General features: G+C 38.9%; 4 protein-coding genes across 4 annotated transcripts in view; 2 read left to right on the top strand and 2 right to left on the bottom strand.

Moving 5' to 3' along the window:
• The first annotated feature begins 13942 nt into the window (after window positions 1-13942).
• On the top strand, window positions 13943-21782 carry LOC308060426 (transthyretin). The gene is made up of 4 exons (XM_080379162.1): window positions 13943-14074; window positions 14870-15009; window positions 19461-19596; window positions 21502-21782. The coding sequence occupies exons 1-4, from the start codon at window positions 14006-14008 to the stop codon at window positions 21607-21609; spliced, it is 453 nt and encodes a 150-aa protein (XP_080235288.1). The 5' UTR covers window positions 13943-14005; the 3' UTR covers window positions 21610-21782.
• A 120-nt stretch (window positions 21783-21902) lies between these two features.
• LOC308060427 (transthyretin-like) lies at window positions 21903-30308 on the top strand. Its single transcript, XM_080379163.1, has 4 exons — window positions 21903-23828; window positions 25581-25711; window positions 28299-28434; window positions 30193-30308. Exons 1-4 carry the CDS (start codon window positions 23760-23762, stop codon window positions 30298-30300), a joined length of 444 nt encoding a protein of 147 aa, XP_080235289.1. The 5' UTR covers window positions 21903-23759; the 3' UTR covers window positions 30301-30308.
• A 9-nt stretch (window positions 30309-30317) lies between these two features.
• On the bottom strand, window positions 30318-70094 carry B4GALT6 (beta-1,4-galactosyltransferase 6). The gene is made up of 9 exons (XM_080379161.1): window positions 68448-70094; window positions 49289-49405; window positions 48811-48924; window positions 42196-42320; window positions 41561-41677; window positions 39758-39945; window positions 37332-37454; window positions 36372-36473; window positions 30318-35191 (listed from the first exon to the last, which is right to left on the bottom strand). Exons 1-9 carry the CDS (start codon window positions 68560-68562, stop codon window positions 35044-35046), a joined length of 1149 nt encoding a protein of 382 aa, XP_080235287.1. The 5' UTR covers window positions 68563-70094; the 3' UTR covers window positions 30318-35043.
• A 45893-nt stretch (window positions 70095-115987) lies between these two features.
• The window catches only part of LOC308060423 (opsin-5-like), a 58621-nt gene continuing 57284 nt past the window's right edge, over window positions 115988-117324 (bottom strand). Inside the window, 1 exon segment of the mRNA XM_080379159.1 lies at window positions 115988-117324. This exon segment is cut by the window's right edge and continues 19012 nt beyond it. The gene's annotated coding sequence lies outside the window, so the exon portion shown is untranslated.

The raw sequence follows: 117324 nt of genomic DNA, 5'->3' as shown, positions 1-117324 counted from the left end.
GCAGTGGGCAGCGGGCAGGCAGCAGGCGGCCGCACGCACACCCGCAGTGCCGCGCCGCCGGCAGGCCGCCCCGGCGCCGTTGCATCTGTCAGGTTTTCGGTCCGGTTAGCGAGGCGCCCTCACCGGCGTTAGTGTCAGCGGCTGTGCTCCATGAGGCCCGTGGGAAGAAAGAGCCAGATCCTGGGCTGCAAAACAGCCTCTCTCTTATGTTTCCTTTCGTGTAGGTAACAAATCCTAGGAATAATGATTTTTCCAGCTTTGTCACCGATCTCTTAAAGAAGATGCTCTCTGGCAACATGCCAACACTTGACGGCACTTTTCTGTCAGAAGCTTTGACACACTGCAATGAAAAGGAATACGCTGCTCAGCCTGGTTACAGCTCTGCAGCCACCGAGAGTCATCCCGGGGGAGCACTGCCTTCCCTTACTGGTCTTATCACCCGGTAATGCCAGAGCAGAGCCTCCAGCAGGGAGCGACCCCCTGCCCCCCTTGCCTTCACTCTTCCTCCTCTCAACTTGGCAGGAGTTTAACCTCAGGGAACTCCGCCGGCGTGCTGGGCTTCTACAGGCGGTGACTCAAGCTACAGGGGCAGAGAGGAAAAGATGTCCCAGCATCCCAGTTCACTGTGCGGTGGTTTCTGTATGATGGTCACCCTAAGTCAAAAGGAACAACTGAGCAGTGACACCTTTAGAAAAGAGAACCGGTACGGATATAATGGTTTTAACAGCAAAAATTAAGAAGGGATCCAGAAAAAAAAAATTACACAGAACAGCAGAAGATGTCCCCTCACTCAGAAAGCTAACGGTCTTGTTATGTGCTATGCAACACAGTATATTTTCCACCCCTTTTCTCTCTCCTTGCTTTGTAGGTTTTCTGCAGAAAGCTGTTTTTCTTCTATCAGTGCTTCTTTCTTTTGTGGTCCACCCTTTCCATCCCACTATGCTGGAAGAGTCATAAGAGGAGACTAGACTTGACCTAGGGTCAAGACTAGAGCCTATTTGCCATGAAGGCGCTATTATGTTTGCTTCATCAGGCTCCACTTGGTAGTTTCCTCAGCATCTAGGCAAGGGCACCACCAGAGGGTCCAGGAATTCCTTTTTCTTCTGAGCAGAGCTCAGCCTGGGATGAGAGGCAAGTGTAATTCTAATGGGAATTGCTATGTTAATCACAGCAGTCATATAGGGAAATGTATGTAATTATGAGGTCAGAGACAAATTAGTCACCTTGTCATAACTGGATATTCTGACAAATAGCAAGGCTGCCATAGTCCTAGCAGTTTAGTTTTCATGGGTGCAAAGAATTCAGGTTTGGTAACTCTGGTCAAAGATGGAGTTTAGATCACAGATGACTAATCACAAAAACAGTAGGATGTCTGTAAGAGTGAAAAGAGAATGCTCTCTATTTTTGAAGGGTATTTTTCTTCCTTACAAAATGATTTCAGGTAAAGTGTCCTACCTGGTCTTAGGCAAAACCTTTTTTTCCCCAAAAAAAGCAGATTGCTCATGGGGGCAACATTCAAAAGCAGAGGCTGTGCGTATCACCACTCAGAAGTACGTGCCGGTCCCCTGCTTTCCACCATCTCCACATGGTGAGCTCTCCCAGGCCCTTACTTCTGGAGGAGTCCCTGGGCACTGCCGTCATGAAGTCAGTGCTACCTGTTCAGATTGAAATCCAAAAAACCTGTGTCTCCGAGCTGAAGATCCAAATGGACTCAGATGGGAAGGAAAGAAAGGGAGTGACCTCCTGTCGTCATCCAGGTTGCTGTGCCAAAACACAAGAGCCACAAGAGCAGAAAACACCTCCAGCAGCTTGCTGCTAAGGACGAAGAGAAATCAAAACTGATTGTTTGAGTCTGAAAGAGACCCATAACATACAAGGCAAAAATCTCTTCTGGGGTAGGAATTGCAAAGTGAATGTTTGCCTTGTGTTTGATCAGCTGAATTAGCACATCCCAGCTAGAGGAGTTCCATTTTTGGACTCACTGCTCTAGGCACCGGCTACACTGCTGTGGCCACTGAACTAAAACCGATCTTAGCAAACAGTGTCCCGTCTGAAAATTGCACCATTACCTCCAAAGAAAACTTACATGCAAGGCTAAGGCAGAGTGGGGTGACAGGGGAATAACACAAGCTCTTCAGAAAAAAGGACAATGAGTATTCATTCCTTCTAAAATTTCAAACAAAAAAACGCCAAACCCAGTGTCTTCTTCTCAAGGGGCTCTGTAAAGCACGATGTTCATCAAACACAGGGCCTTGAGCAAGCACATGGGCAGCACGTTTAGTGTCAGCTACAGTTTAAAACACAGAGACTGCCCCAGAAAATATTATTTCAGCCTTGTTTTTTCTTGAGTTACTGCTTCCCTGGGAGACTCAAGCATAAAAGACAGAAAATACCAGTCCCCTGAAAAAAGCAGGTATATTGAACTGCCCACAGAATTGCTTTTCTATATATTACTGCTTTCTGTTTCTGTATTGTATTTGCATGACAGTCTGTGTCTGTCACCTCCTGAAAGTGTATCCTTTTGTTTACCTCTCTCCACACATTCTTCCCTTCTGTTCTTTTTGCAGCTCTAGTTTCTTACCATCCCTCCATGCCAATCCTAACTTTTACTTCCTTTTTAGCCAGGGAATTCTTCTCCTCCCCTTCCCTATCCTTATTAAATTCTCAGCTCACATTCCTTCCTCCCCCTTGGCCCCAGGGATGTGTCCCGGCACAGCTCTGCCCTTCTTTCTGCCTCCTCTTCCTTGCATGGTTCAACTCGGTGCAGCTTTTCTGCTTAAAATAATGTAAACTGGTTTCCCACATGAAGAGGTCTTTGCTCCTCGTGCTTCTGTGAATGCACACGCTGTGCACGACCATCCCCTCCTCCCAGCTGACAGACTACATCTCCTTCCCAGACTCCCTTTCTGTCTGCATCCCTGACACTGGCCAGCTAGGATGTTTCCTGATTTTTCCTTGCCTTTTTCACTGGTTCCCTCTCAAACCTCACTCTAAGCAATTTCTGCCAGAGGTTCACCCTTATCATTTAATAATTATCTTGAACACTCACATTTTTTTCTTCTTCTACTTTCTAAAGCTGCTTGACTACTTTTGCTTGAGGGACTGGAACTGTGCTGGCTGGGAAAAGAGAAAAAGCAACAGGGAATTTCTCAATGAAGGAGGCAAATGGGTGACCTCTGAAACATCTGAACTATCTAAACCGCTTTATACACTCTTTCCTGCTTTGTCCCAAAGTAAACCATTCAGAAGGACTAGGGTAGGGACTTGAATTTCTGAGATCCCCCTAAGAGCGGAGACCCCCGGGGTACCCTAGTTGGCAGAGCCACCCCGGGTGCAGAGGCTGAGCATGGAAAGGAAAGGCTAGTTCTTCAGGACCCTGAGGGCAACAGATCTGTGGAGGGGTGAGGGTGGGGTAGGAGCACGGCAGCTAAAAATCAGCTCTTAAATAAGTAACTGAAATGTATAATTACACAAGCACACTGAATAGAGGTTTCTGTTAATCTGTGATCCGATAATCTTCTTTTGTTGCCACTTAGCAACAGAATTACAAACCCAGGATGGGAAGCCAGGGTGACTTAAAATTCCTCTCTTTGCTAAGCAGAGAGAAGAAAAGGTCCCTCTCTGGGCAGGCACAACAGTTTTTCCAGGTACTGGCTCGATCGTGTCGTTCAGCACTATTATGCAGACGTCTGAATTTCAAGTGAATGGCCCAAAGTCCAGCTCAGCTGGGCAAATAAAATTGTTTAGAAGCATTAGCAAACTTTACTCACAGAAACACAGGATTAATCCAAACAAATAGGTCCACGGACTGCATTAAGATCATATGCCATAAGCAGGAGGAATGTGGAAGAAGGGACCAGTGGGCCAAAACTGCTGCACTGGAAATTACTCTTAACTGGTGGGTAAGAACAACAGTCATCACACCATTTGGGGCATCCATAGTGCCACAGAGATGCTCAGAGAATAGTGCAGGAGGGTGTTACCCTACTGCAATGATCCCAGCCCAGAGCCACTGGCCTTCACCATCCTGTCTCTGAGGGACACTGCACCTGACAGAGTGCCAGCCTACCTCAGCCCTGTCCTAGGTTCAGCTATTTTCATGATCACAAAAAGTGTCAGATTTAGATGCCTACCACCATGCTCTTTACATCTCAGCCTCTTTTTTCCATCTCCTTCTTACCTTTTTTTCTTTCTTCTTCTTCTTCCCTTTTTTCCTTTTCCTGTGCTTCTTAACTAAAGCGTCTGGAGCAGCCAAACCATCATCTTTTGCAATGTTGCTATGAATCTGGGGGCAGAGAGGCAGTTAAAAGACATGCTATATGTTGCTTGACAGCTAGGCTCAGCCACATCTTGGAACAGGTGGTAGGACTGCACACCCTTCTTGCCATGCAGCAGATTCTCCCCCACAGTCCAGCTTGGATGCCTTTTTATTTGCAGGTGTCATGATCTTCAGAGACAAGACTCCAGCAGCAACAGCTTCCTCCCACCTTAAGCAATTTGTTCCCCAGGCTGTGGAAGGAATGGACTCCCATCCCAGCAGTGCTGCCCAGCTGCAGAGGAGAGAGGGGAGGTATTCCAGCCAAAGGGCAACAGACCCAAGGGTGCTGTTAAAACCAGTGTTTAATTTAATATTTACATTTTAAAAGGATTAACTTTGCTTTGCTGTGTTTGGTTATCTTCAGCCAAGGACATGGGGTTTTCTGATTTTTACAGTAAGGTTTTGCTCTGACACTGAGCAGTTAAGACCTGTCTATGCCAGACCCATGAACCCCGTTTAACAGAGTCACTTTGTACCACGACATGACTCTGCTCCAAGTTGCTGGAGCCATTCATTCCTAGGCCAAACCAACTGTGGTGGCATGGCTCTGGCCAAGGGGGCTGCAGAGCTCCACCACCACTGGGTGCCCTGCCATGGGCCACAGGACAAGGTCCCCTCGGGAAGGAGCTGATAGGCAGGTGAAGGGGAAATACAGAATAGGGCATTCTGCTACCTCTCCTGTACTTTTTTGGGTGGTTGGGTGAAAGGAACAGCCAGGGGAGGTCTGGCTTTCAAAAGAGTCCAGGGGGTGGTTTCTCAAAGCAATTACACCTGTGTTGGTAGATGCTACTAGAGTACTTACGGACCTCTGTGGGAGGTAAACCCACCATCTACAAGCCAGGTGTGTGTATGCAGCATGCAGTTGTGCATCCCACTTCAGGCAAAGCCAGGGGGAAAAGTCTCATAAGTCACGTATAGCTCAGTGTTTTCATGCACTGAGTTTCTCCTGCATGCCAGCCCTGTATTTAAAAAAAAAAAACTGCCTGACAGAGTGTGACTAGCAAGTACACACTTTGCCTGCTAGTTACAGCCTTCTTCACGTAACATTACAAAGAAGGACCAAAATTAGTATGTGTCCCTCTTTTTATGTGACTTTTCATATTTGCAGAGGAACTTCAATAGACTCATCAAGCTGATACTAATAACACAGCTACAATCTTGTCTATAGTCAAATATTCCCCAGATAACAGTCATGGGCTGAAGTTATTTGCTGGCTTTGCCCATCTCAGGCTATGCTTCTTTCATCATTTCTCAAAGACTAAAGCTCCTACTTGCTGAGTAACATCTTTAAAGGAAAAGCTAAAATTTACATTTTCCCTGTCACCAGGAGCTCAACAGCAAACGATGTCAAGCTTGTGGGAAATCATCAGTACAAAGTAGAACCCAATAGTGTAGAGAAGTCTAATACTGAGGACAGAGGAAACCTTCTAAATTGCATGAAGGAAAGCAGAACAAAGAAAATCATCCAGAGCACACAAGCCTTTTGTGCTCTGTTGGGGGAGAATGCTAATTAGCAAGAGTGGATAAGGATTTTGATCTGACATTCCAAAGCAATTTGAGGTATCCAACTGATCCTAAGGACTTCTTTATTTGGCCACACTTGAGAGTTAGCGGTAGTATGTGAACATACAGAGTGGTAACTATTCTGCTAGGTATGGGACAAGCTGCTACCCTCGGTGCCTTCTCTAACCTATATGAAAGGGGATTAAAATTCCTTTGAAACATGCTTTGATGGGAAAATCACAAAGCTGAAGAGGATTAAATTAATTTAGTCTACCAGTACATATTTCCCTAAGCTGGTTTCCAGTGGCTCCAATATTATGGGCTGTGGTGCAGTTTCAGGAGGATGTGGGATGCTGTGCGTTGCATCATGTAGTACTGAAGGGACTGTAGTGCTGCCCTATAAACAGGGAAGGCACTACCAGGCAGATGCCTTTGGGCAGGAGACCTCATGCAGCCACCCAGATTAGCTCTGCATGAATGCTGGGGTGATGAGGAGCAGGAGCGGTCCATGAGCTCTGGTCTGAGAACTGCTGTTAGAAGGGTCAGTGCAACAATCACAGTTCATACCATAAGGATTCCAGATTTTCTTGGATTACTTTAGTCAAGTAACACTGAATTCCTCAGAGATCTGAAAAACCCAAACAGCCTCAGGAGGAAAAAAATGTCCCAAAATTTAAAACACAACCTAGACATGTTTTACTGCTACATTCTACAGCATAACCTGCATTATAGAATTTATAGATTTTAGAGCCAAGCAAGGAGAAGAGTTTAGATTAATTGCCTGAATATGAAGGACCTGTGGGCTTATACTGAAGTTAGGTCATTGGTGTATAGCATTCAGTGGACAAACTTCCAGCATCAAGGGATCCTTTGGACAGCTCTGCTATTAGCTTGAATTGCTGCGAGCAAGGAAAATGAGCCATCATAGAAAGTTGCTTGAGACCTCCATAGCCCATGACAGCACGCAGCGGGAATAATCCCGCAAGACCTCCATGCTCATCCAGCACTGTGGATCACTCCACTTTGCACACTGTTTTTTTGCACAATATTTAAAATCACTGTGTGGACTCTAGGTTTATAAACAAGCTGTTGGACTGAGGAACTCAAAACTTCCTACCTCTCTGACATGCATACAGGTATACATCTTTTCTCCTATCTATAGCAGAGATCTGACTGGCTGCTGTAAGCCAGCTACTGTTTCACCCCCTGGACACTACATACTGCATGAACACATAGAGGATCTGCTGGATAGGGTGGTTGTTTTTCTGCTTGATCTCATCCTAAACACACAGCAGGCCTCTGCTTTGTTATTGTTATTGAAAAAGCATCCTTGAATGCAGAGCAAGTCCTGAACAGTCCTATGACTGAACAGTTTCTCAGCAATGGTATGTTGGGTCTGTATACTATGCAGACCAAAAAAGAGAAACTGTATGTTCCCCAGGAAGAACATACACAGACACAGGGCAGGAATAGAACACACACCCCAACTGCAAAAAGCAGATTTCATAATAGCTGTGACTGTAGATACAGAGCAGCGGCACAATGGCCATACATACAGTTAAGTTGAAGTCTCAGCTGATATATATTTTATTTTTGTGCTACAAGAGTTGCTCTGATCCTATGTTCAGAGACAGAGAGCAAAGAAACTGCTATTTTTATCCACAGCAAATGTTGCACTAACTATTCACAAGCCTGCACTCTATAAACCTGAGCATGTTCCTGTGAAATGATCAGAATTCAGTCTCTCAGCTTGGCTGGCAGTAGGTAAAGGGAGTTATAACCACAAAGGCTTAATCAGGGAAAAGTATACATGTTGCCTTTGTTCATCCATCTAAAGCAGCAATTTGCGTTTGCAATTAATGTAAGGCAGACAGCACTTCATACAGAATGCATACTGGAGAGTTTGTGTATTTACATATGTGAAAACATACACAAGCTAGATATTCCCTTACAATATATCAGGACATGACTGCTAGTTAATCCCCTGTTGACTCATGTAGCCCACAGCATTTCAAAGTGTACAAGTTATTTTCATCCCATGAAGTAGAAAACTAGCTCAATTTACTGGCAATCTGGTGAGAAGCACTAGGAATCTCAGAACTACTCATACGTTATATAGCATGTCTCCACCATCTATTTCCCACCTTGCCCATGGAGTTAGCTTCACATCTACTACGGGTATAATCAGCAGCAGCTTTTGGCTCAGCTACACCAGTCTAAGAGTAGTGGCTGGTCTACAATAGCTGTTATCTCTTTTCTTCTGCTTATGCATCACGCTGCTGCTTCCGCAACATAGAAGTGTCCAGCCCTTCTTCATCAGTTTTTGTCCTTGAAATGTTGTAGTGTGCTTCATTCGTGTTCTTAAAAGTTGAGGAAGAGCAAAAAGACTAAAAAAAAAGGAAATCTGGATGTTACTGTACATAAAAATCATAATCTGCCCTGGCCCTGCCCTTTCCAGACACCTTTTTCTTTCTATCCCTCAAAAGATACAAGGCTGTTTCCTTCCAGATCCATTTTCATGCCTTACACGTTTGTTTTTGCCAGACCAGTGACACTGGTAAATGTGCTTGGAAGCTGATGCAAAAGTTCGGTGAAGCCCTCGGTAGATACAGGAACGCTGTTTATGAGATAAAATGATTAGTGCAGCATTTCCTCAGAGCTTTTGGCAGGAAGCAGGCGCCGGTTCAGTTCATAAAAAGAAAGGCATAGATGTGTGACTGTCACTGCAGCTGGCAAACCTCCCGCTCAACAGCGTGCCCTGTGGATTTTATTCCAGGGCAGATGGGGATCTCATCCCGAGGTGGGGCAGACGGGCAGGAGGGACAGAGGGGCTGGGCAGCCCAGGGAACATGACAGCGTGTAAAGGCACTCACACGCGGGCACTCTAATGACAGTTCACATACAGGCTGCATCCAGATGAGTCCATATGGTGATCTACATATACTGATCTCCACTAAAGAAAGAATTGAGTAATTTAAATGACATTATAAGGTAGTTAGCCATTAACCAATGGCTAATTTGGCCTTGTGCAAATTTGAAGAAGCTTTTGAAGAGACTACCCAGCTGGCCCTGCATGATGGAAAAACAGGCATTTCCACACATCTATTTGCATTCAGGTACCAGAATGAAGTGCCTTACACTCAGCATTTTACAATCTTGAACAGCAAGATGCTGAGCAAAGTACACAGCTGCAATAACTTTAGCAAATACATATATAACCTAAGACAAGATTATAATTTAACCCTACAGAATCTTTTTAATGGTCACAAAAGCTAGGGGAAGATTTTCATTGTCATGTCTACTATAATTATTCATTTGACATCTGCAGTCCACTGAGAATAAACTGAGAATTTATGGATATTCCCTTATAAAACATCATACACTGCCAAAAGACCCGAGTCAAGACCCTAAGAAAATCGCAGCCTCTGTTAAATGCTTTTTGCTATCAGAAACATTTGCATCATGTAGATTTACTGTGTACCTTTTACTGTAAGAAGGGGATGAGAAATAAATTTAAAACCCAAACTATCTAATCGTTTTGTTAACAAAGAAATTGACCTTTAAAGACATTGATCTTATGGCAAGTTCCAAGCATCTTTCAGCAATAGGAAAGGTTAAGACATCAGGGCTGGCACAAGGTTATCCAGTTAGCTTTGTGTATAGATTGATTTGGGGTCACTTGTCTAGACTGATGGATTAGTATGTAGGCATGAATATGTATTAAAGATGAAGAACAGAAGTTTGTTTTACAGGGATTACAGGGACTATGGGGGCAGCTACTGAAGTAGTACCTCGTAGTGATCAGTGCCCAGTGACCTTGGAGTTTAAGCACTTCAGACCAAAAGCCTGCTGCGATGAGCAGGTGCCAGGTGAATTCATACATTACAAATGCCCCAAAGCAACAATCACCTATTTAGATGTTTCTTCTTTTTGGGCTATGTCCCAGAATGCTTCTGGACATAACCTTGAAATGACCAAACTCTGAGATTTTACACCTGAAGGCCAACACATTCCATCTGTCTTCTAAATTTTTTGTTAACAGTGCACACTTTCTAATTTTCAGATTAACAGGATTTGATACAGATTACAAGATAAGGATGATTTTCTTATTTTTCTGTTTAATATCAGTGGTGTTACTGCCCATTAAAATAGCCAGTGTTAGTCCTATGAACAAAGAAATTTGAGAATGACTATTAAAACTAAACACAGACATACTCGTCATTGAAAATCAAAAGGGGCAGCAGGCTGACAAACACATGCATACCGCACACCTGAAATGACGCTATTCCTAAATGCAATTCTTTACAAATTGAAATTCAAGCTCAAACATGAACCTCGCTGAGCACATTTTTTAATTAGAAAAGTATTATCCCTGGTTCTGCAGAGAGGGAAAATGTTACATAATTAGCAAATAGTGAAATCAACAGAAAATCTCTCCCTGGCTTCAGCAGTACTTCCCTGAGCACTCGTTGATGTGCCAGAGCTCTGCCACAGCAACTCAGCTGGCAGGCACCGGGAGTAAAACTCAGAGAGCTCTTGACTCCAGTTCAGAAAATTCAAGCAAACTTCTTCAAGAGGTAAATCTCAGGTCTTTTTCTGTAAATCCCCATGGAATGTTACTCCAGAAAAGTGAGAGAGGGTGTCACATTCAGGTCTCTGTACTACAGAAAGGATTTTTTTCAGAGCTCAGGAATTCATTAATTCTTTGGAAAGTACTAGGGAAATCTATCCAGATTACTGAACAGTTTACTCATCTATCAGCCCCTTTCACTCCAGCGTCACGGAAGAAGCTTACAGGTTTTTATGGTCAAAGTCAGATATTCCAGCTTGTCTGAGCATTTTGTCGTGTAGCAGCAGTTGGCTTTCTAAATAAAATCAAATAGAGGGAAATAGAGCAGAGAATAAGGAGCTTATCTATGTAAAACAAGCGTAAGTGTGTGAGACTACGTGGAAGAGAGGGAAAAATACTGTAGTGCAGTTGGAAAAATCCTTGACACAAACAAGAGTATTAGCAGGACATGTTTGTTCTTGACCTGAACACTGTAATGCTTCCAAGCAGGGAACATGCTTTCATTAAAAATAGGCATTAATTCTAATTCCTTGGAGATGAACTTCAACTGATTTGGAATTCAGATAAGCCTTAAAGAATTTTCATATTTGAGGATTATCTAATTTTTTCCATAACTGGGGGACTCATACTTCTTGGCTTCCATAAGGCTGAGACGACTTTGCACACCAGGGACTTTGCCATCCTCTTCTCCCACCCCCTAACCACCCTGTAATGCTGGGCGATCACCCTCTCTTCTGGGTTTTGTGTCCCCTAGCCCCTAAACAGCTTTATGTTATCACTGCATTAGCTATGTAACCCTTCTGTTTCTTCCACACCAGGATTCCTAAATATCTCTTTCTGAGGAGTTTTCAGTGACTCTGTTTACTCTTTTCTTACAGTCAGGCTTTCATGCTATTGCTCTGTGCTAAGGCTTTGCGTTGCATTGCCTTCCTTGTGGCAGGCATCCTGCTAGGAGTCTCTGGGAGCTTCCCTGTTTCCTGCTCTTCATGGCAGGCTCCCTACTCCTACAGAAGTTCTAGGGTTTTCCCAGCCCGACTTACTCCTCAGTGCTCAGCTCCTTGTCACCTCACGTTTCCATATTTTTTAATCTGGGATAAGTTACTCAGCTGGTAAGCTTCAGACTCTCATTGCACAAAAATAGTTTAACAATAGACAGACAACAGTCAGTCAGCACTTACTGGTTGCTCAGCAGTTACCCATCGCCTTTCTCCTTTTCCGTCTCACAGTCGCATGTTTTGATTCTCCACCAAGGGGGAATCATTCTTCTTAGGCAGCTGTTTCAAATTCCTGAGCCCTCCTGTACATTTTATGGAAAACACTAGCATATTGTGCTAACAGGTTGAGGCTGATACCAGAAGGAGAAAGATCTAGCCAGCATTCGATTGACTAGGCTATAGTAATTTTAAATTAGGTTCACATGGGATGGAATTTGTGTAAATTCTAGATACTCCATGGCCTTCTAGATCAGAGATATAACAAAGACGACTTTTTTTTTTTTTTTTTTTTACCCTGTTTCTGAATCCACTTGTATCTTAGAACTTACAGAAATAATCTAGTTATCTGCAAAATGTGTGAATGGGGATTCACGAACACACAAAGTCTAATTTCCCTTTAGAACGGTGCTGCTGCCGATAGTCAAACGATCCCTATCTAGGCTATGTATGGGATGGTGAGAGTTGAAAAAAAGCAGCAAATGCAGGACAGGGGAAAAAAACCATGTTTGGGGTTAGAATTTTCCATGCGCCTTATTCACTTTAAAAAACAGCTGTCAAATGTTATAAAAGAGGAAAGTAAAACAGCTGAAAGGTACTATCCCTGTAGACCTGATTTTTCAGAAACCGTTACCTTGCGGGAAAACCTATGAAAAATAATTATTTTTTTAAGTCATTCTGCCACAGGAGAGCAACTTCACAAGCAGGCAGGTGCCAATATCACCACCTCCTTGGTATTGTTTCCTTGAAAAACAGCTGACAGCAAATGACAGGACAACCTACTTGCACTTCAATACAGATAATTCTCTTCCTGACATACAAAGCTTTGCAGCTTCAGAGAAATATTTACAAACACAGAGAGCAAAACAATGAAGACAAGTGTTGATGCACAAATCTAAGAGCAGTATTTACCTTTCCAAGACCTGAATACAACCCACAAACACGAGATTGCAGTGTGATCTGTAATGCTGGGCACTTGCATTGACTTTTATGTGCATGCAAAGTGAGTGTAGATTGCTACCTACGTATCAGCCTGCTTTGCTGTAAGTGCAAAGCGCACTTTGATCCCAGTTTAGGAGATGGCTGTAATATAGATTTTTTTTCAAAAACCAACTTTGCCTAAAGAGAACAACTGTATAAAGCAGCCTGAAGGCATGCAAGCCACTGGAGAATACCGTCCATGACTTCTCTCTAAGACCTTTATCATAATCCTATTCAAGTTAAGAGGCAAAATTCCTTTTTATTAGAATACTGTGAAATCAGCAAAATCTGAGTGCCCCGTATCCTGAGAACAGAAGTGTAGGTTCAGGGTTGTTTAGGACATGGGGAGAAGGAAATGCCAATCAGGGCTGTTTCTTTGTCTCTCAACTAGCACCAGGTACACTATGGACAAATTTTTTGTGATGCAGCTGGAGAAACGCAGCTACACCATGCCTGCTCTCCCAACTGACATCTCCTCCCAACTTAGGTTGGGGCTGAGCTCACCCCTGAAAAACCTTTTACCTAAATGTACATTTCAGAGCATATCAATAACATTTCCAGCATAATAAGAGTTTGGCAAGTAGAATGTTAGCTAGATGTTAATGTAAGCTACCCATCTATGCTAGTTGCTGCTTCTTCTGGGGTACATGGAGCAAGAGAGGACTCATTTCATTTTTCTGAGACTCCTATCTTTCCCAAGGGAACCGATCTCTCCAGATGTCTTCCCAGGGACTAAGAGAAAGTCTTAATGTCTACCTGAAGATTAGGCAAGATGAATCCTTAGGAACTTCTGTTGAGAGGCAGATATTGTCAGATTCTATCTAAACTAGGTTTCAAAAAGAAACATTGCTCCTTTTCAACAAGCAGGGGAACCTGCCTGGGGATCTGTCTCCCAGTATGGACCATTAGCACTGCTTGAGCCAGACAATGAACAAACTCCGTTACCCATATACTGAGTCTGCATCTATATGTGGGAACTGGTCTCCAGAAAGCACTGAACATTGAGAAGAAACACGGAGCAGGCACAGAGAAAGCATTGGGGCATTATTGTGCACAACCTGAGGGCAAGGTAAAGAAAATCTCCTAGAACCGGTTGGATTCTGAGCTAACAAAGGTCATTTGCATTATTTTCTGGAGGGCTTTCTATGAGTCTAATCTCTCCAGGCAAGGGTCATGTTTGTGTCCGTTACTTATTCTCTTTGCTTTGGTGATCCTGTAGTCTTTCCATTGACTGCAATGGCAGTGCTATTCATGGACTGACTCTAGGATTGGACTGTTTACTAAGAAAATAATCAGAATCAGCAGATTTGGAGTCATATGGGCACCCAATAAGCAGCCTGTTTTGTTGTCAGATTGGCTATAAAATCCCAAATCCCCTCAGCTCCTAGCTGCTGGCACCAAGGCTCACTAACAGCAGACAGAATGACCTTCCACTCTGTGCTCCTTGTTTTCTTAGCTGGACTGGTATTTTTCTCTGAAGCTGCACCACTGGTGAGTCTTCTTTTATTCAAACTCAATCATTACAAGAATGATAATCTAGAGTTTCTAGATGACTAGCATCCTCCTCATCCATGAAATTCTGTAACCATTAGGCTTTGCTGGAGTGTTATTTTACTACCATTTTTAAGCGGCTTCTTCAGAATTCTTAAAACTTTATTTTGCCATTTACCCATCTATTTTAGGTTATTATGAAAGGGTCAGGGATCTAGGAGGTGTGACCTTTTATTTCTGTCTGTTTCTGTCATTTTGTGACTCACATCCCATAACTTCAATATAGACGTAACTTTACCTTCTTCACCAATAAAATGCTTCTTTAAAGCACTAAAAAAATATTTTTTGAAGAATGACTAAAGATTTATTAAAGTATAATGAAGCTTAAGAAACAAATATTCTTTCAGCCCTATGGATCTCATAGGTATTTCTCGTTTAGTTTCCTAGGCTAACATACTCTGCCTGCAGTTATAATAATTAACTACTGTTTAATTTGTGACCTCATTAAAAATGTATAATTTACAACATTTTCCCAGGGCCATACGCAGCTCTAAATATTTATCAAGCAATCTGTTTGTGTATGCATGTGTGTGTGCATGTAGTAAAGTTATTAGTATCAAGCTCTAAGACACTCCACTCTAAGAAACAGATGTTTGTGAACTAACTTTGAATACCATTTGGCAAAGAGCTTGCTTTTAAGTTAACGTTAATTCTGCAATAAGAATTCATCTTTGGAAGAAGGTTTTTGCAGGGCTGGTGAACAGCTCCTATACAACCTCTCCTGCTTTCCCCAAGGTCTCCCATGGCTCTGTTGATTCCAAATGCCCTCTCATGGTGAAAGTGCTGGATGCAGTCAGAGGAAGTCCTGCAGCCAACGTAGCTGTTAAAGTCTTTAAAAAGGCTGGAGATGGAAGCTGGCAGGACTTTGCTACTGGGTAAGTTATACGGTCTTATGGAGCCATTTCCAAAGTGCCTCAGGCAAGCAATTGAATGGAGCTCTGATTAAAAAAGCGGTATGTTTTTGAGCACATTTCACACTATCACTGTTAACAGCATGTGAATGCTGGTCTAAAATCCAGATTCAATTCAAGAAGAAATTACTCACAACTGAAATACATGCTAATCACAAAAATATGTTGAGATGCTCATCTTATCTTTGTAAGGGAACAGGTTTAGTCATTATTTTTTCTCCTAGCTTCAGTACTATATTTCTTTTCTACAAAAAAACCCAACAAACCCAAAAAAACCCAAACAAACAAAAAAACCACTATTTACCAGAATTTTGTAGGCAATCTGGACTAACCTACTGTCTTCATATGCAATGGATATAGAGCTTCATTTGCAGCAGTCACAAATAAAATTCTCTCTGCGAGCACATACAAATAATAAGCACATTCGTCATCTTCTCCTGCATAACAAACAAGCTGGTTGGAAGAAACTCCTTGACCAGAGAGTTTTAAAGAATCCCATTGTGATACAATATAGAAACACAATCTCAGCATTTGTTTGTGGTCATTTCCATAGCTTTGCATGGCTTTTGCTAGAATGACAGCTTAATGCTTGCAAAGCATCCTCAGAACATCACTGAGGGGCAGGCAATAATAGCATTATCTTCAGTCTGTGCAAAAAGTAAGGGTAACAAAGGAATACAGCTCACTAACATTCAAATAGGTGTGGCATTTAAGTTTCATTGTAATAACTCATTGAATCACCTTTTTAAAGAAGTCAAGAGAAACCTCCAGTAACAGCAGGATAGTCAAGCACAGAATGCCAAGCAGAAGCATGGACAGCAGCCACCAGAGCATCCAACTGTCTTACTAGGATTTTTATAGCATGATTTACATAAAAGCTGCAGGGGGAAAAAAAACCCCAACCAACAAACAAACAAAACCATAAGAGAGGAGAAGACTACAAGAAGGACTTTCTCTACAAAGGACTTTTTCTCCATCTGAAGGGTTGATTTTTATAAAACTTTTCCCCATTGAAAAAGAACAAGAAAGGTTAGATTGAAGGAGAAATAAAACACCTCCACTTACAAATGCTGAGTGTTAACCTAGGAACAAATGATTCTCAGAATGTATTTATGTACTTTAATAAAAAGAGAAACCCCATGAAAAAATGACACATTGTTTTCAAGGAAAGCAGAGACAAGGACAGTGTCTTGTCCTTAGCAAGTATTTGCCATTATTAGGAAACTCAGATTATTTCAAATGTTTCATCAAGTGTTCTTGAACATGTAGCAAAATACAATTTACAGAGGAATAAGATAAATGCAACACCGGTGTTAAATGCCCACACTTTTTGGGCCTGTTTTCTTGTTGTGTTTACAATGCTGCTCTCAACAAGCCCAAGGAGACAAACCCTGCAGTTATTCTTAGCCAACCTTTGCTGACACTTCATGTCAGTACACCCCTGAGAAAATCAAATCACTTCTTAAATATCAATTGAGAAGATTCACCTTAGGCAAGTGAGGACCATTTTTCTGGGGGAAGATAGCGGAGGAACGTTAAGTTACGAATTTTATTGCAGGTAAAGATTTTGACCTTTCCTTTGACTTGCATTTTAACCAAGGCTGCTTCAGCGATACCCCTGACTTCAGCTGATGACACTTGTTTGAACTGGGTTTTCGCATGTGATTGACGTTTTTTTCTTTTTGGAAAACCAGAGTTTCTCTGTGTTAAACCAGATAAAAATCTCAATGCAATCAAGGAACACAATCTCTAACTACTCCTGTCAAGTTAATAATATATTGAAGTTACAGTACCTAGCAGATGCATATGGAAAAGCTGCCTTTTCTACAAATGTTATTTTTTTACCTTTTTTTTTGTTTGTTTTTACTTTACTAAAGCACTTTAGGGAATTAAACAAATGCACCTAGCAACTGGTGAATTTGGAGTAATAGTATTTAAAAGGCAGGGAGGAAGTCAGCATAGCAACTGCTGACTTTATTAAGAGGCTTATTTCAATATTATCAATATTAAAGAGCCAAAAAGATGTACGAAGAGGTAACTCGAGCTGCAACACACTCTGAGGAAGGCTTTAGGGCACAGACACCTGGGAAGCATGTGATCTGGGTTCTATATGAGCTCCTCTCCTATGACTAGTTTTGACCTTCTCACTACTTCACATTTTTGGAAGTCTAGGTCTTACCATGTAGTTCAAGAGTTGTATTCACCAAACGCTTGTAGGTCATTAAAAAGAAAAAAAGAAAAAAAGAAAAAAGAGAAATCTGTCTATGTGAAGTGGTTCTCCCCCCCCCCCTTTCTTTTTAAACTCCAAAATAATAACTCATGATCCTGAGATATTTCTTCAGCAGTCTGCATTTAAAGGCAGAGCTTAGCTCAGTGCAATATGTCCCCCAAGAGTTCATAAATGTCGTTGCACGTGTGGTATAGATTTAACCTCAATACAATATAAAACTAAGGTCCAGACAGTGAAAAAGAGGATCAGGACTGCAGGTAAGGCTGGAGCCATAGCAACTTAACCAGTGGTTTGCAAATTTTTTTGCTGGGAACGCACAGCTTTTTCAAGCTAATTGTCCATCTTACAGCAGATGCCAGTAGTTCACGTCCTATTAAGAATAAAAATCCACACTATATTTATTCCCCCACTCAGACAGAAATACAAATGCTATTCAGAAGGAATCACTTGTAGTACTTTGCTACAACGGCCGAATGCAGGGCAACCTCTGCCTTGTGCTAGTCCCATCCAAACTCTGAATTGCACACTGTCCTGTTGGCTGTCAGTGCAGCAGTAATGCTGAAGGGTTTGCTTGTGAGACAGCTTGCACTTCATGGCTACTACTCAATAACTAAAAGTTATTGGAGGAAAGTGCCATTAACTCCTGGTAGTGGGCAAGAGTCTCCAAGTGAACTCTTGCTTCCAGTTTCCCAGCTGTTCTGGATCTTTAACATCTGCAACTCTGGGTCAGCACCCATCAGGGAAACCACTCAAGCTGCATCCACAGTTTTCTCAAACTAAAACTTGTTTACCTGAAAAAAGATTTTGAGGCAGACACCATTTTTTCTTTTAATTGTTTTTTTGCCTAGACTATCGAACTTGTAAGAGATGCATGAATTGTTAATTTATATTGTTAATTATTGTTAACTGAACACTTTTGCAGGATCTCAGCAATTCTGTTTCATGGGTTCAAGGACACTCACAATTTAATTCTTCCTTTTACCTATTGCCTTTTATTAAGGCGATATAGTTTAAGCCAGGAAGTGCTAATTAAACCAAAAGAAAACAGATGTGTACACTTCACAAATTGCCTTTGAACCATGTTTCAAACCAAAATAAAGATGACAAATAAGATGGAGGAGGCAGCAGCTGCAAAAGAAAAGCTGCAATAGCACACCTGATTCTGTCTCTGATAAGCAGCATGTCACTGCTTTCTCTCCTCCCTCTCTTCCTCCTCAGATTTTTCTGTTTTCTGCCCAGACAGCTACTCCTTGCTGTAAGATGGAAAATTTCCACTAATTCATCAAGTTCTTCAAGCTTTCTTCATTTTCCCTTCAACTATATCATGTGCTATAAATATCAAATAAATATTTTCAGCAGGAAAAAAAACCCTGGTAAAAAAACAGAAAAAAAATAAAAGGTGGGAAAATAGATAAATGGGGTTTAGGAGCCAAGTATATAAATATTTCAACAGCTGTCCTACAAAGCTTGCTCCTTTTCAAACAGATAGGGTGTAATGCCAGCTGTATTTCCGTCTTCTGGATTTCATTCACCCACATTTTTTCGTTATGAGCAGAGTGCATTATCTCTTTGAGCTGGGAATTCCTATTGCTAATTTATATGGCACCCAGTGGAAGAGGCCCCTGCTTTTTGACCAAGGCATTGCAATTCAAATGAATAAAATCTCGTGATGATTAAATTGCTTTTCCAAGACACTAACACTTAGGGTTACATAAAACTGCATCAGTGTATAGGGGTAAAACCTACAGCCTCAGTGCTAATAACTAGAGAACAAAATAATTTTCCACTAAAATCTCTCTTCTCTCTTTAATTATAATTTGCAATTTGGCATCTTGCCTTTCATCATGACAACTAAGCTACTAACATTTGGTTCCAGAGGGCACTTAAACACAATATTAAAAAGAAGGACCTTAACTATAATCCCTGCCATAGCAACAGGAATGACCAAACAAGCCAGCCAGCTTTGATTTGCGATGTATATGGATGAGTTGGTAGCGAGGACAGACTTTGCAATACGGAAACATACACTACATAGGAGGAGGGAATTATTTCCGATGATTAGAAACCATTCAGTGTAGAATGTGGCTGTGCAACACCTCTGCTATTTGATATTCTACATGAGCCGTTTCTGTTTAGCATCTAAATGACAATATAAAATATTGATGTAGACACGTTACTATTACAGGAAAACCACAGAGTATGGGGAGATCCATGAGCTCACAACAGAAGAACAGTTTGTAGAAGGAATATACAGGGTTGAGTTTGACACCAGCTCTTACTGGAAGGGACTTGGGCTTTCTCCATTCCATGAATATGCTGATGTAAGTATTTGCACACATACCTAATAATCTATATACTGTGTAGTGACATGAGCTGGAAAGAACAAATACAGTCCTTAAGTATTGTGCAAATAAAAGGAGCAGCATCGTTCTGTGAAATGGTTCACTGCCACTTAACATTGGGCAAATAAAGGCAGCATATAGCCAGCTAAGGCAAAGGAAGTAGCCAACTTCTCTGCAAATACTGATGTGGCTCTTCTAAAGTGGAACTGTGCCCATTCACCCATCCAGACCATCAGACACCTTTGTTCAGAAAGAGTTACGTTATTCAAAAGTACACAGTGTTTAAAAAAACAAGGGAAAAAAAAAAAGGGGGGGGGGAATCCTATTTTTGTTGTTGTTGAAGGATTTGGAAACCTTAATTTTATAGGAAATAAGCTATTCTTTAATCAGAGGTATTTCCCTGTATCGGTCACCTGAAAATCCCTGAATTCTAGTATGACCTGTAATTACAGGGAAAACAAATTCTTTCTGATGTGGCTTTTAACAACAACAACAAGATGCTCAGTACTGAAATATGCAATAGAAAAAAAAGGCATAAAAATATAAAGAAATAACTATAGTAGTTAAGAAAAAGCCGGCTGTTTCATCAATAGTCAAATTTCATAAGCAGGCTAGCAATATAATTGTGTCTTGTGCTTCCCTTTGATTTCAGCTGTACATTTATTTATTTATTGTATGCTCTATTCTATTACATTTACTTAGCATTTCAAAAAAATTTTAAATTCTTCAGGCCCAATCTGCCATTAAATTTAAGTTTCCCGAAATTAAGTAGTCTGGAATTGCTACAGGTTGTGTTGTAGAACATTTTAAATCGCAATTTTATGAAGCTCTGTGGATGACTAAAACAAATGACTGAGGCCCAGGTCCACAAAAGTCTGAGGAGCAGCTTGGGTCATTTATGTCTAATAAACAAGCCTCAAAAATATTCCCAAACCATTTGGATGCCTGAAAGTTGCTGGGGCCTAGAGAAGGGGCTTCACCTCAAAAGGTGCTTAAAAGCACCTGATTGAGACCGTTCCAGCTAGGCTGTTAGAGAAGATTTCCTTTGACGTAATAGCCCACAGGTCAACAAATCATCCTGGGAAGTGGGCAGGGTTCAATGACTGCCTGTGCACAAGGTAACTGAAGGCTGTAGCTCTCACATCCCAGCAGCTTAGACTTTGGCAGGACCAGAAAGTAGGATGGAACTCTCTAGTCCTCTTGCAGAAAGTACATCATAGTTCAGAAAATACATTAAATATTGGGCAAAATAGAGCCAAAGAATGAGGGAGCTCAACCCAGGTGGTGACACTTTCCAGGGAACTGAGGGTCCAAAGTTCCAGGGACCGATCTGGAAAGCAGCAAATTTGAATTGTCTTAGACAAGGGTCGCTCCTTGTTCTGGCAAGTCTAGCTACTCAGTTCTTAATGCAAGAACTGACCCACCACCAGCTGTGTTAAAAACAGGAGTGAGGCACTGAAGTACAGAAAGCAGCTTTGGGCTTCAGCTCCCTACTTCGCTTGGCCACCTCACACAGAGGTTGTATTTAAGTTCACTAGATGAGAGTTCACCTCTCGATCTTTCTTACTAGTTGTCTGAGAGACCTCTCCGTCATCCTCCCATTCCACATCACAGACTAGTTTGCCTGACTCGGGTATATGCATCTCCACCTAGTTTCACTGCAGCTGAGGTTCTTTGTGGACCTTGGTCCAAATTTCAGATTTCTCAGTCTTCAGCAAACATCAGAAAGTAACACTGAGCATTTGGCTTCAGAACAGTAAAATTACAGACTGGACAGAACTGCTAGAGCATTCTGCAGAGGAAATAGTGTGTGCATCCTAATTCTTAATATGGTAGTTTCAAACATACATTGTTCATCGTGATCACAAGTTTTCTCTTTTCCAGGTGGTGTTCACTGCTAATGATTCCGGTCACCGCCACTATACCATTGCTGCTCTCCTCAGTCCTTTCTCTTATTCAACCACCGCTGTTGTCAGTGATCCCCAGGAATAAACATGTACTGTCGTTACACAAACACCTTCCTCTGCTAGAACTATTGTAGGCTTTTAGGAGAAAGGTTTTTCCTACTGCTAATGCGTAACTTTTTGCTACATTAGGGGTTTTTTTTCCATTTTGTAACCTGGCAAACTTCAGACAAGTCAATAAAATGTTACTTCTTTAAAACAGTTTTGATTCTATTGGTGAAGTTTTATTGTATTCTAAGCTGTCACGATTTGCATTCAAGTGCAATGGACATCTGGAAAACATGCGTGGCATGGCACTTGCTTTGGTTTTGCTATCTTCTTCCACTACCTTAAAAAAGTCTCATCAAATGCATTAGCTCAAAATAATAGAGTTGTGCTACCTTAAAAAAATTGACCAAACACATGTACTCAAAATAAAAAAGTCATCCATGCTACTCGTACTTTACACACAGAAGAGAGTCCCACCATCGACTAGGTCACAGTGTATATAGGAGAAATTCTGAATACCTAGCAGCAGAACAAACAAAGCAGAAAGACTGTTGAAATATATATAAGCAGAGAGCTGAAAGAGTTAAGATCTATGTACTTTTACTTAACTTCAGGCAAAGCTCAACACTGTCATTTCAAGAGGCAAGTTTTCTGCTCAATCTAGGAAGTTCTGAAGCAATTTTAATTAGCACCATTTTTAACAACTTTGATCTTTAACCCAGCTGGCTACTGTATTCGAGTGCATTCCAATTAAATCTGTAGTAAGTCAAACCTATAGCCATCATTAATAAAACAGCCCTAAAACAGAAGCAACATCTTAATATTCTCTTCATATTTTTAGAAACAGGAAAAGGTAAGCTGCGATACAAATGACGTTGTTGATAAACTGACCAAAGAATTTGGAGGGCTTTAGCAGTGATTTCTGTAGACTGATGGCCTATTGCATTTAAAACATCTTGAAGCAGAGAAATTGTTTTTTAATGGGATTACAGACACTACAGAGATAGTCACCGAAATCATGCCATTTAGAGACCATCAGCACTCATCTGCCACTGACCTTGGGAGCTTATCTCTACACCCAGAGCCTTCTGGGATGACTGCATACCAGGTGAATTCCAAGTTACAAAAGCTTGCCTTTAACATTTCACTATTTGGTTCCTTTTTTCCTTGATTTCTGGACACTATCATAGTCACACAACTCTTGTAAGCAGTGCAAATAATTTCAAAACAGTGCCCTTCCTAAAGCATGCAGATTTCATGGAACTTCAAAACCAGTAGGTTTGATTTGCAGTGAGCTGTGCCCAGCCCTCAAAATAGGACATAAATATGTTCATGCAGGTGTACTCATTAAAAACTAACAAACTACTCTGCACAGTCATCCATCTGATGACAGGATAAACCTAGCAAAAAAGTCTATGTACAAGTGTCTAACCAAAGATCAGAAAGACAAATTAAATTTCAAAAAGTAACATTTCCCTAAAATGAAGCACATGCTTCTGGTGGGAGCCGATTTGCAGTTGTACAGGGAACGTTCTGAACTTTCTAAGTTCAGAATCTAAGGATCAAGTCAAGTGATAGAATTTAAAACAGTTTAACTGTGTTTCAGAAATGGGTTTGTAGGTACCTGGTTATCATGCTGGAAATAAAAAGTAACATATTTTTCCTCTGGGGGGAACGTGTAAGACAACTAGATAGCCCACACATTAGCCACCTACCTTTTACCAGTGGTGGGGAGAAAACCAGATAAATCTCTTAATAGCTAAACATGGGTGAGTCAATTAAGCCAAGCCATAACCACAGAGAAATTCTCACTGAAATTGACAGGTAGACAAGAAATTTGTATTTCTCTCAACTATACGAGATGTATACAACAGTATTCCTCAACAAAAAGAGAAAAAGGAAACAGAATAGATGTTGTTCCCAAGAAAATAGATCGCTGCAGTTGAGCTAGGCAACATTCACAGTATTTCCACAGGCAGTGATAGAAGAGACTTATTTTTGCAGACAAGGTTCATGTTTATATGGGTTACTTATTTTCTCATTGTTTACTAAGTAAATAGTATGAATTGGCATGTTGAAAGTCATATGGGTTCTCTGGTAAGTAGCCTCAGTTTAGAGGCCTTGATATAAAAATCACAAATCTCATCAGTTTCTACTCACCAACACTGAGGCTTCCTAGTGGTAGGCAAAATGGCGCTTCATTCTGTATTTCTTGTTTTCTTAGCTGGCCTGGCATTTTTCTCCGAAGCTGCACCACCGGTAAGTGTCTCAGGATCGAGGTCCTTCATACTGATGTAGTCCCAGCTTTTTTTTTCTTTTATATTTAATTAGTATAAGTGAAAAAAAAATATTTCATGTTATTGCAATTATTTTAGTTTTCCAGTATGTATTGACTGTAGTTCTCTCCTACTGCTCTATCTCTGGTCCTTCTTTCTCCTTCTCTAGTGATTAGTGAGAGGGCTTTATGGTTACAGATGCAGCACTTGTCATTAGACTCAGTGACTGTGTGAAAAACAATGTAAGACAAGAAAGGAAAAAAATATACTCACTACGCAAAAGCCTTGGGCCTGTTGAGAAGTAACTAACAGCCCTTAAAACACAATGAACAAGCTCCTGGTGTGAGGGATTTCATCTGCTATCATTGAGATCCATGCTGGAGAAAGCCCTTCTCTAGTCCTCCTCTCCCTTACTCTTCTACCCACTACAGCTCTATCCCACGCAAGCAGGGAGGAATCTCAGCACGCATTGGTGCTAGCAAAGGAGAGAGTCGAAGCCAGGATCCCACTTCCACAGGGCTCATTTATTACAGCAAAGCAAGCTACAGACATGCTTCTGCCCAAAATTCTCCTAGAACAGGGCCTGTTGAGGGAACCTGGGAACAGGGAAGACTTGTCTTCCCCCCTTGCTTCTTCCTTTCAAGCTCTGATCTTTGCAAAAATGAATACCTGACCTACCTTTGCAAGGAAGTAAAGTGTCATTGAGCTCCCAGAGTGTAAAAGCCAGGAAAACAGGTGGTGGCACTACAGCCCCCTTGCCAGTGCCTCAAAAGAAACACTAGCAAGGAGCCTCTGCCTTCCAGAAAGGGAACCCGGGGAGTCGGGGCACACTGGCGGTACAGATAACTGTGACAACAATACATCGGTCCGATATAGGGCAGGATTCCTGCCCAACATCACAGCTCAGTACATCCCAGAGGCCTCTAAGATTTTATCACCGACATCACGATTCATTTTAAAATTATTAAATAGAGACCAGTGCTTGCTATTTTGAGATCCTCCCTGATTAGCACCTTCCACAAAGCTCTATTTCCTCACTTTTCAGCTACAAAATTAGGTAATGGAAGGTCAAAGCCCTGATTCAACTCAGCACTAGGTAAAACATCAGGGAATAAGCACTGCTTTTGATGAACATGTTGGGAGTGAAACTACAGCCGACCCATCTTTGAAGAAAGGTTTTCCTCTCCTATCCCCACATAGCTGCCAGGGGCTGACAAATTTGATCCAACATGCTGCTAGGAGACAGTCTGTATGCTCTGCTCATCAAGTTTACAGCAGAATTAAGTCCATGGCAAAAAGCTATCAGAGGCTCTCAAATCCAGAAAGCTTTGCTCAGATTGCCACTCCAAAATACAGAAAATGAGTTGCCAGTTTTTAAACATTCCTACTGCCTTTGATGATTTAACTATTTCCTGTTGAGGTCACAGCTTAGTTACAACTTCACGCTGGAGATGATGTGTAGCTAAGCCATGCCAAAGAGAAACAGAAATGTGCTCACACATACAGCCGCAGGGCCTCCCCAGTGCTCCTGCCGACAGCTCCTGACATCTCCCTCCCTGCTTCCACTGTACCCAGCCCACAGAAAGCTTCAGGCTGCGTTTCTGCAGTACACAGTGATCTTGTTGAGAAAATATCGTACGTGCTGTAGATCTAAAGAGTAATAATTCTTACTGCTTTATTACACACCATCGGATACCTTTCTTAAAACATAAAAATTCTCTCTTCCTATCTGAAGGACTCTGCTGACTCCAAGCATCCTCTTTTTATAAAAATTCTGGATTCAGTCCGAGGAAGTCCAGCTCCAAATGTTCCAGTTAAGTTATATAAAGAAGCTGCAGATGGATCTCGGGAACTATTAAGTTCAAAGTAAGTCATACCGAAATAATGAGTGAAAGAAAGGAAAGGCAATTTCCCATTCACATTCATTTCACATTCCCATTTCACTTAGTGAAAGTTTCACATTCACTAAGGTAATGTCTTTTTTACTCAAGTAACATACAATGGAATGAATTTGTTGCAAATTGTCTTTTAACTGTGCTATACTTTCAACAACCCAAATAGTTTTATAATGCTTTGTAATTACTGTGAGCACAAGAAAGTATTTTAAACTATCTTTTAATTCAACTATTGCTTCTCTTCAATTTCATTACAAAGGATTGTATCACTTTTCAGTTTTTAGCATTGTTACTAGAAGAATCAGGCAGACTCTTAGTTTGTTTGAAACTTAACGTTCTGGTTGAGAATCCTACCTTTATTGGCTGTTTTCCTTCTTTCTAAAGGGATTTTCATTTCGTACACCACCACAGCTTTAAAAAGAAAACAGAACTGTTTTGAACATATACCACAATATATTTGATAGCCTTCTTTACTTCAAGAAAAAGGAATCAGTAAAAAGGAGAAAATGAGAATAAAGCTTTCTCACCTCCTCCTCCACAGAGAAGCAATTACACCTAAAATAGAAAAAGGATCTCCCAGATATTTAAACATTGTCATGTCTCTAAAAAAAAGAAAATAATTGTAGAATTTCAAATGTAGATGACTTTTTGAAATCGCCCTCAATTTTAGTATATATTAACACTTTAAAAACTTAAAAGCAATTTTGAGTTAATCTGAAATCAAAAAACTTCTTACAGGATACACAGAGTGAACACTATCTATTCAACACTCTACTTCCACACTTATCTCCTCAACACAGTTGCAAAGTCTCACCTGAGACCTATCCAGGTGTGTTAACAGTCTGTTCTACCTAAAAATGTGAGAGAGGGCTCATAAGAGCTAAAACTGACATCGTGTAGGAATTTCAATAGCAGGATCCCAGACTCTGATGCATTTCTACAAAGTTCATGAGAAACTGTATGGAAGTGGCTCTTTGGTGTCATAGAGCAGTGGGCTGGCAGAAGGAACAGTGCTCTCATATGTGTCCTTGAAAAACAGAGCTACAGTGAAGGCTGCACATATTTGTACAAGGTGGAGGAAAAAAAAAATCTTTCCATATTGTCCTACTTAAATTGCCTCCCACCCATCAAGTAAGATAGCTTTACACGTATTCTGCCACTGGAAACACATTGCATTTTCCATTAAGAGGATGTTCAGTTTACTTATCTTCAAATCTGAGCTTAGAGTCTTTATTATAAAGATACTTAGCTGAGCAGCTGGATGTTGACTCAAGCCTTAAAAACATACTTAACGTTTGAAACAAGGAACAAAGTAACATTAAGATGAGGTACATGAAAGTCATTTTAATATTAAAGCAACCTCTCCAGCTTCTTAATTTGTAACTAACTGAATTGTAGCAAGATTCTGAAATAACTGTTCTCAGTTAAAAAAAACAATTTGGTTTTAGTCAAGAAAGCTTATTAGAGAAATGAACAGTTATCTAACAATGACCAATCTATGACAAAGAACAGAGAATTTGAATACATGAAAAAAAATCTGGTAACTTACTACATACAGAGCAACTTGTAAGATACAAATGGTGCTCTATGACTTCATAGTTATAAGCTATATTAAAGGACAAATCCTAAGTAATGCATTGGATAATGACGCAAAAACATTCAATTATTTTTCTCTGCATGCAGTTTGAACAAAATACGTACAGATTTGCCAGCTAGAACACAAAACATTGGTTTGTGACTACTAAAATCAGGCACTAAGCGGCACTGTTATTTGCGGACAACCCACCCAATCAAACCCATGGTATTATCTAACTTATTTCACAGAAACAGGTTTCAACCGTGAGACATGTTTGAGAGACAGCATTCAATATTGGTTCTGGAGCCCTAAACTGGTTGGTGTTCAAAGGTGTATAGTTTCAAGGCAGTACTATGTCCTTGGATAGCACTGATAGCATCTTCAAATCAAACAAAACCATCTGTTTGTTGAGACTGGAAAACCAACTGATCAATACAGACAATAGGGAATTCCATAAGGCTAACACTGCTGGTTGACCTACACTCATTTCAAATAGCAGATCTCAAATTTCAAATAGTCAAATGTAAAAAATATTCATACTTACGAAACAATACATTTAAATAAGAAGATTATGGAAAAATCAAGAGAATTGACCCTACGTACTTGCACAGTAATTGCATCATGGAGTTTCCACATTCCTTACAGTAGTGGTGAAGTCTTACCTCTGAGTGGATTCATTTAATTAACCACAATACTCTGCCAGGAGTCTGAACAATAACGCCAGTTTTTGGCTCACCCCCAAACTATGCAGAGTAGTGACACGGGCAGGCAGCCATCTGTTGTGGTGATCGTGGAAGTAGCAAATGCCAAGATAAGCTCTGAAGCATCCATAATACAGATGGACGTAAGCCATTCCAGATCAATAGAAGTATTCATCACATTACTCAGGCTACACAACATCACTGAAGTTCATTGCCAAGAACTGCATTTTTCTCAGGCTTTTAATGAAATTATAAACACACATTTTTCTGCCGTCACACAGACAAACGAATGACAACGGAGAACTCCATGAGCTCACAACTAAAGAACAATTTGTAACAGGAATATACAAGATTGAGCTTGACACAGCCTCTTATTGGAAGAGACTGGGCTTGAATCCCTTCCACCACCATGCTGATGTGAGTATCCATTTTCTCCTGTACTTTAGTTGCAAATAAAGATACTTTGTATGTCTAGGCTTCAATTACTAATCACATGTGTTGAACTTTCTTTTTACTTTAAAATATTTTCACATTAACACTTTAAATCCAGTCTCAAAGCTTTGTAGCAATATGCTCATGAGAGAACCTAGTTACTAGCTTCCCCATAACTCTTCAATAAGCTCTTAGAAGCATAACTAATGAGGTTTTCCATCCTTCTACCTCCACTTAAGCCTCTGATTCCTTCTGTGACTATCTAGACACCTGAGGAAGAACAAAAGGTGGAGTACTCTGTTAAGCCTTGTGGGAAAAGGATTTTTTTGCCTTTTGGATCCAGTATTTCTATGGCTGCAGACAAAACTTACAATTTAGATTTGTAAAGATAATGGAAGTATAAACTGTGTTCTGGATGCTTGGATCCTCAATTTACAACAGAAAAAAGTGTAACAGGCCTTGGGACAGATAAACTGGTCAGATGAATGTGGTCCAAACCAGGTACCAACGGAGGCCAGCTGCAGCATTTGGAACTCCTTGCTTTTGGGAAGCAAGGGAAAGAGGGAAGATTGTCCCCTTCCCCTCCACAGAATCAGCCCTTTCACATGGCCTTTCAGTAGTGGCAGCAGTGCTGTACAAGCTGTTTGCTGGGTCATGACAGATCAGTGAGCACCACCAACTGTACAGTTTGCAACTGCTGCTCCGATAGCCATTCCTCATCTCCTTGGAGAAAAGGTGGCCAACACCTGGGTTAAATTTTCTTTCTGCCTCCCTGAAATGGATGAGAGATGACATTCTTATTCTAGACAATAATGAAGGTTAATACTGAATAGTCTTGCCTTCTATGGTAACTGAAATAAAAGAGGCAAGATGAAAGATTACAGCATGCAAGTAAATTGATTATACATCAAGATAATGTTTAACTCTATATTCCAGACTAGAAATTAATTTCAACCAGAGTGCAAGAGCCTCCTTTCTTAAAAATAAGCTTCAGGAGGGACATTTTGCTCAGTTCACTGGTTTCTTCATAGGCATCTTTTTTATTAATGTTGAAATGAGCACAAACTATGCATCACAGAAGGTTATTAAACTGTGTATATTGTAAAAGTTGACATCCATCGTCTCACAACACAAAATAATCTACTATGTAGAGGGAGAAATCAAAGGACAGGAGATGAACCGATGGGAGAGGTAGCAAAAGGGCTGCGGTAAATCATTCATACATAAGGTTATTACCACACTGTAGCCAAAAGGACTAATGCAGTCATTCTCTACTAGATATGTAAGTAAGGTTAAAGAAACATTGGCCTAATGATAGTTACTGTAGCACTATGCTTTATTCTGTTTCTCAAAGTTCAGAATTTCATAAAAGCAGCAATAAATACAATACTTGAAAGATGTTTGTTTTTTTTTTTTCTAATAAAGACAATCAATGGGGTTCCATGTAGAACTTCAATTAAAAAAACCCATCTTGTTGCCATGTTGCTATTTACTGGTATGAACAAGGAAACCCCAATATGGATAATAAATACCATTTTATAAAATTTTAAATAAGTGACATGAATGCATTTAACAAAGGATATTTAACCAGCAGAAAACCTCTGTGTGACAGGCAGTCACAGATCACAGTGATCAAATCACCACAAGAGAAGTTATTTCCAAAGTTTTGTGGGAAGTTAGGTAAAATGATCACAATGTTTCCAGAGATCACTTCTCATTTCTCTTGTTCTTTCTTTTTTCCAGGTGGTGTTTACAGCTAATGACGCTGGTTATCGACATTACTCCATTGCTTTTGTCCTCAGTCCCTTTTCTTACTCAACTACAGCAGTAGTCAGTGAGCCAATGGAATAGAAGCTGACATTAAGCATGAAAATTTAGATGTGTAAATTAAAACTTCTATAAATGATAAGAACTTAGTTTCTGACTGTATAAACAGCTTAGGATTTCATAGTAAGTCACTAAGTAACAGTCAAGTTGTTTATTCACTTTATTAACTTTAGGAAGAATGTGTATTGGCTTTCTTTTCAAATACTCTTCTGAATAAAAGTATTCTGTAAGTATTGCTCTTCTGAATAAAAGTTTAGGGTTCCAAAAAACCACATTACACTTTTAAAAAATGCATTGAAATTCCACTACTGGGATTCTGAGAATAAACCAAAGTCTTCCATGAAGTTAATAAACTGCATTCCTATACTTGCAAAGGAAACAAACAAAACATACCTAAAAGGTGTCTTATGAAAAGTAAGCACACAGTAAATACAATCCACCACCTACTGTTATCTGTACCTTACTACTGACATCCACAATAGATGAAATCACATAGGACTACCACCCAGGGCCCCACGCAATCATCAGGTAAACTCACATCCCAGTTCTGATTTTTAAGATACAGAAGCAAAAGCAGCTTAAAAATGACAGCAAGGTAGAAGACACTTAAGGATGCTAGATGTACTTAAAAGGCCTTCTTTCCTGCATTCCAAGATACTGTAACTGGTGACACTTTCAAGGAGAGTACATACTCAGCGTTGCAGAAAAGTATATGCAAATATACTTGAAGAAGTTTATTCATATATTTTCATAAAATCCTGCAAATACGTTTGTCCCCAGTTGAAGTACTCCCAAAAATTACTTGCATAGCTCTAACACAATTGGACGCTTTCGTAATAGCTGTAAAATACACAGAAAAGACAGATAGTTGATGATTCCTGGGAAAACCAGCTCCCTATTTAATGCCAGGAGAAATAAAGATGAATACTATTTCCCATTCTTGTAATCCATATATAAGGAAGATTACTTCTAAACAGAAGTATATAGAAGAGCCATTAGGAGATTCAACGGAAGAGCAACGCTATCTTGGAAAAGCATGCAAAAACATTGAGTAATTTAGCCTAATAAAAACAAAAACTGAAAGCATATGAATACCAATAAAGGGAAAACAAATCTTTTAGTCCAAGGCCTGATCCCATCTCAGCCTAACTTGACATATTTACTGGCCAGGTATCCCCTCCTTTTGTTGTTACTTTGAGGAACCCAGCACTAAAGAGCTGAGCACTTTGTCTATAAACAAAACACAAGAAGGTATGTTCTCCACAGAACCTTGGAATAAACAAACCAACACCATCTTTAGAACATTATATTTCATAAAAGACAATGATAAAAAAGTACAAACATTTTCATGAACAACAAAAAACGGAAACTATGATAGTACACAGGAAATTCCCAGCATTTGTTTCAGTGCATTTTTCATTAAGCCTCTCTTACATACCTCTACAAATAAAATAATCTTAAGTACACTTCCTCTTGTTGATACGCAATGGATCCTTTTAATGTTTTTAAATAACTGGCTTGTTAGTAACCCACTACAATGCAGTCATTAGTAAACATAATGATAGAAAAATAGATTGGCAAGATCCAAGAAAAAAGTACAGTTTGCACTTGCTTTTCAATATACTGTCTATTGCAAAATGGATTTTATTCTATTTTATATTCTACTCCTCAAATTTGAAATACAGTAAATGGGCTTAAAAGTATCTTAGCATATCAATCAGATTCCACTGTTAATATTTCTGTAATGTTTTTACTTGTTAATTTGCAAGACCTTCAGAATCTTGTAAAATACTACCGCTCTCTCTTCCTTCTCCCTCCATGTTCACTCCTTGAAGAGTTGTCCTTAATTTACCTTGTCAGCAATGCAAAAGCCAATGTGATTGGTTTCTCTCTGCGTTTTACAAGAATCATGAAAATATCAAAAGGAATGTGCACAACTCTTAAGTTCTGCATCGCATTTATTTTGTTTGAAGGCACTGTCTATGTTAAAATTTACTACAGAATAGTACTGAGTTCAAGCAGGTGGTATACAAACACTATTTTGATGTAATTTAAGATGGCAATTTTTAAAACTTCCCAACAAAGTGATAAAAGGTATTTAGAGAAAAGTTTTGGTTAGCAATTTGTGATTTAACATCCATCACTTTGGGGCACCAAAATGTAAACTTTTTAAGAACTCAGCTATATGACATAATCCATTCACATATTGGTTTAAATCACATTTTTCTAAGACCATACATGATTAATCACTTAGAGCTGTAAAATTATATTAGTTCAGCCACAGCATATGTTATATAGTGTGTATATATGTATGTATCTATACATATATATGCATTAGATTTTTTTTTAAATTGCACATTAATTGCACAAAATGCCTAACAAATGGGCACAAAAGCATGCTTCAGAAAACAGTATAGACCTACAGTACGAAAGGATGTTTCATAATCATAGGTGTTAAATTGTAGGTGAACTTGTACTGAAAACCAGGAATCACTTCAAAATTACATCAGGGACTTAAAGATTTATTCAACAGTTCTTAAAGAATTGTATTAGCCTATTATGAAATAAGACTAATTTTATTTTGAAGATATAATTGTTCATACAATGTACTATTTCCCCTTCATCCATATGGTTCAGAATATCCTATACACTCAGTTATAGAAAAATATATCAGGAGGTGATCAAACCACTTAAGCATGCTTTTGAAGGATGTTTTGTTCACTTTATGCGTGCTTTTTGTTATTTTCATTGCATTACATCATTCCCAAAGCATATTAGATTAACTGGTAAATTTTAAGGTAATTCCAATGCAGTTTAAAATAACCCTTACAATTGTTCTCAACTACTTAAATTAAATCATTACATTTCTACTAAATATCTGGGATGCCTACAACTAAGCTCATAACTTTCCTGAAGAATGGCTAAGGGAAAAATTTGCTGCTGGGATGTCAAAGAAATAAATGGTGTTCATGGCAAACAAACTCAAATATACAAAGCACCACACCATCTGTGGCAGCAGTTCAGGAAAACAACACACAGTAACGAGTTAAAGTTAGTATTCTTTGTCAACACTCTTACAGAACACTTTATGGATAAACAATCCTTATTATATACCGCTTTCCATTCTTCATGGGAGCAGAAGTCAGTCTTTGGTTCCTAAAGAGTTAAGTAACTGTGACAAACAAAAGTTTAGTAGATCTTGGTCAATATCTTTGCATTAACATAGAAAATAAATGGTCCAGTCCTTTTCCTCAGTATTAACAAGGGATGTAAAAAAATATTAGGAAAAGATAATAATGCTTAGCAGTGGGATACTTTTAGGTAGCATAGCATTACAAGCAAACAGAAAATAAGATATGTTTTTCATTATAAGCCAAGGAAAGAGGCTAATTACTCATACATATAACACCACAAAAATAGAGAAACAGACAGGACCAATCCTTAGTGGGACTGTGCAACCTCAATCTCATTGAAAGTCATCGACTTGAGGATACTTAGTGCATCATAGAAGCACTCAGCACTTTACCAGAATAGGCCCTTAAGTAGCTATACTGATTAATATATTATGAGTGGAATTTTAAAAAGCACTTGGGATTGGCCTGCTTTCAGGTCCGCTTATGTCATCATCATCATCAGCGGAACAGTTTGACCAACACCGTGGTTCTGAAAACCCCACACTGCAAGCATTAGAACTATTAGAACTAAGTTTTCTTATTTTCTTAAAAATCTAACTTTAATATTCTTCCAATGAAGACACATTTTTGGCTCTTCTGATTTTGGAGGAATAAAAGTGCTGTCTACTAGGATTTTTTTTAAAAAAGAACAATACCAAAATACTGTATGCACCCAGACACATTGTTTTAGGCATTAAAATCCCTGACATTGACACAAGTGGCACACTTGGAAACAGTTAAAGAGTTCCTGTAGATCATAATACGCAACAATCGCAAGATTTTTCGTAATACACATGCAATATGCATATAAATAGGTTTTAGATGGCAGGCAGGGTATCATACAATTTTGCTGGCAATAAATAAAATTAAAAGCTTTCTTTCTAGCAAGTTCATATATGAAATTGATTTTTTTTTATATACTGATATGCAGGAGGCCTAGAGCTCAAAACTAGTATAACAGTTTACAGTCATAGCTGGCCAACAATTAATATTTCCTTCATTTCACATAAGGTATAACCTTTTTTTAAGCATACTTACATTTTACACTTGTTCTTTCATGCTAATAAAAACATTCCTATAGAATTCAAACAAGAACACACTCAAATACATACTGAAGCATAAAATATTGAGCAATTTAAAAGCAATGTACACACATTAATTTACATCACATATTTACAAAACACATTTTAAAAAGAAACAAAAGCATTCATTTAAATAGGGGGTGTGTGTGTGTGCAGTTCAGTATAAAAAAATTCCTGGAAGAAGAGGCCTCTGTCCCTACTTCCAGAGAAGCTACAAGTCTGTTTTCTGCAGTTTTATCTAGTTGAGTGGTTAAGACAGAGAATATGAAGAATGAAGGCTTCAACAGTAGTCTCATGCTGTAAACATCTGAGTGGTGGCTGCTGGCTTTTCTTTCAAAACAAAATGCATGGTACAGACAATCACTTCTCATCCCAAATATGCATCATCAAATGGTCAAAAATCTCTATTTGTAAGCTGCTGTTTGTTGGTTTTGTTTTGTTTTACAGTGTCTATTAGTAGCTTCCAGTGTTAAAAGTTCATTCTGGTAGGGTAGCTTGTCATTCCACTTCCATCAATAGTCTCTAACAGGAGCAAGTTCTGGTATGAGATTAACAGTTATATTTTTATACAATCTACTGACAAGTATTTTAGGAGTATATATTAAATTGTTCAACCCATCAATATACTGACGTTCTCTGGAATACCTCAGAAGTTTATATCTGCAGGAGGATTTAGAAGAAGAAAACATTAGAAAGATTTGCAAGAAGCAATTCAATTGATGTTAGGCATGACACTGTCATTTCATTTTGAAATATGCTTCACATTCTGAAACCTCTCAGCCCTCTGGTATTACCGAATTACCTAACTAAGCCTTAAAAGCAAGCCACTTTCTGTTTTTAATACACTTAGATTTCTGTTCACATAAACAAGTTAACATTAAGACTAAATAATTTTAATTTTGCTATAAAACTCAACTATGGAGCTTAGAGAAGATTTAAGAACCTTCAATGTTCATTGTACATTTAAATGCCTGAATTGTTTTTCATTTCATTCTTGAGACTCCTGCACTTGCAAACATTTCAATTTGAGGTGATTAGAAAAAAGTTTCTTCCTCTCCTCCAGATTACTGATGCACACATTTTAGTTTCATATGATGTATTTACTCACGTCTATTGTACATATGTATTTAAAAATTGTGAATAAAGCAAAATATAAAGATGTTCCCAGAAAGAGACCTCCATTGATAACAGAATTGAGCAGTATTTCCAATTATGTGAAAACACATATCATAAACCCTTTATTTTACATTTCACATTCTAATTTTTAGGTCTAGCTCATCAGCTGCTTTCTGGTTGCTATTCCAATCTAGGGCAGCCAGAACCTACTGGCCAGTTAAAGTATTCTGCATCTTTGCAGCAACAGAAAGGAACCCCAAAAGAAGTTCATGTCAATGTAAGCAGGAAATTAGAAGACCTGTATCTCAGAAAATAATAAAATATGATGGAAGAAAGCAATCCTTGAGGAGTTTTAGAGTCTGTTTTCATGCAGGAGTCATTTTCCCCAGCTGTACTACTTCCTTTTGCAGAATATCCAAATTAACTAGCTAATGGAGCCCTGCCAGTACTAATGTGCAAACTATTAAGGAACAATAACATTCTGCATCAAAGATTATGACAATAATATCTTCTGACACACCAACTTGGTCTCTCTCATGGTTAAATAAACAGTATCTGAACAGCAAGCATAATGTGTTTAAGAAAATACAAAGTTTAGCACTAAAGAGGGAATAACACTGATAAGCACTGACTTCTTATTTGTGTGCAGAAGATTTGTATGTGTGTAAGAAAAAAATTCTACATCTTTAAGTCTAATATTTGAACAGTTCTTTGTTTTTCTTACCGTCCTAAAAACTGGACTTCACCTCTGTGATGATGAGGAATGGATTTGTACTTCCCTAAATCTCCCTCTGGTCTCGTTACATTGTATCCAGCATAGTGAACCCTGCAGTATAATACATAAATATTTGTATGAAAAGTATTAAAAAGATGTTTTTACAAGTTACAGCAAAAGTTAAAAATACGCATCAAATCTTTCAAAGTTAAGTATTCCCATTCACTGACATTCTCTCCCTAAAAAGTCCCACACTCCTAACCCTACAACTAAACAATCTGGCAAAACCAACGAAATGTGAAATAATAGTTTCATAATTAGTATTTCCTGCTTTGTTCTTAAAGCATAACAGCATAAAAATATGAAAATCCTAAGGAAAAAGAATAAAAGCATACAAGCTCTTCCTTTAAAATATGTCTCTTCATATATAAATTCATGCAGACACTGTTTCAACAGCTTAACTGGAACATTTTACACTCATTTACTATGAGCAGTTAGTAATAGTGAGCATTGTTGTCCACTGTCCAATTTGTGACTGTCAATATAGTCACAAACTAACCCCTCTCTCAAACACTGCTCCTAGACAGCAAAGGTACTTAAACTCATTCTTACTCTACATGTCTGTGGGATGGTATTCCATTATGCTAGCAGCAAGAGAGATGTAACTTAAAATCAAAAAGCAACACATAGAAGACTAGAAGGAATGAGACTAAATACGCTTAATACTGTTATCTGTTGTTATATCCGTTACTTGTTACAAGACCTGTTAACTGTCCCCAGGCCAAGAAAAACAATCGTAAAGCTTATCCCTTCAAACGATATGTTCTGATATTTCTAAAGTGATCTCTTCAGAAATTTTAGGATTTGTTCATTTAAAACAAATTAACAACTGACAGAAAAAACACCTGATTGTTCTCAAAGGGTATACACCACAGATCAAGGAGAAAGACATAGGCACTGAACACGCACCTGTTCCAAAGATCATCATCTTCTCCACCCCATCCCCAAAATGCATTTGGAAATCCATTGATCTTCTTGAATTGTTCCACTGTCAGGCCACTTACACCACCGAAGAACTCATTGTATGGGAGACTGAAAACAAAAGACAAATTCTGCATTATTAGCTGAACTTACGACAGGTAGCCCTCCCTTTGAACCACACCTTTCCAGAAAACAAGAACCCCAAACTAAGGACACAAACAGATGCTGTATGTATTCACTAAGGGAGACTGGTTCACAGATCGCTGGCATTAAGTAACATATGTAGAAGTTCAATAAAATGTTTGCAGTAGTCTGATTTGCATAAAAGGTACTCTTAAACTGTAGCTCACAGTAGTGTCACCGCATGAAACAGAAGTCTATCACGTATTTCAGATGGCTGATTTAGACCCATAGCTGTTGTGTTAAGTGAAGCCCTCAAACGATTGTATTTTGACCCTGTTCAGCTGAAAGAACAGCTCTTTAAACAACTGAAATACTGCAAATCAGTAATGCATCAATTCAGTAATTTTAATTCATAACTATATTCTACAGAACTGTTGAGAGGAACAGTTTAACAGTACATATTAAACCACAGTGAAACACACACTTATTTAAGAAACAGTTTTCCAGTTTTTAGAAGTTAAACTTTTGAATCAGAAGGATCTATAGGCTTTTTTGTCAGTAAGCATACAGTAATTACTAACACTTATTATTAAGTACTAAGCAGTTGGCCAACAAGAACAGCCACTATAGCTATATCACATAACATACTAAGGCCCAGGCAATGTGATTTCCAGTTCTCCAAACACTCTGTCAATCTAAAAATAATAATAAAAAAAAATATTTAAGTATCTACATTTATTTCCATCAATATTGACTTGTACCCTTAAGCCAGAAGCTGCTAGAGTGAAGTGTGTTCCTATTTCAGAAACAGCACACAATTTCATCAAATAAAAGTAACCGAATATATTTCTCAGGAGATGCTTCCAAATCTGGGACCTTCAAGGAGTTAGGACTATCTACAAAAAGATTTACCATTGCTTAGGACACAATTGCCACACTGAAGGACAAATAACTCCAGAATGCAAGGGGAAAGAAAAAGAAATACACAGTCATGTAATTTCTGATCTCTGTGGAAACACAGGATTCAACCAAACCTTAATAGCTTTTGGGGAACGTTGTTACCATATATCCCTTTCAACATTTAACTGAAATAACAGGTGTTCTAAAAACCCAAAAGAACTCCAACCCCTGCCCCCGTCCCCCCAACCAACCAACCAAAACTCACCAACAACCCAAAAATGAACCCACCAACCAAAATTAAAAACAACTGGGGTATGACAGTTCATGGAACTGTTTGAGGTGTTTATTCATACGTATGTAAGTGTGGTACATGTGCACTTTTTTGTATATATACAAAAATATGTATTTACTATTATATTTTATAAATATGTACTTATATATACATCTATTTTGTAAATACATATTATGTAAATATTTATCTGTATTTAGACATTTTATAAATTTTTAAGTGTACATATAAATACACAAAGTATTTTATAAATACATATATAAACAGATGAAACCTCTTATATAATCAGGTGTGGTTATTTATATATTTTTAAATACATATAAAATCTTTAAAGGTTTGACTGCTAATTGGCTGACAACCTGAAGACCACACACAGAGTCATGTTTTCAACACATTGCTTTTGATCTGTCAGACTGACCAGGCTGTCAAGCTGATCAACTTCACAAATAAGGTTTCAGGATGGCAAATACACACATGTAGGATGCAATAAGCTACAGGTTTACATGAAGTCATTGGAAGAGTGTCATGAGACAGCACAGTGTTAAAAAGCAAGTGAAACATCATTAATGTAAAATGGCAGAAGGAAAAGACAAAACTGCAGGACTCACTACATCCATCAAATATCAATAGTGAGTGAATACAAGACACGAAATGGTCTAGCAGTAAGAAAATCTTCTGTTTAAAAATCAGTACAAAGCAGAAATAAAGAAAATTTTTTCTTGTGGTAATTTGGTGCAGATTATCTGCTTAACCTTGTTAACAGCCACTGCAAAGTCTTATGTAGCAAAAGAATATTTCTAACAAGCAAGTTGTTTTTCCCCCTTGACACGCGTAACTTTTTTTTTTTTTTAAGATCAACCTCACTGCAACAAGTTCAACACTGAAAATTATAAACAAAATCTTCACACTAGCAATACATCAAATGTAGACACTAAACTTAAATATTCCTTTTAATAACTAGATATTCATTTATGTAAAAGACATGGTAGGAGGCTGTTTTATTGGTTTCACCTACTTCATACACTGTCACAAAAATTCATACACAGTTTAAAGAATGTTTCTGGGTCTTTAAGAAACAATGTGAATAAAGCTAATTACTTACATGTACATATATTTGTCCAGCTTTGCTGCAAAATGGCGTGGCATTTCTCCACATCCATAATAATTTCGGTCATTTTCAGGTAAGTGATCCACATCATGAAATATTATGCAGTCCCAGACGGCATCTTTCATAGCCTCTTTGAAGCCAACATTAAAGAGCATTGCACGATTAAAAGGTTGTGTACCTGTCTTCAAACAAAAAACAAAGAAGACATTGTAAGGATCAAGAAGAAAAAGAGAAAATTTCAATACTATGAGAAACACATCCTCCACAACAAAAAAAATGTCATTGACAAAGATGACTGTTATTCCACTGGCTAAGCAGAGCAATAGCTCTGGTTAGTATCAACTACATCAACCGTATTTTGTGATTTAAGAAGTCCAAATGTTCTCCCCTCTTACACAAAACTTAACGGCACTAGCAACACTGAAGTATAGAGATATGGGTGGTTTGGATTAATACAGCTTGACATGAGTTAAAAAAATACTGACAAACTAAGAAAGAAACACTCTGTTCTGTTTCTTGTTAAAACAATCAACTAGAATAGAATAGACTATTTCAGCTGGAAGGAACCAACAATGACCATCTAGTCCAGCTGCCTCACCAATTCAGGGCCAGACCAAAAGTAGTATTATTAAGGGCATTGGCCAAAGGCCTCTTAAACAGTGGGGCATCAACCACTGCTCTAGGAAGCCTGTTCCAATGTTTGACCACCTGCTTGGTAAAGAAATACTTCCTAATGTCCAGTCTAAACCTTCCCTGATGCAGCTTTGGACCATTCCCACACATCTTATCACTGGGTACCAGGGAGAAGAGCTCAGCACCTCCCTCCCCACATCCTCTCCTCAGGAAGCTGTAGAGAGCAATGAGGTCACCCCTCAACGTCCTTTTCTCCACACTAAACAAACCCAGAGTCCTCAGCTGCTCCCCACAGGACGTGCCTTCCAGCCCTTTCACCAGCTTTGTTGCCCTCCTCCTCTGGACACTTTCAAGGACCTTTACATCTTTCTTGAGTTGTGGGCCCAGAACTGCACACCGTACTCGAGGCGAGGCCACACCAACATTGAACGCAGCAGGATAATCACCTCTTTTGACCAGCTGGTTGTGCTGTGTTTGATGCCCCCCAGGATGCGGTTTGCCTTCTTGGCTGCCAGGGCACTCTGCTCACTCACACTGAGCTTGCTGCCAACCAACACCCCCAGATGCCTTTCTACAGGGCCCCTCTACAGCCACTCCTCTCCCAGTTTGTACTTGTGCCTGGCTTTACTCTCCTAGGTGCAGAATCCAGCATTTCGACTTGTTAAATTTCATCCCATTAATCAAAGCACAATGCTCCTCTATCTAAATTCTTCTTGAAGGCATCCTGTCCCTCATGAGAGTTAATAGCACCTCCCAGTTAGGTATCATCAGCAAATTTGCCAACAATGCGCTCAACTCCTGCATCCAGATTTTTGATAAATGTACTGAACAGAATTGGCCCTAGAATTGAGCCCTAAGGAACAGCACTGGTGACTGGTTACCAGCCAAACGTAGCCCCATGTTTTTATCCTTGAAGACTTAAAAAGACAACAGATTCAAAGAGACTGTTATCACATATGAAATACCAGCCTGTATTTGAAGCAAAGCAACCATGTATCAGGCCACTAAACTGGAGAATGGAGCTGAACTTTCCTTTTTCATTTTAAGTATTAGAACAGTGGAGTAAATTTTTAAATTCTGAATTCATTCAAATCTTGGTAAGAATATCAAATCTCTTTTTAGTAAGGAATCTTAAAGAGTCACCTTTCAAGTAAATGCTGTTACCTGTTCAACAACATAGAAGGCAAATTCCAGCCGCTGCTTCTGCAACATAGGTATCAGATGACGGAAAAAAATTGGAAGATGCTCATGGCGATTCCGAAAAGGAATAAGGATCGCCACCTTCAAAAAATCAAATAGATTTTAAGCTACTATATTAGCATTTTTAAATTCTAATGTTTCAATACAGATCAAGTTTCCCATGGCTTTCACAGGTTTTTCAACTTTTACATTTAAATTGGCTCTGTGTTTTACACTTTTGTTCCAGCTAAGAAAGAATTAGAATTTTGCTCAAACAATTAAAAAAAGAAAAAAAAAATCTGAGTAAAATATAAGTAATATTTTCCTTTTTTGTTCACTTACTTCTAATTATACTTCAAGCAACACACACATAGGACAAGTTGGCATCCACATGATAAAGATGTTTAGTAACAACAGTTAATGAACCTCTGTAAGTTCTCTTAACAATCCATTTCAAGTTTTTTTTCAAGCTTTAGTCTCTTCTTGAGCACAGATACATATCTTACAACATACTACATATTACATAAAATATATAGCAGTAAAAGACTGAGTGCTTGCAATGGTAAACTATTCTTACACACCAACAGGAAAAAAAACCCAACAGAAAAGAAGCATCTCACCTTCCATCGTGGCTTACAGTCTTTTGGTTTCCAGTGTCCTCCTGGTTTAATGTCTAAATCTTTTGAAAACAGTTGCTGAATCTCATCAAAACTAATTTCACTCATATTGACATCAATAAGGCCTCCTACAGAGAGGAAAAAAAATTAGTTACTAATTTCAATTAGGACATCAGATCTAATGTTACAAGGTATAGCATAGACAAACAGCATCAGAAAATTGTAGTTACACTACCTACAGATAAAAAATAAACAACTTATACTGCACTCTTAATGTTCAGTTTTTATAGACCAAATTTCAGTATTTCCCAACATAAACATCCTTCAATAAATCCTATAAGCAAAATAATAACTTCAGAGGACACAAAACAAGCCAAGTCATTTGAATTCTGTAACTATTCCAGAAAATTAGTCACGTAACAAAAATTAGTTTCAAGTATGTTTTTAACAATTCCACATCATCTGCACTACTGAACTGATACTTAAATTCTGAGTTTCTTCCTACCTGCCTCTCCACAAAAAAAAAAAAAAAAAATAATGCATCACTACACACAACAAACTTCCTCCATGTAAATTCTAGGTAATAATGCACATTTCACATACAGCCTTCATCCACTAATTCACCACTGTCCACATCAAACCAATTTATAGTAACTGGTTAGATTTGAGAATTACCACTGATAGAACTAATTAGTCCAACGGGAAAAACATTCGTAAATGACCACTGATGAGAGTGGAATTCAGTAAGATATTGAATAAATACCACAATATGGTAGCAAAAAAATCATGTTAGTACTTACTATGAGAAAATATTTACACTTAGTTGATAGCTAAAAGTTGTCAGCCATTAGCTTATGCATGTGTATAATTTCAAAATTGGAAATAATGATTCACAGTAAATACCCTCAAAAGCAGAAATAGAAGGAATCATGAAAATCTGGGGAGAAGAGTAGTAATACTTAATAAACATAAGCTCAAGTTGTTCTTCAGCAATTACAATGCTAGATCATCAAATAAAACTCTTGCAATAACTATCTGATAGACACCATAAAATATGCTACTTATTATTGTCTAAAAGTTTAAGTCTTTTGGTAAGGGTTGGAATTTTAAAGTCGATGAAAGAAATCACTCCCATCTTCTCCCCTGTGTCCATACCCACAAGACCCGATTTGTGTCCAAATGATTGCCTCACGATGTAACATTGTACCAACTAGCCATCTACGTCTTTTGGAAAGACTGAAACTTTTGGAGCATACTAGGAATAAGTATTGCTTTCAGAAGGCAGAAGATACTGCAAGAGCTATTTTAGTTTTGGAGATGATTAAATGTCAAACTACTTGTAAACGTAGAAGGTAACTTTAAAAAAAGGAAAATTATAGGAAAAAAAGGATCAAAACCAGCACAATAAAGAGATTTTTTAACAGATTTAAACAAACCAACTTTGATTATTTTAAAAGAAAAAGGAATTATACAGAGCTTTCAATAAAAAAAAACAACAACAAAAAAAAACCAACAACAAAACTTAGATTATCTGAAACTCTTCAATAACCTGAAAATGAAATCTTACAAAAAGCAGAAACAAAAGCAATCAACAAAGGACCAGTATATAGAGTATAAACATGTACAAACTAAATTAAAAAAAAATAAACCATTAAATCAATTTCAACTATCAAGAGACAGAGAAGCAACAAGAGACTTTGTTTATTTATAGAATCTAATAGGAAAATAAAGATAAATAAAGGTCAATTACTGTGAAAAGAAAGCAAACAACACATGGTGCAAAGGACTGGGCTGCCTTAGACTCCAGAGAAAAGTTTAGATTTGATCAGACATTTGGAGAGTTTAGAAAAAAAAAAACAAACCAACAAAAAAACCAAAAAAAACCCACCAACCCACAGAAACCAAGGCAAAAAAAAAAGGAATGGTGAAACACCATTCATATAAGGCAGGTGCTTCTAACTTGATGGGACATGATGAAAATCCATCCAGACTGTTTAAAAAGTTGCTACAGTAAACCATGACATACTGGTACTATCAAAAGTACACAAGAGATGGATAAACAGAAATCAGCAGTATTCTCCTGTCACTGGTGGGAGGCAGAAGGCATCTCAGTAAATGTCTGGGCTTAGTATTCACTGTTTCCATTAATGGCTAGCACGCTGCACAAAACATATTTATACAATCCACAAAAAAAGAAAGCTGAGGAAGCAGAAAGAATTTTGAAGAACGGAATCAGAAAACAAAGTAATGTCAACAAATCAGATACATACTGAAATCAGAGTGAAATTAGTTTAAAAAAGTATGGATTGTTACTGAAGGAGAAATGAAGCATACATGCACTAAGCAGGAAATACCAGGCTATACTGCAGTATACAGAAAGATATTTTGATGGTTTATAATGGATCTCTTATTAATATGGGACAATAAACTGAAATGTAATTGCGTAGAAATCACAAATTTCTTTCTTGAGTACATTAACAACTGTTATATGAAAGACAGAGAAGGTAACTACTAGTTTGGTTTGTAACCAGGGTTTTAGCTGGTTATGATGCTTCAAAATGACATCAAATTACAGTACAAAAATCAAGAACAAGAGCTTTAGAATCTATGTAGTCTAGAAAGGCTGAAAGTACTGGTTCAGCTACAAAGGAAGAGACTGACGAAAAAATAAGTCTTTTGAAGACATAATGATTTGGTACATAGATGGTAACCAACTTTCTTCCAAGCATCAAGGCAGGCAAGCAGAAATCCAACTAACTTGCAGTGGGCTGAAAGCAGGTTGAGTATTAGGAAAAGCTTAACTATTCATTTGAAGGACTAATACAATATATTACTTGTGGGGACAGCAGAACTTCCTCCACTGATGACTTTTTTTGTGTGTGTTTAATACAGAATAGATTTTTCTAATATCTATTTTAAATGGTTTAGGTACATTCAATCACAGTGTACTGAGATGATCACACTGGAAGATCTGGGTATTTCTTATAGCTCATTAAGAGCCAGCTCTTAAGAAAACCATGAAGCGACTGCTTAAAAATTCTTAACATGAGGGGTTTATTTCATATAACTGAAAAAACTGATCTGCTTTCCGTCTACCTCTCAAGTCAGTGTTAAAATTATGCTAATCAAAGACACGTTTGTACTCCTACTGTCTTGAACTAGAGGTGTCTTGCTTATGAATTAGCACAGCAGTGCTCAACCAGTGGGTTATAACCTGAAAGACTGAGTCACACACAAAATACCCTGGTTAGTCCTATTGTAAGAACACATGTACTTGGGACAAGACATGATTATACCATACTCCTTTCACGATACAAATCTGGAAAGTTGATGTAAAGAAGAGTAGTTGACTTCTGTAATAACCTTGGACTATTAAGCAGGTCAAAATAGATGTCAGTCAAGAAGCTTTCTTCCCTGGCTATCTCAGGACCACCTACAACATTTCACTGCATTAAATAATTTTCAGAAACTAAATCTATTTTATTAGATTATAATTAAATACATAAAATGATGATTAAAAAGGTATACATGAAAAACAAACCGTGAGGCATACCTCTCTTTGCTAAATAGTAACTTATCCAGTTATCCAGTTAGATATTTCCTATTAAAATTATGATTTCTCTATTAAATTAAGCAGGACAGAATAAGTACAAAGAGATGGGAAAAAAAAAACACCATAAAAAGAGAACAGTAATAAGGGAACCTATAGACAAGTTCTGGTAAAGTTACATATAGCCAATAAGGCTGATAGCAAGATACAGAGTAGAATGCACTCCTACTCTAGCAATTTTAAATACTTGTCACTGCAAACAAATCTGCATCAATGATTTAAGATAACATTCTATAAGTAGGCTGACCTATTAAGTACCTTCTAACTTGTCTCATCCCTCCACTCCTGGACAGCAAACTAATACACAAGTGGAACTGGCAGCAGAAGTCCATACTTTGAACTAACTAACCTGGCAGAATTCAACTGCCAGATACTATTATATGCATTTTTCAACGAGCATAATCATCATTCTTGTTTCTCTGGTTATCCAGAGTAGGCATTTTTCAAACTTTTTATCTGTCTCCCAAAGTAGCTAAAATATTTACTATTGGAATAATTTAGTTTTATTTGTTTACATGTGCAATATTATAGAAATGAACATCCACATGATTTTTAAAGTCGAACCCTGTTTCTGGAGGGGAAGAGACTGAAATAAGGAAGTAATCACACTGTGGCTAACTGTAACTTGGCTTAAGACAGTTTTCTACATGATTAAGTTTATAAGCAACAGCAACTGATTTATGCTCTTGGCTCTATGTCTGTAATATTTATGATGTAAGAAACAAAGTTTAGAATCTGGAGGTGCTGAAAAGACAGATAACAAGCACTGTTACTGTACTCTTCACTGGAGAAACTTCTCTGTTGGGATAAAAAAAGAAGTTATAATAGAACCTAGATTAGCCTAATAAAATCCACTAGTTTTCTTTGAAGAAAAAAAGATCAGCCATTTAGTTTGGCTGGCAACACTGGTATGATATGGAGCTCAACTGCTATAACAAATACTTAATTACTTGCTCATTGCTGAGTGACAGCACACAGCTTAAGTCAGATGTTAGTTTAAAAAACAAGGGGCTAGAATTCTGGAAGGCATCACAAGTATCTCCAGAAACTTTCAAATTTTCCCTCTTACAAATCAGTAGTTTAATTGTTTGATTTTACATACAGCAAGCAAAATAAACATGCTAGCATAACAGATACTGCCAGATACTACTAATGATGTGTCACTTCTAGTAACATATTTACACTTATTTACAGAGAGTTGTTGATTCTTCTCTAATTGGTACCTTCTGACACCAAATGAGACTTTTCAATTTAACTAATTAGTTTTGAGATCTATACTTATGCCACTATTGGTTCTTCACTCAAAAATATTGTCTCTCTACAAAACATTTTCTAGAACTGAAGAAATTCTGTGGATTACTGACTCAAGTTATGATTTCTTCCAAATGTAAAGCACAAAAACACCATTTATACTTAATCATCCCTTGCTTCCTACAACAACTCTGATAATACAACAACAATTCCTAACATTAAGAAAAAAAAAGCTGAAAACTCAATAGCAGTTTCTAAGAAGGAATTCTGTTTTAGCCAAGGGACTGCAATTTTATATAGGTTAAATATAAGAAATATCTCTAACAGCAAAAATCAGTGGTGAAGGTCAAATGGTAAAGCAGTCACCACCAGCAGTGATTTGCCTCTTTCTTTTTAATATTCAAAACTGATCTCCTACCTAACACTTCTAGATCTTTAAGGATAGGTTTCTCTACAAGCCAGGAGAGCAAACTGCCCAGAATTTTGTCTGAGTCTGAAGAATGGCAAGTCTGCGGGAAAGGGGAATTCGCACAAAAATTTACAATTCTTAACAAGAATTTTTAAGAAAATTCCCAAATAAAGCTCTACTTTGTCTACACAAAGAAAATAAAAAAGTCATGCCGACAGCCTTTCGGCCACATTATTCAGTCAGCTTAAGGACACTGAATTACATACAATCATAGAGTGGTTTGGGTTGGAAGGGACCTTAAAGATCATACAGTTCGAGCCCCCCTGCCATGGGCAGGGACACCTTCCACTAGGCCAGGCTGCTCAAAGCCCCATCCAGCCTGGCCTTGAGCACTTCCAGGGATGGGGCATCCACAGCTTCTCTGGGAAACCTGTTCCAGTCTCTCACCACCACAGTGAAGAATTTCTTCATCATCAAGGAACTCTTCCAGTTTTGTGTAAAGCAGTTTGTGTAACTGCTTTAGTTGTGCAATACCTGCTTACAACACCTTCTACATACACTGGCATACTGCTACTCAGGACAGCTGTGATATTACAAGTTTTATAAAAACCCAGCAAACCCAAACAGCAATGCTACCCAAGTACTCAGTTTCTTATTTCTGCATGATTCCTCTGCAACTAAACACTTTCAAACAAAATAATTAGACGTTTCGATTCTAGGCTTAAAGATGAATTAAGTTAGGTTACCTAATCAAGTTCTATTCAATAGCTTGGGATCTTAAACACCTGGATTTCACAGGTTATTTTTAAAATTTCCTGATAATCACAACTTTTAAATTGCTATATAAGTACTCATTATGACAGGGCTTTAGCTCCTTCTTACCTCCATTAATTCTCACTTCACCATCTTATTCAGTTTCCTATGTATTGAAGTAACTGTGACTAGCTGATGAAGATTTGAGAACTAGTTTCTGACTCATGAATCTTTGTATTAGGAATACCATTTCCAAAAAGCAAATTTTTAACTATTTATCAAAATATGCAACTCTGAATGCGTATTTTATATAAATTTAGAGTATTCCTACATATTAATAAAAATATTTAGTATGTAATTTATAGAAAGTAAAATTATTTGTAAATAAAATTTAAAACGCATTAGGTGATTAGTAACAATAACTGCAGGCAAAATTCTGCTAAGTATTATTGTCCATTCTTAGATGTATTTTATTCATTATTTTCTGCTATATATTTCAACTCCTTACAGTTATACTTTGCAGTAAACTAATTGTATTTCCTTTTAAGTACAATCCAATTTACGAGATAAACATTAAGGTCAGCTTAAAACTTACTCATGTAAGGCAGCTTCTCTGGACAAGCCTGGTAAGGAGAGTAAGTGAAGTTTTCTGGAAGATACATTGTTGTTTGAGCAACACAGTCACTAGAATTGTTTCCTTCAGGATAATCTTAAAAAGAGGAATTGATTTTTGAAAAACCTATGTTATACACTGAATTTGTAACATACCATCATGCAGGTGAGACATTAACTTTGTAAGTAACAAATTCCTAGCAACATGTTAAAAAAATATATTACTATTACCACACTAAAGGAACAATAATTAAATTAAGAAAACTTTGTTACAGCTACGACAAATATTTCCTACTGAAGTGAACTGACAAACAGTAACTGTCTGGCCTTCACACCAGTTACAGAGAAGTAGCACTTGGGTCTAGGCTTTCAGTACCAAGACGAGTCATTAAGGTTTGGCCATTTTTATTTTTTTCCCTAATAAAACTCTTATAAAAATGAAATTAAATAAATATTCTTACCTGTGCCATTCAGTGTGGTATTTTTGTTAGTGTACAATCTGATCATGTGTCCTATTGTTTTTACATTTTCTCTCAACATTATACCACGAGCTTGTACCATGAAGAGATACGTGTTTGCTGGTAAAACAAAAAACAATTTTGAATTTGAATTACAATAAGGTACTTCCAAATTATTTTAACATCCATTTATAATGTGTTCAATATTTGTTGCTGTGTCTGAATCCATGTCTGGTGAACATTAATCCTTCAAGATGAGGAACCACAGAGAGTAAAACTTAACAGCAACAAAACAAAAGAATAAAATGGGTTCATAACGACAGGCCTATATGAAAACCCAAAATTACAAAATGTCAATACACATTATATGACTTTCATTTCTCTTTAACTTACAAAAAGCAACTGACAGTGCCAAGAAACAATCAAATTTATCAATAAAAAGGTTCTCATATGTAGATACATCTCTCATATACATCATAGAATATAGGACAAAAAGCATCTAGAAAGTATTTCAGTCCCACAGAACAGTCCCTCTTTTCACTCATTAGTTGACACAACTTTCAGTCAAAATGTACTGCTGCTCATTCACCCGCAACAGCTGTTTCATTATACAACTGCTACAAATCACTACCAATCTCAAAGTATTAATGTTTGATAATTATATGTGGAGTATTTATTACAGGCATCAACGGTGAGTAAATCATCATTCTGAATAATTAAGCAACTCACTAATAACAACTGCATGAAGTAATTCCCTGTCTCAGCCTTGCACTCAAAGCCCCAACTCTGATGTCAAGACAATCCTTTGCCTGAACAGAGTATGTTAGAAAAGAAGCTGCATGTATATCTGAGTAAGCAAACGTCTATCCAGGACTCACAGAGCTCAAAAAAAAAATGTACAGGGAAGGGCAAATTCTTTGCAGAACAGTTTTTATGCTAATTAGCAAAAAGAATCAAAAGGATCATCTGTCACTTCACCTGTGCTAAGCACCCATTTGTCTGGCAGATATTTGGCTCACTGTAACTAGTAACCACCCTAACCAAAAAGGGCTGTGAGACTTTGGAGGAAAGAACTAAACAGAAAAGAAAAACAACAAATTAATCTTAATCTGGCCTGAAAAGATTAAAGAAAATTACAAAATTATCTCAGGAACTCCATCAGGTGACCCAGCACCAGTGGCATGACACTAACTCCAGATCAGCTAATATCTTCTTACAGCCCAACACAAAGAGACTAGAGCTACGGAGAACTGTTTATAAAGGACTGGGCATTTCCAGAGGAAAATACAGGGACTAATTCCACCACATTAGCAAACAATACTACTGACACTCACAGAGATACAAATACCAACAAAATCTTTTAAGGAGTATTATTTGCAAATTCTACAATAATATTTTTGTTTTTAAAAGAATGAATGGAGGGGCTCTCATGGCCTTCAAAGAACTCCTTATTAGAATGAAGAATATTATCACTAATAAGACAGGCTCTGAACATGTCAGGTGCTATGCGTGGTATGTAGTTCTCAAACTCTTAGCCAGCATGACTAGCTACTTTGATTAACAAGAGTTTACACATGTGTAAAAGTTACTCAGCTACTTGGATCCTGAAGTTGTCTCAACATCCCCATGCCGCTAAAACAGAAAAAAAAACCAAAAAAAGACCTTGGCCTGATAACACAGGGAGGAAACCTAACAAGAATGATTCCTGCTGGGATCCAAGGCAACTGGATCCAAGACAACAGATAACATTCATATTTCCTTACAGAAAACCTGCACAAAAACTTCTTGAATTTTCAACCCAATTCACTGTAAAGTAGCACTTTGGGGTTCTAATAATTTTCCTATATTTGTAGTTTTCCACTCAAACTCTGATTTTTTAGGATGTCTGTATTAAACATTTCAGTTAATCTGTACAATTCTTGAGTTCACAGCAAGTTACCTACTCAAGAAACCTCCTTCTTTAGGAATCAATATAAAAGCAATTTGATCTGTTCCCCCAAGAACAATCATTTACCTTCAATTTCAATATTCAAGACTACCCTGAAAGTAAAACTAAGTGGATTTTTGCCTTTCAAATAGGAAAAAAATTTCCCATATAACAAAGAATTACTTTATTCAAACTTTCAACGTATTTTCAATTGGTATCCACCCTTCTTTTTTCTCCATGTATTACTGTACAGATCTTCTCTTCAATATCTTCCTCTTCCAACACTAAAATAATGTTCTTTTTCAGTACAAATCAGTTAGTAAATACTGATTTCAGAGATAACGTCCAGAAGATTGTGCTATGTTCTCCCTTTTAACGTGATACCAAAAGCCACTCATTTTGAGTTTTTTACACTGCAGAACTCACGACCAGGAGGCCAGTCCCCAAGCAACAGATAAATTTAGGAGAAAAAAGCCCACCAGTTCTATTGCTGAGATGCCGGTACTTGGTATGGAATACCTCTTTGGTCACTACACATCAGCTGTGCCAGCTTTGTCCCCTCCCAAACTCTTGCCCACCCCCAGCCTACTTGCTGTGGGGGACAAAGTGGGAAACAGAAAAAGTAAATGCAGTTAAGCAATAGCTAAAACATTGTGTTTATCAACACTTTTTTCGGTCACAAGTCCAAAGCATGTGTCTTCAGAGACCTCTTTCTGATAGCCCATAAATCATTTCATTAGCTGCTTCTTGTTCCTTTTTCATCAACACTACAAGTCCCTGTCTACAAACTTGCTAAGAATACCATCTTTCTTAATGAGCAGATCATAGCTCTTTCTTCTGCTTATGTGTTCACCACCCTTGTGAATTTTTCTGGCTGCTACCAAATCACACTGATCGCAAACACTTCAGCTGTTAAGAGAGATAGATGTCACTACACACACAGTGACAGAAATTATGGACACTGTGCAGACAGTAAGTATACTCTCCAGACATGGTTGAGATGAAAGACCTGCTCCAGAAGTCATTGCAAGGAATATTAGAAAAATCTACTCAAGCATATTACTGTTGCAGTCTTATGAACATGATACAGTACAGAACTGAGACTAAGACCTTCAAACAAGTCCACAAGAAAGTCAAGAGGGCCACATAACTGTTCTAAGTTCCTATGGGAAACTTTACTGCAGTCCAGATAATGCAGACATAAACATTGATAAAACAGATTTTCCACAAAAGCATCCATCTCCCCTTTGTTGAAGGACAACTTCCTTCTGACAAAGAGGAGAAAAAGTAGAACTAACACACACCTTCGTGAGAAACAAAGCTAGAAAAGATTTCTCTCAAAAGCAGGCATCATGAAAAGACAGAATTACAAAAACAACCAGGCAAAGTCTGCTGCCACCTTGGCCTAAGTATTCAAGAGCTGCTCTTGCTAACAGGAAGATCTAGCCTTGCCATGTTTTTCATCAAGCTGTTCTTGCAGTCTACCCCAATCCAACACCTCCTCTTCCTGGCTGATCTCCTTGTCACCTCACAATCCAGCTATACACAAATACAGAAACACAATGAAACATCTTCCTTTCTGTGCACTCTTTGCCCCGGCTACCTGGGTCTCCAGCACAATCATGGTTACAAGGAATATAGACCTGACCAGTTTATTCCACTGGCATTCTACAGCTGCTTAGGTAGCAGCAGATGCTCAAGTAGCCAATTAATTACTTCAGAAGCTAAAAGCATCAGGCAAAAATAAAATATACTAATTTAGTCCTAAAATTAAATCTCATCTACTGTCACAGGTTTGTTGGCAAAGACCTGTGGAAAAGAGCACAGTTCACATGTCACATCAACCAGCAGTGACAGCAACTAGCATTCAAGAGAATCCACGAAGGCCAGAAGCATAACAGAGAAGCATCTCTTCTTCTGCTAGCATGGTGAGGGAAAAGACTGACAGCAGAATACCAAGGATGACTTCCACAACAATCCTCTTTTCAGCTGTCACTGGTACTTTAATACCAGCCATCTTCCTGAGCTTGTCACAGGTTTCCACAAACCTTACCTATACCATCATAAGTATGACCCTTAACATGCTGGGGTGCCCCCTCAAGTGCCTGTACACTAATGCATGCACTACAGGGAATAAACATCATGACTTAGAGATCTGTGCGCAGTTCCACAGCTACAATCTTATTGGGATCACAGAGACATGGTGAGATAGTTCCCATGACTGGAGCGTTGCAACAGACAGGTACAGGCTGTTCAGGGAGGACAGAAGGGTAAGACAAGGAGGGGGAGTCACCCTTTCTGTGAGAGAGCAGCTGCAGTGCATGGAGCTCTGCCTCAGGACAGAAGAGGAGCCAACTGGGAATTTATGGATTACAATTAAAATTACCTTTAATCCTAACCCATAAGTGGGTGTCTGCTACAGTCCATCTGACCAGGAAAAACAAGTGGATCGTGCCCTCTACAGACAGATATGGAAACTGCCTTACATTCACATGCCCAAGTCCTCATAGGACCATGACTCCTATAGATCTAGGATTTAGAGAACAAGTCTTACAAGGAACAGCTAAGGGAACTGGAATGGTTTAGTCTGGAGCAGATGAGACTCAAGGGGGATCTTACAGCTCTCCTCAGCTCTCAGGAGGTTGTACACAGATGGGGTTGGTATCTTCTCCCAGATAACTAGTGACAGAACAAGAGGAAATGGCCTCAAGTTATGCCATGGGTGGTTTACATTGGATATCAGGAAAAAATTCTTCACTGAAAGGGTGCTCAAGCATTGGAACAGGCTGCCCAGGGAAGTGGTGGAGTTACCATCCCTGGAGGTGTTTGAAAAACACGTAGATGTGGTGCTTAGCAACATGGTTTAGTGATGGATTTGGCAGTCCTGGATTAACAGCTGGACTTGATCTCAAAGGTCTCTTCCAACCAGAATGATTCTGTAATTCTACAGGGGACTTCAACCACGCCAGTATCTGCTGAAGGGACAACACAACCAGATCAAAGCAGTCCAGTAGGTTCCTGGAGTGCACTGGTGGTAAACTTCCCGACACAAGTGACAGAGAAGCCAAGGGGAGGTGCTCTGCTGGACCTCACACTCACCAAGAAGGTGGTGCTCATTGAGCATGCGAAGATCAAATGCAGCCTGGGCTGCAGTGACTATGAGATGGTAGAGTTCAGGATCCTAGGGGCAGGAAGAAGGAAACGCAAGCTCACAATGCTGGACTTCATAAGAGCAGACTTTGGCTTCTTCAAATATCTGCTTGGAAGAATCCTATGGGATAAAGCCCTCAAAGGAAGAGGGGGGCAAGAAAGGTGGATAATATTCAAGGATCAACTCCTCCAAGCTCAAGAGAACTCCATCCCAATGAATACGAAGTCAGGCAAAAATGCCAAGAGGCCTGCATGGATGAACAAGGACCTTCTGGAAAAAAAATCAAACACAAAAAGCATACCAAAGGTGGAAACAAGTACAGATAATGTGGGAGGAATAGAAAAACACTGTCTGGGTATCCAGCAGTGCAGTTTGGAAATCTAAAGCCCAAATGGAATTGCATCTAACCAGGGATTTCAAAGACAACCAGAAGGGTTTCTACAAGTGCACAGGTGACAAAATGAAGACTAGGGAAAATGCAGACCCATTGCTCGATGAGACAGAGGACCTGGGTGCACAGGACATGGAAAAGGCTGCAGTACTGAATGCCATCTTTGCCTCAGTCTTTACCAGCAAGACCAGCCTTCAGGAATCCCAGAGACCAGAGGGAAAGGCTGCAGTAAGGAAGATGTAGCCTTGGTGGAAGATGATCAGGTCAGGGAATCTTAAACAAACTGGACATAAGTCCATGGGCCCCAATGGGATGAACCCATGAGCACCAAGGAAGCTGGCAGATGTTATTGCAAGGCCACTCTCAACAATCTTTGATTGATCATGACAACTGAGAGAAGTGCCCAAGGACTGGAGGAAAACAAATCTCACTCCTATCTTCCAGAAAGGCAAGAAGGAGAACTCAGGGAACTACAAGCTGACAAGCTTCAACTTAATCCCTGGAAAGGTGATGGAGCAACTAAACCTGGAAACCATTTCTCAGGCCCATGAACAGTAGGAAAATCATCAAGAGTATACAGCATGTCTCCACCAAGGGGAAGTCATGCTCGACCAATCTGATATACTTCTATGATGAAATGACTGGCCTCAAGCGAGGAGAGAGCAGCAGACATTGTCTGCCTGGACATCAGTAAGACCTCTGACATTCTCTCCCATAAGATCCTCATAGACAAGCTGTTGATGTACAGGCTGGATAAGCAAACAGCCGTGGATCAAAAACTGACTGACCAGGCCCAAAAGGTGAGGATCAGGAGCACGTTGTTGGAGGCCAGTGACTAATGATGTACCCCAAGGGTCAACACCAGGTCCAGTCCTGCTTAACATCTTCATTAGTGATCTGGATGATGGGGCAGAGTGTACACTCAAAAAGTTTGCTGATGACACCGAGCTGATAAGCCATGCTGCCATCTAGAGGGACCTCAATAGGCTGAAGAAATGGGCCAACAGGAACCTTATGAAATTCAATATGGTGTGCAAAGTTCTGCACCTGAGGAAGAACAACCCCGTGCACCTGGTGCATGCAGCTGGAAAGCAGCTTGGCAGAAAAGGACCCGGTGGACACCAAGTTGAACATGAGTCAGCAATGTGCCACTGTTGCAAAGGTCAGTGACACCCTGGACTGCATTAGGAAGAATGTTGCCAGCAGATCAAGGTGATTCTTCCCAGCCCTCACTCAGCACTGGTGAAGCCACACCTGGAGTACTGTGTCCAGTTCTGCACTCCACTGTAGAATAAAGACATGGACATACTAGAAAAAGTCCAACAAAGGGCCATGAAGAAGACAAATGAATCTGAGCATGTCTCCTATGAGGAAAGGCTGAGAGAGCCGGGACTGTTCAGTCTGGAGAAGAGAGGGCTTAGGGGGATCATATTAATGTATATAAAGGGTAGGTGTATAGGTTGTGGGAAAATTACTTGGGGGGGGGAATTAGAGAAAACTAGGACCTAACAGAAGCATAGGATTATAGAAAGTTTTTTAGAGTAAAATATAGCTATCACTTTCAGGGTGGTTGGCATGCACAGAATCTACTTTACTACAGCTGCCTGAGCAACACACCTGCTGGTAGGAGTAACAGCAGGTGGAACAGAGTGGAGACCCCACGGCCAGGCTCTGCTGTGCTCCCTGCAGGAATGGAAACTTGATGGTACCACACAGCTGATAAGCTGCATAGCAGTTGTCACGTGAACAGTATACGAGATGTCCACTGCTGAGCCAACCACTGTGGCAAAATTACTCTTCTCGGATGAAATAATCTCATTGTAACACTAACACACACCTCCACCAAAAAGTGACCTGCCTCCAAGGTACTACTACTCCTTACTGGGAACATGATATCAATCAGTAAAAAAAAAAAGTATGACTAGAGTCACTCAAGCTGCACCTGAATTTAAAGAAAATGGACTAGTCCTGGACTGGAGTAAGTCCAAAGGAGGGTCAGGAAATTGTTGTCAAAACTCCCAAACTACCACACACCGGTTCAGTGTTTCTTTACAGTTGTCACAAATGAGGGGACTTCTAACCAAGGCAGTCAGCCTTGGGAACAATGGGAAACAAAGAATGGATGATGAAAAGAACACTGTTAAAAGTTATGCCCATGGAAACGTCCAAGTGAGGAAGTTCTGGCTGCAGGAAGAGGTAAGTTGATACAAGTGTTGCAATCAAAGAAATCTGGTTGACAGTAGAACACAGGTAATGTGGTAGCAGGAGATCGTGAGCTCCAACTCAAACAGCCCCCCCAAAAGAGGGCAAATCCCTGACTGGAGAGCACACATAGTTAGTGAAAAACTTCAGCAGTGTTACCTGAGTATGCATACTAATTTATATTAGAAGCAAGAAACTTTTAACCTATCCTGTGATGAATATGCAATGTACTGTGAAGTATAAAAAGTGGACAAATGCGGGGAGAAACTAGGAAACACTGCGTCGTAACTTCTGGGATCAGCTGATGGGCCAAACCTGTCTTCTCCCCCATAGGAATGCCTGCTGGATAAGAACTTTATTCTATAACTAGCTCATGCTAGCTGTTAAGTGTGTAGTTTTAAGCTTGTTTTACAGTCAGCATGTTACCACCAGCAATCTTCAAACCTTACACTGTCACAAACTTGTATTTTGTAAAATAAAGATCTTCAGCTGAAGTTCATTTTTTATAAGTCTCGAGAGATCTGAGTAGTTGTGATAAGGGATTGGACTCAGTGACGCTGTCAGCGGAGATCCCTGAATAGATTGGTCGAATCACCCTCCAATACAGTGGGCTGTCAAAACACAGGTAGCGGACAGGCTGGTCAGACACAGGGGTCTCGTCTTCCTTCAGAAACTGACAGGCTGATCAAATATAAAAGGTTTGAGGAACCCCCCCTGCTTCTTTACATGACATAGGTATATAACACATATGAAGGGAAGGTGCAGAGGACAGAGCCAGGCTCTTTTCAGTGGTGCTCAGCGACAGGACCAGCAGCAGTGGGCACAAACTAAAACACAGGAGGTTCCACCTGAACATCAGGAAACTTTTATTTACTGGGAGGGTGACCGAGCACTAGCACACATTGCACATGGAGGTTGTGGAGTCTCTATCCTCAGATGCTCTAAAGCCATCTGGACATGGTCCTAGGCAACTAGCTCCAGGTGGTCCTGCCCGAGCAGGGGGGTTGGACCAGATGACCTCCAGCAGCCTCGTCCAGCCTCAACTATTCTGTTATTCTGTGATCTGCTCCCACTGTAGTCTTTCTGCATCTGTACCAACCATCACTCCTGTCACAGTGCAAGACAATGCACAAGCCAGGAAGGCAAAATTCCACACTTAACCAAAGAAAACATCTAACAGTGTAACCACCTAGAACTAGTTTCATTCATATTCTTCCTATTTCATTGCACATCGTCCACGGTAAGTAAGAAACAGCACTTCTGATGCAAGAAACACACCGAATCCAGACTGTCACAGTTTACAAGGTAAGCAAATGTTAAGTGTAGCGCAGGATATAAAACAATGCACCTACATAGGACACATTGGAATAAATACCATACTCAATGTTCCCCCTAAAGCAACTGCAGTGTGAGCATGAACTCATACCTAATTCAGATGAAACTTTCACTAGTAATTGATCCAGATCTGAATCATCAATCATGAACACAGCCACAAAACAGTCATCAAAAGTCCTGGGTTTAGGGCATTATTTAACACTCATTCTGATAAAGCATGTTAGGGCATTAAAGGGATCAACCTGTATTTCAGAGGAGATGTTAAAAATATCAGATGGATCATCTTTTTGTCTCCAGATTTTAGAGCTCATTAGTTATTAATAGTTTTATGTGTTAGACCGAAAACATTACCATTGGGGGGAGGGATGAATTAATTCTTAAAATATAAAAATATCTGTTAAAACAGCTCAATGTTTTTATGTCAGGTAGCTTCCTGTTATTTAAATATTCACCCAAGGACTACTTACAACTTTTTTAAAGAAAAAAAGTCTCTTCACAGATCACTCTCCATTAGGGAATCAAGCTCCTTCCAAGCAGTACACTTAAAATTAAAGCAATTCTCACAACACTGCATAGTTTATCAGCCCTTAACCTTCACAGAAATAGCACAACACTCAGTTTTATATAAAAAATTAGTAATTTATCATGCTGTATAGGTACACTAAAGCAAAGCCAAAACAATGTACCATGCATTTAGAAGCAATCAACGTAGTAAATCATACAACAGAACAACTGAAGTTAAAACCAGATCAATGACTAACATTCTGAAGAACAGTAGGAAGTTAGAGCTGTGATTATTTTAACAAGACAGTCAGAAAAGCGTTAACTGAATTACCAACTATGATATCTTAAATGCCAAGGAAAAGATGAACAGACTTGGAGATCATAAGTTTCATTTCAAAATGCAGCTTTTATCATACAAAGAAAACCCAAAACCCTAAAACACACAAGAAAGAAGCTTTATCTCAAGAATGCTTTCAAAGCCATTACTGAAAAAAGTTACCACTACACACCTTTCAAAAATGAGATGATCATCAGTGCAGCTATAGCAACATTATACACTGATCTTCCAGAAGGAAAAAAAAAAAAAAACCAACACCAAAACAACCTGAAAAGCTCAGATAGGAGTTACTTCACAGAGAATCCAGGGATGCTGCAAAATTCAAATCCAATAAACATATCTTTACAGAAAACAGGTGCCCCCAAAACTCATCTGCTAGTTAACACCTGTTTTCACAGGACTTTTGAAAAGCACATTCAACACAATGCATAAAAATTGATATGGATTCAACTAGGTTAACAAAATTCTCCACTAGTAATTGTAAATGGGGAACCATCTCATGGGGACGTTTCTGAAACAAGTCCCACGTGGATCTCTTCTCGTCTCAAGGTTATATGATATTATTCTCAGCAATACTAGAGTTATAAATACACTACTGGCAGAGTTCATGTGTGGCAAATTAACACAAAAGTGTTAAAGATTAAATTCCACAAACTACTCTGAACATACAATAAGTAGAGCTCAACTGAACATTGCTTCCAAAACATTACAGTTGTGATTCTAGGAGCTAGAAATATTTTTCACAACTACAGGATAGGGACTTTAGTTTGTTAAACAGTCATTAAACAATTTTGCAGTGAAGAACAATACCCAAAGTAATGTAAAACTGCTGTAAACTGGATCCTAATCACAGACTGAAATACATAGCAAACATCAACAAATCCTATAGTAAGTGTTCAACTTCCAGTTTTGTTTGGTTTTTACACATTTACTGTTAGGCAGAAGTTGTTTTTAAAGCACACAGAACAATCAGAGAAAAAAGAAGCAAAAAACCTGTATGCCTTCAAACATTTTTACTTGATTTGCTGTTGAATATTTAACACCAGTTTTTCACTATTTTTAATTTAACAATAAACCCCAACTTATTTCATAGGGATAGCGAGACTGCATTTGAGTCTGTACAGGTATACCTCCTTGTAAGCAAAATATATTAGAAAGATACAGATCACTTCAATCTGCTGAAAATAACAGCAACTACCCATGTTTTCGGAGCCCAATAAGGATCATTCATATGATGCAGATGTATGAATCTCTAAGAGCTACAACAGACAGGCTTCCAAATTGTTTTTATTGGTGGTGTTTTTTCAATACTCCAGATAATCTCTGTATACTCACTGCCACAAAGGACATGTCAAATGGATGAGTCCTCTGACTGCAAGTCTGAGAAATGGAATACATGTCAGTTCACTATTTATTGGAGCCAGTAAAAGAGGAAATCTCATTGATCAGTCTCCATTTATAGATGAAGAAAAAAAATTAAATCAAAATTTCTTTCTATCCTGGTTTCAGCTGGGATAGAGTAAATTTTCTTCTTAGTAGTTAGTACAGTGATGTGTTTTGGACTGGTGTGAGAACAATGCTGATAACACACTGATGGTTTTAGTTGTTGCAGGGTAATGTTTATGCTAAATCAAGGACTTCTTGATTTCTTGGGCCCTGCCAGTGAGAGGGCTGGAGAGGCAGAGGAAACTGGGAGGGGACACAGCCAGGACAGGTGACTCAAGCTAGCCAAAGAGGTATTCCAAACCATGGGACATCATGGTGAGCATATAAACTGGAGGAAGAAGAAGGAAGAGGGGGACCATCTGGCATTATGGCATTTGTCTTCCCGAGTAACCGTTGCATGTGCTAGAGCTCTGCTTGGAGCCCGGCTTTCCTGGGGACGGCTAAATACCTGCCTGCCGATGGATGCAGTGAATGAATTCCTTGCTTTGCTTTGCTTGCATGCACAGCTTTTGCTTTACCTATTAAATTGTTCTTATCTCAACCCTTGAGTTTTACATTCCTTTCTGATTCTCCTCCCCATCCCCCTGGGCGAGCGGAAGCAAACAGCTGTGTGGTGCTTGGGTTTAAACCACACCACTTTCTCTAGCAGTATTTTTAAGCATGATAAATGATACGAAGTTCAATATAACTTCTAACAGATTTGATACTATTCTATCCTCCAATCTCAAGCTATTAGGTGATTATATAGCAAGGCAAAAATAATTGAATTTCTGAAAGCGTATCCTACAGAAATTTAAAAATCAGCATCGCTGTAACCACCAACACTACAACTTAAATATTTGGGTTTTTCCTTCGCTCGAGTCAGATTCAAACAGGTAAATATTTTTCCTTTAATTTCTACTATAGCAAAATTTCAACTCCAATTTTAAAACACATAGTTAAATTTAAATAACACATTTTTTCAATGAAGACTGTTCTAGGCAGGTCACCTTTGGACACCAACATTTAAATGGTGATATTTTAAGCCTAAGCCTTGCCAATTCTTCCGTAACTTTGTTTTAATGAGTTCAGTTACTGAGAAAAGTAGAAAACTAGTATCTGTAAACTGAATATTCCAAGTATCATCATAAATTAAATTAAAAAAGAATACAGGCACAATGAAATGAAGGTAAAGAAGGACAACTGCAAATTTAAGAAAGTGAACTCACCATTGGGGATACCTTGCAAAAAAACCATTTTTTACTTGAAAGTCCCAAAACCAACCTCTGCACTGTATTCAGAAGAATCTAGCACTGGATCTCACAAGATGCACAATTATTGCATGATACTCTCCATAGTATCATTACATAATTTGAACACAAAAGATTACCCAAAACAGACTAAGCTGTACAAAAGCAAGCAGAGACAGTTACTTATAGAAACAGTCTTATTAATGCAAAGGCAGTAGATAAGCTATCTTTTACAACAGACAGATGTAGAAATGGTTAAAGCTTTGGCCGTATCAGTAAAGCACCATAGCTCAAATAAATATTTCCAGGGCATACAATTTCTCCTCCTCAATGGACAAGAAGAACACATCCAAATAATTGTCTGGCTTAAGTGAAAACTCATTTCCCATGAGGTCTCATAATTTGTCCTTCTGAAGTCAGCTGCACACCGTAAGTGCTTGTGTTATTTTTTTTCCGCTTTTCTGACTGAAAGTAACACCACAAGATGAACACTCCATGAATTCTTATGCAGGCAAGTTCCTTGACTAATAACTAGGTATACCTAAGGGCTTTAGAAAAACTATCAGATAAACATGCAAAACAACTGATTCAGAAAGAAATATGCATGTTTAGTCAAAGCTTATCTCTTGGTAAAAATGAATGACTGAACTGCAATAACTTATTCAGCATCAGGTGCTAGGAATGACTGTGCTGGGCCAACATAATGGAAAAATCTTTGCAGAGTAAGTCAGAAAACTTACCCATGAAACTGCCCACGTTCATAATGATCTGAACCCTTTAGTCAGAATGCCAAGGAACTTTTGATCACTGGAAATCAGTGATCAAGCAGAAAAACGTGCAGAGGGGTATAAGACTTACACAAGAAAAAAAAAAGGGAAGACCCTATTCATCAAAAAGTTGACTGAAGTCTCTCTGTTAAAGGGTTTGGTTATAATTTATGGAACTGAAGGGAAAAACTGCAATGCCAGCAAGAAAGACCACTGCAGCTAATGAAAGTACTCCTGACTCCAAATTAAGCCTTTAACAACAGGTGCACCTTAATAAAGGAATATAGCTGAAAATAGCTCCCGAACACCAACCAGGTTTGTAGTACAAACATTCCCTGCAGAAATTATGAAACAAAGTGACAGACAAGTTTCATTCACTCAAGAAACTCGCAAGAAACCCATGAGAACAATCCCCTAGAAAGGAGTAAAAGGCGGCGCTAGCAGCAAAAAAAGCCCCGTGAACATCTTCCACATCCTGCAAAACCCATCAAAACCCATCAGCCTTTTATCAGATATTTCCACACAGCATTAGAGGAGGAGAGTAACAAAGGATTTGTTTTGTTTTAAACAGGCTAGCTGTATTATTTCTATTTCACTGCAGCCCTTGAGCTGCATTAAACTTATTGCCTTGAAGACACAGGCTCTATCACAAAACCCTTAGACAAAGTATTACCATCCATGTATCATTGTGGCAAACAATCAACCGTATGTTGCCCTGTATTAGCAACGGCATAACCAGCAGATTAACAGAAGCAACTATTTTCTATTCAGCAACTTGTGAAACCGTATTTGGGGTACTGTGTCCAGTTTGGGAATGCCAGTAAGCAACAGAGATTAACATACCACAGCAAGCCCAGATGAAAGCTTCCAAGATGGAGCATATGATGTATGAGTAGAAACTGAAATAAACAAGTTTTTTCAGTCTTCGGTAGAAATGGCTAAGGGAGGGATGAATTTTTTTTTGCTGTCTTCAGCTATGTAGAAGTGTATAGAGATGATGAAATTGAATGCTTGGAGGTACACAGAGAAAAGACACAAGGCAATGAACACAAGGTGCAAGATGGGAAATTATGATTACATGTTACAATTTTCTCACAGTTGTCAAACACTGGAACAGGTTTCCTAGAGAAACTGCAGAATCTCCATCCCCAAGTTACCCAAAGCTCAGCTGGACATGGCCCTGAGCAATCTGATCTAGTAGGATCTGCTTTCAGCAGGAGGTTGGATCAGATGACTTCCAGAGGTTCCTGCCAATCTAAATTATTCTGTGATCAAATAGTAAGTCTTTAGAAATGCCAGAACTTCCACAGATGCCAGGAACAAAGGGTAGTAGCACAAAGGCTGTGCCCGTATCTATGGGCTCAACACCTGGAAGCACTGGCAACCATTTATCTTGCTGACAGCATTTTCAGCTCTTTCCTCCATTTCTGCACACATTCAAAAAGGAGTGATATCACCCTTTCCTATTAGGAAAATTATTTCCTAATAACAGAATAGTAAACAAGTTGGTATCAAATGTGAGCTAAAACCAATGGAGACACTTCCAAGTTCCAGCTAGCCTGTGCAGCTGCCCTTTGATTACAACTGCCAGAAAAGCAGTAAAGTTTTAATAAGAGAAGCAGAAGACCAGAAGAGAGAAAACAAACAGTAGCTGTTTTTAACTCTTCGACACCGCTCCAACATTCAGTATTTCTAGTTACTGATGTCAATGGGCATCATGTCCAAGCTGGCCTAGTTAGGCTGCAATTTACTACAATATTTAGAGCTCTTCTACCCAATCTGGCAAAGGTTCTCTGCTAGAGTTAGACAGAAAGAAATAAACCAGAGATGAGTAAGAGATCACTTTCTGAGATCAGTTATGCTGTCCAATGTGATTTCAGTTGTGAAGCTGATAGAAAATGGGAAAAGCAAAGAAAAAAAAATCTCTGGCAATACTCAGATCAGCTTGACAGTGAAATAAGACCAGCAAATCCTCTCCCAGTCACCACTGCCTTACTACTTTGTCTTATTTTCCTCACCTTTGGATTCTTTCCATGACATAAACTTGAACCTAATTATGTGTTCTGAATAGTTCTCGGCACCAGACATCAACTATTTGAGTCCTGTTCATTAGTACTGTTACCTACCACATGAGAAAAAGAACATATTGCTGTCAAAGATTCCTGCTCTCAGCTAGCTTCTTCAGTCTCTTAACTACAATATATATGGATATTTGTAACTTCCAGTGAAGTTACAAGCCATCTTCACTGACCAATTAAAAAACAGCAAGTTCAGTTTGTATCTTTTCATTTCATGTAACAGAGAAGGAACACCAGGTAAAGTACTGTCAGAAAAGTGGCCTTTCTGGAGAAGTAGCACCCCGTTATCTGCTTCCATTAAACACATGAGAAATGTTTTCTATCATTTTACCTTGCCATCCTATTCCTCTAGGCTTTGCTTCAAAACATCCACTAAATTAAACAGGCAAAATGAAAACCAGAAAAATAGTTGTCTTCTATAATCACTAATTAGAAATTAATCTGCTTCCATGTTTGAGCTCCTCTGACTATCAAAAGACCACCTGGGTGCTGAGGCAGGATCGCAGTCATCTCTACCTTATCCCATCTTCTATTCTTACAGAAGAGAGGAAAACAAGCACGTGAACCACCCCAACATGTTGTATGAATTCTTATATAAATATAATATAAATAAATATATAAACCCTATATTTTTAAATTATGTGATTATACATTGTAAGTCTCAAAACAGAACAGCGCCTGAAAACCTGAAATTTAAATACTTTTCCTTTCCTCATATTCTGAAATACATGGCATAACATAAGTTTCTATTTCCCAAAGAACTTACATTCTGCGAGACAAAAAAAAAAGGGGAAAGAGTGATGCACAAGTAATTATTGTGCAAATAAAAACATTTAAATATTTGACAGAAATTATTAAAGACCTTAAAATAAGTAATTAAGATTCTTCCCTCTAAACAAAACTGTCAGTATTCCAAATCAACCTGAACTGCATTTGTCATAAAACCTGCAATTTCACTACAAACTGCAGTAATTCTACTTTCTAATTAGTGTGAAGGACAGAAGGAATGTGATAATGACCTCTTTGAGAATTTCCCCAGTACTCATGGTTTACTTGTGCAGACATCTCCTCCCTTTGATAAGCCAAGCTTGCTAGGAGGGAATCCCACTCTATTAGCCCATAAGAATTCAAATTTTCACTCAGCTTTGTCATCTCAGGAAGCAATTCTGCTATATAACACACTTATTTTTCCCCCTCCACTTTTCAGTACACTGCTGCTCCATAAAACATTTGGGAATCCAACTTCTCCCTCTCTTTTCAGTTCCTCTGACCATCAGGAAAAGAAACCAGGCAGCAAGCAGCTCCAGTTCCCTACAACACAATTAGAACTCTCCTCCTCTCTGCCACTGTGACTTGTAGCTTTTTTAGGAAGAAAGTGTTCTTATGACCCAAAATATCTTCACTAAAATGTATCTGTACACATAAATTATGACAGATCCCAACTACGAACAGGTAAGGTGGCTAAACCTCCATAAGCAGCCTTAAGCCTTCCTTCTCTCCACACACAGCTTTGACTTAGATGCAGCTATTTCATCACACTCGGTGGAAAGGAGCAAGCACACTGAATTCTATCACAGCATGCAAATGGCACGAGCATACAGCATAGTATTATTAGATGAATCATCTGCCTATAAACTTGGGGGGTAGGGTGTCGCTGAGTTTTTTGAAAATCTTCTATTCTTATAACTTACATTTTCCTCAAGAATACTGCCAGGATGCCTGTTGGTTTTAAAATAATATTTGACCTTTGTTCTCTCCATTCTACACAGCAACGTTTCCAGGAGCAAATTCCTGGGAACTCACCACATCTGCAAGATGACAGGCTGAGATTATCAGTGTAAAACTCTCCTACTGTACTTTACCATCTTCTATATTCCCTCCCCCAGTAAGACCAGCATAGCATGGCAGCATGTCAAACTGGATCCAAGAAGCGTCCCAGACAACAAGTAACTTCAATATTGTAAGGTTTTGGTTTGTTTAAACTGGATGAGTTCACAACACAGCCGCATACAGACTCAGGGCAGCACACTACTGATCAGTAGGCCAGAAAGAGCTGTAATCTCACAAACTCATGTACCCACTGAAGACACTAAACCACAGCTTGCAAGGGCTAACTGCAGTAGACATCTGAGATGGCAAGAGAAATCAGTTTCAGTATGCTTTTTTCCTTAAGGTTGATCAGACCTAATAACCCATTCCAAGAATACTTTTGGTGTATACTGTTGATTTTGTTTCACTCCTGGTACAAAGGAAACTGAACAGACACGTAAACCCCAAGACCTGAGCAGCAAGATGAGGTCGGGAAAGAAAAAACACTGGAGGCTCTGGTTCTGAACAAGATACTGCATAAGCCTTGTTTAGTAAGAAGAGATACCCATCGAAGAAGAAACATTTAAATAATGAAGTAAAACTCCAGCTGCATACACTATGCAAGATGTTAATAGTTTCACTTATAAAGATGTGGAAACTGCACTTTGCTTTCTAAATCATACACCAACTGCTTACAATTAAAGTCTACTCTTGATACGGCACTCGTGTCTCGTAGAATATGTCTAAATGGACCCTAGCAGCATCATTCTCACAAGACTAAATTACATCCCTTTCAGTGGGGAAACACTGACAGACAAGAAACTCAAGAACTCCAATCCAAATCCATGATATATACCCTAATATTTTTTTTTATATTTATTTGAACTGTAGTAGTAATTGACAGGCATGCCAATATTGTATGACGTGCTGTAAGTGTGGGAGAAGTAATTGTACCTTGAAAGGATTTTACAAGCTAAATGGAAGATTGTGAACAAGAGGAAGCCAAACAGCATGAAGACACCAGTCAACAGGAAACAATTCCTGCAAATTCAGTGGTCAAATCAATGTGGGCATTTTGTAGTGATGACTGCAGAGAGGAGCTTCAAGCACTGAGGACAAAGAGCAAGACAGTTTTACAGGTATTTAGGTAGCACCTGATAAGCAGTAAGTGCAGGAGAAAGTGTCAATGTTCCCTGGAAAAGAGGGAAAGCATTGCCTAGCCAACAGACACCCAACACAGTGAAACACCGTACAGGATATGCAACCAGCTCCGAAAGGATCATCTAGTGAGAAAAAACCTGACGGTCTTCCCAGAAACAGCAGAAGAGCGAACTAAGGAAAACAGGGTTTGTTTTTTTTCTGTCCGACACAAACTTGCACAGTTATTTTACGTGGCTTTTCTTAAAGAAACTGTTTGTCTGCCCTCTGAAGTGGTTCTTTCAGGAGCATAAGTGAACAAACTATAAAACTTCTTCAGATAGATCCCACTGACATAAGTAAACAACAAATATTCAAATTATTTCTCAATTTCTGTTCACACGTGCTTTATTATTAACGCAGTTACTAACGATTTAAAAGATGAATGCATTCAAGTAACTCCAACAGGCGGTTCCGCAGTCCTTCCCTGGTCTCTACCATGAATTTGTAACACGACGAAACGGTGAGCTGCTTTTTTGCCTCACTTTTCCGGCCTGGGAGGCAAGAACACCGTTTACCTACCTCGGGATGGCAGCTGAATCTTCTAGAGCATTTGAAATCAACAGAACAAAGATGCGAGATTAACACGGGCTACCGCCGCCGCCCCGACCCTCCCTCGGCGGGGGGCTCGGCGTTTCGGCACCCGAGCCGCCCCTCGCCCGCCGCCGCCCGCGCCCCCCCCGCCGCCGTGCCCGGCGCCAGAGGCCGCCCGCAGCGCCCGCCGCCCCCCGCCCGCGGCACCCCCCCCGCCCGCACCCCCCGCCGCCGAGGGGGCGGCTCCCAACTCACCGATCCCGGGGGCCACATAGATGAAGTAGAGGCAGGAGGAGGAGAAGGAGAAGAAGAAGATGAAGGCTAGCATGGAGCGATTGGAGACCCGCAGCACCTTCCGGAGCAGTGGCATCCTCCCTCCGCGCCGGCGGCCGGCCGCCCCGCTCAATCCCGGCGAGCCGCGGCGGCGCTTCCCAGCGGGAAGACGCGGCCCGCTCCTCCCATGGATCGGGCAGCGAGAAGGTGACGAGGGGGCTCCGCTCGTCGCCCCCCCCCTCCCTCCCTCCCTCCCTCTCTCTCTCCCTCCCTCCCTCCCGCCGCCTTCCCGGGAGCGGGCGGGCCGGCGGGGGCCGGCAGGGGCAGCGCCGCGGCTGGAGGAGGAGGGAGGGCGGCGGCGCGCTGCGGCCGGCCCGGCTGCCCCCCTGGCGGGCGGGCGGGCGGAGGGGGCCTGCCCTGCTTCGCGCTGCGCCTCCGGGCGGGCTGAACAGCCGCCGCGGCTCGCAGGTGGCGGCCGGAGCGGGGAGGGGCCCCTAACGCCGCCGCGGGGCTCGGGGGCCGCTCCCGACGCTGCTCATGCCGCCGGGCGCCGCGGCCGCCCGCTCTCCCACCTGCTGCCCCCTCACCAGCGGCGGCGGCGGCGGCGGCAGCATCCCCGCCACCGGCGGGCAGTCACCTCCGCGCCCGGCCCGGCCCCGCCGCTCCCACCTCCTCCCGCACCGGCGGGGAGCGCGCTGCAGCCGCGCGGCGCGGCCCGGCCCTGCCCCGCCCAGACCCGGCTACTGCGGCGGTTGGAGCGTGCGCGAGCCCCGGCGCGGCGGCGGACTGCAGAACTGCGGCGGGCGCGCGCCCGTCCCGCGCTCCGGCGGAGGGGGCCGGGGGGGCCGGAGGTGCCGCCGCTACACTGCGGCGGCGGCGCGCGTGCTGCCCTGCGCCCCCGGCCAATGGGAGCCCGGGGAGAAGCGAGCCCGCCCCCCGCGATTGGCTGGCGCGTGGACGGGCGTTTGTATCACCGGGGCGGGGGGAGGGGCGCGAGGCGGCCAGGCCCGGCGTGGCGGGGGTCCGGCGGGTGCCCGCGGGCCGGCGGTGCGGGCGGGAAGAGCCGTTGGGCAGAAGGGGGGCGCCCCGCGCCGTACCCGCTCCCCTTCCCGCTCCCCAGGCGCCCCCGTTGTGCCCGGCCGCCCGGCGGGGGTGCCATTCCCGCGCCCCGCCGCCTCGGCCTCTGGCGGGACGCGGCGGGGGGGGCCGCCGGACCCCTCGGGGCCTCGGCCCGCGCGGCGGTGCTGCCCTGCCCGCCGCTTCCCCTCGCGGCCGGTACTGCCCCTCGGCCGCGTGCGGCCGCAGGCGGGTCGCGTGGCACTTGAGCTGCGTCTAGTGCAGAGCGGTTGGGGATGGGGGTCGCCGCAGGGCAGATGAGTAAAGCGTTTCCTGAAGGTTTGGCCACACTTGCGCGTTCGCATGTGCTGAATTCGGATGTGATAGCCTACGCGCTGCGTTAGCAGTCTGCCCTCAAGCCCGTTGCACGAAAAAGGCGTTTTAAAAGTCGGTAACATAAGCTTCACATCAAGTAGCTATTTCTTGCTTTAGCAACTAACCGTGGCTACCACAAGTTGCTAGGCGATGGGGTCCAGTCGGTAATCTCTCCATTCCTCTGCAGCACGCTGCCACTGACGGGAAGAGGTATGCCAAGGGCTTGGCGGCGGGCCAGGATGTGCTTGAGTGCACCTGAGATGGCAGCGCAGTCCAGTTGTGTAAGAATCCAGAGCTGTGTTGTTAACGTGCCTGGACTTTATTCAGAGAATGAAGAGAACAGAGATGCAGAATTGCTTCCCCCCTCTTCCCCAAATACAATTTCGTCTCAGACGTTATCCGTGCACTATGATTTTTATGCAATGGGCATTAGTGACAACTACATTTTGTTTCAGCAATGACTGAGACAAGTTGGTTTTGTTCACCCAGCACAGCTTATGGGCAAGTGGAGTTTATCCTTTAGGCTGAGGGGATGACCTGATCGCTTCTTTCACTTCAGTCTCAGGCAAAGAGCTTCCAAACACCCTGCACGTTTCCATATCAGTATTTTTTTAACATAAATTAAAAAGCCTAAAGTCAGTTGACATGTAAATGTTGGAGCTAGAAATACAAAATTACAGGTTAATCAGTGAAGTAGTGATGCAAATAAGTGATAATAATAACAAACCTGCAGGTTTACTTAAAAGACCTTTTTACTTAAACAGTCAAAAAGCGGTAGGTTACTTTGTCCTCCAGTCTTACGAGATGTTGAACAGGAACATTTCTATGTACAGTAGAATACAGTACACACAGTAACAATCTATAGCCACATCATGGAATTTCCTTATTGTCACTGCTTCAGAGCATAGACATATGAATTTCCCAGTAAGGGTTTCTATGGGAGAGAGAAATTCTGCTTCCTTCAGCTCTGAAACACAGATTTGTCAGTAATATTTTGATGGATGTTATTGCGATGGGTAAAAGATAGATAGACTGAGCAATGCATTTTGTCACAAAATTGTTTCTGAATTGCCAGCAGCGGCTATGTAACTTGATATATGACATTTATTTTATTGAGCAGAGTGTAAAAGTAGCTATAAAAATACAACATTGAACTATTATATACATAGATGGCTCAAATTTGAAGCTTCATCTGACTAATACAGAGGGTCCTATAGACATAAACTTGGGATATGAAGAAAAACTGTATCTTTATGTCTTGCTACTATCTCACGTTAAAGTAAAATTTGTGTGATGCAATGCTGTTACTAGTTTATTTTTATGTATTAAAGCTATTGATTTGCTGTAAAAACTGAGTGTTAATTGACATGTGCTTCTCTGGTATTCCATTTTTATTTGTGTTTTTGATGTTGTCTTGGAAGTTTTGTTTCTATGCTGCAAACATACAGAAGGGCAGTAGAAGACCAATGCAGTGACAACTTGCAGAACCATGTTGGAGACAAGAGTGAGATCCATGGTACATGAAATCTTAAGACTGGCCCTAACTTTTTTTGGGGGGAAACATTAAATGGTGCCATACACATCACTGTCTCTGCATAAATAAAAGCAAGTGCCATGTCTTCAGCTCAACAGTATTAATTTTGTTTTAACTGCTTAGACTGTTAGCTGCACTTTTGTAAGACTTTAAATGCTACTGTGATGAGCCTGAGAAAACCTGTGGAATAATAACTTAAATATATAGAGACATTTGTGGAAGAATATAGAAATGGAATTTCAGAAGATAGATGTGTCATGTTTAAATAAATCTTCAGCAGCAAGACACTGCGGGAGCAGCAGCGTGCCTCACACACAGTTGTGGTAGATGACTAGGCCCAGGTATCTGCTCTGAAAAGAATACTTGAAATGTCCTCCGTCTTCTTTAAATATTACTTTCTACAGTAAAAATGTTACCACACAATAAGTGGATCACTCTTTGAATGTCACAATATTGCAATGTACTTAATATTGTCAGAAAAGGAAATTCCATCAAATATGCATTGCGCTCTGCTCTATTTCATCCTGCAATGGAATTTATGCAGAGAAGTTCTTAAACACTTGTAGCTTACTCTGGAAGAAGGTCATAGTTCAAAAAAGCTCCCTTCTCATTCCTGTTTTCATTCTAACCATCCAAAAGTGAATTTTGTATGGATCAACAAGCAAAAAATCAGACAAAATCTCACCAGAGCAACAACTGCAAAACTCATGAATGTCTCCAGAGCTACAATAATAAACACAATCTGTCGGTCCTTCCAAAAGGGTGTATATTTCATCAAGTCCAGCAAATGCTGCCATAGGAAGTACATGCATGAAACTAAACTAACATGCTTCTCATGTTGCATGGGCACAGTTGTGCGTGGCGACGTTCTCTTAACAAAATCAGGGCACTGCTCTGTTGGAGAAAAGTAACAGCACTTTTTTGGTTACAGGAAAAGAGAGAGGTTTGATGCTTTTTCATCTGCTTCACTTCTGGAATCCATTTGAGAGTGACACCCTAAACCATTGTGGCTTTATAATTGTGGATATAGGGTGCTGTGAGACAATGGGCAGGAAGGAATGCCAGAAGACCTTGAGGAAAGCAAAAGTATCTCAAACTACTGTAATCACCAAGTGTAGAACCTGAGCCCGACAAAAGCGTCACTGAAGCTGTGTCACAGGTTCCACTATCTAAGGAAGTAGAAAGTGGTGTTCTGCTTAAATCATTTGTTGGACCTGGGGGTAAAACAATACACGTATGAATGCGCTGCCCATATAATGTCCAGTTTTACAGTCTGCAATACTAATTTAAAATCTCACATTTTGTTCTCCAGGTCATTTACTGCTGCATGTTTATGTTATTTCTTATTGCTCATACCCAGTCTTTGAATCAGATATAGTAAACTATTGTTTAACTAGCTGGTTTTTCTCTTCCATGTAACAATCTATCTTGAGTGTATCTTTTCTACACATTGCCAGGTTTTACCTGGATGCCTCCATATTCAGTATTGTTCGGGCAGAAAGATCGTGTGATTCCATCACAACTTTTCATGTCATTTATCTTTTTAAAACACTTTTTATCAACAATGATGTACTAAAGTACCACATACATCTTGCAGCTTTTGTATTGTTTCCTTTGTTTCAGCAAGTTTAATCATTAACACCAGTATCATTGTGCCTTTCTTCCAATCTATCTGCCTTTAAATTCCAGTACAGTCATGTTTGTTTGCTTTCTGGTTGCTGGCTGTTGCTTTGTCTTCACTTCCAGCTAAGCCAGCCCAAATGTCTTATTTAGGCTGTAGTTAATAGCCCAGCAAGCGGAATGATGCTTGCACACTCTTTTTGCAAGAACTCTTTCCTACTCACACCACCTATACCCCAAACAAGGCTGGTGAGCTGCAGCCAAGACACAAACCTCCCTTAGTTCCAAGCAACCCCCTGAGCCACAGGCAAAAGTACATGGTCAGCTTTTTCCTCACTACAGGGAATTCCATGAAATCTTCCCTGTGGCTTGCTTTCCTAAATCTTTGCCCATCAGTGCATTAGTTTTCTTCCTTGCCTTTTCTGTTTTCCTAAATAGTAGTAATAAAAATGGATAAATGAGCATAATGTGACTTCATTACTAATCGTAGCAGTTACTTTGTTGGTTTTTCATTTACTTTGATCCAGCAGCTTGATTTTTATTGATAATGCTTTGTTATACAGGGCAGTAGCATTTCAAGATCCCGTACAATAATTCATATGTAATCCTTCTTGCAAGGTCAACAAGGAGTTAAAATTCTTTGAGTTAAAAAGCACAGAGTAAGAAGCACAAGAACAGGCCAGACAATTCCAAGAAAATGCACAGTCTCTGTGTAAGATTTTTAAGGATTAAATTTTTTAAAGATTAATTATGATTAAAGTTTAAATCAAGTTGTGTCAGGGTGATCTAGATTGTAATTTAGCAAGTAAAGTTAGTGTCCCTCAATGTGGCACACAAACACATAAAACTCACACCAATAAGTGCTGAGAACTAGAGTAATGTACTTAAGTTTTAGGTCATGAGACCTAACCTCTTTACATCAGTTCTAATCCTATAATTAAATCAGATGTCAAAGTAGAAGTATATTAAGAATGTTTTGGATTTTTCTGGTAGTACAACTTTGGACTTAAAACTTATTTTTAATAACTTTATAACTTTTAATAACTTTGAGTTCTACATTCAGAAGTAAGTTTGTAAGTGTGTTGTAGTTGCTACTACAGTAGAGTATTATCCAACAAGAAGGGTTGTGAATCTATTTTCATTCACAGATGGAATGAAAAAAATGAAACATTAGGCAAGGCCTTGTATTCTTTGCTTCCAGCATTCCTCCCATGTTTCCCAGGCTGTGATATTTTGCAAAATCATGCCCTTTTGTCTTTCATTAAGTTAATAGGTAACAACTAGATTCACGTTTCACTCATAATTAACTTCTCTAGCTGATACTGCTGGTTTGGGTTTGAAGTAGATCCAGATGTCGTTTCTTATAAAAAGCCTTGGTTACTACTTTAGGGAAGATTACCTCCAGGGAAAGAAAGGCAGTTTTTTTAACTCTCTTCATGAATCTATAGATCACAAGCAGTGTCCGTTCTAGAGCTAATCTATGCAACATATTGAAGAGGGAGGCAAGTTGTTAGTTTTCATGAAGACACTCACCCTAGGATCTCATATTTTTTTAACACTGCAGATAACCCAAAGTAAAGTAATTTCTCTCAGTAACAGTTAAAAAATCTGGAGGTTTTTTTGGAGGTAAAGGTTGCTTTTGATATTTTAATGTTAAATGTTAGAAACTACTTCCATCAAATGAATTTACTAACTGTTATATATCCATCTACCAATAACTATAAAAGATGCAAAACTCCTCAGAAGCTGTAACGCTTTCATAAAGTCAAGAGCCAGGAATATATAATAAACTATGACATGTCATATTAAAGTTTTATGAAAGAAAATAGAGCATGTAGTTAGGGTATTTTTAAGTTTTAAACTCAACAAATGAAGTTAAATATTCCTTTTTATAAGAATTTGTCAAGAATTTTCTGCCAGCAGAAGGCTAGTTCATCAAACCCAAAATAGAGGAACGTACCAGCTTCGGTAAAACTTTTCTTGGAAAATGTATCTGAAATTCAGAATGCCATTTCAGAGGATTTCAATCCTTATATCCCTAATTTCAAGTCAGTATCAAACGGACACTAGGCAGCAATTTGGCAATTGCAGAATTTCAGGAAGAGGCTTATGTCTGTCTGCATGTGTATCCATTCTACTATACAAGAATGTTTACAGACCGTTGCCTATGCAGGATTGGAGTTTGGTGCCCTGTAACTTTTGACATTTTTATACTTTGATGGAATCTATCATGAAAAGGAAGTCTTAACTTTCATCTTTGCAATGATAGAGCACTTGTGTTTGATCAGTTTCTCAGAGTTAGTTCAGAGCTGTTACTAACAAACTTCTGTAGTACTGAAAGGGGCAAATAAAGGGACACAGTAAATAATTAATTGTCAACTTTGGATTTACAGATGTCTTTTTTCCAAAATCAGTTGGAGCAGGGGATTGATATTTCAGGGTATCATATGATCAAATAAACCATTATCATAACAGTACACATCAGCAAACTCTATGGCTGAGTATGCCTCTAGTTTTTTCCCCCATAGTACAGATCAGAGCCACAGAACATTGTGCAGTTCTATATTGATATTAGTTATTAAGAGTAAAGAGAGGACTGTGCAATTAGATAGAGAAGATAATCCTATCACATAACCTGAGGAATTCTCACATAATCAGCTGAGAGAAAGAAGCACCTAATATATATTTTACAGGCTCCATTGTTACAATAAGGAGCCTCAGTTAACTAGGCTGTGTGGCTGATTATTCACCATGTTATCAGAGGTACATGAGATATCCAGAATCACAAATATTCAATCATTGTTGTGGGAAACCATTCATTGTCTTAACCAGTGTTGTCATGTATCTTAAAAAGAGTGAATCTAATAATGATTATCGTTTTGAGATTAGGTGATTTATAAATTTTTCTGTGTCATGGGTATAAATATTTGCTATGCCATAATATCGTAAGCATCTTATGTGGAAAAGACAGTATCTTGCATGTACAGATTCCTTTTAATGCTGTCTGCATAGTTTGAAATCTGCATAGCCAGGATGATGTGCCAGTAAAAAATATTTTTCTTGCTGTTAAGGGGTAGTATGAAAAGAGTTTGATAAAAATAGTAGGTTTACTATTTGGGTATCGTGGGAGTTATTTCACTGTAACACGTACAGGTGAAAAATAAATGTAAAAGGAGACATAATAACCACTAACATCAAATACTATTGTTACAGAAATCAGAATTTAAATGGCCCAAATTACTGACATTGGAATTAGTGTGAAACCTCTATTTGCTACATTTCAGGTAACAGCTGTTCCTTAAAACATTTCTGAAAAAGGAATATGACTAAGAAATTCTAACAGCAGACTGCAGGCAAAACTTACATTCTTGGACTGCTTCCCTAACCTCACTTTTAAAGATGTCATTCAAGCCTTAAGAATCAGAGTACAAAACTAAATCATGCAGTTTGGCTGGTAATCGCTTCAGTGATGAAATAAATTACTAGAAGATTTTGCGGAAGGCTTGAGGACTTTTCCTTTGCTTTGTTTTTCATGGCTAAAATCTTATCTCAGAGACGCAATTTCTTTGCATATATAAATAGAAACAATCTCGTCCCACTCTATACTGCAATTAGGAAAAAAGCAATCAGAGTGTGTTAAACAGACTTCAGTGAGAGTAGAGTCTTATGTCTCAGAAGACAGATGTTTTCTGATTAAGCTTTCTATCACAGTCTCATTTAGAAATTGCACAAGTCACAGATAACTTTAGCAAAGGTTACAGTTAGTGCAATTCCACTACTTTGTTCAGTTCTCAATACCAGCTTTTTTTACTGTGTGAGACAGCGTTTAAATAGTTTGAATCTTCTTAAGAACTAGAGCAATGCTACTGTCCTCAGAAAAAGCTCTTGGTGTACTGCACACCTGAATAATAAAGTCTAAAGTTTTTCTAAAGTGTCATCTTGCTACTTTTCTAATTATGCTATCTGAAAATGAAACGCTAAAAATGAATAATGTATTCTTATGAAAACAATCTCATTTACATTGAGGGTCATGTACTGCAGTTGTGTAGAGATGGTGATTGTGACCATAATTGTTGCTTTTCCTTCCACTACAAAATCTCTGTTTATTTGATTATAATTTAAGTGACAATTTGTTAATTTTAAAAAATCCTGTGTAAAGTGTCTTTCCTAGGTTGAACTTTTCCCAAACTTAGGAAGAAAATCTCTGTAGAAAAAACAGGAAGCAAAAATCCACTGAATTCTTCACCTTTCTTGCTCCCCAAGAGAAAAACAAAAGGCAGCAAGATACTTCATCATAATTTAAATTATCTATATTTTGAAAGAGAAAGAGTAGCCTTTTACACCATGTGTTTGCTCAGTCATGGACATGAACATTTTCCTAAATGTTGCCAAATAGTAAGCATTTGAAAAAATGCAGTTCATTTCTTAGAACAAGTGAAATTCTAAAGATTCTGCCCCCACTGAGCATATGCCAACCTCTCAGAGCTTGAAGAACTGACAATAAAATTATGTTTGACAAAAAGAATAGATTATAACAGCATTGCAGTTACTCCTTGGGGAAGTGAGACAGTCTGGGAGGAAAGGATACTATAGGTATTGTACCTCATGTAACAAACAGCCAGTCCTTGGAATTCTAGAAATAGTGAATTCTGTGAATGTTCCAGCCACAATATGAAGAATACCAAACTGGATGAGTATTTTTAAAATCATATTTAGGTCTACATTTAAAATAGATTTTGATTCACAATTCTAGCTTGCCTTAGAGTTAGCTAAACTCCTTACTTCTGTGGGTAACTTTCCTTGCAGTACGTTTCCAAGTATGTCTGCCTGCTTATAGATGAGTGGTGATCTGCTGCATCATGCCACAAGACCTTTCGTCTCCAGGCCATAGCATCAATCACAAGAAATAAAGCTAAAAAAAGGCTAAAATAGCCTTTGGCATAACCTACAGCCACATGAGACCCGATCTAGGACTGTACTACTAGCTGAGAGCCTCCATGGCTCGCTACAGGTGTTTGTTTTTTGTTAGTGGTATGCTTCCTATCCCACAGACAGTAAAGAACAAGTATCCTACATAACTCTAAGGCAGTCTTAGAATAGCCATCTATTCCCATTATTTATTATTGGTATTGTGATGGTGCCTAAAAGTCGCAGTCACAGAAGAGAACCCTAGAATTGTTCTACGGTCTGTATTAATGAAAAAAGGAAAATACGCCGTACCTCAGGATTGTATGTCTGTTCTACATTCAGCATCTGGTGCTTCTATTGTAGGTATTTATACACACACACATCTACAACTTGCAAAAATACAAGTCTTTTCAGCTACTTCTCAAAAACGGTGATTTATTTGGATCTGAAACACAATGAAAAAAATGAAGTTTGTGGAGATCCATATGCATTTTAAGAACAACTGAAAACCGCTGTGGAAATCAGTCTGCCAAAAACTGATTGGAGGCTCTAATTGTGTATTGTTGCTCAGAGAGTTTTTCACAACTGAAAAAAAAACTTTAAAATTTTAAATTAATTTTTCCAAGTCCCTGCAGTAAAAGCAGTAATAATTATTGATTTTTTGTGAGCTGTGGTTGTGAAATTATTTTTGGTATTCTCAAATATAACCAAAACCAGGAAGGTCTTAAATATATTAAAATTTATTTAGGAATAAAGATTTTTAAAAACCAAGACCAGCATCTCTGAGAAATTCTTGAGTCTGAACATTTTCTGACCATGCGTCTACTTTTTTCCCCAAGATCTTTTGTTAGAATGATCGTGTAAGTGTTTAAATACAAACTGGAATGAATAGACAATGAAAAGATACAAAGGAAATAGTTTCTGTATTTCATAACACTTTTGGAGACAATCAGACAGACCAAAGAATGGATATGAAATTATATTTAAATTGAGGATTAGTGACATGGTACCAAATGCACATGAAGTCAGATACAGGCAGTCTGGAAAATATGTTTTGTGATAGGGAGAGAAGGTCTTTTAATTCATAATACCTTCTACGTATGAATGTAAATATTCTCTCTAGCTTATTTAGCATCTGTTTTCCATGGCTAACACAACTCTGAAGAGAATTCTGAGTTTTAGTGATGGCAGGACTTGACAGCATAGGAGGATGAGATTACCTAACTAAGTTACTGTGTACTAAATTGAAAGACTACCATCCTTCTTTTCTGCTTTTTTTTCTATTATTCTGAGGATAACTTGGGCATTTTATTTACTTTGGAGTTAGAATTTGCTTTGTTTGTCATGAGGTTTTCTACAGCTACCCTTTTCATCTCACCGGGTACCCTCCCCTTAGTTTCCAGCTGATTGCCTAAATAAAAGGTTCCGATGCAATTCTCCTAAGGGAAAAACAAAGTGACTTGTGTGGAAAGCAAACAAAAAGTCACAGGAAAAGCTTTACATTACAGAAACTACGCACAGAGCAACCAACCAATACTGACACAGTTACCCAACATCTATGTGCTCTGTTAGTTTGAGTTTATAATTATTTCATTTCCTTATATTTTTTTTCCTTCTAGTTTTGCTAGTTAGGTGTTTTTCAGTATTTATTTATATATGCTGCAGTATTTGTGCTTTCACTGATTGTTTTTTAATTGTCTTATTTTCTTCCATGATCTTTTCTTTCTTTGTTTCCTATTTCTTTTTCCTGTACCATCTTTTTTAGTAAATACAGAAGTTTGCGAATAAACATGTGAACAAAAGAAGCATTTGAAAATAAATAGTCCTGTAACACAGAATAAAATCTGTAATTTATATTGTTTGTGGATCAACAGAAAATAATTTCTAGTTTTCATTTCCTGAAAATCACGTTTATTTATTTTGTGTTCAGTGTGGCTTATTTCAAAATCCTTAGCTGATCATTTTAGAGCTACTTATGTTCAGCTAAATCTAGAAAGAGTTTAAATGACACAAATGCTTTAAGAGGCAATACTAAACTATCAAATTTCCAGGGCTGTTCTCACTATCCCAGATGCATAGGGGATCTGCGGAAAGGTGGAGATGAAAATATCCAGAAAATATGCTGTTGCAGTCCTGCAGTGAACTTTATGATGTTTGTGTCTACCAGATTTCATTGATGGATCAGAAATTAAATAGGAAATGTATTTTTTTAAGCGGTATATAAAAAGCTTCTCTTTTTCAATGGATAAATTCAGGGTTGCAGTGCTGATCATTCCACCTCCAAAGAGTATATATAACTTAAAAGGGTACAAGGAGAAGTGAAAAAGGCAGATCTGTGGGTGGCTTTTGTACAAAGGAAACTAAATAGGTCAGGACGCTTCAGTTTGGAATCTGACAGCTAAAAGTGATTACTCTTTTTTTTTTTTTCTTCAAACACAGAAACCAGGAATCCTCCAAATAAATGGTAAGGCTGCAAGTTGAAAGCATACAAGAAGAAGTATATTTTCATACAATGCAAAATTAAACTGCAGAGCTCGCTGCCACAGGAAGTTACAGGGGGCAAACGTTAATGTGTTTTGAGAAAAATTAGTCAAAGTCACAGGAGATACATTTAATAATTACTGATGGACTCAATGATTTGATCTAAATTTCTGGTTCCAGTAACCCCCAACCTGCTGACCACAGAAGCTGAGGAGTTTCTGTGTCATGGAGAAGCAAACAGATCCACCCTCTTTCTTGACATAGCCTCTCTGTCTCAGACAGCACGGTGAGCTAAATGAATCCTAACCTCTATGAACATTTAAACATCTTGCAATCACAGCAGGTTAATCAAGTAAATAAACACTCTGTTAATGGAACACAGTAACATTTTAGTTTGGAACCTAAATTGGTGAACTTTTTACTGCTTTTGGCATAATCAAGAAGTTCTTTCACACATACAGGAGCCTCGTTACAAAGCTGTTGCACCACACAGATCTAGAATATGGAAAGCCAAAGTTTCAATGGAAGTTGTCAGACAACCTGCCGCTGGACTGGGACAGTAAGGATGAAGCATTACATTTTGAAGCAGGATGAAACAAATTGCAAATATATTACCCAGCATTATTTATGTTCTTGGAGTCCATGAGCCATGCTGTGACTTCTGTGATTAGATCAGTCCCATGTTCATTTTTAAATAATTTTATTTGAACATATCAGCAGCTAAGAATCTGTATTACTCAAAGCTATAATTATAACTTTATTGAATAAAACAGAGATTAAAGATTACAGATCAGATCGAACTATTATGTTTGGCACACACAACGAGACAATACAAAAAGTAATCACTTCAAATGATGAGATTACTTGTAAAAGAACAGCTTCAAAAGAGGAGCTATGTCAAAGGCTCACACTTAGAACATACATGATTTTGTAACTGGCTGGACATTAGGAGGGCTTACAGTAACTGAATACATATGCATTCTTAAGCCCATCAAATGAAAAATGCTAAGTGGGATTGCATAGAGAGTCTGTGTCAAGGCATATGTTTGCTGTTGTCTGGTCCTGCTCTATGTTCTGTGCAGCTGAGGAAAAACCAGCAAGGTCAGTCAGTGTGTTTTATTGTTGAGAAATAATCTTGGGTGCCAAAGCTCAGATTCATGATCTCCCATTTACTCTTGAGTCACCTTTGTGTCTAAAGACTCGTCCTTCTTCCAAGTCTATTGGTATTCGTGAATCTGCATGTCTAAGTCAGGATGATGCAGTGGAGAAAGAAAGGTGGCATCTCTTTTTCCTAAAGAATGGGCATTAGAAGAAGAAAACCTTCCAAGTTCCTGTCACAAAAGAGTCTGTCCCTCTCCACTTTCAATTTTCTCCTTTTGTCCCTCATGAAAAATTATTAGACCTGCCTCTTCCATTAACTTAATGCAGTTTGTCCACACTCTGGCTCTTTCCTCTAGGCTTGGAGTGCCCCACCACCTTGCTGAAGGCCACACCCAGAAATAGGATGCAAGTATCCATAGCATCTAGGCATCCGTTCTGTTTCACCCTTACTTAGCTAAGCTGCTGAAGTCGCAATCATCTTTTGGCTTAGGCTGAGGAAGCGCAATAACTTTTCAGGCATAATTGCCATTCATTTTCCAAACTTCCATAAAATAACATAGGAACTTCCCATACCTGAATACAGAAATGCTAGCTACACAATATAGATTAATATCTTTCAAATGCCTGCTTTTTATTTCAGGAGGATCTGCTGACTCGTTTGATAGTATGTTGTTGTTTGTTAGCGTGCTGTAAGGTGGTATGCCACACCAGCACAGCAAACAAACTGATCATCAATTGCCACGGACAAGAAAGGGCCACTGGCACATTAGCACCTTCCTTCCCTTTACCCCTTCTCTCCACCTGCTGCTTGTTCATTAGCCATGAACATACTTCCAAACCTTTATTCAGGTATCTGTTGCTATAAAAACTGCTATATACTGCTATATATGTATCTATAAAAACAGACTTGCACTATACTAATGGGCAAATGAAAAACGGAGATGTTTGCCACTGCAATAAACTGACAACAAAGGCTTTTTTATCAGTTTTGGAACAGTCAGCTCTTGAGCTTCTTGAGTTTTCTTATCAGGGTACGAGCTGAGCACGTCAGCCTTGCTGGTGATTCAAGTCTCATCTATTCTGTTCCAGATGGCCTGTCCAGGCAAGAGAAGGACAGATAGCTTTGGATGTTTTGATGGTAGGAGCTAGCAAGAGAGCATATATTCTCCTATATGTGCTTTGTTTCCCCAATTGTCTTTTTTCTGGAAACAATCTTTGTTGCTGCGAGACAGTGAGTGTTCATTTAGTCCATTGCCCTTATAGCGGGCAGACTTCAGGCCTCAGATAGTCGTTGAAATGTCTATAACAATCACGGTCTCTCAGATTATTTTTTTTTTTTTTTGTTCTGTGGTAAGGTTATATTCTAGTCATTAAAAAGGCATATGTGAGAGAGCAAGAAATAAAATAATTTATCTCTAATCATTTTTTTTTCTTTTTAAATCCTGCTACCCAATCAACTTGTTCCTGCCAGGAATGCAATCTTACCTGCGGCAGTGAACTTCACAAGGTTAGCAATTCTAAATTATTCCCAAATTCTTATTCATAAAAATTTGAAAAACTATTAAGAGCTTAAGGGTTTTCCCTTTAACGATTTCACTACCATCCCACCCCCAAAAAGCAAAACAAAATCTGCACTTCTGTTAATCATAAACAAATGTGAAATGCAGTGGCAGGGCACATCAAACTCTGAGTTACAACTCTCACATCTTCATAATCCAACAAAGATTTAAATCTGTTCCTCAGATGCTAATTATAGGGTGATTTGTTAGTCTTAAGGTAGATAGTTCAGCCTTCCCTGGCTCCTTTTGCAGGCCACCAACTTCTGGCCTGCAAAATGGACATCATGGCATTGCTATAATGCACATGGAGATCTTCAAATGGAAAGGCATGGTATCAGCTTATACTTCTAAATCTTTTATTGATAATGTTTAGCTGTCATTTCCTAAATTATATAGTAAGTGTTGAATTGTTTTCTGCAAACACTGCATTTTGGGACATTCGCTAGACATACAGCACTAGCTTTTCAGAGAGGAAACCAGAAATCAGACTTGAGACTCAGCTGCTGTGACAGCAGTAAGCATCACAGTTCCAGTAAGCCAAAGATCAACCAGCCTGTTCAGCAGATTATGGAACACAAACAGAAATCCACTTTTTAGCAAGGGTCAATATTTGCAGTTGCCTCAGTTTATAAATGTAAAATGTCACAGTGTCTGTACAGAAGGGAATAGCCTTTACAAATAAGAAGAGGGAAGGAGCAAAGTTGATAATCTTTATTACAGAATGCTTCCCAGTGAGAAAGAAAAAAAACCAACAAACCCAACCCTGTGATAGAGACAGTACACATATTAGGAAGGAAAAAGGGAAAAACAAAGGTGTTCTATGGCAAAAGGAGGGTGAATTCTTAAATAGCATTATTGTGCGTATAGTGCTGTAGTTTCCAGCAGAGATAAATAGAACATTTTTTCCTGCAAAGCATCTGGATAGATATGATATCCATCCTTCAATCTATGGAAACAGACTGAGTTCTTAGATTAAAATATTGTATGAATAGTACATAAGCAGCAAAAATATAGAAAAAAAGCCCTTGGTTACTGGAGAGCTGAAAAGAGAGCTGAAGGTGAGAAAGGCACCCCATTCCTCCAGGATGCTAAAAGCTAGAAATTATTTAGTGGTGAATAATCAATTTGAAACCACCACCATCCTGACTCCATTACCTTATGCCATGTAGATCAACAGGAAAGACAGAGACAAGTATTTAAATCAAAGATAATTTTCACTCAGCTTGCATAAATGAAAGTCATACCTATGTTATTTGCCTCTTCCATGAACAAGGCAATGAAGTTTCACATTTCTGGCTTTAGAATTTTGAAATATTTTAATTGTCTAACTTAGAATGAGATAAATAGCGTTCAGTAAATGTTTGTGGTTTTTTTCTCTCTCTGTTTTTCTACTCACTGTAAGGCCTAGGCAACTGATTTAAGCATTGCAGTTTAATCTTGTCTTCAGAGTTTATGATTTTTATATATGTCATTTTTACACTTTTCTAATAGACGGCCAGGGAACATCAGACTCTTTGGAAAGACTGAGGCAAGAATGAAAGAAAATTAAAATTGGCCAAAATAAATTGTACGTGTAATAGTTGTAAATGGCTGTATGTTGACTGAAGTTCATTCTAGGGCCAGTCCTATCAACAGAATTACATTCTTGCACAGTGTCTTCTTCTGATCCCATCATCTCCATTGATTGCTTTCAGTTGGCCTTTCTCACCTATCATTAGCATACTGCAGTACCATTTCTAAAAGTGTGTTTTATTTGCCATGTTTATTTTGTTGCATTTCAATTTTGTGTTGCAGAGATCCTGTGAAAGAACATTGAATTTGTCGTCACAGGTCACACTTCATGACCTCAAGACACTCTTTAATAGACTACAAGGTGACTAAAGCATAAAAGACATTCTAAAAGCACTTTATGGGAGTTATTTGCAGCATGTGCCAATTGTTAATGACCCAACACAAAATGTTGCCGAGATTCCACATATTAATGATCCCTTGTAACCTAGGTAACTTATTTTAATTACATTTGCAAGAACGGAAATGCCAAGTCTTTAAAATGAACCAGAAAGGTGGTGATCTTACTAATAAGCCTAAAAAGTAACTATAAACTCCAATAACATACAACCGACCTGAAAATTTGAAGCACCTACTTTAGTGGTATGTCAAATATCCTTCTATTTTCTTTTCTTATTCTACTTATCTTTCCATCAAAACAAAATGAAAATTACTAACAGATAACGGATACATCATCATAAAAATTGCATGATTTGAAAATTATTTATTTTTTAATAAGACATATGCCTGATTTTTTCTTTAAAAATCTCACATACATGGTTTGAAAGATTAGAGTCCTTTGAAATACTGTAATATATTAAGACAGTAGGAAAGGAAGCCATCTGAATTGAATTACAAAGCAATGATGTAGGTTGCCTTGTAAGCTGATCAAAAAAATTGTCTCTTATTAATATTTGTTAGTGTTTCATGTTGCCAATCCTACTCCATGGATCTTTATGGGACTTTTTGAATGCTTAGTTTATTTGTCAATTAGATAAAATTTCATTAAAATATGCTTATACATCCACCCACATGTATATTTGATTTTTGTAAAGATCAAGTAAATAACTGGAGATACTGTCTACTCTGAGAAGTGGTTAAATTCATTAGTTAGCCCCAAATCTACAAGCCTGTTTTTTTCCTACTTCAGAGCATTAAAGATTTAAATGACAGATTTCTCACTTATCATATTTATTACATTATTATCAAACAGAATTGAAATCTCATCCCAATAGTAATTTTCATATACACTGCAGGAAATAAAATTTACCTTGAAGAATTTTTTGTTTAATAAGAAGTACCTTATTGTTGCCTTCAAATGTAAAAAAAAAAAGTTAATTAAGTCCTAGTTATTCTACACTTCCCTTTTTCCCTTAAAAAAAAAAAAACAAAATACTGTACTGTGTTTACTCATGTCTGTCCTTTGATTTTTTAAAAACTTTCTGCACCATTCAGGGGGGGTGGAAAATCTGCTGACTTTTTTTCATCAGTCATGTCATGAAGAAAACACAACTGTCAACAGCTGAAAACTAGACAAAGGAATATTATTCCTATTTTATAGGTAGAAAAATCAAAGCAGAACTAAAAAGTATATACAAATATTCAAAAAATAGACCAACCATAAGTTCATTCTTCTTTTCTGAAGTTTTAAAAAGGTACTATTTGCTGACAAAGTAGGTTGTTCTCAATGCTTATGTACAATCCTTTTCTCAAATAAATGGGTTCTGCTATCCCCCACCCCCCCCCCAATCCCCCCAAATAAATTGGAGGAAATTCCCAAAATACAGATAATTTTGTTATCTGTTAATTTATTTCTGGACTTGATTGTTCCATGTTGTGTCTGAGTTATTTAAATGTAGAATCAGTAGTATTACAAATTAATCCCTTACTTTTCACATATTTATTATATTCCTCTGAAAGACGAGACCATTTTTTCTGGAAAAATTGTTGCGTGCTTGGGTTTGACAAGAATGAGTTTATTTTAGCTGCAAAGAGGACACAGGTAATTATTAAATTAGAAGAGAATAAGCTGTGTGGTCAAACATGGAAAGCAAGGTGAAAAGCTCTGGACATGGTTGTTGGCAGGTGAATTCCAGGAAAATATTTTAAGTGTGGCACTGGGACTAATGGAGCAAAGCACTGGTTCAAGCAGTTGCAGCATTTTTTTGTGGACTTCTGCTGTTAAATTAAGTTGGTGAAGGTGGTTAGGGCACAATGCTTAACCTAAGCTCCAGCACTTCTGAACATATATATATATGAAACACCAAATATATATATATATTATGTATATAAAATAACCAAATGCATATAATAGAGAAGACAGCAAATTGACACATAAACATTGATGGTCAGGTTAATGACAGCAGAAACACTAGTTAGATGCAATTAATGTTGCAGTGGCACAGACCAATTATAGTAATTAAGGAAATCCTTCTCTGATTTTAAGACATAGTGACAAATGTACTAATATCTTTCTAGAAGGTTAATGTGGGATGTTGCTTTGTGTTGTCCATAACTTGGCTACTGGCCACTGACAAACTTCTGATTTAGACTACCTGGATTCCCCAGATTTATAGTTTTGTGTGTTGGTTGTTTTGAAGGTGGAGAGTTTGTGTGGAGCCAACAGTCTTCCAAAGCAATCCAGTCAACAACTTCAGGCTCAGGTTTCCCAGTATTGCCCCAAACAAGAGGATGGGTAAATTTGTGGATAGTTCAGAAGATCATTGAGGTTGTAAACCTCTTTCTCACTCAGTTAAATCAGTTAACTAGATTGACTCTGGATGAAAATATAACACTAGCATTTCTAGCATTTCCCAAATATGAAAGGGATCAGATAACTTTTCTCTAACCAGCCAATAAAACTCTGAGAAGACCAGCAATACCATTTCTCAATCATGGTGTTTAATTTGCTTATCCTTTCTGTAGATTCAGGCAGAACAAGAAATCATTCTGCCTGCTAAGAAGATTAAACATCACTTATAAAGGGCCTTGTTAACTATGACTTCAAAACATTTTTATGAAGGTATTGCACATAATAAAAGATTGCCACATTGGTTACACAACTGGGACATTAGGAAAATTAGGTTCTGTTTAGTATGCTTGCTTAAGCATATTTTCAAAATTGCTGAAACAGGCATAAAATTAGGTCCTTCAGAATGATATATTCCTAATCTTTTCTCATTTCCAAGTGTAAATCAGCAAAAGGAACTACAGAGAAGTAATGAAAACACCCTCCAAGTGAAGCACCCTCTGCAGCAAAGTCCCTTTCAGCTGACTTTGGAAAGGGAACTCGGTTCTGTTACCCTGCTTGTGCAATCCTGCACCTGGCTTTGATCGAATTAGGTCACAGGCACAGCGAAGTGGAAGTATTGTACAAGTTGACTGCTATATGAATAAGCATATGGTCATGTATTATGAAGAAGAAAATTAATGCACATCAAAGACTAATCAGCTGTAACTTTGAAATAAAACAGGGAATAATGAACTTTTTTTGCCTGGCCAAGGGTATAGCAGATATTTTAAGACAGTCACAGAGTACAGCTCTTAATTATATATGTCCATCTGTTTACAGGGAACTTAAAACTTCAGTATCTCCTGAGTATACCATTCATATGAACAGTCACTCAGGAACAGTACACATGTATACAGTATATCCTAAAGGAAGCAACCCACAATAGTAGTGTACAGGACAAAAGATGAACTTCAGCTGCAAACACCCAACTGTAACATGAGCCATTCCTCATTTTTTTCTTTTAGAGGATAGCAGCAGTTCACTGCAGAAAAAAAATTCAATAAAAATAAATTCCAGATAAAGCATCTTTCTGATTTTCTGTATTTTTCTGCACCTTTCTAGGTTTATATGACTTCTTTTACCATCTCAACAACACTCCAGCAATTAAATCAGCACAGGGCACTTCTTTTAATGCAAGCAAGAAAGAACCACTTTCTAGAAAAAGTGACATATTTTTGCAGATGCCCCTTTTCTCCACTCAGCTACTTCTTTGTCCTCATCAGCCTCATCCTTTTCAACTGTTATATTTTTTTGTTGAGGAAGAAGGGGGTGGCCAGGGCTATTTTTAGAAGCACTGATTCAGTCTTTTATGTGTCCCTATTCCCATCAGACTCAGATGAGTGCTGGTTATTATTGGACTACGATATCTGGTGTACACCTCAACAATACAGCTACAGCATCATCTGAAATTACCTTAAGACTTTGCTAAAACAAAACCCCCCACACTTTTAATTAGAATTTTGTGGTTTCTTTTTAATGAGTTAGATTCACAATTCAGAGTTTATTTTAAATAAGTACTTAGTACATTCTTTCCTTCCAGCTTCATTTATGTCTGAAGGGGCTCTCAATCACTTGCATAAAGGAGGAGATCGTATCATTGGCTTTGTCAATAACCTTAACCAGGTGAAACTAGCAGAAGCAGAGACAGAAAGAGGTACTGAAGCAGAAGTTATTTCTTAGTCTGCAGTATTCATTAATATTTTTATTCATTTTTGTTCTCAGCCAGTCAAGTAGAATACATTTTATTTTTATATAGCTTCTTACTGCACAAATCTTCCTCTCTGAATTTCACTTACACTTAATTTATAACCTCTGGGCCAGGCTCTTCTTTCGCATTCATCTTCTGCTGGGGAGCTCCATTAATTTCTGTGGAATTACTCCCAATTTCAAATGAAAGAAGAGTGCATCTTCCCTTCATTCCCTCTCCATTAGAGCAGAGAGTGAGCAGCAGCTGTGCTCCTGCTTATGCTCTGCAGGGAAACATCTAATTCTGCCTGACTTAGTGAGGTAGATATAAGATACCAACAATAATGTTACTCAGTTTAAATACGAATTAGGAAACTATTAAAAACAGACAGCTGTGCAAGGTGTTGCTTGTTTTAGTAATTGTACACTCCTCTTTGCCAGGGAAAGCAGGAACATCGCATTCAGAACAGTTCATCCCACTTAACAAAGCAGAGGGACCTAGCTTTATCTCCGTTACATCTATAGTACATAACAATCAATACTTCTCAGCTGAAGTTTTCTCATTTGGTCCCCATCATCAGTCAAAGGCAGAACAAGAGCTAATTCCATTATCAAATTTAAGGGAAGCTGCCAGTTCCCATGATTGTCTTCAAGTAGCTGGCTCACGGATCTTGATTACATCTAAATGCTGCAATCTTGCACAAAGATTGCTCTTAGTCATTACACTGGAATAAAACATGTTCACTTCCCAGTCATTTTGGACCCCGCTATTTTTCAATAAAACAAATCAGACTTAAAAATCTGATATGGAGAGATGAATGTTATTCACAGAGAGTGACATGTTCTCCATCTATATTTCAGTTAAGAAATGCCACAGCATTATACCTGGGCTGATCGAAGGACAAAAAAGAGGACAGAAATTAAACTTCCTCTTATGCATTTATTGTGCACCCAGGCATAAATACACTGAGAAATCCTGAATTGCAGTCACAGAAAACCTGCCCAAAACCATGCTTTGGCATGGCTCAAAGGCCGAAAACAAGAGGAAGCTTGGAGACCAGCTCAGTGTAGGGTCTGATTAGAGTATACCTAAAGCTAATTGACAAATCTGCATGTACTGGCTGAACTTAATAAAGACAGATATTTTCTGAGAAGATTCAATTATGGTATTTTTACCTGACATGGGAATTAGAAAGTCACATATTAATTGCTTCAAACTGTTCAAAGTGCTGAACATCCTCTACAGCTTAGTGTGTGATGCTTATTACAGGATTGGCTATTGCTAAGTTCTGTGAAAGTTTTTAAATGGTTCCCACCTGAGTTAAGAAAATGGAAAGTCGTGATTTAAGACAACTGCAGCTAGGCAGCTTGCCTGCCTGCCAAGCAGAATAGCTTTGCAGTACTGCAGTGGTATGGAATTGATCTTGTTCTCCTTTTAAAAAGATGAAAAATATGTAAATGTCTTTAATACATATGATAAGCCCAGGATATTAGCAATCTTTTACTTTAATGTAGTGTTCTTGCAATAGGCATTTTCCATGGTCAGTGAATAAAAATGGTTCAGGCCATTAATTTCCTTTCAGCATATTAAAAGAAAAAAATGCAATGCAAGATCAAAATATACAATAAAACAATGCTTGACTTGAACTGCCAGAAAGTTTTCAAATAAGATACCAGATTTACCTCAGATTCTGGATAAAGGAAATTAATATGCATGATGAACTCTGTGGGGTAACTTGGACAAACCCACTCACTCATTTGTTCTTTGTGGCAGTCAGCCCCCACCCCCCCACCCCCACCCTAATTGTAACTTTATACACCCATACAGAGTCTAGCTGATTTCAGCAGGGCACTGCAGAGAGCAGAGACCCACCCATTATGACAGCACTAGACTGTCAACTCAGTATTTATCAACATGAACCTTCTGGATATATGCTATTCTCCCCAGGTCTCAGTAACTCAGTGATTTGTGTCTGTCTGAGAAAACCAAGCAAACAAATAAACATAAAACCAAAACTGGTAAATTTAGAATAATTAAGGAAAATAGTCTGTGAGACTCTTTCCTCTAATAGAAGTCACATTTCCATGTGTGCTTGTAACTAGTATCAAAATCTTTTTTTATTGTATTAACTGCATCATTCTTTCCTAAAGAAAGGATCGCGACTGAAATAAAGAGTCAGTTCTCTTTGGCTTCCAAGGACTTGTCAGGCTTCACAAGCTTAAAGAGAGATTCGCTGGTCTGCCTGTATTCCTACGTTTTTCCACACGCCCCTGCCACGCCTGCAGCTTACCCCTTTGCGCCGCAGCATGGTGCAGGGTTGCAGCCCACAGCAAGGTGCAGCAGAGCTGCAATCGCCCTGGACAGTCCTGCCTCTCAGAGGGAAGAGGTCATTGCTCTGTAGCTAGTGAGGGATATACGCAGCCAATGTATTGCAGGAAAGCTTTGCACTCAAAGGGGCCTTGGCACGCTCCCTACTGTGACCTGTGTCACAGGTGTTCCTTCATCTCATTTTGATGACCTTATCACGTGATTCAGATTGGGTAAAAAAACATGTTTTACCAACATGAGGCAGCGTGATGAGGCTTACACTTTGGGAGAAAAATTTGTTAAGAAATCTGGAAGTATCAGGTGGCTTCAAGTAAATTTTGTGTGTTTGTGAGTGTTTCTTCATATGCTCTTGCTTATATGTCAGAAAAGGGTTAGGTAAGGAACCATAAAACCTCATGGAATTGTTCCAGAAACAGTAACAACATAGGACGTGTTTTGTCACTGCAGTTACCAGAGATGGTGATTAGCCAGAGATTAATTCCTCCAAAGACATTATACCAATTGCATGTATTTCCAAATTTAACTTTTATTTAAAACATTTCTTACTGTAAAATAGAGTGTGATATAACGTCAGATTGGTTATCAGTACAACGCTGAGGACTGCAGTGAGCTGAAGGACCAGCCTATCCAGCAATTAGGTAGGTAAATGAGCAAAATGGCATCCTCAGTTTCAGCATGGTGTCATTTTTGCCTGTTTTCACAGTCTCACTCTACATCTTTTCTTTGTGTTTTATTATCCAAATGAAACCCCTACAGAAGCCAGCCAGTGCATGTAAATACCCAGCTGAACATGCATTTTAGAATTTGTGTAGACAAATTGGGCTTCTTAGAACAAAACCTTTGGTAATCAGTGTGCAGTAAGCATTAAAAAGAGCTTCAAGATTCCCTGTTTTCTTATTCAGCTTTTAATATTCTGTAGGAAAGTTTCCATAGCTGCTCCAACAAAGTTCAGCTTTAGGTCTGCAGAACAGACACTTACCCTAGGGGTTTTTTTTACTGAAAATTTAAAGGGTTTTCTGCCCACATCCTTAACACAGAACACCATTTCCCCCCTGAAACCCTGTCAGATCAGTCCCATACTATTTGATACTGACATTTTCTGACCTTTTCTGTGACTGGTTCTCTTGCAAGCAATGCCCACACAGAGTGAATCAAACCAAACACTGAAATACAGACAATCCCAATATATTCCTTCCAGGCTTCCAGTTCACATCTCATTTTCCCTGTTCTTGGCTATTCATTTGTAAATTCTTTGTCTCTCATACATTGCAGTGTTCATTGCTGTCACTTAGGAAACGAATAAGGGTGAAAAAAAGTTTTGTGTGCACTGACTATGCAGAATGCCTTCTATCTGAAGCACATATTGGCTCTCCAGCCTTGCTGTATTTGAGTGTGTCATGATATTGAATATATCCTCAATACCCCTGCATTTTACAGCTCCCTCTACTCTGTAGACGAGGATCTGAAAAATAGAAATAGTAAGGTTTAGATCTGCCAAAGAAACTTAATATCAAACTGTTCTGGCAGCCATATCAGGGTGTAAACCCCCATTTAGAATCTTGACTCATGCATATCCTAACCCTAGAAACACATTAAGTCCCTAGATAACTAAGTTTGCAATGTGAAGGTCACTAGATACACAAGTTTCCCTGAGGATGCCCCAAATCATCAAACCCTTTCTAGTGTCAAGTAGTTAAGAACTTGGGATTCAGAAACTGAATGCTTTTCCAAGGGTTTTATATGGCTGGGTTCCACAAAGTGTTCCTAGATAAATCTAACAAGAAACTGCTGTGCAGACTAGAGGGTTATGGTAGTCTTGATCACTGAGCCAGCCTAGTTCCAAAGCTTCAGGAATACCAATACCAGTGCCACTGTAGTGATTGGTAATATCTCCACATGTTAAACAAATAACAAGAAATTGAGACTTATCATAGGGCAAGAGTAATGACGCGTTATCAAAAGGCTTGAGAGATCCAGAGCAGAAAACGTATTTTACCCACTGAAGAAGATCCCAGGTAAAATTTGGATGCTACAGAGATTACCAATTTCAGCACAAAGTGCTAAACCTAAAATTTTCGTAATGCTGTCAGGTCACTTACATTTCATTTTAGCACCTGTGAAATAATGTGGTGTAGCTGTACAGTTGAGTGCTTTGAAGTCTGAGGGTTGAGTGCTGAGGGAGCTAGCAGATGCTGTAGCCAAGTCATTCTCCAGCATCCTTGAAAGGTCATGGAGAACAGAAGAGGTGCCTGAGGACTGGAGGAAAGCCAATGTCACTCCAGTCTTCAAAAAGGGCAAAAAGGAGGACCCAGGACACTACAGGCCGGACAGCCCCACCTCCATCCCTGGAAAGGTGATGGAAATAGCTCATTCTGGGGGTCATCTCAAAACATATGCAGGACAAGAAGTTATCAGGAATAGTCAACATGAATTCACCAAAGGGAAATCATGCCTGACCATCTTGATAGCCTTTTATGATGGAATGGCTGGCTGGGTGGACAAGGGGACAGCAGTGGATGTTGTCTGCCTTGACCTCAGCAAAGCTTTTGACACTGTCTCCCGTAACACCCTCATAGGTGAACTCAGGCAGTGTGGGTTAGATGGGTGGACAGTGAGGTGGGTTGAGAACTGGCTGATGGCAGAGCTCAGAGGGCTGTGATCAGCCGCGCAGAGTCTAGCTGGAGGCCTGTAGCTGGCGGTGTGCCCCAGGGGTAAATAGTGGGTTCACTCTTGTTCAAAATATTCGTCAATAAGTTGCTTGAAGGGACAGTGTGCCCTCAGCAAGGTTGCTGATGATACAAAACTGGGAGGAGTGGCTAACACACCAGGAGGCTGCGCTGCCATTCAGCGAGACCTGGACAGGCTGGAGAGTTGGGCGGAGAGGAACCTCATGAAACTCCACAAAGCCAAGTGTGAGGTCCTGCACCTGAGGAGGAACAACATCACGCACCAGTACAGGGTGGGGGTGACCAGCTGGGAGGCAGCTCTGTGGAGAAGGACCTGTGAGTCCTGGTGTACAGCAAGCTGGCCATGAGCCAGCAGTGTGCCCTGGTGGCCAAGAGGGCTGGTGGGATCCTGGGGTGCATCAGGAGCCCGTCTCTTTTCAGTGGTGCCCAGTGACAGGACAAGGGACAATGAGCACAAACTGTAAAACAAGAGGTTCCCTCTGAATATGAGGAAAAACTTCTTTGCCTTGAGGGTGGCAGAGCCCTGGCACAGGCTGCTGTAGAGGCTGTGGAGTAACTCCTTCTCTGGACACATTCAAAACACGCCTGGATATGACTGTGCAGCCTGCTCTAGGAGAACCTGCTTTAGCAGGGGGTTGCACTAGATGATCTCCAGAGGTCCCTTCCAACCCTGGCCATTCTGTGATTCTGTTTGTATAACATTACATGTAATTATGAGAAATTGTTTGGGGAATACAAAACCAGTCCTTATAGTCTTGTAACTTCAGCATATTCTCCTATGCTTTACAAACTTATCCCCAAGACATTTTCACTATGGCACATGTACTGTATGCATAGTTATCAGAAAATGCTGCCTCCCTCACATATTCTTTACCTGCTTTTTTAATGAGCACTAAAATACCTAAGAGTGATCTTTACAGTACCATGACTGATGTCCGTACCTCTCCACTATTGTTTCAGTTCTCTACAGATTCAGGCAGGTATACATGTAATGATTACATGTCCATTGTATTCTCACAGGTTGCTTTTAAACATTGCAATTACAGAGTCAGCTTTTCTTTTGAAATGAAGGCTAAACATCGGGAGAATAATCTTTGGCTCTGTGCAGGTGTCCTATCCTATAAAGGATGCATTCTCATTATTTAGGTCCGGTGTGTGTTCAGAGGAAGAAATGTGATTGGAAAAAATCATTAATGTAATGAATGTACTTGCAGTTTTCAGTGAGAAAAGCACAATCCTATGTTTCAGCCATATATGAAATTGTATACCTGGCAAAAATAATGTGAATCTTCAACTGGATTAAAACTTACTTTTTGTCTCTACTTTTAGAGATAGAAATTACTTTTTATGTCTCTGCCATCCCAGTTCTCTCTCAAATTTCTATTCTTAAGAACTTGTAGCACTGTCTTCAGTATTAGACATGGGGGAGAAAAAATGATTGCATCTTGTTAGGATTGACCAAATACAGACCATCTCCTGCTAATGCTAAACATGCACGAGGTACTTTATGAACTCTTTCCCTGTTGTACTCTGCTCTGTGAGTCAGTGGCATGATTATGTTGAATAGAAGAGGACTGCTGATTAACGTTCAAAAGGGAGGCTTTGGGCCTCTGTCAAACTGTGTTTTCACAATATAGGTGAATTTCCATTCCTGATCAGGAACCTGTTTTAAGGGACTTTTACAAATTTTTTTCCCTGGGTATATTCCCTAGAAAAGAGAAATAGTAGATTATTTCCTGAACAATAAACTCATATTGAAAAGTGGGGTGCAATCCTAATTTTGAATTCCCAGAATCTCAGAAACATATTTTATTGCTTTTTCTCTTTACACTAATGCACTGTTTGCTTTTAATCCTAATTTAACTTGCTTTTCTTTCAAGTTTTATTGTCTCTGGATATGCTTTGTAGTTCTTTATATTTATGTCTTTCATTAGAGGGCAGCAAAGACAGAATCAGAAGGTTATAGTTTTTTGCTTCTATTTTTATAACTCAACATTAGAACCTGAACTAGTCACTAGATGTCATTCTAATACACCAAATAATTTCTTTGAAATTAGATAATTTTCTACTAGAAATGCTACCTACCTGTCTCTTGAGTGTCCATTTAAAGCTAAATGTTTACTGTACTACAGTCTCTATTCATTGCAGCTGCAGCTAATTCAGTATTCTAATGTTCTGACAAAAAAAAAATCTTTAAAATTGTTGGAGCTGAGTGATTAATAGCAAAAGCAATTATTGAGTTGTCTGCTAAGTCTCATTAAATAATTAGCCACTATAAGTTCACAATATTTCAAGGATTTCCTAAGTTCTAACACATTTGAACATCATACACTGAAAATGTATTATTCATATTATTTCATCATATCAGCCATCCCAGGAAAGCATAGGATTAATATTGTGCAACTTCGATGTCCATTATGCTACTTGCTTGAGTAGTCACAGGAAACAACCCTCTTACAGATATATATTTTTTTTGAGAAATAATAAATCTCTGTTCAAATTATGTATGTCGGAGGAATTCAAAATCAGACATGGTGCCATCATTCTGCAGTGGAGGAGGATTGGGCACTGCCAGGGGCAAAATAGCTGGGAATTCTGGAGTTTTAACTCACTGGAGGAGGATTGCCTTCTCACTGCCTGTTTTTGCACTTTGATCCCTAGGGTTCTTCCTCCACTTGTTGGTTTTTAACGTGAGTGTGATGGCCTGAAACATGCACCCAACATTAGTAGGTCAGCATGTACCCAGATTTGAGATTGAAGAGGGTTGAGAAGGGACAAAGTCAGTTTATCATTATATTCATTTCCCTTTATTTTCTTCTGTTTCTTGTTCCTCTTTCAATCCTCATTCATTCATTAAGTCCCTGTGGTGTAAGATGGCTATTTTCCAGCTAGATCTATTCAATATTGCAGTCATTAAATTCCTCAAGATTTCCTCCAGTTGAAACATTGCCTTAAGCTCCTGCATGTGACTATATTCTCTCTTTACAAATCAGTAGCTGATGTATTTGCTGAAGAAATTCCCACCCTTGTTTGTTCAGGGTTCTTTATTGGAAATTGTCTCCTTTCAGTAGAAGAAAATGTGTGAAGATGGTCAAAATCAGTTACTTTACATCAACTAATCAATGAAGTCTCAATAAAAGCAGCTGGTTTTGATTAAGGTAACCTAGGCATGGTTCCTAGAAGCTCTTCAGTAGAGAGGTGGGGAGCAGTATGGGAAAGTGAAGAACAGCTGAGGGTAGTCAAGACTGCATCCAACATGGATCAAGAAGGGAACAGATGGCCACAGAAAATGTGGAGAAAAAAAGACTTCTAGAGAAAGGCTTCAATGTAAAAAATATTTATAAATTCAGTTTAATCTAGAGAAACCCCAGCTTGTTACATGCACCAAAAGTAAACTGAACTAAGCACACTGAGAAATTCACACATTGAAAGCTTGTTTCTCTGTTCACATTTTGCTCCTGACCAATCTTATGACAGATTAAATCTTCCTCCTGGTAATCCATGGACTACTGTAACAGGGAAGAGTGGCAGAAATATTAAACTATCGGTAGGGTCTCATAAACAACTGTGCCTGTGCATTTAATTTTTAAGGTATTATACTGCATATTTTTCTACAAGTGAATAAAATTTGTACCAATGACCAAAGCAATTAAAAAGAATGCCTAATAAAGGTATGAGGCTTGTACTAGTTTATATGTAATCTCTGAATCAGTGCAATTTTTAAATTGATAATTTAGGAAGATATACATACACACAAACACATTTTTATAGAACATTGCAAACCTACAGTGTGACACCTGATGATTTACAGCTACCTAGAAGGTCCATGAAATTAGTTTGCTGCAGAACAATTTCTACACTGAAAGTTACTTATAATTTTGTTAACGGAGGACATGGTGGCAACCTAAAAGCATTGCATTTCTATCCAGTTCTTGATTTGTGCAACCATTCCATTCTCATGAGAATTATATTGTTGACAGGATACTGTTGACACATGATAAAGGAGGAGACGGGGCAAATATTATTGCAGTGAGGGAAGGGGAATTTCTAGCCTGTTCATATTCTATGTAGAAACTCAAAACTCATACTTTAATCATTATTTATACAATAGAAATTAGCACAAATTTACTGTTGACAGTCACTTACTAGGCTCAAACCAGAAAGGCACAAGGACTTTATTCATGCATGCAGCTAATTCTTCATTTCAAGAATTTCTGTTTCCAAATGTTGTTGGACACAGAGTTCTGTCAGACTGCCTGCACAGCGTTACAGGTTGCTTCTAGGGATTGAAAATGGAGTATGAGGTTTCCTCTCATCTTTGCTTCCATGAATTTCCTTCAGTGGATGTGGGGTAGGTGCTGCATTTCCTAGAACAGCATGACAGTAATGTATAATTCTGCTGCACATCTGGAATGTATATTCTGAATTTTGCCTTCTTTATGTGGGACCCAGCCTTTCTGGAAGGAGGTGTCTCCATACGACATGGAACAGTACTTTGTGAGGGTTAGAGGGGGGAGCAGGATTGATCTTAAAATGCGCATTACAGTTTTTGTTGTGTATGCCTGAAAACAAACTGGCCAGAAATAGCCTATGCCCAGTTGTGCATGAAACTGTCTTAGTTGAACCACTGAAATATTTCAGGGTTCTAACTGGAAGAGTCACAGCAATGAGATTCCATGACATAAAATTATTTCTCATGCTGTTTGTAAAGAGGACAAAGGAACACCAAGTCTGAATGCAAGAACTACAAAGAAGTCATCCTTCAGATACAGTGGTTTTGTCTCTCAGCCTTTCAATGAGGTAATACAGAGCCATTGTTCTAACCTTACTGATTCTCACTAATGCAGTTTGAAACCAGCAAAGTTAACTGTCTTAAATTAATCTTTCTTAAATCGTAACTTTTCTTTGATACAGCATTCATAATCCTATTGAAAAATTTCTGAGATTAAATTATCCTCCTAGCAGCAGTTGTCAGAAGCTAAACAGGAATCAAAGAGATGAATTACATAATTTTCCAATGAAATATAGTGAATTGTTGCATAGTTTTACATTTTTATTTGTCATCCTCTGTCAATTTAATGTTGTTTGCAAAATTATTATATCCTGGACACTTCAATCTCAGCAATTTATAGAAATAATCTTAGAAATATCGCATGTTGAATTTACAAAATCCATCAGTGTGGAGCTATTTAAGAAGGCAATCGTTATTTCAAGCAATAATAATGACCAATTGGCAGACAAAAGCTTCATTCTTTCGTGGAAGAGAAACTCTCTGTTAGTGTAATTCAGGGCGTTATCTAACAATTGTATAAGTCTAGAAAACATTTTGCTTCCTTTCCACCTACATATAGTTAAAGCTAACTAAGGGCTTAAATGGAATTCTGACATACACATGGGATTCTTCAACATGTACAGATTTCTCTGGTTTAAGCCTTTTTTACATCCCAATTACAGAGTTGCTTCTGGTATATCTCTACAAACATAGTTGTGTTGGAGATATGCAACATTTGCAGAAAAAAAAAAATATTTTTCACTCATTTAACTCTTCTAGCTCTCCAGGATCTACAAGCAGCTGAGCCTTGCTATATGCACAGTAGGCAATGGTATTATTTTGCTGGCCAGCTGATATAAGTCTAGGGTTTAGGCTAACACCACCCAGTCTGAGCACTGTAGGCAGAAGCTGTATTTCTCTCCTTTCCTGGCAGACAGCTATGTTATCAGAATCCTCATATTGAGAACAGAAATTCAGGCCTTCATTGTAGGCAAGAATTTCCCATGTTGTCAATGCTAGTCAGATAAAGTGAAAGTTTTTTATGCAAAGTAGTTTAAAGACTTGGGCCAGGGTTTGAGGGAAACTGTAGTCAGTTTTCACCAGTTTTTTGACTTTAAGTGTATGTGAGTGAAAGCTTTAGGACTTTTGGTCTTCCTCTTGTGCAAGTGAGACCCAATCAAGTCTCTTGGGCTACATGTATAATTGCCAAAATTATTATTACTTTTAATTGATGAGCACATGAAAAGGTGGCTGATTCTAATAACTCACCTCACAGTACCCTGTACAGTTTTAAAATTACATGGAGCCCTGCTGTCAATGATCATGATATAATTGCTGCAGCCCAAGAGATTTGAGCTCACTTGAGTATCAGGAACCTGAACCAGGCCAAGAGTATATCTTCATTTTGTTGACTCACAATGGTAAATGTGCCCTGGCTGAACATGAGAAGATTGAAAAAAATGCCATCTGAGAGGAAATTGCAAGATGGCACAGAATAACAAGGACAGAGAAGAAGTTTAGCTCATGCTTTGGCTTCACCATTAATTTTTTTTTTCATTAAGTTGCTAGCTTCCATTAAATTACCACCTGGACAGTCATGTACTTCTTTTTTTCTTTTCTTTTGTAAGAAACTAAACACTGCAGCTCATTCCACTCCCTTGCATCCTACTGGATGTATATAATTATATATATAATATATACACCCTCTTTCCCACCTTTCCTTCTTCTACAATTCTGTACTTTATTTGAGCTGCTTCTGGAAGGCGATCTAGAAGTTCACCTGCTCACTTGCAAGAGAATGTTTGTAGCAACTTAATGAAAGAAGGCATAGAGTAGCTATGCAGTGGCTTTTTCTTTTCATAGATAGCAGGAAAAAGCAATGTAGATTGTTTCTAATGAAGCTAAGGTTACTATTCAAGGTTGTTGTCAGGATGGAGCAGTTAAAAGTGTGAGCAGCTTTTCCAGAAATGGTAACTCTTTGGCTTAAGCCAAAGACCAAACATGCTAGGAGAGACCTTGCCACATCACAACAGGAAAGTGGTTAGATGGTGAGGTTCATCCAGGAGTGTGCTGGTACAGGGCCTCTGTCCTAGGACAGGCTGTATGACAAATGGAGGAGAAACTGTAGGAAAAAACACACCACTTGTTAGCTGGGCGAAGGCAAACTTCCTTGATAGCAGAAGTATCATACATTTGGCTTCTGCGTAGGTAAAAATCCCTGTCATAACAAAGAGAAAAGAAGAGCCTTCATAGAGCAGCTGCTTTCCTTTGCAAAGCGCTTGTCTTCTATTTTCCTAGAAACTCGCATAGGAAACTGGTTTGATCACTGGCAGAAGGAAGGAAGCAATTTACCCAGTGGTAATCTTTAGCCATATAAAGACTTCAGGTACTGTTACTCCGCACTAAATTGGCTCTTCCAACAAAGACAAAAATTGGTCCTGTTTATTTTAAAAGCACAGCTTTCAACTGCTTCAGCTGGAGGAAAGCATTTGCTGCCTGTCACCACGTCGTGTTGTGCAACTGAGCAGCCTGATCTCACCCAGCCGAAGGCAAACCCCTGCATGCACACAGGCTAAATCACAGCATCTCCTCCCAGACAGAACAGGCCACCAACACTGCAGCTACAACACGTTGCTTCAGCCTGGTGGTGTCCACAGAGCACCAAATTGGTCAGCTATGTTAAGATGAAAGTGCTTCAAACTCATCCCTTGGACTTTGCACTGAAATTGGCTTGGGGTACTTACACAGCCTGTTACAGCTGAAAGGCCCCCCACCGCCTTTGGCAGAGAGCTACTGTTTTCCAGCTAAGAGCAATACCTGAACAAACTGGGGGCAGACTTGGCGTGTCCAAAAAGATGGATCTGGTGCATTAAGAAGCCATCTATAAAGGAAGTCTCAACTATCTCCACACATCTTGTGGGGTCTCCTTATGGTCAGGCAGAAAGGCTGACCAAGGAACCAAGCCCACAGCACCTGAGTGCAAAGGCAGTGCTTTAGGCACTGAGCCGTTTGTCTTCTATTTAACCGAGAATGGGGAAAGAGTGAAAATATACATTTATTCTGCAAGAACTGATTTAAATTTTTAAAAATCCAGAAAGCTGAAAACTGAAGGCTTTGGTTCATGGCTCTGTAGCTCAAAATTAATTGCTAAAACTGCTACCACAATTAGGGCTCTCTGGTTCCTTGAGCACTAGAGGACACGATCATCTGACTTTGCTGTTTGTATACCGCTATGTACTGAAAATAGAAAATAAAAGTTACACATGACGAAGTATTGATTAATTGTCTCCAAAAAACAAAAAGACAAAACAGCATTAACCAATTATACAAATCTTTAAAAGGCAAACTCAGGGAAACAACATTTCTGTCTGTTGCAATTTCATTTGGAACAGCAGGCTGTGCTCCTGAATTAATTTTACAGCTGAGACACAGCTAATCCACAAATAAGCCTGTTACAGTTGATGGGCATAACAAAAGAAATGCTTGCCAATAGGCGCACATGACATCTGGAGCCTGAAGACATTTTCATGAGGAATATGTTTGGCAATATATTAAAACTTCAGGAGTAGGTCCCCATAGAAAAATGTATCCACAAAAGATCTATACCTACTGTAGATCCTTATAAAATCACATGCTCACAGCACATCTGCAGACATGAGCAAAGCTATTTTTATGATTCCCACTGATACAAAATTCTGTATAAAAAAAGTAAGAACTCATGCTTTTCTTATTCTTTGAGTGAATTTCTTCTACAGAGAGAACTACAATGGTAGACTAATTGTACTGTGCTACTACTGAAATTTATTTTCAATACATTAAATATTGAAATACAGAAGTCTTTCAGTTTGAACAGGAGTGTGTAGTACAGGTGAGATCCTGGCCTTTTTTGAAGTCATTGGCCCATCTCCTACTGTTTGTAAGGAAACCAGAATGTTACCCTGCATATTCAGGTCTGTGTAAAACCTAAAGGTGATGGGCGTAATAGGAATTTACTATGGAGCACTCGCAGGTATGTAATTTCCAAGAAATTTGGAAATTCAGGAGTTTCACACTTGAAAAAGGAAAAGTAGGGTCTTTCACGTCTTCTCCCTGTCTGACAGATATGATGCCAATCAGGAGAGTAACCTCACTGCATGAGTGTTGGCGCTTACTACTCCCAGGCGATGTCAGATTTTTTAAACATCCATAGGGCAATTTAACACCCTATCCTTAGTGTTGTGATGAGGAAGAAATGAGATGCTAGCAGCAAGGAAAACTACATCTGTCACCTAGATCCTGTACGTACTGCTCTCCTAATTAAAATGACATTCAGACAAACACTTGAGCACGTGCTGATTTAGGTAATGGCCTTAATAGAATGATTCTCATGCTTAAACATTATATGCATAATGAAGTGCTTTAGGAAGTAAATCTGTCACTCCAAGAAAGAAGTATGAGGTGATTTTAAAAAGCTTGTGGTTAGTAGCTTCTCAAGCAAAAAATATATCTGTGTTGGTCAGACTACAGAGTTACACATCGGTAGAAAGGATTCATTCTCAGCATGTATGACTAAATTCAAGCCATGTGAGAATGGCTAATTATAGTCCTATTAGAACTATGTGTTCCACATCATTTAAGGAAAAAAATATAAGAGGATACCAGTAACATGAAACTTAATGACAAGAAGGAGATCCCTAGTTTATATGGGAATTAATTGCTAATAAGGGCTTTAATGTGAATAAAGTGATGCTAATTATTTAATTCCAGTGTGTATTGTTAAACTTAACTGCATGTAAAAGAGCAACTATAACTTGAAACATACTGGCCTTTGCCCAGTGTCCTGGAAAATGCACTGCATGGTCAAAATCATGAGCCAACTGTGTAAAACATTTTGATATCGTACCATGGGATGAGCTGTATGATTGCTGTTGGAACCAGTGTAAGTGGCAGGGCTCAGTATCATTTTTGCATTGCTTTGATAATGCTATCCCTACAACCCACAAAATTTCTGGTAAGCTCAATTTTTAAAAACCCTGAGTTTTTAATAACTCCATAAGTCCTGAACACTTATGGAGAAGTTTGCATTACATTTATGGATGCTCTGCCAATAGCATTTATGCAATAAAATATTGTTAATGATACTAAAACATTTGGTCTTGGCTTAAGACATTGGCAAGTTCAATTTCAACGTATTTGACTGCTTGTTACCTTTGTGGGTCTGCAATAGAGGTGATCCAACCTCTGTTTCTGGAGCATCACTGGAGTAATGTAAAAGCCAGTCAAGCCTCTGACATCTCCCAGAAAAGGGTTTGTTTATCAAGGATATGTAAAAAGAGGAGTTATAAGAAACAGCTGTGCCAGCTCTGGAACTTCCTCATGCAAAACTTGCTGTGAGAACTTCACAAAGACCCTCACACATTTGTTTGTTCTTGCTTCAGGTTTGAATGTGATATATTGGGTTTGGGTGTCAGTAGTTTCTCAGGAGAACATTAATTCTTCTCTGGGCTGCGCTAACTTGTTCGCAACAACCACACAGCAAAAGGGTGATAATTTTGGACAAACGCATGCCATTGGGACAGCTCTTCAATGTCTTTAATCTTCTGAGATTTGCTTATCTTTTCCTAATGCAAGAACTGCACACAGCATAAAATAACCCGAATTAGTAGCTGGACTGGAAGCTGTCCATTGCCTAGGAAGTAGCAATTGCATTCTGTGGCCAAGCTGGTGTGAATCCATGCTGATAACATGATGTGAAACAAGCACTGGGCTGTTTCAGAGTGGTTAATTTCTCAAAGCTGATGGAAACTTTTCTTCCACGCTTATGACGGTCAAGTATTCAAACAAAAATGTGAGTGAATGTACATCAGTACAGAAGCTTGTTAGGGCTCTGTGTGGTGTTTAAATCCTGAAGTAAGAGAAGCTTTGCAGCAAAAGAAATCCTGTGACTAGATAAACACTCTCATCCTTTGTATGCAGCTCTTCTTTTCATCCTCAGGCAGTTTCTAGGTTTAAAGCAGTTCTCTATCATGGAAGTGAAGAACAAGATCACAATTCCCTTTGTGAACTCTGAGCTGTCTTCTCAGCATCAAGATGAAGAGATAATCTGTAATAGAAACAGATCTTTCAACTTCTAATTAAAGCTAACTTCCCAGCATGGAAGCAACCAAAATCATGTTCTTGGGGAGCTTTTTAAGGTAGTCTTTGTAAGTTAATCCACAGATCCAGCCTTTAGATATGAGAAAATACAGTGCAGTGCAGTCCAGAGTGGATCTGTACAGTCAGTAACTGTAAGGTACTTCTGGTTGCTGATTATATCTCCCAGCAATCCTATGACTAGTCCCTGAGCCTCTTTTAATATGCCCTACAAGATCATGATGCCAGCAAGGATTAATATGGATTCTCCATTTAAAAAGCCAAGATAATAGGAGTTCAAATATCTATAATAGTCCATGTGTACCATAAAGTGGAGTGAACTTAGCCTGTTATGGCAGCAATCATTCAGTGAAAAGAAGCAGAACAGTTTAGGATTTGTATCTGGAGACACCCATATTTAATTTAAAAAGCATATTGAGAACTAGCCTTCTATTGAAAGACCTTACATCTAGCTTTCCCAAGTTAAAAACCTCAGCACCGTTAAAAAAAAACAAAACAAAACAAAACAAAAAAAAACAAAAAAAACACACCACACAGTGAATTGTGGTATTTGATGCATCATACCAGTAGTTTATTTTGAGATTTCTTTTCTTTTCTACAGATATATTGCTTTTGAAGGAGAAGGTGCCAGTGATGAACACCTCACTGAGTTCCAGCTATAGCACTTTCTTTTTAAAACCTCTATGATTGTATTTGAAACCCACTTCAAGATAATTGAAATCCAGGCTTCTGTAATGATTATGAAATAGTGTTTTACAAATTTCAGAATTTTATAGACAATTCTAGTAATTCAATTATTTTAGCAGCAGAAAACCTGGATCTGAGGAGAAAAATACTGATCTGTAAATGATTTTTTGGCATTCTTATCCACTAAAGTAGAACAATCTTATCTGCTCAATGCCAGATGAACCTTATCTTACTAGTAAATAAAAATCAAATTTCTGGTTAACTTATTGAAGAGTGTCCTCCTCAACACAGGGAAACAAATTTACGTATATATCTATTAATAGCCATCTCTCTGTTCATCCTCTACAAAGAACAACTCTTATAGAGTGCATGTATTACCCAAATGCCTCATCATGGAGATTAAAAAAAACCACAACAACTGACTCATCCAAATTAATTTAAAAACTTTGATTCTTGCTCCTCTGGTTTCTTTGACTTCCAGTTTTGTTGCACAAAGTAGAATGATTTTGCTGTTCTTATTTGCTGATGATCTCTTTTTCAGAGGTCAGGACTGCTGCCTCTTTTTTCTCTCTTAGCAGCTTTAAATTGTGATGCTATCAGGAGTATTTCCAGTCATTTTTCAAAGAAGCTGAAAAAAAAAAATCATCAATACCTTTACTAGCAGCTAATAAAAAAGTCTCACAGATAGAGCTAGTTAACTGTGAAAGGACATTGGCATGTATCTTGCAATTTCTCAGCTTTAAACAGCAGACTGAAGCAGTCTATTGAAATACTTGCTTTCTGTCATGAAAAGAAGCATTAACACCTTCTGGTCATCTGAGGCACAGAAGTGTAGCAGGCGGCCTCAAATTACCCCACAGAAAGAGTGGCTGTGAAAAAAACTTTGAGAATGGGTAAAACCTTGGGAGTAAAATAGTGTATATCTGTAATAACTTTTTAGATTACTAGATCCTCTGGTGCTTATCAGTAAATTCCATTCAAAGAAGCTGTAAGTTATAAAAAAAAAAGCATAAATTATGGTAAAATAAGACATAAGAATCATAAAATAGTAAATGCCTCCTCTTTCTCGTGTCTGGTGCCTTTATCCAAGCAGCTCTCAGTTTGCATAAGCAGTTTCAGTTTCAAGGACATCTATATATTTTTTTACTTTTTAAGTGAACTCTTTGAACTACCGCTTATAAAAAGCAGACAATATTGCTACAGGTCGTAGAGTTTCTCCCCTGAGGAAGTCAAGTGCTTCTGTTTCTCTTGTACAGGTTTCTCAAAAGAAGTGTCATACCCAGGCAACCTGCTTCATAGATATATGAAATGATAACACACACCAGACTCAACTCCAGAGGGCAGAAGTCTGTAGGAACTCAGAAAAGCTTTCTCCTTTTTGAAGAAGGACTCAGGCTCCATAAATTGTTTACTACAGGAAAGTTTTTCACTTCTCAGAGCACGCAGTAGACATGTGCTTCTCTGTTTATCCCTATTACAAGTAAAATGCATCACAGCAACCAGAGTCTATTTATATAATTCAACAGGGGAAAACAGAATGAAGGCTTTGCTCATCTGTTGCAGCAAGAGTGGCTTTTAAGGTTTTTCTTTGCAGAAATGCATAGACCTAATTTCAAATTAAGAAGGTAAGTACATAAATAGTGCTTTTTTAAGTCAAAACTAAGTAGCACATTCTTTTCAGTAGAGTAATTGTAGGATTATGAATGTCTCCAAAAACACAGATTTAAAGACAGCATTCTGTTTGCTATTCATTATGTTAATCCTTCAGTTTTCTTTGTTTAAGTTCATATTCTGAATCTTATTCCTGTCTGTATGATTTGGGTGTTCACTGTATAAGTAAAAAGTCAATCCATTAGTCATTTACATATCAGAATATTTGACTGAGCACAAGACTCAAATACTGGATTTTTATATAGAGGAAAATAAAATATACCAGCAGGTGTGAGCTAAATCCAAGTTTAGCTTTAGCCACCACTGAGAAATGTTTATAATGAACAAATACATGATTATTTTCCTGCAAGAAATCTTACTTCCTACTAGTCAGAGTGTGGCAAGTGTTCTTGAGCAAGAAAGTTTATTTTCATTCCAGAGCCTTGTACCTTTTTTTGTTTAGGATTATTACATAGTTTATTATTTAACTCTGTATCGTCACCTGTTAAAAGTAAACTGTGTAATAGATTCAAGAAAAGATGTAGGATCAACATTTCAGTTTCCGTTCAGCCACAATATCACTGCCTGTGGAGACACCCTCAAGAGGGATCATTCTATGGTTTTCTTGTTTTAAATTAACTTGTGGTTCTGCATCACATTAGTTTAATTATTTTAAATGCCAGTAAGTCAAACAGCTGTAACAGGTAATTATGCAATTACATATAATTACTTCACTGAGATGAGTTATAAAGTAAGCATTCTTATTAAGCTTGAAAGTCAGGAAGAAAGTGGTGTGTGCAAGCATTGGGCTGGTATTAGCCAGCTGTAAGATGTCTCCACATTGATTCATGATTCATGCTTCATGCATGGGTTGCAGCCATACAAGGAGACAGAATCAAGTAAATGAATATTAATTTAATGATCCCAAGTACTCAAAGGCACACTGGATTTTTTGAAGAGCCATGCTAGTCATTTCAGTCTGTTAGAGCAGGCATTCAACTCAATGCTTAGGGCAATCAAGAACTACGCTTCTTGGATAAAAGGATATGTATAAGGCTATTTTCCCTATGCATTTCTTCCTATTGTGACATGAAAGTAAAACAAAATAAATTTGAAATTATTCTCTGGCATTTCCCTGGAAGATGTTAATGCTTGAGCTAGACAGAGAAAAAATGAAAAGAACAGAAAAAATCCCCAATTTGGCGTCTATTTTCATAAAACAATGGAAAGTGTGAAGAATCAATACCGCCTTCTGTCAATAAAAAGTCAGTTAAGACTTACAGCTATTCAGCCAAATACTGTTGAATTCAAGCATTTCTCATGTAAGTGATCTGAGACTGCCATAATTGTTCTGCTCATCACAGAAACCACTGTGGCCTAACAAGAAACAGTGAAAATCTCAGCATGTGTTAAGAGAATGCATTAAGTTACATAAACCTCTGCCACAGAACTGCTGATGGGAAAGAGCACCTGAATTGTCTGGTTTTATTTTAATAAGAAACCTAGGTTTTGCCTTCCCAGATAAGTCCAGTGACTCATTTAGGAAAACCAAAACCTCTCCTTGCATAGCAGACAGTTATGAAATACTCTTTACACAGAACGTCTTTTTGCAATCAAATTAATTTTTTACAACATAAAAGTTTACCACAGAAGCTCATTCTATCACGTAATCAATTGAAAACAAACCAAAGAAAATTATTTTCACCTGTAGGATTCCCTACTACACGATGTTGCTTCTGCTGATGCAGTATCCCAGCAAGACTGGACAAATTCATGGAAGAGAAGTCCATCAGCAGCTGCGGAAGTCCTGATTTATGATATAAATCTGAACTCCGGCTTGGGAAGTGCCTTAGAGACAGACCAGTGGAAGCAGACATGGAAAAGCAAAAGTATGTATTTGCCTTGCCATGTTTTTCTCAAAGTATCTGCTCCTGAGCACTGTCAAAACCATGGTACTTAGGTAAGGAGACCATTCACCTGAGTTGCATTAAAGAATTTACCCTTTGACATGGGACCATAATGTCTCCCTGCAGTCCAGGTGCTGCTTGCCTCAATGATTTCTCTATTTTTTTCTCTTATCTCTAATTAATTAAACTGTTTTCCATTCTGAGCAAGTATCCATAACATTCAATTTAGAAATAATCCTGGCAATCTTCCCTCCTTGCATCTACCTGTGTGTTCAGACCAACATTATAAGGAACACATGCAACTACTTCAGTTGCATCTCCAGTCAAGATACAATGCTATTCAACTTACTGAAAATTTGACCAAAACGAAGGGAGAAGTAAAACATTATGCTGGGTTTTTTTGTTTGAGGTTTTTTTTTGTTTGTTTTTTGGTTTTGGTTTTTTTTTTTCAAGCTGCAGGCTGGCCTTTTCAGTTAGCTCATTGCACAGGTCTCAGAAACTGGCTTTACTGAATAAGCTTGGTTAATGCAAGCACCAATAGACAACCTGAAACACTGCACTGAGAAGTTAAATTTACTTTTTGTTCTATAGAATTAACAGGATGAACCACAAACCGTCTAGTCAGTGCTTTCTGGAGTACAGTTGTGCTCTGCTTTTCTCTTGTTTATCAAGAAAAGAGCTCCTAAGACAAGGGATATACAAGGAATTCAGATTTGACAGCTATGGTAGTGCAAACGTCTTGGCTACAACACACATCAGTATTGTTTTGGCTCCACAGAGTGCAACGCTAGGAAGGAAGCCCTATTGTTCCCTGATGTCCCTGATTAAAGAAGTCCAGCAGACAAGATCTGGGGTGATGGCTAAAGTGAAGTGAGAAGCACTGCTGTCTTCCTGGTCTAACTTGATACTAACGTGCATCGCAAGAGTGAAGAGGGAATTTCAGATCTCCACAGCTTTACGTAATACAAATTGCAGGCTCCTTCCTCTGTGGAGTTACTCCCTCTGCTTCCAAACCAGAGCAGCAGGAAAGGATATGTACAGCAATATGCTGGAAGTTGGGGCTGAGCTCTGCAATAAATGGTCTACAACATTTATTGTTGTAGCAAAAAATGCTACAACACTAGTTCAAGGTTGAGGAACCAGAGTGCTGGAAGTGCTTCCTTCTGTCAGCTCAGGTTACAAGTGGTAACCAAAGAAAGGGCAGAGGGTGGGGAAGGGAGACATCAGTTCTTTTAAAGCATTCTGGGAAAAACTATTTGCTACAGCTTCTAGCATGTATCTCACTGTCAACATGAAAAGTCAGAAAGTTGATGGGTTTTTTCTTCACCTTCCACACCAAATTACAATTCAATACAATGTGATGCCTGTAAAATGTCGTTTCCTAAAGTCCTTTAAAAATACTCTTGAGAGATTACTTTGGCTTAATTTAGTTTACATCCACATGGACCTAGAGTGCTTAGTTATAAGCCTGTCACATTAAAAGTAGAGGTGAAAGAAAAGCCCACTGAAAGATGCAGATTTTAAAATCCATCTCTCGCTTAATGTAGTATGTCATGCAGTAGCACAGCGCAACCACTGGGTAGGTGCATAAGCCACTCAGAAACATAGAGGCAAGATACTTGCTTGGAACAGATCCAAGAACCCAGCCTGGGAAAACAAAGTTGTCTTTCACAAGAACTGTAATAAATTGAGTATAGGTCTTTGGTACTTCTCTGGGAATTTCAGCTTGCCACTACAGATTGTGATTCATAGTTTATGGAGGAACAGGAAAATTCACATATCAAAATTTTATTATCACTAGGGTCTTCTGCTACTTCTCTTCATTTCCCTTTCATAACAACTTCCCTCCACCCTCTCCTTATGTAAATGAACAAGGTCTCCTGTCAGTCAGGCCAACAGCATTTAATACAATTTATTGGATATGCATTGTAAATTGTAACCATCTTAAAATGAAAACAATTTGCATGAGAAGATATAGGAAAACATATTACTTATCTAGAAATTAATGGAGCTGTGCTCCAATTGGCTTTATTGTGGCCAGTGTCTGACATTTTACTGATAATGATCAGATCAGTTAAGCTGGCAGGAAAAAGGCAGCTATTTCGTGAGGAAGACACATAAAACTATTAGATAAATATTTCTTGGCTGACTTTGTATGTAGTCCACTAAATTTGATGTAAGTATTCATACTGACTTTTGGATAAGGTCCATGTAAGATCTTAATGAGTTGGTTCATTTTAATATAACAGAGTTCTGGATAAAAGACCTCATATCTTGTTGATAACTAAACGGCAGAATCAAACTAATCCTTGGCTTTGGATGAAACTGAAAGACATACTGATTTGTGGTTTGAGCCCTGTTCTTATCATATATTTTGCAGTAGACCAAAGACAAGCACAGTTGAACGATTTTCACTGGTGATCCTTTGGATAAGATGCAATTTCATGATAGTTTGCTTTCCATCTGAGCATGTGTGCAGAATATGTGCATAATGTAGCACAAGACAAAGGTCACCAGCAGAGCTATGGTTAAAGCTGGAAGCACATTTTGTAGCACAAGTGGTAAAATCATGAGCTAATTATCCTAAATATACTTCTCTTAGGTCATGTGGTATTATTTCCATATGGCATTGCACAGTGAGGTCGTTCCAGCAGATGCAAGCTCTTGGACGTACCTGTACAAATTTGCACTGTGCAAAGGACATCACTATTGCCTCCAAGCAAACCCAAAAACGTTAAATTGAAGTAAGATTAGAAGATTTACTGGGATATTAAATATAAAGGGCAGAATTTTGCAGCTCTCTTTCTTTGCCTTCCAAACAACTTCCACTGGGATCTTCAATTCTTTTCCATATGTCTGTTGATGTAGGCCACAGTTTCTGCACTAAAATACCAAAACATTTGCATGTAAGAATGGCAAGTACAAAAGGGCACATGTCTATGTAATTAACATTTGCAGAAAACAAGCAACATAGTGGAAACAGATCTGAAAAGAAAAGTGGTTGCCTGAAGTTCATTACAACTGATGGTTAAAAGTTGTTCCACTAGAAGGGAAGAGCAGGATGGGACATTATGTATCTACATCTATTTCAGTGTGCATATGTATATATGGAGCAGAAAAAGTTTTGAAACTGAAAATACCATTCCCTTCTACAGAGACAATGACAATTCAGGATCTCGGGAATTTTAATGACCATGGATAAAATGTCTAAATAAATTAATTACATGGGAAGCTAGAAAGCATCTTTACTGTCCACCTCACCTCATTAGCTAACAAGATGATCCACTGCTAAACGTTAACTAGATGTACTTTCCTGTGTCATAATGCACAGGAAAAAGTGTTGCGTACTCAAAAATCACCTCAGCCTAGAGTCACTCACAGAGATTTCACCTGGCTTTTGTACAATTTCAAAAAGTAATGATGATTTGTACACATAGAAAGTACTGCTCTTTGAAGTAACTGCTTATCAAATCCCATGCTGACTGACAAAGGAGTGTTAATTACAACATCTAAAATCAGCCATTGCACTGCTCCCCTGGTGATGATTACATCTCCAAAAGATGTCCTCATTGCAATATACATGATTGGGACTCCAGAGGAACCATTTTCTGAAACCCCATTTTTGGCATAAGTGACCAGGAATACACATGTATGCTAAGAAGTGTTACTGACGCTTGTTTCAAGATACACTACCAATTACCCCCAAAACAGCCACAATAGGATTGCAATGTAGAAGAAGCTGTCTTGGTTAAAAGGAGGCATGGAAACAGAAACAAGTCATTTGAAGAAGTAATATGGGTGAAAAGAAGTTAATGGGTAGAATGATCATTACACATTAGATACTGGCATTCAGTAAATGAAGCTGAAGGAAAAGAAAAGAGCCTAAAATGAAGAAATAAAACCCCAAGCCAGGAAATGCAAACCTGTGAGTCTAGCTGGGTCTTAAACCAGGTAGTATAACAGGAATTTAAGATTCCATCAAAAATAACTTAAGGTTAAAAATATCATGGCTGCTAGTCAATGGGGTTTCCAGGAAGCTCAGCCTTGTCAACAATGACAGAATCTACTTGCAAGCAGATAGGCCCAAGGCTGGCATTTTGGCCTGTCACAATATGATACCGCAATTAGCATCCTGGATATGAATGGAAAACTGCTGCTGATAAAGTTTTCAGAAGATGCAGAACAAAAGGGTCATAAAGGGGATGTTTCTGAAAGAAAACCTGATCTGGTGAGATGGCCGCTATACAAATATATATATATATATATATATGCGTGTGTGTGTGTGTGTGTGTATTTTTTATACATATTTGAATATAAATGTATACATACAAAACCACACACACATATATACATATATAAAAATCCAGCCATATGAAATTTAAAACATGCAGAACAAGAGCTACATTGTCAGTATATGGGACTGTTGTGCCACAAAGGGAGAGGGGAAAATACTAGCAGAAGTTTGGAGAAAATCCACAGAAACACCTTGGAGCTCTCAGAAGCCTGGTCAGGTGAGGAAACCATGTTTTGACCCTCAAACAGAAAGTTTATTTATTCAATAACTTCAATCACATAAATTACTATACGTAAAGCAAAATATTTACACTAAATGTCTATGTTGTAGCAATCAAAACAGAATTTGTTGCAATTTGGCACTCATGTTAATAGTACTTGTCTTTGGTTATCAGGTGCCTGTATAGCTTAGAATGAAACAAATTTTGGTGGTTTTTCTTGAAAGGAATACATTATTAAATATATGAAAAAATATAAAACCTTAAATCAACAAATCATCTTGGATCAGCTAGCTAATGAATTGCCAAAAACCTTATTAAAAGTCAGCATGTGTGTAAATAATGAGCACAGTGTTAAAGTGAGCTGTTTTATTCTGATTGAAAAATAATCATAGGCAGCAATATATTTAGAAGAATATATAACACTGGATTATAATTTGAAACCTTTACTGACATGAGTCTAGGATAGGATAAGAAAGTGTTGCAGGTATTTTCAGGCAAAATTAGCCTGCCAGAGAAAGGTAATTTTGGTTTAAGTTTTGAACATTCAGGTCAAATACAGGGAAAGTACCAGCCCAGTCACACATGGAGGTACACAGACTCCCTATTAAAACTTCCTTGCAAGGACTTCCAACCATAAGGATTTTCTACACATATATAAAATCCATCCTTCTAGCAGTGGAGTCAGGCACCTAGCAAGAGAGGTTGTTGCAGGCAAAAATCATTCAGAAATGGTGGACTCTGTGCAAGATAAGAACTTTCCAAAGATACAGGCTTAATATAAAGTCAACTTGTCCTCTTTCTCTCCTACTGTTTAATACAAGTTTCAAGTTCTCTGAGGCAGATACAGCTTCTCAGTACTTATGAGACAAATGTAGGCAATATTTCCTATGGTATCATCAACCAGCTTGTTGGATGAAGCTCATGTGAGCCCTGCTGCAGTGTAATCTTTGTCATAGTCCTGTCAAGGCCAGGTTGGATGAGGCTTTGAGCAACCTGTTCTAGTGGAAGGTGTACCTGCTCATGGCAGTGGGGTTGGAGCTAGATGATCTTTAAGGTCCCTTCCAACCCAAAACATTCTGATTCTACATTTCTATGATTGTGTGATACATTTCTAGGATAACCAACAGAAGACGGAGTAAAATATGGAAAAAAAATCTAATAAAAGGGAAAAGAAAGGAAGTATTTTCACAGTAGATCAATGAAGTCAACCCTAAATGAGTTTAAAAAACTCCAAGCACTCACTTGTATTTTCAGGAAACCAGGGATCTGTACACTAAAAAGGACACCACCTACCTTCAAGGATTTATCTTCATTGCCAACCAATGCTCTAATGCTACAGGCAGTACCCAAAGACATCACTGAAAGAGTTGAAAACCAAGTACTCTTACACTGCAGAAATACAAATAGACACATCTTAAAGATGGAAAGGTGGATGGTTCAAACATACTGTGTTTAAAATTCCAGGATTAATGTTACATTTATCAGCAATTTTGCTGTCATTCTGAAAGCTCTCTAGGACTAAGCATCAGGTAAAAAACATGTTCTTTACTGCTTTGGTTTGCAGAGGCTTTGAGCAATGCAAGTGCTGTGTTAGTTTGGTCAATTAATATGGTACAAATGCGTAGCTAGTATAAATCAAAAAAGACTGGAAATCAAAATACTGTTTTAATGTCTTAGGTGGTAAATTTGCCAAAATCTGACGTAATTCTTTAATACAATATATGAATCACAGAACACACAGGTCTGCATCCAAAATCAACTGAAGTCAGTTGAAGTATTGCCATTAATTTCACTGGCTCTAGATAAGACCTATGTCTTCTGACAACAGATAAATATTAGTTTTATAAGTAAAAAAGTAGCCCCCATTATGCCTGGCTGTCCCTATGTGACCGTTCCCTTGGGGGCATACCTATACACACATATTTTAATCCATGTAAATCAGCATGCATTAGCCAATGTAAATTAGGACTACATTATTTTTGATTGATAGATTTCTGTCCTTCATTCCAAAATAATGAAATGAGTATAAATGTATATAATTCCATTATACTTCTGTAAGTCAGCAAATTATTGTCCCCATTTTACTTAGTTGCTTCAATACAAAGTTCCAGACTGTCAGGGATTTTTAACCTCATAACCCTCCCTGACCTTAATCATCTTAAAAATGCAAACACCAGACTTTTCCCCCCCCCACTGGAGTCATTCCTTTTCTGACCTGTGTTGGGAAAAGTGAAGGGATTTTCGCATCAATACAACATCAGTAGATTTCTGCATCTCTTTCACAGAACAGGGTATGGGCCTCTATCTTCACTGCAGTCACCTGCTGTTGTAGGTATAAAAGGTGCACATAAAGGCTCACAGAATATAAACAGTCCACAATGTTTCGATTTCCAATATTGAAGCCATCAAGAAAAATAAATATAGCAAAAATATAAATGAAAAAATCCTAGGACTCCTCTTAGTGCTAATATGCTACTTCTCAAAAACAGTATTTGCCTGTTTTGTGCAGCTGGTTTGCTCTGCATTTATGAGGTGCTATTTCAGTAGTTGTGGGGTTACGTGCTATGCAATCCAGAGTTTTTGTAAAAGTTAAGTTCTGGATGCTTTTTGTTTAAAAACAGAGTATCCTGTGAAGACTGGTTCAGACATCTTTTAAGATGAGCACCATTTTCTGGAACACTGGATAAAGCAAAGCAACCTCTCTGATGGTCTTCATCCTCTCATAACTATCATCTTCCATGTCAACAAAGGCAATGACTGTCTTCCTCTTCATATTACCGGTCACTTCCCTCCTACCTTTGTGATCTTAATGCAGATTAAATACCAGAGCAAGATAGGATGCTCTGGAGGCTGGTGTTGTGTACCACAGAGAATAAGGGGAACAAAACATCAAGTCTTACCAGGCAAAGAGGAAAATTTCCCAGCTGTGGGGCCCAACCCCTCATCTAGATTGTATCCAGGAAAAAGTTATATTTTTGCACAGGGAACCTAATGCCAGAACAATTATTAACATTGTAAGAAGAGAAAGATCAGCTATGAAGCAGTCCCTCTGCTTGACTGAGCTGAGAATTATTCTTGTACCAACTTCAGCCCTCCTGTTTCTATGTCCTATATGCAGCAAAGCACTCAATTTACTGTTTTGCTGTTCAGCTCAAAATTCTGTGGCATGCCAGAAGGGTCAAGAACATTTTTTCCTCTGAGATTTGTTTTCCTGAGGATTAGGATGGTATTTTGCATTCATACTGTAACAACCCATAAGAAGGAAGTCACCAGTACAAAACAATTTCTAAATTAAATCCTTCAATGATAAGAAATGTATTTTTACATAAAAATCAGCACATCAGAGGGAGACAGAGGAAGAGGGAATGTATACAATGCCAGGATCTGTAGGATGTGCCCACTGAGCTGTTCAGACTGGAAGGGACTTCTGAGTAGTCCAATCTCTTGTTTCAAAGAGGAACAACTTTGAAGTTAGAGCAGGTTGCTCACACCTCATCCAGTCTAGCCTTGAATGTCTCTAAGA

Source organism: Falco punctatus (genome assembly GCF_963210335.1).
Source record: "Falco punctatus genome assembly, chromosome: 3".
NCBI lineage: Eukaryota > Metazoa > Chordata > Aves > Falconiformes > Falconidae > Falco > Falco punctatus.
This window is presented reverse-complemented; position numbering and strand designations above follow the sequence as displayed.

Excerpts from the sequence above, each read along its gene's own strand:
- LOC308060426 (XM_080379162.1), top strand. The coding sequence starts at position 14,006 with ATGACCTTCCACTCTGTGCTCCTTGTTTTCTTAGCTGGACTGGTATTT. Across the intron at positions 14,075-14,869 it reads TCTCTGAAGCTGCACCACTG|GTCTCCCATGGCTCTGTTGA; the intron begins GTGAGTCTTCTT and ends GCTTTCCCCAAG. Across the intron at positions 15,010-19,460 it reads TGGCAGGACTTTGCTACTGG|GAAAACCACAGAGTATGGGG; the intron begins GTAAGTTATACG and ends TTACTATTACAG.
- LOC308060427 (XM_080379163.1), top strand. The coding sequence starts at position 23,760 with ATGGCGCTTCATTCTGTATTTCTTGTTTTCTTAGCTGGCCTGGCATTT. Across the intron at positions 23,829-25,580 it reads TCTCCGAAGCTGCACCACCG|GACTCTGCTGACTCCAAGCA; the intron begins GTAAGTGTCTCA and ends TCCTATCTGAAG. Across the intron at positions 28,435-30,192 it reads CCTTCCACCACCATGCTGAT|GTGGTGTTTACAGCTAATGA; the intron begins GTGAGTATCCAT and ends TCTTTTTTCCAG.
- B4GALT6 (XM_080379161.1), bottom strand. The coding sequence starts at position 68,562 with ATGCCACTGCTCCGGAAGGTGCTGCGGGTCTCCAATCGCTCCATGCTA. Across the intron at positions 39,946-41,560 it reads CCTTCTATGTTGTTGAACAG|ACAGGTACACAACCTTTTAA; the intron begins GTAACAGCATTT and ends TTTTGTTTGAAG. Across the intron at positions 36,474-37,331 it reads GATGATGATCTTTGGAACAG|GGTTCACTATGCTGGATACA; the intron begins GTGCGTGTTCAG and ends ATTATACTGCAG.